We start from the raw sequence: 138,694 nt of genomic DNA on the forward strand, positions 1-138,694 counted from the left end.
GCCGTGGATAGTACGGGCATGACTTCCATGTTCCTTGGGAGAATTTCTTTGCTCACTGTCGGAGGCAAAACTTCACATGCCCTGATGAAGGCCAATGCAATTTGGCCGAAAGCTTGGCTTTATTATTAATAAATATATATATATTGGCTTTAATCCAGTTCATTTCTTTATTTCTTTATGTTGAGACTTAACCACTTTACTTTATCGTTAACATACTAACACAGAGCGCTGATAAAGTAAAATTTATAAACCGCTTCAAGTCCTTATTCATGACTGTATTACCTCTTAGGTCAACTAAAATCATGTCGCATCTCAACTATGACCGCAGACACTGACCAAACTAGTGTTAACGAATAATCCACAAAAAACCGAAAACACTGCCAAATAGCTGTCCCCTGACATTTCTGTCCATGATCTTATTTTCTTATATTTCTACGTGTGACCGAAATACGTCACTTACAGAGACAAAAGTACTCGACTAGCAGCAACTGATACATATTGACTTTAACAGAGAATGGGGTAGTGTACCGCAATTAGACAAGGTAGTGTAACAATTTAATTCTATTATCCATCAATTTTACGATAAACATGCAACTAGAGAAGAGTGAGGGTCTCCCGGCCAGCATTCCCTTGGCTGACAATTCAATTGAAATCTACATTGGCGCATCGTGATCGATGCTATAAGCAAACCTAATCGACAGATATATGAATTTCTTTGGTTTGGATGGTTTGTACTTTTGTGTACTATTGTCGTATATTACACCTATAAGAACATTTAGTCAGCAGTTCTAAACGTTGTTCATGGTTATATAAGCTGATTAACGGTTTAAAACTGAGGCAGAATATTTCTGGGAGGGATTTAGGACTATGTTATACTAGAATGTGCAGAGCAACAATGATTTTCATTGTCATATTAGGGCGGTGAGCGATGACGACAAACAATGTCAGATGGCCTTAATAGTAAGCAACTTTAAAATAGACGAAAGGCGAAACAGCGATTTCCATCGTGTATGCGAAGAAATACGAACCTCCGGAAAATGATGACAAATCCAGTTACGTACTAAAATGATCATTATATCAATAATCCCCCAGCCACAGGGGTACGTTTTGTGAGATAAAGGTAAACGCTTTGATTTTCATTCATTTTTTAATCGAAAAGTACATCGTAGCGATAGAGATTTTGAAACAATTGTAAAGAATATACACCAACGAAGTTTGTCTCATGCAAATTTGTATAAACACTTACATTATCAGTAGAGCCGAGACATTGACGTTTAAGACTTTACTTGTAGTGCACACACGCTGTGGACATATGAGTAGCGGCGGCAGTAGCCTAAGGCTCGGGTTCTTCAACGAGTGTTAACTCTGCTGTTAAGGACACTTAACACATAATTTAACAAAATGGTCGTCTCTCAAGAATTGTTAACTCTAACAAATTGTTAATACTTGTGTTAAATCAACCTGGCAGCAGCCCTGTGTTAAATCTATTAACAGCTGCTAGATCGAAAGAATCCAAATTTCTTACAGTGGAAGATTATCACATATACAGAAAAATAGAAATTTTCACATTGGAAGTTTGAAGCTTTACTGCTGTATAAAGACTATCTATAAACTGAAGAAGGCAAAGGACGACCCATACTAAGATATAAAGACTTTTTAAAGTTGTCAGAAGATATATTTCTAATTACGAAGGCCATAATGAACAAGGTACTAGACGATACGAAAAATTTAGAATTTCCAACAGTGAGGACAAGTATTATGAGACAGGATCCGCTTCGGAACACATGGAGGTGATAGAACACTAAAATGCGAACACATTTTACTTACACTTGTCAGGTCCACAACCTAATAATTTACGAAAAATTTATGAATCCTCCGATTCTAATGCAACGCGTATATACTTGAAGAGTTGCAATCCACACAAGTGGAGCAGTGCCCGCGTGGTCATCGTACTTGTCTCCGGACCGCGACGACGTGAGTTCGAGTCCCGCCATAGACATACGTTTATACAAATTAAATCACTATTTCAGGGAATGGGAATATTTTATCTTTTTTTTTGCTAGTTGCTTTACGTCGCACAGACACAGATAGGTCTTATGGCGACGATGGGACGGGAAATGGCTAGGAGTGGGAAGGAAGCGGCCGTAGCCTTAATTACGGTACAGCCGCACCATTTTCCTGGCGTGGAAATGGGAAACCACGGAAAACCATTTTCAGGGCTGCCGATAGTGGGGTCCGAACCTACTACCTCCCGAATACTGGATACTGGCCGCACTTAAGCGACTGCAGCTATCGAGCTCGGAAAAATGCGAATAAAATGAATAATCAAATTCTAGTTGAACTCAAATTTATATATACACACACAGAGAGAAAGAGATCCAGCAGTAACTGTGAGAACGTTTAGGCCTCTATCAATTTCAGGTAGAAAATACAGTGTACTGCAATTTTTGCTCCAATTTTTATTTTTATCTTCACGTTCCCTAAAATATTAATGTATTCGTTTTTTCTTCTTCTTTATCTGTTTACCCTCCAGACTCGGCGAGGGATCCCACCTCAATGGCAGTGTCCTGGAGCTTCAGTCTCTGTGTCGGGGATACAACTGGGAGGATGACCAGTACCTTGCCCACGCGTCCTCACATACTAGGCTGGTGGGAGGATTTGAAGGGATATACAAGGAAGAGGGAAAGAAGCGTTCGTGGACTTAAGTTAGGAGGAGAACTGGGAAACCACGGAAAACCATTTCCAGGATGGGTGAGGTGGGAATCGAACCACTTTTCAAATTTCGTGGCAGAGCCTGGATTTGAACCCGGGCCTCCAGGGGTGGCAGGTAATCACACTAACCACTACACATATTATTACTTTATTTTGTGCAAAAATAGCAGCTGCAACGAGACTCGAATTCACGTCTACGAGGTTCGCAGACAATTACGGTGACCACTTGCCCACCACTGCGTTTCGCTGTGATGTAACTCTCAAGTATATGTATGCTTTGCATTGGAATTGGGGATTCATCAATTTTTAATAAGTTATTAGGTTGCGGATCTGACATGTTTAAGTAAAATTTGTTCACTTTTTAGTGTTCTACCACCTCCACTTTGTCCGAAGCGGATTCTGTGTAATGACATTGACCTCCCTTTTTTCGCAAACGAAAGCGTATTGACTTAAACCCTTATACACGAGTTACCGTTGAGTGTCTCCCCACAGGTATATTGAAGTTGTGTGAAATCGGTTGACTTGTTAGATATTATGCTTGAGACACTTTTCATGTAATTGTAGGCGACTATGTTCACGAGTGCAAGAAAAAGTGTCTAGAATCCTGCAAAGAATTCCTGCTGCCACTGCAGCATTAATAAGGCATTACATTATTTTCTCCGCAATAAAATAATGCCCGAAAACCATTTAAAACATATCAATTATCAATTTATCCCGGTGACAATAATATAAGAATAGCCTGTACGAATAGGCTATATCGAATGTTGTGATATCACAGTCCGTTCTTTCATTTTTTAAGCACATTCACATTATTTTAAATTAAAATTAAATTACATAAAAACTCGCATTCATCATAACGCTTTTGTTGCCTCTTACTTGACATGTTTACGTCCTATCGGTCCCCGCTAACCGTAACTTATAATAATGTCAACTGTGTAACAAAATACTATTTCAACACACCACTAGGAGCGCTTTATGTAAAGAAACCAAAAAAAACGCTCACTGCCAAACGCATTCAGAAATCTCACGGAAATGTGTTAATTTGTCTTTAACAATTGATTCGTAACAAATGTTGAAAATGTGTTCGTGAAACAGGGCACTTTTAAACGAAGTGTTAAATTAATAACAATTGTTAGTTAACATTTGCTAAGTAAAATTTAACATACAGTTGAAGAAACCGGGCCTATGTGTCACATAAACTAGACAATGGTTTCAGTGCTGGGTAAACAACTAACTACAGCGTGGTACAAAGATGTTTTTGTACACACTGGCTCAATTTTAATTATCACTGGTTCTGTACGTCTACAGATATGATGTAAATCTTATTTCTGTTGATAAAAGCAAAAATAGAATATTACTTTTTCGCGTAAGTTTGCACTATCATGTCCTACTTCTTCATCTAACCTGTTGAAGTAAAATTTTTATAAATGTTTTTTAATGTTTCAAAACTGGAAACTCTCCTCTTGTCGCCTAAAATATTACAATCTAAGAAATTAATATCACAATCAAACGAAGACGTCGCGATGGCGAATAAGAAATATTTCAGATGATGTTGAGTTGTACGTCCATCTCTTCGCCTTCACTACATTCTTGATCAATATCTTATCATTTCTTTGCAAGGGTTTTATGATGTTTACTGTTTTAAAATATACAGAATCTGTTTAAAGGATAGGTTTTCGCTTTAAGTATTTCAATACCTGTCCCAGCAGTTATTCTACACATGCACTGTCAAAAAATGCATTTGAATAGACATCTTCTCTAAACTCAGAATTTGTGTTGGATATCCCGCTGCAGTTACTGTAATTTTAATGAACAACTAATTTCCATGCAGCTGGCTTGAAAAAGAGAATGAGGTCCTATTTATCAGAGCTCCCTTCTGCATCAGAAGAGTAGATAATTTAGTTCATTTCAGTGCAACGTTCAGCAAAATAAATACCTCTGTTTAGGCAGGTGCCACGCCGTCGAGTTACGGTGGATTAAGGAGATAGATAGATGAACTTTGAACTTCTATTTTCTGCTATATTGTATATCTATGCTCAAGAATAGAGTTCTTCACACGTCTACCCCTGCTGAAAAATACGTCTCTGAATATATGTTTATAGAGGTGTTTGTCAATTTTGTAAAAATACTTGTAGGTAGGCGTCCTGACGCATTGCGAGTCTTCCGTGAGTTAGAAGACAGCTTACTGAGACTGCTACCATCATACGAGCACGCGATACTTTTTGGAAACTTTAGCACAAATTTATTAACCCAGAACAGCGACGCCTTACGACTACAAAATATTTTTAAATCCTCTAACATGACTTTATTGCCCCTTAAACCCACCCACCATGTCCATACTTAAACTATGTCCACTGATATATTCATAGACCTAATAATAACAAATAACCCCGAAAAAATCCTTCACCACGGTCAAGTATCATTCCCTCATATACTTACCATATTCTCTTCGCGTGCCTAAGAGCCGACCGAAATATGTAAGGTTTAGAGACTTTAAAAGCATGAATATAATACAAATGAGACAAGATACACAACTCTTCCCCTGGTATTACATCATGATAAAGAGCGATATTGACGAGAAAGTGGAAATGTTGTAAATCTCATTTATTTGAATTGTACAACAAACACGCACCAAAGAGTAATGTGAGAGTAACACGTCCGCCCTGCCCTTGGCTGACTACTGATGTTAAGACGATGATGAAAGAACGAGACGCGCCACACCGACGCTATAAGCAGACTCAACTAGCTGACGTACATGAGCAGTACCATGTTCTTCGAAACCGAATTAAGCTTGTTATTCGTGACACGAAATTTAATTATTTCCAGCATTTTCACAAAAACATTAACACGGGTTCTACATGGCGACAACTTCGGTCATTGGTTATTAGCAAACCACTTGCGAAGCATACTGATACCGAGGTATCCTTTGATGAATTAAATACATATTTCCCCACAGAACGTCTCACTCCTGACATGACGACAGTACAAAATACCACTGACAATATATCAAAGCAACAATTCACAGTCTGTCCTGTATTTGAATTTGAAACCGTTAGAGAGCATGAAGTAAGAAGGGAAGTTATGTAAATTAAATCTCACGAAACAGAAGCTGATGAAATTCACATTTAATTCGTGACTTACATAATCGACATAATATTGCCCATTATTGCGCATTTACTTAATACCTGCCTTACATCAGGCAGTATCCTAATTAAATGGAAAGATGCACTAATTGCGCCAGTCCGAAGCAATACATCTGACTACCGACCTGTCTGCATTCTCACAGCACGTTCTGGAGAAAATAATGCATAGACAAATATTTAAATACTTGGAAGGAACATTCTGCACTTCATCCCTTAGAGTCGGGTTTTAAGAAAGGACACAGTACTGCGACAGCACTAACCAAAATCGCGGATGACATTAAAACGGATATGAACGAACGAAAAGTGACTATACTTATTCTCCTAGATTTCAGCACTGCGTTTGACACTGTAAATAATGACATATTGTTAGCTAAGTTATAAAAATCCATATGGCTCATTCTCCTATTCAGCTCTAAGGCTCATACCTCAAAAATAGACGACAGCGATTTGTATCAAACATGAAGACTAGAGAATGGAGGACTAAGCTATCTGGCGTTCTCCAAGGTTCCACTCTTGGACCTCCTTTATTCTTAATCTATATTAATGACATTTTTCCTCATCTGGATTACTGGAACTATCACCTTTATGCGGACGATATACTCACACTTTGAAGTCCCCGGCATTGACATACCAATTCTCCAAATGACTTCGACTTTAAATTCAATTAGCTCGTATGAAAAAGAGAACTGACTATTAATTAATCAGAAGAAAACACAAGCAATAATAATTAGAAAATCTAGGTTTTTAAATACGCTCAACATCACGCAACAGCCTAATCTCATGCCCTGTGGTGAAGTCTTTAAAAGTCTAGGCGTTGTCATGCATGAAACATTAAACTGCAATGATCACATAAATGTGTCTGCATCTCTTCACCCCCTAAAATGGAAGAATCCATTCTTTTACATAGTATGAAAATAAAACTTATTCAAACTCCCATTTTCCAGTAATTTATTACTGTGTTGTCGTATTAACCTATACAACTGCAGAATAAACTATGAAACTTCAAAGGGCAATTAATTCATGCATAGGATTTATATTTACTTTGAACTTTAGGACACACATTTTCTCTTATTATCAGAAGCTATCCTGCCTGGAAATCGATCAACTAAGAAATCTACATAATGCGACAATAATTTTTCGATTTCTGAACGAATCTAAACCTCAGTACCTATCCTCACATGTTAACTTTCTCTCATCTATCCAAGGACATAATACCAGATCGATTTCTACCCTTATGATACCGGTTAATCACCCATCTGTATACAGCCACCCATTCCCAGCGTCTGGGGCAAGGCTATGCAAAACACTTCCTATCAGTATTGTACCAGGAATGCCTCAGGTCATATTATTATTTTATCAAGTATTGAAAGCAGCATGGCATGGAACAGCTGATCACAGCATGAAGGTTACTGAGACAATGTGAAGCTAGGAGCGAGTGAGAGGGAAGAGTACACGTCATCGGCTCTGATGTAGTCGCCACATGTCACCGACTCGCCTGGTATATTCTGGATCATTTTTTTATATCTCGGCAACCAGTTGGGATATCAAAATTTAAAGCACATCACCGTGAAACTCATTAATAAAATGTCATCATATTAAACTTTCATGTTAATCGGCCTATAAGTTACTGAGAAATTGACGTGGAAAGAAACAATTTTTGCAAGCAAACTGCAGTGGCCTTGACTCTGCATATAAAAGAGAGGGCGTCAACGAAGCGAAGTTAGTTTACATCGTAACTCAACCACGGCGGTATGTCGAGCCGACATTGTACGGGCCTCGAACGTGGAACTCTATCGTCCGTAATACTGTTCAATCGTGCGTTGATACTTGGAAATATTCAACGTGTACCGAAGTAACTCGGAATTATAAATTCCTCAATCTGTGTTCAGGTGAACTGAAAGGTTTAACCAGTGGTACATGAGACTTGTACAATTTCACTACATATGATAATGTAACTTGAGCATTTGACGATGTGTTAGCCAGACTTAGGAATTTCGTATCTGTGAAACGGATAAGTGGAATTCTTGATGTCTCGTACTTGGCGTATTTTCGGTAATTAAATTATCGAAAGTCACAGTCATACAAGACGATTAATTGAATATTAAGGCCATTTTTCAGCAAGTTTAGAGAATACTGACATAGTTGTAGGAAACTGACAGTTATTACTTAGGCCTACTTAATATTTGGTGTAGCAAACATTTAAACATTTCGTGTGCGACTCGCACTTCACAATACGACGATATTTAATATCATTCTCAACTAAATAATCCAAAGAGACTGTGATTATTTTCTTGAACGTAGAATGAACTGTACTATAAACTGAGAATAGTGCAAGGAGAAGAACTGTGCTACGAACTATGCTGTAAAAACAGTATTTCAAAGCAAGGACTATACTTCAGAACCCAGAACTGTGCTTTCAATTCAAGGTGTCGAATATCTTTACCCTAAACTGTCTTTTTAATTCAATTTAAGTGATAGACTGTGGCACGAATTGTGATACACACTGTCATATTTAGTGCTATCGTTCCTGATTTCAAACAGATAAAATCGTATTAATTCAACACTCTTTAAAAGTCAAAGTGTCAATTGAACTTTCTCGTGTCATTACGATCTAACGCGTGAAAGAGAAATCTCTACCAGTGTTGCTTTTACCACATTAACCCGAACGAGATAAGATGCGGGACGACCCATGAGATGGTACAACACATCAGTGGAATTCTTCGATGCTGTACTACACCCATAATTTCCAGCAGGAATGTCTCAGGTGATATTAGCGCATTTAATACTATTTGAACTATAAAGACAGAGATAAATTTTGAAGCCATTTCAAAGGTGTTAAATTCAGTCACTAATTCATAATACTACTTCGTGAGTTGATAACTTTATTTTCAAGTGAACGTTCAAAGAACACTGAAATTCATAATTTTCAGTGATACTTATCTCTTAATATTCAAGTGAATATTCAAAGAAATCAGAACTTAAAAATATTTCCCCATAATAATTTTTTACATAATCGCCCAGTGATAACAATTCTTGAACAAACTGTAGGAATTTCATTAGAAGGACTATAGGCTTCAAGAAGAGAATAATTTAAGTGTTGTATTGAATTTACGAATGATAACGTATTTTTAGAAAGACGATAGGAAATCTGAAGGAAACATTCATTTTCATGAAAGTGATTGATTTCCGTTTAAACAAAAATATTTTCAGATTTTGAAAAAGGAAATAATTCTTACGAGAAGGAAGTTACTATTAATTTGGTTTCACCGGCGAAATAATAGGATTTTCTGTAGCTCAGACAAATTGAATAAAGCTAGTATTAGAAATGAACCATCTATTATTTCGCACAGCAAATACCTTTCTCTGTACTGGCTCCTAAGAATAGCTCACTTCCGAAGACCCATCTCATGTTCCTGTTTAAACATCTTTTCCTGGTACAGTATATGTAATAGCACTTCAATAGGCTCATTTAAACGATCTTGTCGAGATTTCCTCTCAAATACATTATCAGCTTGTACGCATGTTAGTGTGTATGAGTGAAAGTATATTTTAGAGCTATTATTGGGTGATGTAGATAGGCTATAATATATTAATCATTAAAAATAACAACTACAATATGTTATTATGTTACTACATTAATTTAGGTAGTTTCTAGAGACTGTCAATGTTATTATTCCAAATTATGTGACTATGTACTCTTATGTTGTGGTGAAGAGCACAAAAGCATAAAATAAATAAATAGACAAACAAATAAGTAAATAAACCTGTCCACATCAATATGGCCAACGTGAATATTCTCAGCTATGCGGTGGAGCTTATGGACTACACATGTCAAATGGGGCTTATGGGAATTGACCATCTGATGTGTTTAATCTACATTGATTCTGTGGCTTGGTTCTAAAAGGGCCAATGTCATTTTTTTTATCGAAATTGAGATATTAACTGATACAAACGCATTATATCCTGGCTTGCAACAGGTTAAAAGGGCCAATGTCTCTGTTAAGTACTAAAAGAAGAGTTAACGTTTAATTAAATAAGCCCTTGCCAATAATGATAGATTACCAATAAAGATTAGAGACCTGGCAATTTTTAAAGAATACGATAGAAAAAAATAGCGTTTGATAAGGTGACTTCCATAAAGAAAGTGTAAAGTTATTTAAAGTTGTTGAAAAAATTGGAAAACTATAAGCAAAACTTCAAATGCTCATAGCTCAAAAACAGGTTTTTTGACATAGGCCCTTTTAGAACCAACCCACAGAATTATGTACATTGGAGCATACGTAATGAAGAGAAATATATGATATATCCTTTCATAATCCGGCAATAACAGTGGTATTCTGCTCTGAAAATTGTCTGTGAAATTTGTACGAATCACCTACAGAAAACTTCCTAATTTAACAAAAATTTCAATAGAATTATCTGGTGATAATTTCTACAATGACGTTCCCAACGTACCTACCAGAAGCATTCTATGTTTCGTCTATAAAACCCAAATCTTGTTTTCAGCTACACTTTACCGCTGATTTTATACAAAATTTTCATGGCAATTTGTTTACGTAGTTTGTAATGATCATCTAAGCCATGTATTGCTGCATAAATTGCTTGAAATGTTGATTTCTCTATTGGCAGACACAGTCACTTTACATACATTTTGAAGAAACGTTTGAGTAAATCCTTGATGCCCAACTTGAATACGCTATTTTCTCACTGTTCCAACACCTACCTTATATTTCCTAGTACAGAGGCACTTCATTTATGCTCGTATATAAACATTCTGCAAGTTCCACTTCAAACCTGCTTCGAGGAGATGCATTTAACATTATATAATTACTTCGTATGGAACACTGAACGCATCATAACATCCGCCTGCATCGACATCGCACCATCAAACGATTTTACAACCCATAGTCACTTTTCAATGTTCCACTCGTAGCCCACAAATTGGCGTGCTTTATACTATGGAGCTGTCCCTACCTCCAATTACCAGCTTCATCTGATACATGGAACACTGGCAATAAAACAAATTTCACATTTGCAATGACAAATTTTAATAGAAACCATCTAAAACACGAAAGAAAATGGTAATAGATGTTCAGACGCTATTGTGAACAGGAGATTACCTCATCAAACTGAGATTTCAAAGCATTACTCATGCAATCGCTTCTAGTGCAGATAATGTATCAGTAAATTTTGGCATTTATAAAGCAGTTTTCCAGAAGTTGTCAGCTAACTACCAAATATAAAATAGCGGCTTCTATCACATAATACTGGTAGATTTGCATTGTTGTAAAACGTACAAAATACGATGCTGAATTGTTTGCAAATTGCAAAACTCATCTTAAAGGAATAGCAAAGTGAAATTTTTTTTAAACAATTGTGTACATACCTGAAACTGAGTTTGTTTTCAAAACGTCTACATCTTACTTTGTCAAGGCCTGATGTAAAGTCCTATAATTTAGATTTGGTTAAAAGATAACAGTAATAAGGATGTGCAGGAATGTACCAAACAGGAAGAAAATGGATTAAATGAATGAAATAAATATACACGGATGCTTGTTGAGTATTATATGTATTTTGTTCATCACTGTAAAAGCATCGTACCTTCTACTTTTAAACCGGAAGTTAACGGATTATTAATTTTTCAAATCCATGTGACAATGGCATAATCAAGAGCAAAATCTTATCAGAGATCAAAATAGATTATTATGGCAGTTAAGCCATGTCAGGCTGAATTGATTAGGTAAATGAAAACAGCCAAAATCAAGTCAAATGTACCACAATACTTGGAATTGTTGAAATAAACATTACATACTAACTCACCTTATGAAGATTTTGCATTAACAAAAACTGACGACGACAATTATGAAATGCATAAAGCTCATGTGAAGTAAATTTAGATCTAGACATCCATTATGCTGAAATTGTTTATGTTTTGAGCAATGGTATGACATATGCTTTAATGGCCAAGTTATAGACCACATTCGGGTAAAATAATAATTTAAAGATTTTGCAACATGTTATTTGGTATCAAAACGTCTGTACCATTTACCACAGTATGTATTAATCCAACCGTTCAACTGGCAAATGCGAAAACTAGTGTAACTTTGTTAAAGGCAGAGTGAAAAGCAATTCATGAAAAATTTCAATACCTTAAGAAAATGTACATATACCGCAAACTATAGATATTGCAATAATTTTCTTAAAATATCCAATCAATTCCGGAGCTGTTAAGGGACTACACGGAGCCGAACTGTCTTCACAAACAACGAACTAACTGCACCTCATGTTGGAAATATTACGGCAAGTAGCAAATACAAAGAGAGGACGAAAATACGTGCTGTCATATAGCTGTATGCTTCATAACCAACATTTCCCCACACAGCAGTGGAAGAAAGATACTATATTTCATGCTTTAAGGGAACATTTGGGGGTTGTTCTGCACAGTGATGTTGTGATGCGAGTGTACAATGCGAAAAACATACAACTGCGTACAATGCAACAGCAAAATCCTTCTTTACGTAATATGTGGCATAGGAGGTTATACAGCTGGAGATTTTATGTCCAGCGTTCCCGTAGGAATACGACGACCGAAGTTACAACTACTTAAATATTACAAGTGTATAGCCCTTCTTCCAGGGTGTGTTATGAAGGAACGAAGATTATCTTCATAAATATAAGTACTAGATCTTTCCTGCAGAGTGAATACTTCGGATGTGTGAAGTTAGATAATCTCGCCTAGGAAAGGTTCGATTGCATTCTTGACAACGATACGGTCTCAATCCAGTGTGTAAAAGCACATGGCTACGAAGGGCACTACTCTGACTAAATTTACGATTGCAATGTTGACATTGATAAGGCCTTTCTCCAGTGTGAGTGAACATGTGAGATTTCAGGCTATGTCGGTAGTTGAACGTATCATTGCAAAGTTTGCATTGATATGGCCTCTCTCCAGTATGAATTACCATATGTGTCCGCAAATGACTCTTTTGGGTAAATGACTTTTTGCACTCATCACAGGTATATGGCCTATCCCCTGTGTGAACAACCATGTGTGTTCTCAAGTGACTCTTTTGGTTGAATGACTTTCCACATATACCACACCAATAAGGTTTTTCGGCACTATGGGTTACAATATGGCATCGAAGTGAACCTTCTAAAGAAAAAGCACTATCACAAACATTGCACTTATACAGCTTTTCACTAGAGTGTGATTTCATGTGAATTTTGAGACTGCCTTTTCGTGCAAACGCAGTATTACATAAGGTACAACTGTAAGGTCTTTCATTGGAGTGATCTCCCATGTGATATATCAGCATACTTCGGGAAAAGAATATCCTACCGCAATCATTACAATGGTACTGTTTCATTCGAGAGTGATTTTTCTTGTGGATTTCTAAACCTTTCGCATTCTTAAAGGTCTTCTTGCAATAATTGCAAAGGAATGGCCTTCCTTGGGAGTGAATGATCATGTGCGCTTGGAGAAGACTCTTCCGAGAAAATTCATTACTGCAGTGTGTACGCTTGTAGGACCTTTCTGTAGAGTGAGTTAGCATGTGGTTTTGAAGATTTACCTCTTCCGAGAACATCACACTGCATACTATACACCGATGGCCACCAACACCAGTATGCGTGGACATTACAGGAACATTCTCCGTCCTGAAATACACGAAAACTTATTACAATTATAGAAGAAGGTACTTCAATGTATAATACAATACATCATGCCTTTAAATTCAATTGAAATTAACTACTAACCATTCCATTCATGTATTGTTATTGTACTGGAGGAATTACCAATTTGTCATCACCTCAGGTCGTAGAAGCTTAGGAACAATGAACAAACTATTCACGGTGTTTAGCTTAAATCAAGTGAGCATACTGTACACTAAAAGCAACTCCAATTTTGAATGTTAACTCTTAGCATTTACCCGTATGAAATTCCTTTTGGGTAAAGTAAGGCAGGAGACTTTATGAGTAATACCAAAACTTTGTATAAAACATCGAATCACTGAATGCTTTGAATTAACTTAGACTTTCAAAATATATTACAGGTGCCAGATATCCCTCTGAAATGATAAAACTAAGACTAAGAAACAATGACGTGGACATTTAAAATTTCAAAACTTCAAGGAGTATTGAGTGGATTTCATGGTGACAGAGCACATTATACATGAAGTCAGTTGTTTTCCAAAGTAATATCTTGTATTTAGAAAAAAAATATGTTTTTCGTAAGAGCAAAATCAATGAAATATATTCAGACCAATAAACATGTTCATTAATATAATGTAATTATATTCATATATTATAATTCCAATATGATAATAGTATAATGGCAAAAGGGGCTCTGTTTAAGACGCAACAGGTCATTATGCTACTTAGGTTCCAAAATGGGTAAAAAATAAGTAAATAAATGCAATGTAAATTTTAATCTTGTACCAGTTGTATAGTATTATTTGAAGTAATTCAACATACTGTAGATGATTTTACTATATGTGTATGTAAAATTTTGTAAACAATATAAATTTTTTAAGGATGGGCTGTGTGTTTAATAGAAAAAAATTGTTAGCGTAAATTGTACAATACTGTATTCTAGGAAAATTTCTTCTCTTGTTACCGGTAATCTAAAATTTAGTGCTTCACAATAATGTATTTTAGTGTACCATTTGCCACAAAGGTAGACACCTCATTTGGAAACAAAGAGATTTTGATTTTGAATATCAGCCCTATGACTGCTGTCAGAATGTGAGGGTCCATGCATATCTCCGTCTATGATGAATGCCTATTTTTTCATGGCACTGATGATAACTGCATTTACATAGGCCTGTTTTCAAACCAACTTTGCTGTACAAGACCAAAAGCTGGGTGGACTCAGAATGCCCTATTAATATCAACACATATGAACGGAAGAAGGGCTTTTGTGACAAACATGCAGAAACAACCATAGGAGGGTATTTAGATGAAGAGACTAGGGCTAAGTTGGTTATAAATTCCATGGATGAAGCTCTATGTATACAGGGGTGCCAATGAAGCAGTCAAATATGCCAAATGGAAGAGGGGAAGGTTAAGAGGGAGAACAACAGATGCAGCCACGGAGAACAACAGAAGCCAATCCAGGGGATCAGACTCAGTCCTCACTAATTTAATGACTGACAATTTAAAAATAAAGCCTTGGGGACAGTTGTAAAGAGAAAATTAAGGAGGTGCTAAGTTAATTTTCAGATGTTTGAGACTTACTACCTAAAGCCATTAAGATGTATGTAATTATATTCCAGTTTCACTTACTTTAATTCTACTCTCCTTTCCACTTGTCACTGTCCAGTTCTCATCAGCATAGGTGAATACAGGTTCACAATACATTATGTATATTTTCTCTGTACACTTCCATATTACGGACAGTGTTTCTCACAGTCTGGTAGAACGGATTGCTCTGTTGCACCCTCTCCATTAATCTGCATTTATTCACTCCCTGGGTATTTGAAATTTTCATCAATTTCAAGGTTCTGCCCACCAAATTTTACAATGCCTTTCCCTTGTCTTTCTCCTCTTGATATCACCATGGTCTTGCTTTTATCTGAGCCATTTTTCAAATCATGTGTTTTCAATTTTCTTGTTCAGTGCATCAAGTTGTTTTAGTACTTCTTTCCTGTTCTCCTTCAGACCACAGTAGTGTCCGGAAACAGTTAGAGATTTATAATTCTATTATCAACAATCCTTTTACCACTAATATATGATCAATCATTTTCATTCCTCTGTCTTCTCACCCATACCTGGAAATCTCCTGGCTATCTTTTTTCCAGAACCATGTTGTTCCTATTTTAAGTTTGTTCCTCTGGCAGAGTTACATTAGCATATCACCTTCCTGATTCTTGTTGCCATATCCATTTGGCCCTTGAAACTCTTCTCAGATTTTCTTCCTGCTTGTGAACTCAGATCTTCCATTCCTGTCTACCACTTTCTGATTGTCTTCTAGGTATGTCTCCACTTCATCAAGGAATCTATCTGTGGTCTCTGCTTTATCTCCTTTTTGTGGAGCATATACATGGAACAAATCTTGTGTTTCTATCTCAAACTATATCCTTGGTATGATCATTCTGTCATTGATCTCTTTCATTTCCACTTCATATTCCAGTATGTTATTCTTAGTGATCATTCCTATTGCAGTTACTGTATCTTTTCCTCCACTGTAAAACAGCCTGTACCCTTCCTTCACTTTTCTTTCCAGTCTTCTACTCCGTTTTGTTTCAGTAAGACCAAGGATGTTTATGTCCCTCTTTCGTTAAGTTTACCATCTCACTGGTCTTGTATTTCATAGTTAGGATGATGATTGCCAAATTCACATAAATTTTGATACTTGTTTCCCACTTTCCACATCTCCCCCAGTAATTGAATAATCACACATCACCTGCAATTCCCCAGTTTACAAAAGGGAACTTAGAGCTGCTGCCAGCAGGTAATGAGGCTGCTTGTAACATGGAGTAGAGGTGCCTCCTGCAGCCATTCCTTACCTCAGGACAGAACCTGCTTGATTGGTTCCAGTGTCATTTCCTACACTGAGAAAACAATCACCCCCAACTAAGGGAACTCATCTGCCTATGCCATTGGTCCTATTAGGGACAGAGTTATTTCTGCCCACCTGACACTCAGCGCAGATTTGCTGGCTTTAAGGTCTACTCTCTTACCGTAGCAGACTGGAGCAGACAGAGAAGGAAGTTTCCTATATTTCCCATTAATGACATTCAAATGTAGGAAAACTTGATGCATCAATTAACATACCTTTTGTGCCATAAGTGATGACTCTCCATAATGGTAGGCAATACCTGAAATGCCTGAGGACTAGTAAAGTCTGTGGAGATATGCTGAACTTTCTCAAGAGAACTTTATTTTCAGGTTTATTGACACTTCCTTTGGTTTGGGTTGCCACCTAAGTGTTTGCAATGAGTATTGTTTAGTAGAGAATTGTAACTGTTATTGAGCTGGCACTTGGTAGAATACTTCATCACTTTTTAAGTTGCCATTACTGTAATTTGAAATGAAATCAACCAATCATCACCAAGATTTCCCCTATAAATGGGAACAACCTTGGATCATATGAATTTATCTTGATCAGTGCTACAGAAACATGATGTTCTCCTCACACTGTGCTACAGGTGGGGTGGGGCAGCTTCTAAGCTATATGGCTTAAGTTTTTACTCTATCCTGTTAACTTACGTGTTGTGACAAGAAAATATCAGCGTGCCAAATTATGGTCAGGGACAAGCTATGTTTTTGTCATTTTAATGTAGTTTTCTTAACTTGTAAAATGTACATTACTAGGATTTTCCTATGGAGTGTAACAATCCAAGCAGGTGTCTTGTAATGTGTTAAGGATGTACAAGTATGAAACTTCTTTTCCCTTGTCCACTTTGTATTTTCCTAATTTATAAATTTTCATCCTACTTTCCAGTCAGTGATTTACTTTTCCAGTGTTAGTCACAAATATATTATGGCTTATCCTCCGTGTCATCAGGCTTTCTGTATCATTAGGTTTTATTGCAAGTCATGTTGCAGAAATGAAATATTTTCAATTTTCAATACTTCCATTTTGTTTAGGGAGCTTACAATTACTTCATTTTTCTGTTTCATTAAGTTGCTCTTTTCATCCACAGAATACAAAGAGTTACAACAATATTATTCTTTCTCGTCACTGTTGTTATTAATAATAACTGTACCTTTCTCGATGCACAGCTAGCATTCCTTCATCATTTGTAAATACCACCTGTGAATGTACATTGCAACTAGGACAATTCCATTTCTGAGATGTTCTGTTTTATTGCCAGTATGTTGAGTGCAATTCCCATGAGAAAATTAACAGTAGTCACTACATTCAACTCTACTAATATACTTCTAATTGACAGGTTTGTTACACACCCAATATGAGCAGAACTGAACTGTGATATAAGCCATGTGATTGCTATATCATAGCAAGAAGTTGTTATGGTATTAAACAATCATTTGGAGTAGTAATATTTGATTGGTATTTCAGTAAATCTCACCAACGAAACACATATTATACAACTGATCTGAATTGATGTCTGAATTATGCATTTAACACAAAATTTACACAAATTTTAGGGAGCACTCTTCTGCTGGGCAAATATAAAATGTGTAAACTGACATACTTTACACCCCGACACTGTATAATATTAAGTTTTGATGAGATTTTTTTCTACTGTACTAAAATACAACTAGCATTACCAGGTTTCAAACCAGGAGCTTGGGAGACAGAGGCTGACACTACCACTGGTCCACAGAGGTAGCTAGTGAACAGGTAAAAAATACATTCAATACTGTGTAGTAGTTTGGGAGTAAAACTAAACTGTACTTGCCTGGTTTCTTCTTTGAAGCATGGGACCAACTGGTCAATTGTATTTTCTATGATTATTTCATCCTTAATATCTGCAACAAGCTTTAAATAAGAAATAAGGAAAGTGAATTAAGATAAATCGAGTAAGGACATAATAAGAATATCAATATGTAAATACAAAAGAAGCAGCTAATAAAACCATATTTACACACTAATAAAAGTAGTTTTAATGTTACTTGTACCAACACAAATCAAATGCAACAGTAATTAAGAAATGGAAAATGATACTACAGTGAGTAGTATAACTAAATCTTCAATTGATGAGAAGGAAAAAAACAGTATACATTTTATGATGAAATATTACTATGTGAAGTATCAGTGATGAATAAATTAATTCCAGTACAATTAACTTCATTAACGCATCACTCCTTCAACCTGATCAAGAAACAAATACATTAAGCTGATATATGTGACTCTGATTGACAAATTCATTCAACACATAAATGTGTGCAACCATTTTGAGTGCAATCCAAACATGCTTTTGCAACTTTCCAGGAATTTTAATGACTAATTTCACAACAGCTGCAGACATCTCAACCTAGTAACTGATGAAGAGATCAAAATTTTTTTAAGAAAATAGAAATAGCATGATAAGGAATGTGAAACGAGTACAAGCTTACCTCAATAACAGGATGCAAAGAAGCTATCTAACAGTTGGACATCCATTAAGAATGGACAACTTACTTCTCAATGAACAAACACAACAAAAATAATACTACGAGGGCTGTAAATAAAGTAGTAGCAAAAAAGTACAGACACTTGCAGGAGACCAGGTATCAAACTTCATGATTTTCATTTCCAGTGTTGATTTCCCACTTTCAATTATAGAAGCATTGTTAGGATTCTCCACATAATCAACACTATAACAAGTTCAGTTAAGGACTCCTATTTTATTGCTTAGAGAATAGGGCTAGTTTTTGACCATGCTCAGTTAATTACATTAAACATAAAAACAGTGAATATGGTACAATTAAAACAGTATTTGAAAATTTCATTATATTTACACTTTACTTTGGCATCATCATAATATGTTATGAATTGACGTATAAAATATAATCACCAGCTTTTTGTTATTTTTCATTCATACGTTCATTCATTTATTTAGCTTCCACAGACTGTACAATTACATATTTTGAAATATGCCAACAGTACAGGAGTTGTCGAGTGATTTCCTAATACTAACAATAATATATGCACAATAATGAACATTTTGAAAAAGACGAAAAAACAGAAACACCAAATACCTCAATGTTAGGAGAGCACGTCTTAATTTTTTAAATAATAATATTATAAACAGTACACATTTACAAGACAAAATAAAAATCTATTGATGTGGTGTTAATAATATGTACATAATCAATGTGCTCAATAGCTGCAGTCGCTGCAGTCACTTAAGTGCATCCAGTATCCAGTATTCGGGAGATAGTGGGTTCGAACCCCACTGTCGGCAGCCCTGAAGATGGTTTCCCGTGGTTTCCCATTTTCACATCAGGCAAATGCTGGGGCTGTACCTTAACTAAGTCCACTGCCGCTTCCTTCCCAATCCTAGCCCTTTCCTGTCCCATCATTGCCGCAAGACATATCTGTGTCAGTGTGACTTAAAGCCAATAGCAAAAAGCAAACATATTCTTAAGGCTATATACTAGATATTAAGAATGTTTACAAGTTAATAAGTAATAGCATCATTACCAGCACTTCATCATGTATTCTTCTGTACTATAAAAGCAGCTATTCATCAGGAGATTTTTTTTTAAAGCTGTGGTAAATGAACTGACAGGACTAAAATCTTCAATCTTATTTGAAAGCTTATTATACAATCTGATTCCAACTGAGTCTACACATCTCAAGGCAATTGTGCTCACTAAAAATATTATTTCTTGTTTGTGATTGTCACAATTCTTTCTGGAGTGATCAATATTTTTTTCATGTGTAGAGAGCATTGCGTGATGTATATGCTTGGTACTGGGAGTATCCTTAGTCTTTTAAATAATGGTCTACAATGATCTAACCTGTTATGTATCGATATAATTCTGATAGCTCGTTTCTGTATTTGAAAAATAACAACAAGATTTAATTTGTACCAGCCCCAGAGACCAATAGCATAAGTTAAGACTGAATGGAAATATCCAAAATATGCTATTCTAACATATTCATCACTACAACTATTAGAAAAAATTCTTAAGGCAAAACAAACAGAACTCTGGGACTTCCCTATTTTTTTTAATATGACAATCCCATCTTAATTTTTCATACATACGAACCCCTAAAAATTATGTGGTCAACTTATTTTCAATTGCTTTTGCATTTAATATAAGGTTGTGTTTTTTTGCAGTTTTGCAGTTTTCTCACAATTGCCACTTGAATTTCACTTGAACTTCAAACTAAAAATTAAAATTTCATATGTTCAGACAATTCCTTGCCCATTCCTTCATTTTGAGGCACTATATAAACAGTAAATGTGAATGAATGTTTGTTGCTCAAAATAAACCACTAATTTACAAAAAATACTAATGGTATTAAAACAAGTAATTATTGTTCACATTTTTTACATAGGGTTGGGTTGTATGAGCTGAAATCATCTCTATGTTTCTTAGCTGTGTTGATACTGAATTTAAAATGTGAAGGGCTAATTTCTGTAAAAGGGGATATCCTTGACTGTAGCAGCCAGTTGGATTCAGATATCATTAAAATGCCACAAATTTTGGAGATCAAACAATGTTTAAATCTACTGCTGTATTAACACATTGGAGATGGCCATATTTGAACGTGCTACCCTCCTGCAACTGCAGGATTTTTAAAGGTGTTTGACACTTTTCTCAATGCTAGGGTAATCCATGATTATAATAAACTAGCTGATGTACCCGTGCTTCGCTACGGAATTCTAAATTTTATACAGAATTCTGGGTTAGGTAGTGTAAACGTTGTGAGCAAAATTGTATTAAGTTGCATAGCTTTTAAAGTTGCCCTAGAAGCACGACGGGCAAGTCACCCACGTCTTTTCTCATATGAAGACTGGGTTAGGGAATTTTCATTGTAATGGTAGGCCAGCTTGCCTACCGTCAGTCACAATCAGTTTGGGGAGTTTTCATTATAATGGCAGACACTCACTCTCCGCCTGCCTTTATAGATTCTCAGAAAGACTCTCTTAGTGGTTTTCCCAACTGAAATGAACATGGGTCATTACAATGACGTCAGTAGGAATGGCGCGATTAAAAGCAGTGCCTTCATATGAAATACTCGATCAAATGAAAAACCACATATTTTCTCACTGTTAACGAACAGTACTATGCTGCCGAACTAACAGTCCAAAGCTACAGAGCTGGAATGACCAAGATGCAGACATCCGTGAACAATCTTCGTCCTTTTTTCGGCGGGGGGAGGGGGGTTTGAAATAGTGGATAGTCCCAGGGCAAAAACTATGCCCGTTTACTTATCTGTTTCCTGGGAGTACCCGATGAGTCGGAAAATCTCAATTCACTACACTGGCGGGGGAAAGAACTATCTGACGTGGAGGCAATTTTTCCTCCAAGCCAGAGAAGAAATCACATCTTCGCTGCTAATTTGGAATAAAATTAATGTAGATTTAATGAAAGTGAAGAGGAAGAAGCTTTTCCTAAGAAACGGCTCTTTTCGGGGTTGAATTTTGAATTATTTAATGAATTGTGGTACTATAATTTGGAATAGGGCTAAATTGCAATTCCAGACCAGTTCATACTACTACTCCTACTACTACTCCTACTACTCCTACCACCAGCCTCTGACTTAAGTGAGCACACTTCTCATTCAAAACAGCGCGTCGGAGTAGGTATCGAATAGCTGGCATACTATAATGAACCAGTGTGTTATGTACCAGCAGTATCAGAAAATGTATGAACCAGAGGATTGGCATGCTAAAGAAGAAAGTTATCTAACTCCTCAGCTATATCCCGCCAATATTCAGTTAGACTGTTATACTTGGTACACAGCACTAATCCCATCTATCGGAGTTGAGCGGCAGCATAAGAGACAAAGAACATTACAACAAACAACGGTCAGTGTAATGTTATTGTTGATCTATGTTACGCGCTTTCGATATTGTAGGCCTTCGCATTATTGTCTTCCGGTTCTGAAATACCACTCTTATCATAGTTGGAACGGTAAAACTGAATAAAACATAAATGATCGGAAATTATATTCTCTCTAATTTTTGTTATGTAGTACTTTTCCATAGGACCAAGAACATAGGTATTTAAAAATTAAATTTTAGGTGCCTTCCCCTAAACTACCATTTCACCCAGGGGGAATAACATTGTTTATAGCTTAAACTGTAGTTTCTTATTCCCCGACTCTATATACCGATTTTCATTAAATTCTGTTTACCCATTTTGTCTGGGCTCGGCGTTGATATGGACTTAGCAACAAAAATCCAAATTCATTAATATCTGTGTTATCATAGCTGGTACAGTAAAAATGCATAAGACGTTAATGATCAGAAATGTAATTCTATATAACTTTAGTTATGTAGTATTTATCGATATGACCACTAATAATATAAATATTTGAGAATTGAATTTTAGGCCTTCCCCTAAACTACCATTTCACTCAGCGTAAATAAAATAATGTATAGCCCAGATTGTAGCGGCTAACCCCCCGACTCTACATACCGATTTTTATTAAATTCTCTTCAGCCGTTTTCTCGTGATGCGTGTACATACATACAGACAGATAGACAGACAGACAGGCAGAAATTACGGAAAAGTAAAAACTGCATTTTCTTGTTACTGTGGACATGATCGATACAGAAATACCATTCTTTTCAAATTCTGAGCAATGTACAGACAAAACTCTTATTTTATATATATAGATTTGTAATATTTAGAAAATCACACTTTCTTCTACGCAGAAATGTGTTTTAATGAGTAATATTTCATATACATTGGTTAAGATAATAAGTTTTACAAATGAGAAAATCTGACACAGCTATGGATGGCAGTTCAGTTAATATTTTAAAATTTGTCTAATATTGTGGGCATATCTACTGAAACACACTAATAGAGGTCCTAACCTAACTGGTCAATTGACACCGGTGCCCTTGTTTACAACCAGTAATTTGCTTTCACACTGTTCATTGTTTGACAACAGAGTTACTTCGAGTTGCTGCAGGTTGTCATCTGTACACAAGAAAAATGCATATTTTCAGAAAGTGGTACAAAACAGTATAACAGAACACACTTCAGGAAGCGGTAGAAAACTACGTTACTCTTCACACCAATTTGAAATTAGCTCATCATCTACATTTACTTACCTGAAGCTCTAGAATCATCATGTTTACTTAGTGCATAACTGTTATCCTCATCCTAATTTTCAGAACTTGTGCCTTCCATAAGAATATCCATTATGGATTTGTTGCCAAAATTTTGTAAACCTGAATTAAACATGCTAAATATTCACAAGAATGACACAAAGAAGCCTACCTCTCAAACACACACTCTTCCTGTCCACATGTACTGTACATACTTTCCCGCCCATTTCACAGCTGAGAGTCAACGATGATGCAGTCCCAGATCATATAGGAATGTGGCTGTGTTGTCAATGCCTTAAAAGAAGAGCCCTCGGCTAATACTCACAACTAATATATTTTGTGGTAATAGTAGCATTCAACAGTATCCTCGTTATATAGGAACATGGCTGTGTTATCGGTGCCTTGAAAGAAGAGCTCTCGACTTATGTTGATAACTAGTATACGTATTTTGTGCTTGAAGAAGCATTCAATAGCATCCTAGTTACATAGGAACAAGGCTGTGTTATCAATACCTTGAATGAAGAGCTCTCGACTAATGCTCACAACTAATGTATTTTGTGCTTACAGAAGCATTCACCAGTAGCCTAGTTATATAGTAACGAGGCTGTGTTATCAATGTCTTGAATGAAAAGCTCTCAACTTATGCTCATAACTTGTAGATTTTGTGCCTATAGAAGCATTCAACAGTATCCTAGTGTAGTCACAGCTCACTGAAACGGAAGCTACCATATTTTAGCTACAGTGTAAACATGCCCATAGATTCTGCGAGCTCCGTCAGCAGCAATAAAATAGTGCACCCGTAGTTTCTACACGCTGTGCTTCCAATGTGTTAAAAATAATTTTATGAGAAATGGATACCTGTAATGAAAGAAACGGTGGAAACTAGCACATGAAAATAAATCCCAACATAAATATGTTATTCTCACTGCTTGAATTTAGCTCATCTTGCCCGTGTGAGCCTGTAGACCGGTGTATTGAGTGTGGATTGACTGTTCTCTGTGCGAGACTTGTTGCAATGTTTGCCTGAATGGGCAGGAAGAGGAGGCGGAACTCTGGCCGGGCGTAGCGACAGGGAAGAGGGTTTGAAAGTGTGTACGTGTTTGCTAAGCAGGTTTAGAAGTATGTAAAGGTACTCCTTCATAACAAAAGGCTTCATTAACTCAAATAATACATATGACTTTTCTGTAGGTTCATTTAAATTAAATTTAGGGTTAAATAATTTAATAATTTAATAATTTCAGCTGATACAACACAACCTTGCGTAAACAAAGTGTACAATAATTGTTTTAATACCAGGAGACAATTATTGTCTATCCAAAAATATAAAACACTCTTCAGTAATACTGAGGAGGGATACTTTCTGTAAAAGTTTGAGTACATGAAGGTCTTGATCATTAATGATGTTTACTATATGCCAAGAGTTGACCTTTAGCGGAGAATCTGTTGTGTTTCAATATGTTCATATGTTCAAGCTAATGGATGTTGAAATTCCTTTCTGTCTGGCTGATGTAACACACTTGATAGCTTTGACAAACCAATCTGTAAATCACTTCATTAATAAATCTGTAGTTCTTGTTAACTGTTCTTGAAATATGAAAGTTGGAGACATTACTATTATTTATTTTATAAGCTATGTTGTGATCGTATTTCTTGAAAAGAATGGTCAATTGATATTATCATATTACTATTAATGGTGAAGGTTGTAGAATATTTTTTATGTTTTGTTTCTCTAACTAGATGTGACCTTGATTTATGTCCGACTTCTAGATACCTATATTGAAACCATTGCTTTTTGGCTATCAAACATGAGCTGCAATGGGCAACATATCAAGGAAATGAGAAGTGAGTTGGTTCATTGATGCTCACCACACCTAGCTGAATACACACGTGTACACACCAACCAACCTTATGAGCAATGAACACTTTCACATGCTGAAATTCAGTATCAACACACCAAAGATGTATGGAGTTGATTTCAGCTCATACAACACAACCTTGTGTAAACAAAGTGTACAATAATTGTTTTAATACCAGTAGAATTTTATGTAAAATAACATATATTTTGAGCTACAAATATTCACCGTTACTGCTTAAACAGTGAATCAGGACCACGAATTGGGCAAAGTTTTGTGTGAACTTATGAAAATTTAATTTTTTGTTAAAGTGTTATGCTTAAATTCAACAGGAAACTAGTCCTATTCTCGAAGTGAAAAATGTAAGAAATGAAAATAACAAAAACTGAGTGATTAAATCTTATACGTCAGTTCATAACATACTATGATGATACCAAAGAAGGGAGGTGTAGTTTTAATGCAATTTTAAATAGGCGTGTCACATTCGCACTTAGCTGAGGATTGTGCCCTCATTGGGAAAGCTGCAACTACTATTGCTCAAACACCTGAGCCAACAATGAGATGGACACACAAAATGGAAAGTATCAAATGTGTTCTAGCCAATACCAGAAGACAAAGATCGTTGTGCACACCGTGTCTTCCCAGAAATTTGGGTACACAATCTCCGAAGTGCAAGCTTACATCTACATGCCCTTTTCGCACCAGTTACCTTGATGGTCTTAATCTGGATGCAGTCCCCCAACTAGAGGACTACTACAAGGTATTCAAACAGAACCCAAAGAAAGAGGAAGCGATTAAAGCAGCACATGCCCTAACTTCTCTAATAGCCTCATCAAAAAGAGGGAGCTGGTCAAAATTAATGGAAGAATGGAATATGACACAAAGCAGTCAAAAGGCCAGGAGAATCCAAAAGAAGGTGAGCGGAGATAGAACCATGAGTAACACAGTGTCCCCATTTCTACCACCAAGGTAATTTGCCCCCCAGACTTGTCAGCCGCTCCCAGGCATGCTCAGTCCGAACTATGGTAAAATAATTCCCTAAAATACATACACCCTGGTTCTTAATGAGGAACATATAACTAGTATGGTCAAGGTGAGGTCATAAAGTAAGGCGAAGCATGATGTCAGTTTTCGAGGAAAATCTGTTTATTAAAAGAAAAAAAAAAATATGAGAAAAAGATCAAATGATTCATTTCTTTCATGACTCAGAATTTTCTTTCAGCTTGATAAAGTCCACATTGTGAATCAAAAATATTCTACAAATATACAATGTATGCCGACACACATACTTAACAAACCAAATCTTGAAGTTTCATTAATTTTGTACAATAGCACACACCACGCACCTGGCTTCATATTAACTGTAGGTGAGAATATTTACCTTTCCTGCACACTTTACATTGCAGTGGAGATAGCTAACCTGAAGAAAAGACATATTTAATGCGCAAAGGGGACATAAACTAATCTAACTGTACAATATAAACACGCTGAGTGGTAAAACATCCTACCAACATATATATACCTCAAATCATGAGCACAACAAACACTGTGAATCAGAACCACGCAAAATAAAATCACTTAAATGGTAAACATACACAATGAAAGACACAGAAACATGATGTCATATTTTCCATGGCTCACTAGGAAAGCATGCGGAATTCACGCAACTCTCATTCACTCAAAGCCTCAGTGAAGCCTCCCATTCAATGTATGTTTCTGAAATAACATGATACAAAAGCAATCAACTGGTGGACACACAAATCAACATGGATTCCTGAAATAAATTATATGACACAAATTCATAAAAAGATATTGGAGTAGGCTTTAACTTTCAACACATACTCAACGTTGGTTCCTTAAATTAATCACGTGATACAAATGTTTCTCAGCGCAGTAATATCATAAAAGAAAATCCAAACTAAACATCGCGATACAAAAATCTCATCTACTGCAATATGTAGTGACATGGACAAAACCAATAAAATCATCATGAAGTATAGGCCACTAAAATAAACTCTCCTCGCTAGACGCCCATATCACCCCCGCCAACACACGGCGGAATGACTCAAAGTGGAGGTTCAGTCTCCCAGAATAATGCAGTAATCATAAAAAACCCAGGGTCCACCAACAGTCTACCTGAGGCAAGTCACACATCGAGAAAATGCAAGCCTTTCAAATGAGGAACACGTCCCTTTACTCAAAATCACAAAAAATATGTCCTAAAGTTGATAAAACTGAAAAAAGTATATAAAATTACGTCGTTGAATACTCGCACATATGAAAAGAAACAAGACCGCACTGGTCACAAATCAAAGCACTAGCACTCGTAAAGTTATACATGAATAACACAGTGACCAACTCTGTAATGATATCATAATCTGAAACAAAGAAGTTGCCACATAGACAATCGATCATGTCTGAACATCAGAGAGTATCTGAAATATCTCAATCTTATAATTCGAGAAACTCGCCTTAATAATAATAATAATAATAATAATAATAATCATAATAATAATAATAATAATAATAGCAATGGTTCATGTTTGTGGGTTACTGTAGTCACGTCCTAGTTCGTGAACCATGGGCAACGGCTGAGTGGCCTAGTAAGTGGTCCTGAGAGTCGGGATACCAATTGCTATGGAAAGGGAGTGGGCATCTCGGACATAATCTGAGTCGTGGCCCTCCTTGTGCTCAGGCGGCTAGGACTATAAAATTCACCGGTGGTCCATAACCCGTTAGAGGAGAGATCCTCACTTGGACTATGTGCAAGTAGGGTAGCATCCTGCTTCAGGGTGTCCACCAAATCCAGATTTTAAAATTCCCTGACATTTCCCTGTTTTCCAGACATAAAAACCAGTTTTCTTCCCTGACACAAAATGATAAAGAACAAAATTATAAAGGAAGTATCAGTAATATTAAAATACATTTTAAAAAAAAGCAATTAATGTGCATATTAAATTTCAAAACTTGGAAGTTTAATTTAGTCTAATTAAATTCACTTTAAGTTTTTTTTTAAATGTACTACCATTACTGCTTCAGTGAAGAAATTTCTTCATAGCCACCAACGACTGTCGAGCTTCTGCCATCATCCTCCGCTTCTTTTCTTCTAATTCTTTCAGCAACAAAGCGGCCTTTCTCTTTTTTTTTTGCAAAGAATCTTCTACTTCCAATGCTTCATGTTTTTCCTTTAGATTTTGAACATACACAGCATGAGCACTCCTTGCAGCATGGAGCATGTTCTTATTAATGGAGACCTTTTCAATTCCACCAGGGTTTGGGATAGCATCATATATTATTCTTGGTACTACAAGGGATACTTGTAGCATGTTCTCGACTATAATTTCTTTATTAAAAGGAAAACCACGTTCAAGTGAAGCATTTCCATGAAACAATATTAGTATCATTTTGAGAAATGAAGCCAACTTTACCGTTTTCAAATTTACTGTTGGAAAAACAGTGCGAAGCCAAAAGTGATCTAACCTCTCATCTTTAGAAGTCAAAGAATTCACTTCTTTCAAAGTATCATTCTCACAAACAGAAGTGAACCCCCTTTGTACATGATCGGCTTCATTACCCGAGATCCATTTGTTTTCAACAAAGGCATTTAAAGCTATCCTTAGCAGCCTGCTGCTTAGAGGCTACTTGGCTACACTTAGATCGAAACAAGAAATTAATTTAGTCAGTTTATATGCCAGCAGTGAGCAGACCCGGCCAACAGCTGGAAACTGCAGATGATGATGACTATGATATGCCAGCGGTGACCTTTCCAGTAACTTCTTGCATAAAGCTACCATTCCTCTTAGGGCCGGTTGCATAAAAATCGCTAACTGTAGTTCAGTTTTGATCGAAGATCGGAAATGAACTTCGTTCTTTTCTCTGTGTGAGTTGTATAACACTAATCTGAGATCACTGAACCAAGTTCAGTTTTGATCTAAGGTCGACGAAACAGAGTTGACAACATCGCTAAACAAGAGAGATAATTGCGATTGTATCGAATCGAGTTGTATCGAACATGCGATTTAGATAGAATTGATCGACAATTCTAGACGCCATTCGACATTCATTTGTCTGCGATACGTAAACAAAGCCGCAAAATGGAGAAGAAAGATGAGTAACAAGAAGACGCGTACTGCAAATTTTAAGAAAGAGGAAAAAGATATGTCCTTCTTACTTCACCCTCCTCAGCAGGCATCTTGATGAATTGAGGTTTTAGAGCTGCAATCTCTCTAGTGACTTTGTGTATAGTCCTACTTGCAGTTCCTTTATTTACATTGAATACATCTCCAATTACTATTTGGAAGCTTCCGGTTGTGTAAAATCTTTAGTGTGAGAAGGATCATGAACATTGGATTCAGTGCATGATTTCGTTTAGTTTGTGTCCTTAATTGTAGATGTAATCTTTGTTCTAGTTCTTCAACTACACGTTTTCCTAATCAAAACCGTATTTTAAATAGTCGATCATTTAGTTCTGACAAGGGATTCCTTCTATGATGAAACACGCGAGGAGCTCTTTGGAGTTCAAACTCTCCATTCTCGGATGAAACGTCAGAGTAATCTGAAATCTGAAAATAGCATAACCTATAGGCCCTAAGCATAAAACAGTGGAGAACAAACAACTTGTTAATAGTAGGATTATTGTTCAAATAATTACAATTAGCATTAGGCCTACTTATCATTTTACTTTAATCAACAGTAGGCCTATTTATTATTTTTCTTTGTTATGTCATAGACACCTAAACAGATTTATTTCTTACAAAAATAATAATTATATTCCTTCTGCTGAACTTAGTTCAACCAGGTTAATCTGAGAAAATTCACCAGTCAGATTTGATCTTCCATCAAGAAGACATGATCTTGGATTAATGTTTATACAACCAAAATTCTAAGTTCAGCTTGACTGGAGATCAGTTTCGGGTTGTTGAACTCAGATTAACTTTTATGCAACCGGCCCTTAGACAATCTGTGCGAAACACTAACATATCTCTATCATTTAATCCAGGATTGCCATGAAGTGCTGCTTCAGCAGCAGAACCTATGTCAATTTTAGATGTAGGCAGAAGATTTTTTTTTACTGTCTAAATTCGTTTTAGGACATTTTCTGAAGACTGCAGCAACTCAGACTTAACAAACCTTGTCATGACATTTATCATCAATAAAAGATTCATAAAGGAGTGATGCAAATGGAAGATCTGTCTGAAACTTTTAGGATTTCTTTTACTGCCATTTTATATGAATTGTGCACAGTAAAGCCACAAGATCCAAGGTTCAACAAAATAGGAGCATCTAGATCATCATTTAATAAATTACCAAAATTCTGAAGGAACTTTTTATTAACATTTGGACCATCCATTGAAATTTGTAAGTTTTTTTAGATAGAGTCCTTGCTGTGCTTACAAAAAAAAACATTTAACAAATTTGAGGAGGTACAGTGACCAAGAAACATGGAATCAAAATAAGAAGTGCATACTTCATTAGTATCAGGATTGAAACAATGAACTACAAGATCCATCTGGTCCATCTGAGAAACTTTATTCAGTGACTCGTCACACCCAACAGTGAAATGTGTGCACCTTCCTCAAGAACTTGTTTATGGAAATAGAGAGCTAAACCACGAGTGATTCTATACGCAACTTTTGTTCTGTGGAGTTGAACTTTGGAAGTTGTTTCAGAGTCTGGAAACATTACTGGAAACAAACGTACACTAGCTTCACTGGCACGTAAAGAATGGTGTTGCATGACAGTATGCATGCACCATATAGGCCTAATCTTAGCTTTGGTTACTTGCTCTCTTGAAAGATAATTCTGTAGACATCTCGTCTCTGGTGAACCTTCTTTAATGGAAGAAGAAGAAGTGGAGTCATATGTGATAAAGTTCGTTGTGGTAGCTGTGGCAGGCAGAGGGCAACTTGTGCGCGGCCAGGTATTATCTATTGAGTTTAAGTCTCTTGTTACTTCACTATTCGAATGTTCCTTTTTAAAATAACTTGAAAGGGATGACGAGAACTGGTTGAACTTGACACTACTGGCATGCATATTTCCTCCCATGTGACTTTTTAATGCCTGCTTCCCCATGTTGCAAACAGTAAATGATGTTTTACATATTATGCAAGATTAAAATACTATGCAATATGCTGAAAATTTGTCTTGAGGCATGGGTTTCAACCATGTTCTGAAAGTACCATCAAACAGCCACCTTTCATTAAACAAAAGTTTTCCTTGGCTTTGATGAAGATATTGTTAGCTGAAAAAAAGAAGAAAGATAAGGATATTGTAAAATTCTTTTAAATAGTCCTGAATTCCGCACAGCTTTCTTCTACATTGACAGTTCGTAAAACCTGTGAGCATTGCCTTATCTATGCTGCCAGCACTCTACTGCTTCAGTAGCAGCTGATGTAATATAACTGTGGCACACAGCCCTCGTAAAATGTAATACCGTACTACAAAAATCACGCGCGAATCATAAGTGAAAACAAATTCGCAAATCCTTCTAAGATAGTGCATGCACTTCCTAACAATATCTGACACAAACAAGAATAGGTACATTATTAATACGAATAAAAGAAATAAATTATTCGCGACTAATGACTGGCATATGAAGGATGTTATATGGCTGATCGAGACCACGGTGCCAAATTTTGCTGAGTCACATTCTTGGCACTTGTCTTTCATGAACTATACTGAGGTATGATACACAGACTAACTATATACTAACCAACACATGGATTTAAATACAATTCCATCTACACTGTATTAAACCTATACCACACACACGGAGTGAGGTAGCTTAACCACATGGTGATGTGTGTATTGGGTATTCAGCCCGAAGGCTAGTTTGATCCTCTGCAGCTTCGCCAACAGCTGTCAGAAATAGCCTAGGCGTCACTGAAGAGGCGTACTAGGGAAATGAGGAGTGAGGTAGTTTCCTGTTGCTTTCCACACCGAGCCAGCCGTTGCTATTACATATAAGTCTGCCAAGCCCACTGAAATGCATGCACCAACCAACCCTATGAGCGATATTTTCACACCATTCATAACAGGGACTGGCTGCATAAGGAATGGTGTTACTAGCATCACTCATACCTCAGTAACTTTCATGTTGTCAAAGCCAAGGATGAGACTGAGACAGGTCAATGAAAGTAACAAATTTGATATAGCCCATACCAGGAGACATAGTGCACTGTAAACACTACAACTCGCTAGGAAGGGCGTCATGGTGATGTAGACAATACAATTGTCAGCCAGGTTTCGAAATTGCACTCAACCGATATAAATCAATATGAATGGCAGCTTGGGATTGGCTGGATCAAGACCGAATACATCCAAACATACTTCACAAACTCAAAACCTCTTAACCAACAAACAACCTTCATCCTTACGTCGCACCGACACAGATAGGTCTTATGGCGACGATGGGACAGGAAAGTCCTAGGAATGGGAAGAAAGCGGCTGTGGTCTTAATTAAGGTAAGCCCCAGCATTTGCCTGGAGTGAAAATGAGAAACCACGGAAAAACATCTTCAGGGCTGCCGACAGTGGGATTCGAACCCACTATCTCCTGAATGCGAGCTCACAGCTGCGCGCTCCTAACTGCACGGCCAACTCGCCCGGTAACCTTCATCTTACAATGTGATGTCACTATTTAAAATCTTGTTCTGTATTCACAAAATTACACGATATTATAAGCTGCTAGTCGTGCCTCAAAACTTCCGAACCCCTCACACGAAAGATAGGTTGGAAACTCAACGTGGCGCAGCCCAAATGGTGTTACGATGCACTACACATTTACACAAGGCTTACCTACGTCAGCGCATTTAATAATAATAATAATAATAATAATAATAATAATGATAATAATAATAATAATAATAATTATGAGCACTCAAATGAGTATTAAGTTTAAGAGAATTTTAAACTTTTCTGCATTCAGTCAGTGTTTTGTGTCTGTTTTTATACTTTACGAGGTAGTAACTATCGCACAAGTCATTACACAGTAAACAAACACAGTCATCCGTTGGGTTGTGGAATTTTGTCTACATGCATATAGCCTATTGTTGTGGAAGCCATGCATTTAAGCGATTAGAAAAACTGAGAACGCAATATAGGCCAACTTCATCAAGCTCGCCATTCCTCAACAACACAGAATATTCAATAGTAAGCAGATCAAAACATTGAACATTCGATCAATCTATCATATAGCTATTGATATTATTAGTTACTTCACATTCGAGATCACACCTTATTAACTTTTCATTACAATTTATTCCTGGCATAAAAGACATGCCCTAGAGTAATGTTATAAAAACTGAAAATGTGTTTATATTACATGGATAAATACGGTATGTCAATTTTCCAGAATTTTTCCTGAATTCCCTGACATTTCCAGGTTTTCCCGTTATTTATCGAATTCCCTGACATTCCCCTGTTTCCCAGGTTTTCCATACGGGTGGACACCCTGTGCTTCATGAATTTACCGAGCTCAGAACACTTTAAGCAAGCCTCGGACCTATGGGAGTAATGGAGTCCCACTCCCATTTGACAGGCGAGGGACTCCTTGGAAACAACTTGGCGAACGAAATGGAATTCGATGGGGAGCTATCAATATTAATGGGGCTTATGGAAGAAAGAAGGTAGAACTGGCTGAGTCAACAAAGAGGATGCATCTGGATGTGCTAGGACTAAGTGATATTCGGGTAAGGGGAGATAATGAGGAAGAGATAGGAGATTATAAAGTGTACTTGACGGGTGTTAGAAAGGGAAGGGCAGAGACAGGGGTAAGGCTCTTTATCAGGAATACCATTGCACGCAGCATAGTTTGTTAGGCATGTAAATGAGCGAATGATGTGGGTAGATTTGTCAGTGGGAGGAATTAGGACAAGAATTGTGTCTGTGTATTCACCATATGAGGGTGCAGATGAGGATGAAGTTGACAAGCTTTATGATGCATTGAGTGACATCGTGGTCAGGGTCAACAGCAAGGTTAGAATAGTGCTAATGGGCGATTTCAATGCGAGAGTTGGGAATAGAACTGAAGGATACGAAAGGGTGATTGGTAAATGTGGGGAAGATATGGAAGCTAATGGGAATGGGAAGCGTTTGCTGGACTTCTGTGCTAGTATGGGTTTAGCTGTTACGAATACATTCTTCAAGCATAAGGCTATTCACCGCTACACAATGGAGGCTAGGGGTACCAGATCCATATTAGACTATATCTTAACAGACTTTAAATTCAGGATATCTGTTAGGAATGTACGAGTTTTTCGCAGATTTTTCGATGATACAGACCACTATCTGATCTGTTGTGAACTAAGTATCTCTAGGCCTAGGGTAGAGAAAGTGAAATCTGTCTGCAAACGAATAAGGGTAGAAAATCTCCAGGACGAGGAAATTAGGCAGAAGTACATGGATATGATTAGTGAGAAGTTTCGAACAGTAGACAGTAAGCAGGTTCAGGATATAGAAAGTGAATGGGTGGCATACAGGGATGCTGTAGTAGAAACAGCAAGGGAATGCCTAGGAACAACTGTGTGTAAAGATGGGAAAAGGCGAACATCTTGGTGGAATGATGAAGTGAGAGCACCCTGTAAACGTAAAAAGAAGGCTTATCAGAAATGGCTCCAAACAAGGGCCGAGGCAGACAGGGATTGGTACGTAGATGAAAGAAACAGAGCGAAACAAATAGTTGTTGAATCAAAAAAGAAGTCATGGGAAGATTTTGGTAATAACCTGGAAAGGCTAGATCAAGCAGCAGGGAAACCTTTCTGGACAGTAATAAAGAATCTTAGGAAGGGAGGGAAAAAGGAAATGAACAGTGTTTTGAGTAATTCAGGTGAACTCATAATAGATCCCAGGGAATCACTGGAGAGGTGGAGGGAATATTTTGAACATCTTCTCAATGTAAAAGGAAATCATCCTGGTGGTGTTGCAAACAGCCAAGCTCATGGGGAGGAGGAAAATGATGTTGGTGAAATTATGCTTGAGGAAGTGGAAAGGATAGTAAATAAACTCCATTGTCATAAGGCAGCAGGAATAGATGAAATTAGACCTGAAATGGTGAAGTATAGTGGGAAGGCAGGGATGAAATGGCTTCATAGAGTAGTAAAATTAGCGTGGAGTGTTGGTAAGATACCTTCAGATTGGACAAAAGCAGTAATTGCACCTATCTATAAGCAAGGGAAAAGGAAGGATTGCAACAACTATCGAGGTATCTCATTGATTAGTATACCAGGCAAAGTATTCACTGGCATCTTGGAAGGGAGGGTGCGATCAGTCGTTGAGAGGAAGTTGGATGAAAACCAGTATGGTTTCAGACCACAGAGAGGCTGTCAGGATCAGATTTTCAGTATGCGCCAGGTAATTGAAAAATGCTACGAGAAGAATAGGCAGTTGTGTTTATGTTTCGTAGATCTAGAGAAAGCATACGACAGGGTACCGAGGGAAAAGATGTTCACCATACTGGGGGACTATGGAATTAAGGGTAGATTATTAAAATCAATCAAAGGTATTTAGGTTGACAATTGGGCTTCAGTGAGAATTGATGGTAGAATGAGTTCTTGGTTCAGGGTACTTACAGGAGTTAGACAAGGCTGTAATCTTTCACCTTTGCTGCTCGTAGTTTACATGGATCATCTGGTGAAAGGTATAAAATGGCGGGGAGGGATTCAGTTAGGTGGAAATGTAGTAAGCAGTTTGGCCTATGCTGACGATTTGGTCTTAATGGCAGACTGTGCCGAAAGCCTGCAGTCTAATATCTTGGAACTTGAAAATAGGTGCAATGAGTATGGTATGAAAATTAGCCTCTCGAAGACTAAATTCAACAGAATTGAATGTCAGATTGGTGATACAAAGCTAGAACAGGTCGATAATTTCAAGTATTTAGGTTGTGTGTTCTCCCAGGATGGTAATATAGTGAGATTGAATCAAGGTGTAGTAAAGCTAATGCAGTGAGCTCGCAGTTGTGTCGGTTTTTTGTACATTGCATGGCCTAGTGTACCATCGTTCTTCTTGTATACTAACACATCAAGAAAAGGTAATTTGCCTTCATTTTCTACTTCCATTGTGAACTTCATCTTACCTACACATTCTGAAAGATACCTTCATAAGTCTTCATATTACCACCCCTCCCAAAAAGCAGCTCTCCTTCGAACGTTATATACTAGGGTGAATAATGTTGCAGACGATGATAACCGCTCGAGTGCAATGAGAAAACTGATAACATCCATGAAGAAAAATGGTTATACATCTGGAGACATAACACGAGCTGTGAAGATCAAGGAGCCTAACTTGAATAGCACCAACCAGGACTACAGCAAAAAGAAAAAAAAGTATTCCTTCCTTACGTGGCAGGTATAACTGACAGAATAGGGTGCATTCTTAAGAAGTACAATATAATTCCAGTTTTCACCGCAGACCGGAAGCTCAAATCCCTGTTTCGACCAGTCAAAGAGAAGCCACGTCTTGAAACACCGGGCGTATATGAAATTCCATGTGGTTGTGGTTGTTCATATGTTGGCATGACAAAAATGCTTGTTAGCACCAGGGTGAAAGAGCACATCAGATCGGTAAAGAATGTCGCTCTTTCATCCTCCACGGAGAACGCTATAAGCCAGTCTGCCATAGCAGAATATTTCTACAGTACAGACCATGAAATGCTCTTTGACCAGGCGAAGGTCATCGCGCCTGTAAAAGACTTCTATGCTCGTCTTGTGAGGGAAGCCATAGAGATAGAGCTGCGCCCAAATAACATCAACAGGGAAGACGGCTGCAAGTTACCAAATACAAGGAGACCTGTACTGCAGAAATACATGCATAACACCACCACAGCACAGCGCCACGATCCTTGAGTCCAGTTAGTGTGGTAGGCCGTGGATAGTACGGGCATGACTTCCATGTTCCTTCAGATAATTTCTTTGCTCACTGTCGGAGGCAAAACTTCACATGCCCTGATGAAGGCCAATGCAATTTGGCTGAAAGCTTGGCGTTATTATTAATATATATATATAGTGGCTTTAATCCAGTTCATTTATTTCTTTATGTTAAAAGCTAAATGTATTGAAATTAAATATTAAAAACTAACCTATCCCCTTTTGCAATACTAAAACACGTTCACACTCACATAATTATATTGAAAATTCTGTACTCATCTATTTCGTTGACTCATTTAGTCACCTGCCTTAGGAAAAGCCAGCCCCCATCATGTTTTAGCCGGCGATATCGATGATCATACCTTCACGTCTTCATCCTGGCATACAAAAGTGATGTCGTACTTTCTGTTGCTGGTTCTGCTTCTGAATGTCGTCTAAATCATTCCCTCGTTCATGATGTGGAAACTAAGGCAAGATTAATCAGCCGGTTACTAGAGTACTACGGCCTGGGTAATTTCCACTGACCATGAAACCAGTTCTCATTCAGCCTAGCAGAACAACTCCGCTTATCTCACCGTAACTAGGTCAGATATTTCCTATGTATATCCATGACTGGAAATTGTAAAGTTGATGCCCTTGGCAAACATTCACACAGGAAGGCTACTAAGCATTCGAAATGATTAAATGAAACTGTTCTCTCCCTCCGGAAATTGAAAGTTAAAAGCCATTACCCCAGTATTTGAAAACTTGAATAGATTAAATGCAGACTGAGCGTCTTCCAACAAAATTACATGTCCCACACGATCACTCACGTAAATGAAAACTTCACACAATATTACCTGCACGAATCTCGCCGAATAATAAGGTCGCTAGCCCACGTGCTCATCGCTTTTATTAATTCATCCTCTAAGACGCTGTAGTATCCTCGATCAGGGCCATCACGCGTATAGACCAATGCTTAGTCAAATTGACTGTGGCTCTATCATTTCACTGGCTCAACACATCGCGTACCCCATGGTTACTTCAAACGTCAATTTGCAGCTCCTCTAGCCTCACGCCGGGTCTCCAAAATGTTGTCCGTTGGTCTGGCCATTGGAGTTCTATTGTTTCCTTGTTCTGGTTTGTGTTTCTCATGTCAAAATTCCTCCTTCTAAACTTACTGTAGCTGGCAAGCAAATAAACCTGAGCTCCAAGCTCCCTGTAGAAATTGCGACATGTGCTGCTGAATGTGGATGTTCCCTGCCACTTACTAGTACGTAATAAAAGGAAATCTTCTTTATACGCTCAAATAGATGACTAATTAAATGAGCACATAAATAAGGGCTCAACACATTCTTCTGTTACAGCCAATCAGACTGACCACCAACTTCTTATGAATGGCATAATAAAACAGGAAGCCGAAACCTGGAGAGCTATGTGGAAGGTAGCTGCAAGTAGGGATGAAGAAACACATGAGCTTCTGCAAATTTCAACATCAATGAAATACAAAATGCAATAAAAAATTGCAAATCAGGTAAAGCTGTGAGTTTGGATGATATGCAAGAATAAAGAATTTTGGAAGGTACACGAAAGAATGGTTGCCACAGTTTTATCATAACTGCCTCCAGATGTCCAAGATTCCAGAATTGTGGAACAAAGCACATGTAACTGCTGTTCTAAAGACTGGAAAGGGCAGCAGAGACTCCAGGAACTACAGACCAATGTCCTTCCTGCGCCACCTATATACGATTTTCGAAACGATGATACTCAACAGCCTTATTTAGACTATCAACAAAAACCTCATTCCACAACAGGCAGGTTTTAGACAAGGCAAGAATGCTGTTGCAGAAGTTCTCAACCTCATGCAGGACACTGATGGTTTTGAAAATTGACAAATCACAGGGGTATCTTTCATTGACCTCAGCACATGATACAGGGAAGCACTGTACACTTCTTCAGAAGATCTTTACACTCATGAAAGATTCAAAACATACCAAATTGATGTCAAACTTGTTGCAGAAAAGCAGGCTTTTGTTAACTTTAAAGGAGAAAAAAGCAGATCACAGAAAAATGGATTGCCCCAAGGAAGTGCACTGGCTCCATTGTTATTTAATATATACACCAACGACCAACCACTCCCTAACAAAACGAGAAGTTTCATCCTTGCAGGCAACCTTGCACTAGCCTGGCAGGGTGGAACATTTGAAGAGGTAGAACTCGCTCTTGACAGTGCTCTGAAGGAATTAGGCACACAATACAAGGCTAACCACCTAAAGCCGAATCTGTCAAAATCTCAGCTTTGTGCTTTCCACCTCAGGAATGGAGAGGCATCAAGAAAATTACATGTCTCCTGGAAGGGAACCCTCTTGGAACATTCCTTCACCCCAATGTACCTATGGGTAATGCTGGGCTGCTCACTCACTTTCAGAAAACACTGTTCCAATAAAATTAGGCAAGTTGGCTATGCGGATAGTGGTGCACTGTTGTGAGCTTGCATCTGGGAGATAGTGGATCTGAACCCCACTGTCGCCAGCCTTGAAGATGGTTACCCATTTTCACACCAGGCAAATGCTGGGGCTGTATCTGAATTAAGGCCATGGTTGCTTCCTTCCCACTCCTAGCCCCTTCCTATTCCATGATCGCCATCAGACCTGAGTCCGTGCAACATAAAGCAACTAGCAAAAAATAAGTTGGAACATCTATACATATAAAATAAGACTTTTGCCTGTACATTGCTCTGAATTTGAAAAGAATGACATTTGTGTATCTGTCATTTCCACAGGAACAAGGAAATGCACTCTTTACTTTTCCATAATTTCTGTCTGTATGCATGTACACACACCACGAGAAAATGGCACAAGAAAAATTAATGAAAATCGGTATGTAAAGACGGGAAATGGGCCACTACCATCTAGGCTATTAATCATCTTATTCACGCAGAGCAAAATTGTAGTTTAGGGGAAGAAATAAAATGTAATTTTCAAATATTTCTATTATCAGTGCTCCTATCCATAAATACTACATAACTGAATTTATATAGCATTAAATTTCTGATCATTTAAGTCATGTACATTTTTACCATACCCGCAATGATAACATAGATATTCAGGAATTTGTATTTTTGTTGCCAAGTCTATATCAACGCTCAGCCAGGAGAAAATGGGTCAACAGAATTTATAAGTTAAAAATGTCATTTTTCTGTATTGAACTGAGATTCACATTTGGACTTGAGAAAAAGTTCAACCTATTCAATAAAAAGTATGTTGTACAAGATGTTCACAACATATTATTTATTAATTTAAAGTACCTGTTTTGACGCATAGTAGCGTTATCTTCAAATTTACGTTACAGAATGGGCAGGATACATACCATATTACTTTGTACAATATACATGCAATGCAAAGTATAAATGGTTACAATTTTACATTTAGGACTGCTGTGTCGAAACCAGTACTTTAAACTAATAAATAACATGTTGTAAACATCTTTTGTATTGAATAGGTTGAACTTTTTCTCAATTCCAATTGTTACAGAATTTAATGAAAATCGCTATATGGGGTCTGGAAATAAGAAACTACAGTCTAAGCTATAAACAATTTTATTCACCCTGCATGAAAACGTAGTTTAGGGAAAGGCACCCAAAATTTAATTTTTAAGTACCTATGATATTGGTCCTATCGAAAAGTACTACATACCGAAAGTTATAGAGAATATAATTTCCAATCATTTATATTTTATTCAGTTTTACTGAACTGAGTAAGATAAGAGCGGTATTTCAGAGTCGGAAGGAAACTAAATGTGAAGGCCTATCGAAAGCACGTAACACTGAGCAAGAATAACATTACATTGACCATTGTTTGTTGCGATGTTCTTCGTCTCTTATGCTGCCACTCAACTCCGATAAATGGGCTTACTGCTGCATACCGAGTATCACAGCGGGAAAGGCTGGGGAGTTAGAAAACTTTCTTCTTTAGCATTTCATTTTTCTGGTTCATACAATTTCTGCTACTGCTGGTATGTAACACATTAGTTCGTCACAGTATTCCAGCTATTTGATCTCTACTTGGACACGATGTTTTGAACGAGCAGTGTGAACACACTTAAGGCAGAGGCTCACTCAGTAGTAGCAGTAGCAGTAGCAGTAGTAGTAGTATGACCTGGCCTAGAATTATAATTTAGGCCTATTCCAAATTCTAGCACCACAATTCACTAAATAACTCAAAATTCAACCCTGAAAAGACGCGTTTCTTAAGAAAAGCATATTCCTCTTCAATTTTATTAAATTCTATATTCATTTTATTCCAAATTAGCAGTAAAAAGGGAGTTTCTGCTCTTGCTTGGAGGAAAAATCTGCCCCAAGTCAGATAGATTTTTTTGCCGCCAGTGTAATGAATTGAGATTTTCTGACCCATCATGTACTCCTAGAAAACAGATTAGTAAAGGGGCATAGTTTTTGCCCTGGGACTCTCCACTATTCGACTCCACCCCCACCAAAAAATGATGAAGAGTATTCACGGATCACGACAGTCTGCTTCCAGCTCTGGAACTTTGGACTGTTAGATCGGCAGCATACTGCTTTTCGTTAAAAGTAAGAAAATGTGTGGTTTTTCATCTGATTGAGTATTTCTTATGAAAGCATTGATTTTAATATCGCCATTCCTACTGACATCATTGTAATGACCTACATTGATTTTAGTTGGGAAAACTACTAATACAGTCTTTCTGAGGATGTAAAAAAAGGCAGGTGGAGAGTGAGTGTCTGCCATTATAATAAAAACTCCCCAGCCTGATTGTGACTGAGTGTGGGCAAGCAGGCCTACCAATACAATGAAAATTCCCTAACCCAGTCTTCATAAGAGCTATGAAATTGAATACAATCCTGCTCACAACATTTTCACTACCTAACCTAGAATTCTGTATATAATGTAGAATTCCGTAGCGAAGCACGGGTACATCAGCTAGTCAAACAAAGTCAGTGCCACAAACAACGTCCTGAGAAAGCTGAGAGGTACAAACTGGGATGCACAAGTTCTCAGAACCACTGCATTCACTCTGCGATACTCTGCTGCAGAATACACATCCCCTGTGTAGTATAGATCATCTTCTGATATAGATGTTGATTCCCGTAGGCTCCAAGTAGCCTACACAGTGGCCTCCACAGTATGCACTATCCAGCGTATTGGTAGGTGTGCTAGGTACCAACTAATGAGCCCACCCTAGCACACGAGGGCAAAACGCTGGCAACCAAGAATGAGTTAGCTGGAAAATGTATAACGTCCAATAACGGACCATTTATATTGGTATTATAAATTTACTCATTCGGGACAAATATTTCATATTCCCTATGGAAATCAACACCTATATCATCTGATGGCCAAGCAGGCATCAATTTTTGGTAATGAGACAAAGTCTCTTAGTGCATTGGCACTGCGGGTGGCTCCAAGTAGCCTACACAGTGGCCTCCATCGTATGCACTATCCAGCGTATTGGCAGGTGTGCTAGGTACCAACTGATGAGCTCACCCTAGCACATGAGGTCGAAACGCTGGCAACCAAGAATGAGTTAGCTGGAAAATTTATAATCTCCAATAACGGACAATTTATATTGGTATTACAGATCATCCTCGCCAAGACTTTGGATCCTGCCTGAATGAAGCTTGTAGATTAATCACAGGATGCCTAAAACCTACTCCTGTTGAGAAGCCATACTATCTGGCTGGCAATGAACCTCCAAGTATTCATCGAGGAGTCACTGCTGATGAAGAACAACTTAAGGTTGAGAAAATTGAAGCTCATCCACAGTTTGGTCATCAATAATATCAATCTAGGCTGAAATCCAGGAGAAGGTTCCTTCAGACATCAAAGCCCTTGAAAGGACCACCACATAAGGCAAGACTTTCCTTGTGGAAATCTAAGCAGCAAGAAAGGATGGAACAGCATGAACATCTTCCGGCTGGCTACGTTCATGATTCTACACTGATGGCTACGAATAATTTTCCTTGCATACTTCCTTACAACTATCAGTGCTACTTTCGGCATACTGACCTTTTTCTGGGTGACGGTATTATACCTTCTCAAGATGGAGATCAACAAGGTGATCGACTAAGGCCTGCTTCTTTTTGCAACTACTCTTCAGTCACTTCCATCAACACTGAGTTAAAGTTTGGTATTTAGAATATGGAACTGTTTCTAACGAACCTGCCTTCATCCTGGAAAATATTTGCACAAATGCTTCAAGCACTGGATTTCCACCTTCATTTCTCTAAATATGAAGTGAGTAGAATATGAGATTTTAATGCTTCTGTTCCTGGAATTATCTTCTAACAGCCCCCAGTACTTGCCTACTTCGTGCTACACTATCCCTGAAACTCTGTGCAAGATACTGGATGAAAGGACGTTGAAATTGAAGTTGTTCATTTCAAGCCTTCCCATGGTTTTGGCACATCCAGCTTCCTTCCTGCTCCATGCTACTCTTTTCATCCCAAGGGTGATGTACTTTCTGAGCTGTTCTCTGTTTTGGTGTGAGACCCAAGAAATTGGAAGACATCGATAACGTATATATTTTAAAGTGTCCCCTTGAAATCATCCTCATCTGCTCCTTCAGTGATAATACCTAAGCACAGGTTTCCCATCCCATTGGTTATTGTACAGTGGATTTGGTGATTACTAGGAAGCGGAATTTTATGTAATTACATTTTATTTTATTTTTTTGCGTAAGTTTTAACGCAAGTTACAAAGTTCATTATTCCTATTGTGCATCCCCAAGTGTAACAACTTAATCTTATTTCACACACAAACACATATTTTTCACACCTTTTATTTATTAAATACATATTTTAAGAAAATCTATAATAAGCACATAAATCGGCAATGCTTCTGTGTTATAAAATAATGCTCAAATTTTCATTTTACGTTTACGGTATTGTTTTTACAGTGTATTCAACATCATGTATCTGAATGTTTCAGCTATTTATAGACTTCCCTCCAGAAGTTCTAAAACTTGCTGGTCACTGGCTACATCGTTACATTTAGACAGTGATTTGATTTGCTGCACAAGATGTTTCCTAGCATGATGTCATTCCAACTAACTTTTATGAGTCATCCAGCTCGGGTTTTGTTTATAGAATATCAGCGAATGGCACAGAGAGATAAGGTGATGTAATACCATTACAACATGGGAGACTGGGAAGGATATAGCCCAACCATTAGGTAGTGGGATTTCGTCAGTCCTAAGAGTAAGGTTAGCTGTTTGAGTCCATATATTATTCCTGTGGTCGTGTGATTTTGTATAGATTTCTAAGAAATATTTCCTTCAGTATCTGCTGCTATTCTTTTTATTGAAACAGTGATTCACGGTAAATGCATGTGTCGTGACCTGCAAAATAATGCTAAAAGAGAAGTCGAGTACAAGGTCGCATCTTCAACAATATGTAGTGGAATTTAAAAGCATTTTCACTACCGATGGAAAAGTATTATTTTGCCAACTGTGTGGTAAAACAGCAAGTGCATATCAACGTTCTCAAGTAACCCAGCATCTGTCTGGAAATAGGCATACTGCAGCTGCTTTGCGTGTGCGTTCACGACAATTACTAAGAGCTGAACCAGGTACTTCAAATGCAGGCCCATCTAAATATTCCCAGAATTATTCAGATGTGTCTAGGGCATTTGTTTGCACCGACATTCCTCTTTGCAAAATAAATAATCCGGGACTGAGAAATTTCCTAACAAAGTACATTAATATTGAGCCTCCAGACGAATCCACATTAAGGAAAAACTATCTCCCACAACGTTGCGAAGAAACTTTACAGAGGATTCAGGCAGTATGCGATAGCGAAAAACTGTGGGTGAACATTGATGAAACCACTGATTCAAGTGGCAGAAAAGTAGGAAATGTTGTAGTTGGTGTGTTGAAGAATGACAAAACTGCTTGTGAACATTCTTATTTGATAGCTTGTAATGAAATGCTTGATGCAAACCATGTCATAGTAGCTAGGTTATTCAATGAAGCCATGCACTTACTTTGGCCAAAAGGTATAAAATATGACCATATATTGCTTTTCCTTACTATAGTGCAGCATACATGAAAAAGGCAGCCGAAACCTTTCTGTGCCCTTTCCGAAAATGATGCACGTAACTTGCATTGTTCATGTTCTATACAGGTTATGTGAAACCGTGTGGGCTCAGTATCCTGAAGTGGATAAATTAGGGTCTAATGGCAAAAAGGTCTTCGTAAAAGCACCCTCAAGAATCGATCTGTTTAAAGAGAAAAGCCCGGACCTTGCGCTTCTTCCTCTGCCTATTGTTACGCGGTGGGGTACCTGACATAGTGCTGTGGTATACTGCGCAGACAATTTTTAAAGTTTTGCATCTGATGTGAGTGCACTAGATAAAAACGATGCATCATCTACTGAGATTCTTCAAGAGATACTAAAAGACAGCTCTTTGAAAAATGATTTGGCGTTTATATCTGCCAATCTAAGCTTCTTGTGTAAAACTATAGACATACTTGAAAAATCCACTAACCTGTTGTCCAAAACAGTGAAGGAAGTGCGCGCTGTTGAAAATAAATTAGTTTCACTCCCGGCTTCCCAGGTACAGGAACTGTTAAAGGTCAAATATCAAAATTTGTTCAGGAAAAGCAGAGGATTTCACACCATGTGCCAAATTTCTAATGTATTAGAAGGTGCTCATGTTTGCAAAATTGATGGCATTAGTTTTGGTGACATTTCTCTCTTTTACTATGCACGTCTGACTTTCTGTGGTGTAGAGCGATCGTTTTCACAGTATAAGATGTTCTTTAGAGATAATCAGCATGCATTTGTGATGGACAATTTGGAGATAACCTTTGTTTTTCATTGCAATTCTGAGACAACTTCTAGCAATTAAAATTCCAGCATGTGATGGATGAGTAGGAACTGGTACAATTTTTTCAGAGATGATAGGTTGCTTTTGCCATATTTAAACAAAACATTACCTTTAAAAGAATAACCATTCATAATATCTACTCCGGCATATCAAAACTTAATATACCATACTGCATGTTTCCATACACAGACACCAATTTGCCTTAACACATTGCGGACCGGTCCCAAGAAAACTCGTGTTTGCCTAGCCGAGCGTTGCGGACCGGTCCCGAGTTATCTCGTGTTAGCAGCAGATTGAACTTTAGTGCTATCTTTTGAGATATACGGGAACTATTTGGAGGTCAGGGGTGATAGAACTCTGTTATGTATGGTTCTACACAATCGATAGTCGCATTTCTTTTCGAGTATTCTTCATATCATAGATTTTCTTTGCATTTCCTGACAACATGTTTACAAAGTTCGAAGAGCCATGCAAGATGGCAGCGCCCAGGGATCGCACGAGTTTAGACAAAGATGAAATTTTTCGCGAATTATGTGCTGATACAGGCTCCGAATATCTAAGTGATGCTGAATATTTAGAGTTCGATAATGAAATATCTTCTAACGTAAATGTTTCAAGTGATGACGATGATATATAGTCTTATCTTCAAGGCGTGAAACACTCGTAGCGCAGAACGAGTCTGATAATTGTGTTCCGGGTGTAAATATTCTAAATATTGTAAAGAATGTAGTGTTTTCTGACAACTGGATTATGGGCAACAGTGAACCTAGGCTATAGGATTTTGAAGGCGCTGCTGGTATAAAGGTATGGTCTAATGAATCTGGAAACATAGGACAAGTAGCAGGACTTATGATTGGTGAGGAATATTTTCAGTATGTAGCTGAAAAGACAAACTTATACTATGAGCAGAATTCACATCCTTATAACGTATCCCCTAAAACACTAAAGTGGACTAATGTCACTAGCAGGGAAATTAAAAAAAAAATATTGCTCTGTGTATATTGATAGGGCAGGTCAAGAAATCATGTCTGGAAGATTACTGGCTAACCGATCCCCTAATAAAAAAACCCATATTTCCGAAAACTATGACCCGAAATAGATTTCAAGAAATACCCTGCATTTCAACATCTATTCAGGAAGGCCACTAGAAAAATACGCAGTAGTCCTTCAAAAACTAGTGAAGTTCTGAGAGTTTATTTGAATGCATGCACTCCAGCTTAGGGGTAGTTAGAAAGTGGCCGGGAACAGGGTTGTGCATGGGGTGAAGTGCACCCGGTCCGCAATGTGTTAAGGAGCACATTTGGTAGCACCATATCCTTATAAGAAATGTTATACTTATTTACTTCTTGAGCATGAGTAGTTATATGATAGTTAAAGGAAAATAATTTTAATTTGTTATCACATATTTTAAAATTTTTCAACTCATAAAAAATTAATATTTTTCACATTTTTAGCACATAAAAATCTGTTCCCTAGTGATTACATAATTTTTAGAGTTTTCCATGGTTACTTGTTGTCTCGTTGAGGCTCTCCTCCTCCAGAAGTTAACAACCAGTCTTGAAGAAAGAACCCACATCCTTGCTGCTCCCTCTGTTGAATCTGGTGCATGGTCCCAAGCATTACCTTCCCCTCAAATATTGATCTCCATGTTTCCAGTGAGTGTTTCCATATCACTGCCATTTTTGGGAGCAGCCATCTGCAAACTTTTCTTTGTGGGCCAATGTTGATTTGCATGGCCTCTGTGACCATTCCTGTGTAGGAAGTAAAGGCACTCTGTGGGATTATATCATTTCTGACACTTCTGCCCAATACAAATCTTCCCTTTTCATCAACGAGTAATGAAGGTACAGCAATGCATACAGAAACTGCTAAAAGAAAATATGCAATTATTTGTTGGACGAATTCTACTTCATACCAGTAGGCACTGAACCCAGTAATAAGTAGGAAAATGATGGCCTAGTGTTATCAAAGTCTATGGATTGCTCGTATTTTTGGTGATGCAAGTCCAGTGCATAAGTATCACTTCACAGCATGGGAATGTAACATCGATTCTCAGCACACTGCCCTTCTCTCAGTTCTTATATCAGAGAGTTTCCACTGACTACACACTAGGGCTTACATGAGTACTCTCTGGCCCTAATAGTCAGCTGCGGGCATAAGAAGCTGATGTTCAATAATTTCTTTAATGCCTGTCATTTTTGTGTTTATTCATGTTAAAAGTAATTAAAATGATATAATATTGAAACAGTAATATATTATCATAATAAGACGTGAGGCAGGGTTTCTTAACACATAACACTATCATATTACAACATTAGGATGCAAGGCATAATATTAATACAATCCTGTGATGGCAAGAAGATGTAACGGAAGGTTTCCATCTCGTAACAATCAAATGTTAATATGGTATTTCCTCCGCCAGGACTCCAGAGCATATAGCAACCCTTTAATGTTTCGAAGAGAAAATAAAAAAATTCTTGGAAAATGACTCATTTTTCAGTACAGTTGAGCTAAATCAGGCAATGTTGCCTGTGATGGGCTTTTGCTACATTCTCTCTAGACACATAAGTGCTGTGTTATCAGTAAACCCCATCCCTTAAATCAGGCAATGTTGCCTGTGATGGGCTTTTGCTACATTCTCTCTAGACACATAAGTGCTGTGTTATCAGTAAACCCCATCCCTTAAATCAGGCAATGTTGCCTGTGATGGGCTTTTGCTACATTCTCTCTAGACACATAAGTGCTGTGTTATCAGTAAACCCCATCCCTTAAATCAGGCAATGTTGCCTGTGATGGGCTTTTGCTACATTCTCTCTAGACACATAAGTGGTGTGTTATCAGTAAACTCCATTCCTTCCAGACTCCAGCTTGGATGAAGTGTACTGGAATATGATCATGCCTACAAGCTTGCTTCACAACCCCTGTAATTATTCTAAGTCACTCGCTGACTATCTTTTGAAACATATATTATAAAACTGCATTTAACTTAAAAAATCTGAATATCTGCATTTAACATGAAAATTATGAAAATTAACATTCATAAAATAAAATATACAATCGTCGAACCCTGGACTGACACACACTTCTTACCTGCTTATGTACACATACGTTATTTGAAGGGCACCAGCTACAACTCAGTGCAGCAATAATACAATGAGAATCTTGACTATCTCTAGGGTGTGGGGTAATAAGCTTACTTTTGACAACATACCATATAAGTTCTGGGAAAAGGAGATTGGCGTTCGGTTTCCCCATTAATTTTGAGGTTAAGATATTTTACTGTCATTGAAATAATACTATGACTTCATTTGATAAAACAAAATATATTCTTTAAATAATATATAAAAAATAGTCGAGTCTTGTTGCGATAAAAGAGATGAGAATATGAAATTATGACATTGCAACTGAAAGAAACTAGGCATGAATTTGAATTCTTCTTGACCGGACATTTAACAATTTATACAAAATATATCCCTCACTGTTTCACTTGACTGTACCTTCAACACTTTGAGTGTAATTACGACGTATTCCTTAAATCTGGTGTTTACTGTAGATGTGTCACGCCTAACTTGGTGACACATCCTTGTGACCGCTTCTTCTCCATATCATCTGACTTCTTTGTAAGTCAATATGGTATCCCTCTCTGACTCCATGGTAAGCCCTTGCGTCCGTGTCTTCAACTAAGCGACCGACTAACTTTGGCCTCACTCTCTCAATGACCAATAATTAATGGCTCACTGAGCCTTCTCCATCTCTCGTTCACATTCGTTGACTGACCGACTGAGGCCTCTTCATCTCGTAGACTTCTTCACTGTTCAGATTCCGTTTAACTAATGACTGACGCTACAATATGCATCCACCTGTTATAGACGTTGGTTGACGCATCTACGTAATCTCCAGAAATAAGTATGATGTACTCCTACCGTGCGGCAAATATTACATACAGTTGTGAAACTGCCGCCGGCTCGTTGGATTTCTCAAAGAAAGTGAGCTCAGTGCTAACTACATATGATGACGTACCCATGACGTGGTGATGACTTGACAGAAATGTCAACATTATTGCACAATATAGCAATGTCATATTCAACATCTGATATATAACAATTCTCACTGTACATGTATTGAGTGTTATTTTACACACACGTATATATGCATACATCTAAGTACAAACCTGCAAGCGACAAGCATAGCAAAATTAAATTGAATAAGAATGATAATTACAATAATAGTAATAATATCACAGATAAAATAATAATAATACTGACATAATAATAATAATAATAATAATAATAATAATAATAATAATAATAATAATAATAATAATAATAATAATAATAATAAAATACATATATCATCTTGTAATGGGATTTGAACCATTACACCCCATCCCCTACAACTGCCCACTTAATAGGCTGCTTAGTTTATATCATAACCTTCTTGATGTATCCAGCCTTTATTTTAATTTATACTGGGTAAACTTGCATAATTAGTACTGGTAATCACAGAATGGGTTCTACGGTCTCTTTTAAATTAAGTGCAGTACAGTTTGAAATACCATACGAGCAGCATTATGTGAATTCAATGTAAAAAGTCTAAAATGAATTTTTTTTCTACTATTTGCTTCATGTTGCACAGACACAGACAGTTCTTATGGCGACAATTGGACAGAAAGGCTTATGAATGGGAAGGGAGCAGCCAAGGCCTTAATTAAGTTACAGCCCCAGCGTTTGTAAGGTGTGAAAACGGGAAACCACAGTAAACCATCTTCAAGGCTGCCGACAGTGGGGTTCGAAATGACTATCTACCAGATGCAAGCTCACAGCTGCATATCCTTAACCGCATGGCCAACTCACCCGGCCCTAAAGTGATTTGGTATTGGCATAATCAGAAGGACCGACTAAAGTTAGTGAAGGACTGCAAATCTCTTTTGTGGAATGTGGGCAAGAAAGTACAAAGAAGTTACATTGGATTTTTAATAAAGAAACAGTAGTCACACTGTGATGGATGAAATGCTATAACGGAAAGCGCATGAGAATGCAAAAAAACTAGTGATCGCAGCTTTAGAATTTCAAGTGAGGCAAGGATTGGCTATATAATTTATGAGTCAAAACAATGTAAATTTGAAGAGAGATTATAAATATCTTGTACCACAAACTAGCAACACCAATCATGCATCAGTTTACTTCAACATGCCAACAAATATAATGAAAACACAAGAGATGCATCAAGTGTTTCAGTGGAAACCTCAGAACTGGAGAAGCAACGATGTAGAGTTATGCAAGCTGTGATTGCAGACAGCATGGAAACTTCTGCCATACTGTAATTTCAAATGGAAAACTCTGCCTAAAGGAGACATTCTGAAAGGAAATAACATCCAAGTAGATGACAAAGGATGGATGTAGGGATGAACCTGGTAAAAGACAGGGAACAACGTCCAGAAGCCTTCTTAATATTATAAATGAATGACTATACTCCCCAGCTTACACCACAACTTAGATGACTGCAATAAAAAAGCAAATTACACTAACAAAAATCTATCCAGTGATTCAGAGTATTCTGCAGTACTTTCCAAATTATCAGAACTCTTGCATTCAATATGCCTTCCAGCTCCGACATGATGCTCATATAACACCATACTACAAAAAGTTGGGATGGTTATATTTAAATGATCGTAGAAAAACCCACCAAATGACCCTCGTCTATCAGTTGCTTTCATCAAACAGCCCCACCTATCTATCGCCCAATTTTAGGCTTATTTATTCATTCCATGATATTAACAGTCATTCCGGATCACTATTTGAAATAGCACCACATCGAACATATACAGTAGAACCTCGATAATTCGAAATCGGTTAATTCAAAATCCCACGTAATTCGAAGAAGCTCTCGTTCCCGGAAACATGAGATACAGTTTTGCATGTTATTTAAATTGTTTAATTCGAAACACGGATAATTCGTAATTCGAAGTACATTGTCGGCCCCATTACCGAAATTCAGACTTAATTCTAAACTGCCTTTACATTTTAAAACAATAGTATGTTACAGAGTAATTTCAACTCGAAATTTATCCGCGTCATAATAGAACGCGTGTTCCGGAACGTGGAGGGGTAGCTTTCCGCACTTACACTCACTTCGGTGGGTCTACAGTGCGCTTCATGATTGCCAAGTTGAATGAAATCGGAATTCTTTGGTATTCAACCTTTTAAGGAACGCCGTAATATCACGCAACATGCAGTGTGCGGGAAAACAGAATGCGCGAACTCTGGCGATGCCGACAATTGACGAAAAAGTGTGGCTCATATAATAAATTCGTAGGCACCGAACAATATTGTCATTGCCGGTGAAACTGCATTGCTTTATTTTAATGCGAGCCCAAACGGTCTTATGGTTTTAAAGGAGAAAGTGCCAGCCGGAGAATGGTACAAGGGTCGGGGATGGGGGTCATAGTAGTGCGTTGCAATTGCAATGCACATGGAAGCGAGAAACTTTATCTCCTCGTCATAGGAAAGTTCGATAAGCTACAATGTTTAAAGGGCGTCGGGCACTTTCCATCCCAGTACAAAGCATCTAAAATGCAAACAGTACTGATATCCAAAAAATAATGCATTTGCACAGGGGAACCAGCATAATTTATCCTCGTCTTTCAATTGTGTGATTTTTTTTCTTTCGTTGTGTGAGGTTATGTTCGTCAGTGATTTATCCAAGTGCATTATTTGAACATTGTAAATGCACCTTGTTGGATACATTTCGGAAATAGTTTTTCCATGGCATTGGAAAGGTTTAAACTGTGAATCAAGGTGATGGCATGTATTAATGGGTCTTAGAATACTTTGTGACGCGGCAAGTGTTTACATTTCTGAAGTACAAGAGAAGTGCCACGGCGGGAAATCGTACAAGGATAGAGTCATAGGAAAGTTTGATTTTAAGGGCATCAGGTACTTTCTGTGTAAATACAAGGCATCTAAAATGCATACAGTATAGTACTCCAATGAATAAAGCACTTGCACATGGGAGCCAGCATAGATTTCTCCTCGTCTTTGAATCGTGCTTTTTTTCTTTCTTTCATTGCGTGAGGTTATATTTGCCAGTGAGATATGTAAGTGCATTATTTGAATACTGTAAATGCACTTTTTTGGATAAATTTTGGAACTATTTCTTTTTTCATGGCATTTGAATGGTATAAACTGTGAATCAAGGTTAACTGCATGCAGACACGGGCCTTAGAATATTTCGTAACGCGGCAAGGGTTGGTACTTCTGAATTGCGAATTGGCGGTTAATTCGAAATCACGTAATTCGAAGTCCGATTTTTTAGTCCCAACGACTTTGAATTAACGAGGTTTTACTGTACATACAGCCATTCATTCCTGGTCTCTGCTTCGAGGTTATGGAATACGATCCCAGAAGATATTAAAAAGTCTTGCTCGTCTAGGATACTTAAAACAGCCTACGGTAAATTCCACCAGAGTACATACAGTTGACTCGAATGATTGTAAGAGTGAACGACATGTGAATGAACCAAAAAATTATGTACTAGATTTATCTTAAGCTATCCCATTTACGTTCTTACTCCTCTCATTTAAGGCTAGAGACTGTTTCTAGAAATAGAATACACAGTAACATCCGATTTTATTATACTCAGATTTTAACATATTGATAGTCAGTTAATTTATTTTAGCCTTATATAAGCGTCCCTTTAAGCTAGTTAGTAGATATATTCTTTAGGTAAAAAGTAGATATCTTTTTGTTATTATCCACCCTAATTTATCCCATAATTTTTCATCAATAGTCATGTTAATTAATTGTATTATTGTTATTCCTTATCTGACATACTTATCTCAAAAAATGTAATTGATAACAATAATATTTTAAATTAATAGTGTAAAAATAAAAATATTGTATGTGGTTAAGTATAAGAGAGGGTCTAGAGCCCTACTTCACCACTTAATAAAGACAAGAATAAATAAATGAAGTACCAAAAAGAGCAGGTACCAAGTGGACGGAAGAACAGGAAAGGATCTTTAGTCAACAGATGAAAGCATCCTGGATCCTCTGCAAACAAAACCATAAATAAAGCTTTGTGTGTTCCGAAAGGGACCACTCACGTATAATAATAATAATAATAATAATAATAATAATAATAATAATAATAATAATAATAATAATAATAATATAAAATGCGGATATAATAAACATCCCACAGGAATCATTTTGTGCTTCTTGTGTGTTTCTGATTTTTAACTAAATATAATTTTAATCTCATGTTTCTTCCCTTATCCTATATTTCCAGCATCAAGGATGAATGTCTCTTATGATGGCTCCGATGACCACCCCTTTGCTGAAGCAGAGTAGTAGTAACGAGCTTGTCGGAGGTTAAAAAGAGAGGGATGAAGAACGAACTGTGACTGATTATCAGAGGTTGAAAACAGAGGGACGAAGAACAACAGTGATTGGTTGTCAGAGGTTGAAAAAGAGGAACAACTGTGATTGGTTGTCAGGAGTTGAAAAGAGAAGGATGAAGAACAACTGTGATTGGTTGTCAGAAGTTGAATACAGAGGGATGAACAACAGTGATTGGTTGTTGGAGGTTGAAAACAGAGAGATAAAGGAAAATGGTGATTTGCTGTCATAAAAGAGAGGGATGAAGAACACTGTGATTGGTTGTGGGAGGCTGAAAAGAAAGAGACGAGGAACATTTGTGATTGGTTTTCAGAGGTTGAAAAGAGAGGGATGAAGAACAACTGTGATTGGCTGTTGAAGGTTGGAAAGAGAGAGATGAAGAACAACTGTGATTGGTTATCAAAGGTTGAAGAGAGAGATGAAGAACAACTGTGATTGGCTGTTGAAGGTTGGAAAGAGAGAGATGAAGAACAACTGTTATTGGACACCGAAGGCTGAAAAGAGAGAGATGAAGAACAACTGTGATTGGCTGTTGAAGGTTGGAAAGAGAGAGATGAAGAACAACTGTGATTGGACACCGAAGGCTGAAAAGAGAGAGATGAAGAATAACTGTGATTGGTTATCGAAGGTTGAAAAGACAGAGATAAGGAAAACCTGTGATTCATTATCAGAGGTTGAAAAGATAGAGAGATGAGGAACAACTGTGACTGGTTATCTGAGGTTGAAGAGAGGGTTAAAGAACAACTGATTGGTTATCAGAGGTTGAAAGGAGAGAGATGAAGAACAATTCTGATTGGTTATCAGAGGTTGAAATGAGAGAGACATTAAATAATAAATAATATATATTATTGCAGCCAGTGGCCAAAAGATATTTACATTAATACACAGCATTAGTCATCTTTGCACAAGGCTATCATCGATTCGTGCCGACAAGTATAAATCATGGCACGATAACGTTTACAGCTCTTACCACAATATTCACATACACAGTCCGTGTATGGTTGATGGAATTTCTTTGTTTTACACAGCTTATAATGAAATCCGTGTACTGCAAAGCGTGTAATCAAGTGTCTGAGCTCATATCCTCCTCCTTGCCAGTCTTTGTAAACCATTGGGTCTGTCGAGTAAAATTCGCTCCATATGTCTCTTTTTTGCTCTTAATTTCTCTATGAACTGTAGATATGTTGGTGTAGTTGACAGCGGCAGGTGACAACAGAGATCCTCTATGTAGAAAGGTTTGCGAGTTAAATATACAAGCCTTGAAGGCGTATACTTTGAGACACATAGTGCCTTTTTCAAAAACGTAGCTTTCACTTTTTTTTGTTGCTCAAACTGTTTCATTCTTAGATGCGGCCATATCATTTCTAATCCATAGGTGATCACTGGTGACACTTTGAGGTAAAATAATTTCAGGACTGTTTTGATAGACAACTTATTCAAATTTTGTATGTCGTTGATGGCTCTGATTGCTGCATTTGTCCTGTCATTGATGTGGGTAGAGAAAACATTACCTCTAGTTTGTAGTGTGACTCCCAAATACTTGAAGTTCGATACATTACTTAGAGGTCTCCCATGTATATGAAACTCTGATGCTTTTCCTTCCTTCCTAAATGCCATTGATACTGTCTTTTCCACATTTAACTGAAGTTTATTCTCTTCTGTCAACTTCACAAATGTGTCAAGTGTCTCTTGGAGTTTCTCGCTGGACCTCGAGGCAATCACGATATCGTCTGCATACATATATATGCTTGTTTCTTCAGGGATTACTTCTATAATGTCCGCCGTAGCAATTACAAATAGTACTGGGCATAGTGGATCCCGTTGGAGTACACCGGTGGTTTGTTGACTTGGGTTGGACTTCTCTATTCCATCACTAATTTCTATGCAGTTTGAGGCCAGTATGTTCTGAATTAGAGAGGCATTAAACAACTGTGATTGGTTACCAAAGGTTGAAGAGAGAGATGAAGATCCACTGTGATTGCATGTTAGAGGTTGAAAAGAGGAAGATGAAGAACAACTGTGATTGGTTATGGAAGGTTGAAAAGAGAGGGTTAAAGAACAACTGTGATTGGTTATCGAAGGTTGAAAAGAGAGAGATGAGGAACTACTATGATTGGTTTTTGGAGGTTGAAAAGAGAGGGATGAAAACCAACTGTGATAGGCTGTTGGAGGTTGAAAATAGAGGGATGAGCAACTGTGATTGGTTGTTGGAGGTCAAAAAAGGGGGATGAAGAACAACTGTGATTGGTTGTCAGAGGTTGAAAAGAGAGGGATGAAGAACAACTGTGATTGGTTGTTGGAGGTCAAAAAGCGGGATGAAGAACAACTTGATTGGTTGTTGAAGGTTGAGAAGAACAATTGTGATGGCTTGTCCGTGTTTGAAACGAGAGAGATAAAGAATAACCATGATTTGCTGCTGGAGGCTGAAAAGAGAGGAATGAAGAACTGCAGTTGTTTGTTGGATGCTGTAAAGAGTGGGATGCAGAACAATTGCGATGGCTTGTTGGAATTTGAAAGGAGAGAGAAAAGAGAAACCATGATTAGGTGTCATAGGCTGAAAACAGGGGGATGAAGAACTGTGATTGGTTGTTTTAGGTTGAAGAGAAGGATGAACAACAACTGTGACTGGTTATTGGAGGTTGAAGAGAGGGATGAAGAACAACTGTGATTTGTTACCAGTGGTTGAAGAGAAGGATGAACAACTGTGATTTGTTATCGGTGGTTGAAGGGAGGGATGAAGAACAACTGCAATGTCTTATGGACAGTTGAAGAGAGAGACGAAGAAAACTGTGATTGTTTATCGAAGGTTGAAAAGAGAGATTAAGAACAACTGTGTTTGGATCTTGGAGGTTGAAAAGAGAGGGATGAAGAACAATTCTGATTGGTTGTCAGAGGTTGAAAAGAGAGGGATGAAGAACAACTGTGATTGGTTGTTGGAGGTCAAAAAAGGGGGATGAAGAACAACTGTGATTGGCTGTCAGAGGTTGAAAAGAGAGGGATGAAGAACAACTGTGATTGGTTGTTGGAGGTCAAAAAGGGGGATGAAGAACAACTTGATTGGTTGTTGGAGGTTGAAAATAGAGGGATGAACAATTGTGATTGGTGGTTGGAGGCTAAAAAGAGAGGGATGAAGAGAAACTGTGATTGTTTATCGAAGGTTGAAGAGAGAGAGACAACGAACAATTGTGAAGGCTTGTCAGAGTTTAAAAAGAGGGTAAGAAAAACCATGATTTTCTGTTCGAGGCTGAAAAGGGAGGGATAAAGAACTGCAATTGTTTGTTGGAGGCTGTAAAGAGAGGGACGTAGAACAACTGTGATGGCTCGTCGGAGCTTGGAAAGAGAGAGATAAAGATAAAACAATGATGATGTCGGAGGCTGAGAAGAGACATATGAAGAACTGTGATTGGTTATCAGAGGTTGAAGAGAGGGATGAAAAACAACTGTGGTTGCTTGTTGGAGTTTGAAAAGAGAGAGGTGAAGAACAAATATGATTGGTTATCAGAGGTTGAAAAGATAGAGATAAGGAACAATGGTGATTGGTTATCGAAAGTTGAAAAGAGAGAGATAAAGAACAACTGTGATTGGTTGTCAGAGGATGAAAAGAACTGTGATTGGTTATCGAAGGTTGAAGAGAGGGATGAATAAGAACATTGATTGCTTGTTGGAGGTTGAAAGAGAAGGGTGTACAACTGTGATTATTTGCTGGAGGTTGAAAAGAGAGGGATGAAGAGCAACTGTGACTGGTTGTTGGAGGTTGAAAAGAGAGAGATGAGGAACAACTATGATTGGTTTTTGGAGTTTGAAGAGAGAGGGATGAAGAACAACCGAGATTGGCTGTTGGAGGTTGTAAATAGAGATAGATAGATATGGTTTATTTTAACTGGCAAAGTTAGGGACACGTGTCCCTGTCCCACACTTAACCAATGAATTACATCACATAAAAATATATATAATACTGAATAAATGAAAAAAGATACTGAAACAAATTACTATGGTACTATGCTATCCTGCTGTACATAAAAATAACTATTATAATACACAATATAAATTAACATTTTGGTTCCTACAAATAAATTAACATTCAACATACAATGAATAATAATAATAATAATAATAATAATAATAATAATAATAATAATAATAATAATAATAACCCGTGTGGAAATCCCTCGTCGTGAACGCCACGGCGCACGAGTCTCGTTCGGATTCTGGGGGAGACTCGACATCATGCAAGAGACGAATCGGAGCGTCTCGGTGTACCCCGAAGAGTCAAAAACTCAGGCCAAAATCTAAAACCTTTCTAGCAACTTTCAACATAAATTCACTTACACAAACTGGCAAGCTGAAAACCCTCACCACAGCTCTTCACGAAAATCAGATATCCATAATGGCCCTACAGGAAACAAGGTACCCAGATGAAGAGATTTTTGAATCCGAAGGCTACCGATTTTTCAAGAGCAAAGCACAAAGAGGAATCCTCAATGGAGCTGTGATGCTTGGAACCGCGTTTGCTGTTAGAACCAAGTTCCTTAAATCGGTTGCAAATTTCGAACCTGTGAATGACAGATTCTCTATACTCACAATTAAATGCGTGAACAAAACCTACGCCCTAGTTAACGCACATGCTCCTACAAATGATAAGAACAAGTCTTATACAGATGAAGTTGATAATTTCTGGGACCTACTGGATGAAAAATTTAAAAAAATCCCCAAACACCATGTCAAGCTTCTTTTCTTTTTTTTTTGCTAGGGGCTTTACGTCGCACCGACACAGATAGGTCTTATGGCGACGATGGGATAGGAAAGGCCTAGGAGTTGGAAGGAAGCGGCCGTGGCCTTAATTAAGGTACAGCCCCAGCATTTGCCTGGTGTGAAAATGGGAAACCACGGAAAACCATTTTCAGGGCTGCCGATAGTGGGATTCGAACCTACTATCTCCCGGATGCAAGCTCACAGCCGCGCGCCTCTACGCGCACGGCCAACTCGCCCGGTCAAGCTTCTTTTGGGTGACTTCAATGCCCAACTAGGCCGTGAACAGAAGTACAAGAAAGTTATAGGAAATTACCCTGCTCACAAAAGAACCAATCCCAACGGCAAAAGACCGGTGTCCATTTGCGAAAATCACAACCTGCAGGTCATGTCGACCCACTTTCGCCATCTACCCAAAAAGCAAATGACATGGCATTCTCCCGTCCAAGCTCTCGGAGAGTTCCAAATTGATCATGTTGCAATCTCCAGGAGAAACAGCCCTGAGATTATGAATGTTAAGGTAAAGAAAGGCATCAATGTGGCCTCAGATCATTATATGTCTCTTATCAAATTCAAACCAATTCCCGTAAACACAAGGAAGACAACCAAACAGATCACACGTTTCGACAATGATAAACTTCAGCAAAGGGTCGAGGAGTTCCAGGAGAAGGCTAGACCAAATGACTGTGACTTTAACAACGCCAAAAGTCTCCTTGTTGAGGCCGCCAAAGACGTTGTAGAAATCAAAAGAAGCAAAAAGCATGCCTGGTGGAATGGTACCTGCGAATCAGTCCTCCAAGAAAGACTCAATGCGTGGAAACAGTACTACTCTACGAAATCAGAAAAGGATTTGGAAACCTACAAAACTCAACGTGCCCAAGCAGCTAGGGTGTTCAAAACTGAGAAACGTAAATACAAAAAAATCTCTCATTGAAAAGATAGAACAAAACTTTAGGAAGAATGAAAGCAGAAAGTACTACAGAGCCTTCAAACGCAAACTCACTGGCTATAAACCACCATCTCTATGCTTTGAGCGAAAGGACGGCACACTGGCGACGTCAAATGAAGAAAATTGCAGCATTCTGGCAGATTACTTCAAGAATTTACTTAAATGCTCTAAACCGCAAAGCGCCATTGAGACCAAGGAACCCTTACTCAGGTACCCAGATTCCAGACCACCCGACAGAGATGAAATCAAGCGCCACATTGCCCGTCTCAAAAATAACAAAGCTCCGGGGAAAGACTCAGTAGTAGCAGAACTATGGAAATATGCCCAGAGGAATCACTTGATATCTTGCAAAAGCAAATAGAAGAAATTTGGAACAAGGAGACGCTACCTGAAGATTGGAAAATAGCTTTGATCCATCCATTACACAAAAAAGGCAGCATGAAGAACATCAACAACTACAGAAGAATATCTTTGCTACCTGTGACTTACAAAATTCTATCACTTGCCATCCTGGAGCGTTTGGAAACACAAGTTGAACATCAAATAGGTGAATACCAAGGACGGTTCAGAAAAGGTCGCTCAACAGCTAAACAGATCCAAAATCTCAAAACGATCATCAGATATTGTACACTAAGGTCCAAGCAGTATGTGTCTGTCTTTGTGGACTTTAAGAAAGCGTACGACTCCATTGACCGGGAAATCCTGCTAAACATCTTAAATGAATTTGGAGTTGATTTGAAACTGCTGGCATGAAATAGAGCCACCCTGACCGATACAAAATCCAAGGTGACGTTCCACGGATGTCTCTCGCATTCCTTTGACATCAAAACAGGAGTCCGACAGGGTGATGGGCTATCCCCGATACTCTTCAACTGTGTTCTTGAAAAGATCATCAGAACCTGCCGGGTGAGATTACAGGAAACCAACTACACTCCATTGAGAATAGGAACCAAATCCAAGGGGATCGCAACAGACTGCTTAGCATTTAGGAAAATTCTAAATTCCCATGGAGGGAATTAGATATTTTTCACCAATAGAGCATGTAAAAAACATATCAGATGTAAGGCTTTTCAGGTGTTTGCTCTATTAACCAGCGTTTCGTCTTAGGTCTGACACTAGTGGTTACGGTCTGACACATCTCACTCTGACAAGTCTACTGTCAGACCTAAGACGAAACGCTGGTTAATAGAGCAAATGCCTGAAAAGCCTTACATCTGATATGCTTAGCATTTGCCGATGATATTGCTGTTCTCTCAAACGACATATAAACCGCTAGAGCTCAAGCTGAAAGTTTAAAGGAAATTGCAGAACAAACTGGTTTGCAGATATCGTTTGAGAAAACGGAAGTAATGACTAACATCAAAGAGGCTCCACCAAAACTCCATACAAAATATGGGGACATCACCTGAGTAGACAAATTCAAATACCTGGGTGAGATCATCATGAAAAATGGACTGGACAAAGAAGCCCTTCAGGAGCGAGTACGCAAACTGGAAATAGCCTACCAAACATCCCGCACAATCTACAACACAAAATGCCTTTCCCAAAACACCAAGATACGTCACTATGAAACAGTTTTGAAGCCAGTAGTTCTATATGCAGCCGAAACCCTGTCTCTAAATGCCAACAAAGGACTCTTTGAAAAACTGGAGAAAAGTGAACGCAAAATTGTGAGAGGAATCTTGGGATCAAAGTACAGAAATGGAATCCATCAAAAGAGATCCAACAAGGAAGTCTACAGCAAAATAGAGAAAATTACTGACACAATCAGAAAAAGACGGGCACGATTTTACGGTCATCTGAAAAGAATGGACGGAAGAAAGTTAACTAAAAATCTTTCACTTTTTTGATTCAAAACCCAAAACCACAATTCCCTGGTTTAGAAATACCAAAGAAGACCTGCAAATGCTACATATCTCAGCTGAAGACGCCTTTAACAGAGATCTCTTCCGCAAGAAAATATTGATGAACGGGCTAAACCGAAACGAGCAACTGAAGAGAAGGCATGATGCCCCTTGGACAGAGAAGCATAAGCAGGCCCACTCACAAAGAATGAGGGAAATTTGGGCTCTAAAGAAGGCCAAGTTCAGTGTCAAATGCAACAAGACTTAACGTGGTCCTTGATAGACACAGCGAATTACATATATAATATAATAATGATAAACCTACTAATATTTACAATTAAATTGTCCAATTCCAGAAATATATCACATTGACGAACATTACAGTTTTTCGTGTGTTTACTGTGAGTGAAAAAATATTACAAAAAGGGCATAGGGATAAGGATAACTATGTAGGAAAACACAGCTGAGTACTCTCTAACACTACTTTTCTTCTTCTTCTTTTTCTACCGCTTATCCCACACCTGTGGGGTCGCGGGTGCGAACTGTGTCGCACATGTGGATTTGACCCTGTTTTACGGCCGGATGCCCTTCCTGACGCCAACCCTATATGAAGGGATGTAATCACTATTGCGTGTTTCTGTGGTGGTTGGTAGTGTAGTGTGTTGTGTGAATATGAAGAGGAACTCTCTCTAACACTACTGAATAATAATAATAAGAAGAAGAAGAAGAACCAGGAGGAGGAGAATAAGAAGAAGAGGAGAACTGTCACACTACGAGCTCGTTTCATAGATATATTTTGAACACATACTTTTAAATCTTCCGTGGTTTGATATCCCTCTGAGCTCTTGTGGAAGGAAGTTCCATTCTCGCCTGGCCACAACAGTGAAGGAATTGTTGTAGGTTGAGGATTTATGCTTAGGAATAGCGAACAATGTCCAGCTCAGCGCTCTGGTGGTTTTATCATGGTGTTCAGAAAAGCTATGAAATCGTTCATACAGGTAACATGGGCATTGTAAGGTAAGGATTCATTGCAATGAAGTCCGGGTATGCAGCTTGCGTCTGTCTTCAAGGCATAGCCATCTGAGGTCGACGTAAGACTGGTTAACATGATCTGAAAATTTCAGATTACATATAAAACTTACACAGGCATTCTGTGCATGTTGTAGTTTATCTCGAAGCTTGGTTTTCACGTCTTTGTAAACTACATCACAATAATCAAATACTGGAAGAACGAGGGTTTCGACTAGTTTCTTCTTGAATCTGAATGCAAAAGTAAATTTGAAATTGTTTAATGTGTGCAACGTGGCAAAAATTCATCTACTCACAGATATTATCTGATCTGTCCACAAGAGGTGCTGGTGAATGGTTACTCCGAGATTTTTTACGCTCTTGCAAAAGGGAAGAGCTTGAATTTGAAGTTGAAGTTGAACATCAAGGATGGACATGCAGTAATTACTAGAAATAAGTCTTGGGTGGGCAATTACTATGGTCTGGGACTTTTTTGGGTTCAAAATAAGTATATGCGGGGAAGACCATTTACTTATGGCCTCTAGATACATGTTAATTTGCTCGATTGCTGTCGAAATGTCCGTTGGTTTTGCATGGATGTACACTTGTATGTCATCATCATAGATATGATGTTTACAATGTGTCAGCTGTTTAGCTAGGTCGTTGATATAGAAGGAAAATAGCAAAGTAGCAAGGGTTGACCCTTGTGGGACACCTCCCTTCACATATTGCTACGAAGAAAATGTACCTTGATTGAAGACACGTTGTTGACGTTCGTGTAAATAAGCTCCCAACCATCTCAGAGTACTGTAGCAGACAACTGTGATTGGTTGTTGGAGGTTAAAAAGAGAGATAACAACTGTGATTGGTATACTGAAGTTTGAAGAAAACTGTGATTGTTTAACAAAGGTTGAAAAGAGAGATTAAGAACAACTGTGTATGGTTATTGGAGGTTGAAAAGAGAGGGATGAAGAACAACTGTGACTGGTTTTTGGATGTTGAAAAGAGAGGTATGAAGAACAACTGTGATTGGTTGTTGGAGGTCGAAGAAGAGGGATGAAGAACAACTGTCATTGGTTGTTGGAGGCTGAAAATAGAGGGATGAATAACTGTAATTTTTGCTGGATGTTGGAAAGAGAGGGAATAACAACTGTAATTGGTAGTTGGAAGTTGAAAACAGAGGGAACAACAACTGTGATCGGTTGCTGGAGGTTGAAAAGAGAGGGATGAACAACCATAATTGGTGGTTGGAAGCTGAAAAGAGAGGGATGAAGAAAAACTGTGATTGGTTATCGAAGGTTGAAGAGAGAGAGAGAGACAATGAAAAATTGAGAAGGCTTGTCAGAGTTTAAAAAGAGGGTAAGGAAAACCATGATTTGCTGTTGGAGGCTGTAAAGAGAGGGAAGAAGAACAACTGTGACTAGTTTTTGGAGGCTGAAAGGAGAGAGACTGAAAAACAATGGCGATGGCTTGTCGGAGCTTGAAAAGAGAGAGAGAAAGAAAAAACCATGATGCTGGCAGAGGCTGAAAGATACATATGAAGTACTGTGAGTGATAGTTGGAGGTTGAAGAGAGGGAGAAGAACATCTGTGATTGCTCATTGGAGGTTGAAAAGATAGGGATGAACAACTGTGATAGGTTGTAGGAGGTTGAAAGGAGAGGGATGAAGAACAACTATGATTGGTTGTTGGACGCTGAAATGAAAGAGATGAAGAACAAATATGACTGGTTATCGGAGGTTGAAAAGAGGAGATAAGGGACAACAGTGATTGGTTATCGAAGGTTGAAAAGAGAGAGATAAAAAACAACTGTGATTGGTTATCAGTGGTTGAAAAGAGGAAAAGAGAGGGATGAAAAAACTGTGATTGGTTATTGAAGGTTGAAGAGAGGGATGAAGAAGAACACTGATTGTTTGTTGGAGGATGAAAGAGAAGGATGTACAACTGTGATTGGTTTTTGGAGGTTAAAAAGAGAGGGATTAAGAGCAACTGTGACTGGTTGTTGGAGGTTGAGAAGAGAGAGATCAAGAAAAACTTTCATTGGTTACCGAAGGTTGAAGAGAGGGATGAAGAACAACTGTGATTGGTTATCAAAGGTTGAAAATACAGAGATAAGAAACACCTGCGATTTGTTGTCAAAGCTTGAAAAGAGAGGGTTGAAGAACAACTGTGATAGGTTATCGAAGGTTGAAAAGAGGGAAATGAAGAACTATGATTGGTTTTTGGAGTTAGAAAAGAGAGGGATGAAGAACAACAGGGATTGGCTGCTGGAGATTGAAAATAGAGGGATGAACAACTGTGATTGGTTGTTGTAGGTTGGAAAGAGAGGGATAAAGAAAAACTGTGACTGGTTGTTGGAGGTTAAAAAGAGAGAGATGAAGAACAACGGTGACTGGTTACCGAAGGTTGAAGAGAGGGATGCAGAAACACTGAGCTTGGTTGTTGGAGTTTGAAAAGAGAGAGATAAAGAACAACTCTGATTGGTTATCAGAGGTTGAAGAGAGGGATGAAGAACAACTGAGATTGGTTGTTGCAGGTTGAAAGAGAGATGAAGAGCAACTGTGATTTGTTATCGGAGGTTAATGAGAGGGATGAAGAATACTGTGACTGGTGTTGGAGGCTGAAAAGAGAGAGATGAATAACAACTGTGATTGGTTACTGAAGGTTGAAGTGAGGGATAAGGAACAACTATGATTGGTTGTTAGAGATCGAAAAGAGAGAGATTAAGAATAACTGTGATTGGTTATCACAAGTTGGAAAGAGAGGGATGAAGAACAAATGTGATTGGTTGCTGGAGGTTGAAAAGAGAGAATTGAACAACTGTGATTGGTTATTGGAGGTTAGAAAGAGAGGGACGAAAATCTGTGAAGGTTTGTTGGAAGTTGAAAAGAGACGGATGAACAACTGTTATTGGTTGTCAGAGGATGAAAAGAGAGGGATGAAGAACAACTGTGATTAGTTATCGAAGGCTGAAGAGAGGGATGGGGAAAAACACTGATTGCTTGTTGGAGGATGAAAGAGAAGGATGTACAACTGTGATTGGTTGTTGGAGGTAGAAAGGAGGGATTAAGAGCAACTGTGACTGGTTGTTGGAGGTTGAAAAGAGAGGAAGAAAAACTGTCATTGGTTACCAGAGGTGAAAAACAGAGGGATGAAGAAACTGTGATTGATTGATGGATGTTTAAAAGAGAGGGATGAACAACTGTGATTGGCTGTTGGAGGTTGAAAAGAGAGGGATGAACAGCTGTCATTTGTTGTTGGGAGTTGAAAAGAGAGAGAGGAAGAACAATTGTGATTGGCTGTCAGAGGTTGAAAAGAGGGATGAAGAAAAACTGTGATTGGTGTTTGGAGATTGAAGAGAGGGATTAAGAACAACTGTAACTGGTTGTTAGAGGTTGAAAAGAGAGGGATGAAGAACAACTGTGATTGGTTTTTGGAGGTTGAAAATAGAGGTATGAAAAACAACTCTGATTTGTTGTTGGAGGTTGAAGAGAGAGGGATGAAGAACATCTGTGACTGGTCATCAGAGGTTGAAAAGAGAGGGTTAAAGAGAAAGTATGGATAGTTGTTGGAGGTTGAAAGGAGAGGGATGAAGAATCACTGTGGTTGGTTTTCAGAGGTTGAAAAGAGAGGGTTGAAGAACAGCTGTGATGGTTAGGGGAGGTTGAAAAGAGAAGGATGAAGAACAATCGTGATTGGCTGTCAGAGGTTGAAAAGAGAGGGATGAAGAACAACTGTGATTGGTTTTTGGAGGTTGAAAATAGAGGTATGAAAAACAACTCTGATTTGTTGTTGGAGGTTGAAGAGAGAGGGATGAAGAACAACTGTGATTGGTTATCAAAGGTTGAAAATACAGAGATAAGAAACACCTGTGATTTGTTGTCAAAGCTTGAAAAGAGAGGGTTGAAGAACAACTGTGATAGGTTATCGAAGGTTGAAAAGAGGGAAATGAAGAACTATGATTGGTTTTTGGAGTTAGAAAAGAGAGGGATGAAGAACAACAGGGATTGGCTGCTGGAGATTGAAAATAGAGGGATGAACAACTGTGATTGGTTGTTGTAGGTTGGAAAGAGAGGGATAAAGAAAAACTGTGACTGGTTGTTGGAGGTTAAAAAGAGAGAGATGAAGAACAACGGTGACTGGTTACCGAAGTTTGAAGAGAGGGATGCAGAAACACTGAGCTTGGTTGTTGGAGTTTGAAAAGAGAGAGATAAAGAACAACTCTGATTGGTTATCAGAGGTTGAAGAGAGGGATGAAGAACAACTGAGATTGGTTGTTGCAGGTTGAAAGAGAGATGAAGAGCAACTGTGATTTGTTATCGGAGGTTAATGAGAGGGATGAAGAATACTGTGACTGGTGTTGGAGACTGAAAAGAAAGAGATGAATAACAACTGTGATTGGTTACTGAAGGTTGAAGTGAGGGATAAGGAACAACTATGATTGGTTGTTAGAGATCGAAAAGAGAGAGATTAAGAATAACTGTGATTGGTTATCACAAGTTGGAAAGAGAGGGATGAAGAACAAATGTGATTGGTTGCTGGAGGTTGAAAAGAGAGAATTGAACAACTGTGATTGGTTATTGGAGGTTAGAAAGAGAGGGACGAAAATCTGTGAAGGTTTGTTGGAAGTTGAAAAGAGACGGATGAACAACTGTTATTGGTTGTCAGAGGATGAAAAGAGAGGGATGAAGAACAACTGTGATTAGTTATCGAAGGCTGAAGAGAGGGATGGGGAAAAACATTGATTGCTTGTTGGAGGATGAAAGAGAAGGATGTACAACTGTGATTGGTTGTTGGAGGTAGAAAGGAGGGATTAAGAGCAACTGTGACTGGTTGTTGGAGGTTGAAAAGAGAGGAAGAAAAACTGTCATTGGTTATCAGAGGTGAAAAACAGAGGGATGAAGAAACTGTGATTGATTGATGGATGTTTAAAAGAGAGGGATGAACAACTGTGATTGGCTGTTGGAGGTTGAAAAGAGAGGGATGAACAGCTGTCATTTGTTGTTGGGAGTTGAAAAGAGAGAGAGGAAGAACAATTGTGATTGGCTGTCAGAAGTTGAAAAGAGGGATGAAGAAAAACTGTGATTGGTGTTTGGAGATTGAAGAGAGGGATTAAGAACAACTGTAACTGGTTGTTAGAGGTTGAAAAGAGAGGGATGAAGAACAACTGTGAATGGTTTTTGGAGGTTGAAAATAGAGGTATGAAAAACAACTCTGATTTGTTGTTGGAGGTTGAAGAGAGAGGGATGAAGAACATCTGTGACTGGTCATCGGAGGTTGAAAAGAGAGGGTTAAAGAGAAAGTATGGATAGTTGTTGGAGGTTGAAAGGAGAGGGATGAAGAATCACTGTGGTTGGTTTTCAGAGGTTGAAAAGAGAGGGTTGAAGAACAGCTGTGATGGTTAGGGGAGGTTGAAAAGAGAAGGATGAAGAACAATCGTGATTGGCTGTCAGAGGTTGAAAAGAGAGGGATGAAGAACAACTGTGATTGGTTTTTGGAGGTTGAAAATAGAGGTATGAAAAACAACTCTGATTTGTTGTTGGAGGTTGAAGAGAGAGGGATGAAGAACATCTGTGACTGATCATCGGAGGTTGAAAAGAGAGGGTTAAAGAGAAAGTATGGATAGTTGTTGGAGGTTGAAAGGAGAGGGATGAAGAATAACTGTGGTTGGTTTTCAGAGGTTAAAAAGAGAGGGATGAAGAACAGCTGTCATGGTTAGGGGAGGTTGAAAAGAGAAGGATGAAGAACAATCGTGATTGGCTGTCAGAGGTTGAAAAGAGAGGGATGAAGAACAACTGTGACTGGTTTTTGGATGTTGAAAAGAGAGGTATGAAGAACAACTGTGATTGGTTGTTGGAGGTCGAAGAAGAGGGATGAAGAACAACTGTCATTGGTTGTTGGAGGCTGAAAATAGAGGGATGAACAACTGTAATTTTTGCTGGATGTTGGAAAGAGAGGGAATAACAACTGTAATTGGTAGTTGGAAGTTGAAAACAGAGGGAACAACAACTGTGATCGGTTGCTGGAGGTTGAAAAGAGAGGGATGAACAACCATAATTGGTGGTTGGAAGCTGAAAAGAGAGGGATGAAGAAAAACTGTGATTGGTTATCGAAGGTTGAAGAGAGAGAGAGAGAGAGAGAGAGAGAGAGAGACAATGAAAAATTGAGAAGGCTTGTCAGAGTTTAAAAAGAGGGTAAGGAAAACCATGATTTGCTGTTGGAGGCTGTAAAGAGAGGGAAGAAGAACAACTGTGACTAGTTTTTGGAGGCTGAAAGGAGAGAGACTGAAAAACAATGGCGATGGCTTGTCGGAGCTTGAAAAGAGAGAGAGAGAAAGAAAAAACCATGATGCTGGCAGAGGCTGAAAGATACATATGAAGTACTGTGAATGATAGTTGGAGGTTGAAGAGAGGGAGAAGAACAACTGTGATTGCTCATTGGAGGTTGAAAAGATAGGGATGAACAACTGTGATAGGTTGTAAGAGGTTGAAAGGAGAGGGATGAAGAACAACTATGATTGGTTGTTGGAGGCTGAAATGAAAGAGATGAAGAACAAATATGATTGGTTATCGGAGGTTGAAAAGAGGAGATAAGGGACAACAGTGATTGGTTATCGAAGGTTGAAAAGAGAGAGATAAAAAACAACTGTGATTGGTTATCAGTGGTTGAAAAGAGGAAAAGAGAGGGATGAAAAAACTGTGATTGGTTATTGAAGGTTGAAGAGAGGGATGAAGAAGAACACTGATTGTTTGTTGGAGGATGAAAGAGAAGGATGTACAACTGTGATTGGTTTTTGGAGGTTAAAAAGAGAGGGATTAAGAGCAACTGTGACTGGTTGTTGGAGGTTGAGAAGAGAGAGATCAAGAAAAACTTTCATTGGTTACCGAAGGTTGAAGAGAGGGATGAAGAACAACTGTGATTGGTTATCAAAGGTTGAAAATACAGAGATAAGAAACACCTGTGATTTGTTGTCAAAGCTTGAAAAGAGAGGGTTGAAGAACAACTGTGATAGGTTATCGAAGGTTGAAAAGAGGGAAATGAAGAACTATGATTGGTTTTTGGAGTTAGAAAAGAGAGGGATGAAGAACAACAGGGATTGGCTGCTGGAGATTGAAAATAGAGGGATGAACAACTGTGATTGGTTGTCAGAGGTTGAAAAGAGAGGGCTGAAGAACAACTGTGAATGGTTATCGGAAATTGAAAAGAAAGGGATGAGGAACTGTAATTGGTTGTTGGAGGCTATAGAGAGAGGGATGAAGAACAACTGTGACTGGTTCTCAGAGGCTGAAAAGAGAGAGACAAAGAACAATTGTGATTGCTTTTCAGAGTTTGAAAAGAGAGAGATAAGGAAAAACAATGATATGCTGTTCGAGGCTGTAAAGAGAGGGATGTAGAAAAAATGTGATCAGTTGTTGGATGTTGAAAAGAAAGGGATGAAGAATAACTGTTATTGGTAATGAGAGAGCCTTTTGTTCATCGATGGCAGTATATGAAGATGGAGAGATTATCCTTGTCCTTTGGGTTTTCATGCTCTCTTTTTGTTTCCCCATCTGTCCACACTCAACTGCAATTATGTGCATCCTATTACCTGTTCCCTTCCTTGTTCCTATCTCTCTATGTGTGACTTGATTTCAAATTTGTTTGCTCCTTTCTACTGGTTACATAAAAGGATGATAATTTATGTACAAGCCCTATTTCTAGCTTTGCTATATAAAGCAGAGACTTACAAGAGCCAAAACATAATTATTCAAAGATCCTTTCTCTTATTTGTTACAAAATCTGTATCTAATGAAGTCTTTTTAGCTATCGCTGGCAGTGGGCCTGATTACCAAGCCAATTCTCTTCACAATAAAATTACTTCCATATATAGATCTCTCCCTACCAACATTGTCATCCTAGAAGCTAAAAGTATGAAATTGACATTAAAATCAGATGTTCAGATTTGTTGTAATATTGTTTCAGTAACTGCACCTCCGTGGCTCAGGCAGCAGCGCATCGGCATCTCATCGCTCGGTTCTGGGATTAAAATCCTGGTCACTCCATGTGAGACTAGTGCTGGACACAACAGAGGTGGGACAGGTATTTCTCTGGGTACTCTGGTTTATCCTGTCACCTTTAATTCCAGCAACACTCTCCAACATCATTTCATTTCATCTGTCAGTCATTAATCATTGCCCCACTCAATCACATAAACAATTTTTAGTCAAATTGAGGTTAGTATACAAATATATATGTGCCTTAAGAATAGACAGCAAGTTACACATATATTTCCTGAACAACAGTTACAAGTACAGTTATGTAACAAATCAATCTCAGTCAACTGCTACTGGTTTAATTGTAATTGCTATAAAGTTACCTGGAATGATACATGTGATGTATTTGCTGTGTCGTCAATGCAGATTAGTTCCTCTTTGATCTTTACTTCCGAGTCCATTTTAAATAGTATGTGAAGGCTTAGGTGGTTTTGGGATGTAAATGACTTCCACTTACACTGAAACATGAGCAACAAACACTGTTAGTACTGTTACAGTCATCAGTTTAATGTCAAGCCTGCACCTTTACATTGACTATTGATATTGTGCTCATTGCCACAGGACCTCCAGTTTTACCTGAAACACAGGGATAAACATTTTCATTAAAAAAACATCAAACATCCATAGATTGGGATTAATTTGCAACCCCCTCTTATGAAAAGCCTGTGACTATACCATTTACTTATCAACCACTACACTGGGAGTCTAATGACTGGTTTGATGTACCTCTCCATAAAATGTAATCCTGAGCTACACTGTAGATGTACTATAATCTGTTCATTAGCCTACATTTTGTCCTCTATCCCTAAGTGGTCATTGTTTCATAACACAGGCTTCAAGTGACATGGGCACAGGTAAATCTTATGGCGATGATGGGATAGGAAAGCACTAGGAGAGGGAAGGGAAATGGTGCAGAAAATGGAAACCCTGGATAACCATCTTTAGTACTGCTGATAATGGGGTTCAAAATATCTCCCAAACGCATGCTCTGAGCAGTGCGCTCGTAAGCACACTGGCAACTTCCTTGGTGGTTCTAGGATTACTAGAAGGACTGGTATGAAGCGTTATACAAACATCCTCAATGTTAGAGATCCCTTCAGAGGTCATGGCCACATCTCCCCACTCCTAGTCCTTTCCTATTCCATCGTCACACTATGACCAATCTGCGTTGGTGCGACATAAAGCCAGCAGTCACAACAGAACATTACAAAATTGGATAAACTTATAAAAGCAGAATCCACTTTCGAAATTCACCACCATGGTTATATCTGATCAATAAAAGTTGGTTTGTGATAAAAAATGAAATGGCATATGGCTTTTAGTGCCGAGAGATCCCAGGACAGGTTCAGCTTGCCAGGTGTAGGTCTTTTAAGTTGACTGCCGTAGGCGACCTGCGTGTTGTGATGAGGATGAAATGATGATGCAGACAATACATACACCCAGCCCTTGTGCCAGGGAAATTAACCAATGATGGTTAAAATTCCCGACCCTGCCGGGAATCGAACCCAGGACCCCTGTGACTGAAGGCCAGCACGCTAACCTTTAGCCATGGAGATGGACGGTTTATGATAATTCTACAGAGAGACTCAGACCTTACATCCGGCCATCCTACAGAGGAAAGGTTTTCCACACATTGCATGACTTAGCTCACTCCAGCATAAAAGTCACAGTGGATTTAATACAACAGCAGTTTGTTTAGCCTTCAGTGAAACAAGATGTAAAACTGGGGGGTAGAAACATTCATTCCTGGTCAAAGAGCAAAAGTTTTAATACACACAAATAGTGATATCGGAACTTTGAGTTAAGTCAGTGATCGCATCTCTCACGTCCATGTAGACATAGGTAGGAACCCTATATTGTTTTCAAGGCTTCACATACCTACTTACAATGATAGACAGATTCACACATTGGCAAGAAGCAGTACTGCTAAAAGACATTACTGAAGAAACTGTTGCTAGTACTCTCTTGTCATCATGGATTGCATATTTTGGTGCCCCTAAATTCATCACCACCAACAGAGGATATCAGTTCGGTTGCCAGCTGTTCACTCACCGCACAAGAGCTTTGTGAATAACTCACATAAGAATTACCACTTACCATCCTGCTTCCAATATGAAAGTCAAACGCTGGCATCGCAATCACAAGGCTTCCTTAAGAACTTGCCCCTCAGATGACTGGGTCAACAACTTACCTACCATCCTAACGGGCCTCCATGCATATGTGATTCCAGAATACAACATCACTCCATCAGAAATGACTCTTGGAGTCACAATCAAACTTCCATCTGATTTCTTTGATTCAACAGCATCAGCCTTCCTTCCTTCCTTTGTATTCAAACTGAGGCAGCACATGGACTTACTGAAGCTAATCAACATTCAACATCACTCTGCAAGATCCATCGAGAACTTATGACAACTTCTTATGTATTCATCGGACAAGATGCAGTAACAAAACTTCTCCAACCTATTGACAATAGACCGTACCTTGCAATCACATGTTCTCACTCTGGAAATGCCTCATGGTCAACAGTTCTGATTGCACGGTTTGCTTCCCAAGTAGATTCATTGACATCACTGGGGAGGGAGTAGTATGTGGCAGCTAGTGATTCATGAACTATTAAAGTACTTGACCAGTATTGTTTGTTCCATATTTTCTCCAAGTTGTATGTTCTATTATTCTTTCTTTCTAACCTACCCAACATCTGGAGTATATCTTTGTATTAGGTAGTTGTAGTAATAAATAGTGTACATTTAAAAACAAAAAGAACTGCACTGGCATTGGCTCCAAAATAATTCTGAATTTAGTTAGAACAGAATGAATACAGAACTCACAGAATCAGTTCTGAATTTCTGTTGGAACAGTATGTACACCCCTGCACATGAGCAGGCCAGTCAGAATCAATTTGGTACCATGTTGGAACAAACTTACATGCGTTATCACTTGAGCCTAGATTTCGAATATCTATCAAATCTCGAAATGCATCCATGCACTATCAAATTATGGAAAATGCACAATAAACTAGAAAATATGCACTATCAAAATTCAGTTCCACATTGTTATATTTTCATTTCCTTTTGAAACACAGTACAACAACTAATTTCTCCACATTTTCTTAATTTAAGTCCACTCATTTAACTGACAGAACATTCCTGAATACAGAAAATTATCTTTCTACATCACAAAAAGTGACAGGCTCATACTAATGAAAACCAGTCTAGCTTAAGCCAGTAAGGAGGACGGATGTATCGTGTGGCGTGCGCCTGCTGAGTGGAGTGGAGTAGGAGTGTGGAAGCGGTAGGGTCAAGCGGTCGGCAAGGAGATAGATACGATGAATGGGGTAGACGTAGAGGCTATGAGGAAAGTAGTAAAAGAAGTAATACAGGAGGTATGTCCGTTTGAGCAATTAAAGAAGATGCTTCAAGAACAAGTCCAGGAGCAAGAAAAGACGAGACAGTGGATCCAGGATTATATGAAAAATACGAAGACGATGATAGAAGGCAGCGAGAAAGAACTGGTGTCACTAAGAGAGAAAATAAAAAATATGGAAGAAGAGATGGTAAACCTGAAGAAAGAAATTGAAGTCAGCAGACAGAAGCATAAGAAGAAATCCATATTTATTTACGGGGTGGAGGAAGAAAAGGCAGAATCTAAAGTGGACATTATTTACAAAGTGGTAGATGTTATACAAAAAAAAAATGAAAATAAATTTCAGTGAGGTAGATATAGACAATGTGGAGAGAGTTGGCAAGGTGGGAGGGCACAGGCCCATAAAAGTGTCGCTGCTATCTTCATTGATGGCAGATATAGTGATAAGGAATGCTGGTAATCTTCAGTGTGAGAACATTAGAATTAAGAGAGATTTCGGAAGAGAAGAGAGCAGGAATTTTAAAATTCTCAAGAAACATTTTGTGAAAGCAAAAATTCAGGGATTGAAAGCGTATATTAGTGGTCAGATACTTGTGGTGAGCGACAGGAATTGGACCCGAAAGTGGACAATATCGAAACTGAAATTAATGAATGAGAGTTTAAGGCAAGAAGAAACTAGCAGGGCTGAGAGTTCGAGGCAAAAGAGTTTGAGACAAGAAGAAATAAGCAGGGCTGAGAGATTGAGGCAAGAAGAAACTACCAGGAATGATGTGAGGCAAGAAGAAAAAAGCAGGGCTGACAGTTCGAGGCAAGAAGAAACTACCAGGGCTGATGTACATACTGTAAAGGAAGGAACACTGAGTAGATGGGGTTCCTGGGAAGAGATCATGAAAAGAGCTGAAGAAAAAGGAAATGCAAGGAGGATGGAAGTAGCCAGGAAATTAATGGACGAACTAGTGTCGGAGGTCTGCGCGAGGGAAGAAAAAGAATCACAGGGGAAGACAAGTGGACAGAATCGGAGCGAGAATAATGGATTGAGGGAGGAAGCAGAAGTAAGAAGTGCCGTGATTAAAGGGAGAAGCTTGAGTTTGAAGGAGCTATGGGACAAAAAGGGAAAAATGGAAGGAATAATTACGAGAAGTAAAAAGTCAAGTAACAGTTTTAAGTAACATAGTTTGCCTATGGATGGATGATAAGAGAGGAAGTGTAGTTTATGGTGGTGTCTGTATGTGTGTACTTGCCCAAGTAATGGTGCCTGTATGTGTAGTATAATTGTAATTGAAGTGATGGTGTCTTTAGGTAAAAGATGGATGTATTAATTGTATGGTATTCATTCAAGTGATGATATGATGACTGGATTTGAAGTGTTAAGAATGGAAGGTGACGATGAGGGATGGATGATAAGAGAGGTAACGAAGCTTAATGGTATTGATGATAAGAGAGGTAGCGTAGTTTAGATAGTATTTATTCAAATGATGGTGTCTGTATATATGGATGAAAGATAATAGAGGTAACGAGGTGATAAGGTGTTTTTAAGTGTATTGTAATTGTATGGTATTTATTCAAGTGTCTTTAGGTACAAGATGGATGAATTGTGGAGTTTGATAGATGGATGATAAGAGAGGTAGCGAAGTTTAGATGAGGGATGGTAATGAGGAGAGGTAAATAAGTTCAGATGGTATTATTCAAGTGATGGTGTCAGTATGTGTATTCTAATTGTTGAAGTAAATGTGGCCTGGGAAATGATGGATGGTTGTGGAGTTCGATAGATGGATGATGTGTAGTATAATTGTTATTGAAGTGATGGTGTTTTTAGGTAAAAGATGGATGGATTAATTGTACGGTATTTATTCAAGTGATGATATGACGACTGGACTGGAAGTGTTAAGAGGGATGATGATAAGAGAGGTAGCGAAGTTTAAATGGTATCGATGATAAGAGAGGTAGTGAAGTTTAGATGGTATTTATCCAAGTGATGGTGTCTGTATATATAGACGAAGGATAAGAGAGGTAACGAGGTGATAAGGTGTTTTTAAGTGTATTGTAATCGTATGGTATTTATTCAAGTGTTTTTAGGTATAAGATGGATGAATTGTAGAGTTTGATAGATGAATGATAAGAGAGGTAGTGAAGTTTAGATGATGGATGGAAATGAGGAGAGGGAACAAAGTTTAGATGGTATTTGTTCAAGTGATGGTGTCTGTATGTGTATGGTTTGTGGAGTTCGATAGATGGATGATAAGAAAGGTAGTAAAGTTTAGATGGAGGACTCTAATTGAAGTGTTAAGTATGAAAAGTGATGATGGAGGGATGATAAGAGAGACAGCACAGTTTAAATGGTATTGATAATTGATTCATTAATTAATGGTAGATCGGTAAGCAAAGTTGGTTGTATATGATTATTTAAATTAGATTAAGAATGGTTGTATAAGACGAGCAGGAACAGATAAGTAGTACAGTGATAAATTTGCAACGTGTGCAGAGTACGTTATAGCAGAATGTGTGTGCAACGGAAGTATGGATTCAGCAACTCAGAGGGAGTCAAGTAGAGGAAATGTCGGAGGAATGGAATGTGCAAAGGTTCGCGTGTTTACTCAGCAGGGGCACGAAGGTCTGTGACATACATAATACAGCTTAAATTGCATATTCTGGAAAACAACAGAAATATTGTTCTATTTATTTTTGTTCATTCCGTACATTATTTTCTTTTCTTTTTCTGTACAGTACACAGAGTGTGATATGTATTTTTTTTTTGTTTTTTTTTTACAGTTCATAGAGTGTGATTCTGGGAAACAATAGAAATGTTGTTCTACTCATTTTTGTTCATTCCGTACATTATTTTCTTTTCTTTTTCTGTACAGCACACAGAGTGTGATATGTTTTTTTTTTTTTTTTTTAGTTCATAGAGTGTGAATTTTGGTTTAGGCTGGACATTGTTATTTTCTCTTTAATGGATCAAATAGGTATCCTTACTGTAGATCTAGAGAAAATAATAAATAAATAATAAAAATAATACTAATAAAAACATTCAGGATGAAGTATATCTGAAGTTATATCTTTTCAAATATTAACATAAAAATTCGTTTCACTCACTCCATTTACACAAGAAGCCCCTTCATAAACTTTTAACACATGGCATGACACCAAAACTGCACAGCAGAGTCCAATACTAAATTACAGTTTGAATTGTGCTGCTTTCCAACTCCCTTCTTTTCTCAATTATTTTGACTTCAGACGTGTGAACAGTGAGAGTTTGGAGTTCAGGTAGGAAATTCCAGGAAAACAGTACAAGATTCAGTGCAAAACCAAGGTTTGTAAGCTGCTATCTTAGTAACGCAGGGTCACAGAAATGTGATTCAAGTTTTGATTTCTTCGTCAAACAGAGAAGAATGCAAACATCAGGGTTCAATTTTTTATAGGACACCTTATTCCTAAGGATTAAAGCTGTTGTCGGGGGTTTTCCCGCTGATGTCAATGTTTAATCAAGCAACAGATAAAAAAGTGGTTGGCTAACCGGATTATAGGACCTCTATGCATCTAACTTTGGTTGTCAAGTACCTAATATGCCAGGAATACATTTTCTTTCTCTTTCAATGATAGACAAATAACGTGGACGTACGGTCCTAAATTCTGCAAACCAGTGTTCAAGAAAGGTACTATCATGCAATCTAAGGTAATATATGCGTCAAAGTCAGAAGAAAGGTCATATAATCCTATATAAATATCCAATTATTGGCTATTAAATCAAAAATCTCAAAATATGCATTACGCATGAATTTTCTTCCAAAAATGCCAAAGGATGCAAACACGCACGAAAAATGTAAAGCTGTTTGGGATTACTCATAAACGAATATTTGCAAAGTTTCAAAAGTGTAACCAGCTTATTTAGGAACATGCATTTGCATGGGAATCTGGGCTCTAATTATCACTAAGAATGGTAGCTGGGTAATATTTAATGCAGACAGCCTACAGTAGGCTGAAAAACAGAATTATCTGCCCCTGTTCTTTTGTGTTTAAATACGAACTGAACAATAAAGTTTACCTTATTTCCTACCACGTACCGTACGATATAAAGTTCCTGGAAATGTAGAAGACAGAGACTCCAACTTTATTAACAACATGTTCAAAGCTTTGGACACAGTGTAAAACGTAAGAAATTGCAATTACCTTAGGAAGAAAATCTTAAGAGAAACAACACAATTCACAGAATAAACCTCCACAAGCTGCCGCAATATGTCCGGGATGCCCAATGCAAAAACCATTTATAGGAACATTAAATAACAAGCAAACCATTTCGAAAGTAAAACTGAAATAGCGAATAGCATTCCTCACGAATCTGTAACCAGTGTGTTGTTCCTCGACTGTATACAAACACACCCGGTTTAATTCACTTATCTCCAGCTAAGTACTGTGCATGGATAGAAGTGATAAGTCGTCTGAGACAAACATGACCAACTATTACACTCAAACATTGAAATGTAGCTGGCTTGAAGATGATAAATTAATTTTAAGTAAACAGAAAACTTCTGTGATTAGATTTCACCATAAGATTACTTTAAATATGGAAATTAGTCCAGTATCATTTGGAGAGACCATAATTGAGTGCTCATCATCAACAAAGTTTCTTGGCTTGTGGATGGATGAATCATTAACCTGGGAAAAACATAGAGTTTATAGAGAAAAAAGCTTAGTAGAGTTTATTTCATGATAATTTCTTTGAAAAAATAGTTTTAATTTAAAGGCTTGCCAAATTATGTATTTTGCATATGTCCATCCCATACTAACCTATGGAATCATTTACTGGGGGAATTCACGATATAGCGAAGTCATCTTTAAGTTACAAAAGAAAATAATTAGAGGAATGGCCGGTGTCGGCAGGAGGACAAGCTGCAAGAAATACTTTAAACTTTATTTTATTTTACCATTGCCTAGCCTTTATATCATCCATACACTTGTATATATGAAGGAGAATGTAAACAGCTACACCATAAACTCTGATGTACATAGGTATAATACCAGAAATAGACACAGTCGGCACATAGAACCACACAAAACTAAGCTATATGAATCAAGTTTGAATTACGCAGGAGTACATTTATTTAATATATTACCAGACTACATTAAGCAGATAAAACCATGTTCAAAATTTAAGAAAGAATTATTCAAATTTGTTTCTAACCATTGTTTTTATTCTACTGAAGAATACTTAGCTCTTGAAAATTAACTTATGTATCACTTTTTTTTAAATCTGTGCATCTTTACCACATTGTATATTTCTCTTTATTTATCATGGCATGTATATTACTGTTTTATCCTTTGTTACTGTAAATATGATTATTTACGTGTCCCATATCACTGTGTGATCAGCTGGACGAAATACAATACAATACAATACTGGAAAGCTGACTGTATGGGAGCGAAATGCGGCTTCCGGCGCGACTAGCTGCACGGAATGGAAGCATGACTGACGTATACGTACATGCGACGAGGCACAGGTACCTTAGCGAATTTTAAACATTTAGGCGGAATGTCTCTTGCAGATTTCACCAAATACAGTAGAGACAATACACGACACTTACGGATTTCGCCTTGCTAAAATGGGAGACAATTCGACGGTGGCGCTCCTAGTGACTTGACCTGAACAAATCGCGCTAAATTCAAATATCAATGGAAATGTATATACGGAAATGGATAAATAAATTACGTCTAGAAAGACAGTGGTATTGAGATATTAACTTCGAAGTTGCTAAAGCAATTCTGGATAAATGAATGAAAAATTATTTAAAAGGTTATTATTCAAAGACTGAAATTAGACATATAACAAGGTGTGAAATGGACTGCTGTGAAATGGCTTGATCTTTCATTTATGCATTACTTTTTTAGCTTTAGCATACCTGCCTGAAATCTTACGGTTGGATTTGTCTTTTTTCCTCATTTAAAAACAATGTATCATCACATTAAGACATTTGTCAATAAAAATATCAGCACATTCCTTACACATATGACGCAATGAATTAACATTTAACAGCTGGACAATTTTCCTCTTAACATTATTATTATTATTATTATTTATTATTATTTATTTTCCACTAATTGTAGTTACAATTTAGGGATGGTGAATGGAGAAAGGGCATAGCCCCATATACACAAAAGTGCCTCCACCACCACTTAAAATTATAATATACAAATATACAATTACATTCTACATGATGTTCTTATATACAGTTAAAATATTTACATAGGCATATTTACATACAGTAATACTCACAAGACCTGTTCAACATTCAAGTCATGACGACACACACACACACACGCACACACACACACACACACACACACACACAGAGTCTCTCTCTCTCTCTCTCTCTCTCTCTCTCTCTCTCTAGAAACCCCACATATATTTTAGCTAGGCCGGCTCACTCATACACATTTACCGTCTCAATCACTCGGGACCCCATAGCTTTCATCCAACCTCCCACTCATACTGAACATTCTCACAGTAGATAAATTATGTTTTGTACAGAGGGTTTCGTTATATATACATCCGTTTTACGTCTTTGAAGCCTACTAACAGAAAGAAAATCTATAAAATCCCGGCTTTAATCTGAGAAGAGGGATAAAAGAAAGAAAAGTTTGAAAATGTTGTCGATAGTGATGCTTTGAGGAATATTTACGTACAATTAGAGCAAAAATGTAACATACCCTTGGCTGTATAGTCGAGGATTTTTAAAGTCGCTGGCCTGGAAATGATCTGAACAGATCTTATAATTCTTATACAAGCGTAACGTCCCTTCTTTCTTGTACACTTTATCCAAATCGCTTTTGTGACATTTCAAAACCCACAGATCACACCTACAACAACACATCCGTATTGAAGGTTAAGTGCTGCACTATACAATAAAATATGCGTATTATATTTTAAGCCCGTTAAAACATGGGTCGAGCAGGTTAGAGGATTATGAAGTACTATAAAAATCTCTGTCACTGGAAGAATATATATGCAAACATAATATTACTTACATGTTCTTGTCACGAGGGAACCTGAAGCACGATCGCGCATTTTTCTCTACTTCGTAATTACTGCAGCCAAACACAGCACATACCTTTCCCCTCATGTTGAGAGGAGATATCAAGGAATGACACATGCTACTATTTAATTATGTCAACTCACTGAAAACGCATAAATAACACCAAAAACTTCACACAAAAATACACGTGCTCTTATGACAGAATCAGTACCGTTCAGGTCTATCCGCTAGAGTGAGCTCCAATAGCTGTCCCTCGATATCTCGCTCAGTGTCGTGTATTGTCTCTACTGTGTTTGATTTCACCTCATTTGCGGTGAAATATATCTTTCAGAAGATTAATAGCAATTTGAAGCTGAAAATGGCTAGGAATATTGGGGAAAATGAAAATATATTCTAGGCCTGATTATTCTCAAACATTTTTCTTTAAGAGATCACAATACAGTAAATACGTATATCTACACTAAAAAAGTACCAAACCCCTGGCGCAACAGCCTTGAAGAGCCAGAGCCTACCAAGCGGCCGCTGTTGAGTCCTAAGACCTGCAAATCATGAGGTGTCGTGGGGTCAGTATGACGAATCCACTCGGCCGTTATTCTTGGCTTTCGAGACCGATACCTACACTAAAAAGGCAATAACATAGACACTATACAAACGAAATATATGCATACAAAATTATAGCCTAGTGATTTTAGACGGGAAATATCTGCGAATGATGGTCAATTGAAAATACATTGTAATCAGTTTTTGAACCAAATTTATTATCAGGACAAAAGGCAGCATACGTATGCGTGTATATATTCATACACAATACACAACTTCATATTGGGATATAGGCCTACACTTAATAAACAAAATATAACTTATACACTTTACAAAATAATCAATCACTATTGATCTGCATTTAGGGCACCCACCCAGGTGGGTTACGTGTAGAGTTACGTGTGAATTTTTGTGAGATAGGGTCGAATTTAATGTATTTTTAAGATCACTTGCATTCTTTAGGATCGAGTCATCTAATTTCACGACATTTCAGGAGGACTGATAGATCTAATAATCACTTAATAGTAAAATTTAAGTAAAGATCGGGTTGAGAATGGAATTAGACGGTCGTGAGCTATAAATTATCTTAGATTCCTTATATGTGAGATTTAATGTGCTCAGTTCATGATGCGCCTGGAATATGGCAGTCCTGCGGGAAATTAATTGAATAATTTATTAATTGGGTGATTTATTATTGAATGATTTGTTGCTTGTGTCTTTGGGAGCACAACGTATTTATTATAAGTGGAGCACACGTTAAATACATTTCGAGAATAAGGAGTAATAATAATGTGATTAAGGCTCACAAACGCTACATTTGCTACTTGTAACCCATGTGATGGTGATGATTATAGAATTCTATTAGAATCTTCAAATTAATTTCAGAAACTTAGATGGATTCCGTTTCTGTTTCATGAGTATTTCATATCAAGTGATACCACGAATTTCGAACACCAGCCACTATTGGAGTGAGAATATTTCCAGACACGAATTCATCCCCCGGATATTATTGACGCGACCATGCTAAAAATAATTAATTAATTTGTAATGGCAGGTACCTTGTGTGAATGTGGTGTATGCGTGTGATGTAATTATATATGTTTTCGATTGTTTAGTGTATTTAATCTGGTCGTGCATTTATCACAACGGCACGGATTGTGTTCAACGTTGTTTTGCCACCATGATGACTTGTTTAGCACATCTTAAGAAACAATTTTTTGAGTATAGTGTCGAGTAGGACCAGGCTAGGATTTAATTTGCACTTACCAAAGATGTAGACTAAAGATTGTCTCGTTATTTTCCAGCAAAGGCAAGCGATTTATAAATCAATCTTTAACTAACTCAAACATGGATATGAGTAAATTTCCAATTCATTTATATTGAATTTCCAAAATATTTTCAAACTGATTTGAAACTTCAAAGGTCATGCAAGTATAAATTTAATGTCCATAAACGGCATAATCAGCCCGAATTTAGGTGATATCGAATAATGATAATAATAATTAATTGGATGACTAATTGGAAAATGTGTGTTGAAATTGCAGTGAGAATTATTTAGTGTGATACACTAATTTGTAAACACGATCGTGTGATGATAAAAGTAAATGCTACAGAGATGAAATTGGAGATTAATAATAATTATAATTAATTATTTGTAATTTGGAATTTATTTTTATTTTCCATCAGAATTTCTACTAGTGTTATAAAGGGACCTTACACACTTTAGTTAATGGAACTCATTAGAATTCAACATCGACCACGTGTTGAGATTGCAATAAATTTATGAAACCTTAAGTTAAATTTATTGTGGATTAATAAGCGAAATAGCTGCCTTCTAATTTTATTCAAATCCTCATTGAAGTCTCTGGACACTTTCATTTAAAATATTTTAATTTTTGAAGGCAGTGAAGACCTAATCTTTTCTTAATTTTCATTCCAGAACAGTAAAACTGGAGGATGTTTGATTGGTTATTAATTGCTACACGAAGACCGGACATTATGAAAGCTCATTGTAATTAAATCCCAGCAGGAATATTTTTGTGTTTTTAATGCTTATGTTAATAAATGTAAGAGTGTTGTTTTTAATTTTAATTTTTTGCTTGGTCGTCACCCCTTTTTCCCTTAAATGCCTCTAAAAACGGAATGCCAGGAACGAACGGTCCACCTCGGGATCTCTCGTTCACTGGCTGGGCTTAGCTCGGCAATAATGGGGACATTTAAGATGGCTTATTCAACGTGGGGCTCGAAAGATGGGCTTATCCAAACTTAGAATGTGATCTTGTGCTGTCCAGTGTTTATAACATTGACAAGATCAGACGAGCAATTAAGTTAGGCTGACTCTGATACATTTATTCGCCCAAATTCTTGTGGCTAACATAAGCACGTGTTAAATTTAATTTATGTGGACTTTGTTTAAGGTAAAATTCTTTTTTGTGACTGGGGATTTTGAATTAATTGCGATGATATTAACTTAAATTAGGCAGATAATTATGACGGATATTGGTAAAATTTGGAACCTTCATGGTGTCGATAAATCATTGCCTTTGCTATTAGATGGGCTCGATTCCTAACATTCCCGCATCCCGATCGGAATCCTTCTCTTGCCAGAGTAGCCATTTAATGAATTATTGTTACCATGAAGGGCTTACGGCAGATGTTATTGGAGATGGAGGAGAGACTTAACGCTAATTTAGTGACAATCAGGCTAACTTGGAAAAGAAATTTTGTGACACTCAGGCTAACTTGGAAAAATCCCTTAACGATAGCCAAGCTAGATTAGGGAAAGGACTCTGTGATCTCAGCAACAATCAGGCTAACCTGGAAAAATCTCTTAACGATAGCCAGGCTTATTTAGAAAAGGGACTCAGTGATCTTGGTAATAGTCAGGCTTATGTAGAGAAAGGACTCTCTGATCTTAGCAACAGTCAGGTTAATTTGGAGAAATCACTTTCGAATAGCCTGGTTAATTTTGAAAAAGGACTCTGAAATCTTAATGATAGTCAATCCAACTTAGACAAGAGACTTAGTGATCTTAGTGATGCTCAGATAAATTTGGAAAAATCTCTTGGGGAAGCTCTAGAGGAAAAACTTACTGACATTAAACACCAAACCGAGGAAGGTCTTGGAAGAATATGCTCGGATATTAAGCTCTTTAATGGTAAGTTAGTTTCAATGCAAAGCGAACTCGTAATAGTCAAGAACGATTTTGCGAGTATGAAAATGTGAGGAAACGAAAATATAACTAAATCCATGGCAGACATGTCAAACGAATTTAGCGAACGGTTGGCTAACGTTCAACAAGACATCCTGACAGGAATAGACAAGTACAAGGGCGAAATTGAGCAATCATTCCAGAACATTGAGGAAAAGATTGACGATAACGCCAAGGACCTCAAAGCCACTAAATTGGCATGGACAAAGAAGTTCACCGGACTGAACGAAAACCTGAAACAAGTCGAAAAGGGCATCCTTGACGAAATCAAGACATCCCAGGCTGACAATTCAGAACGGATGGACTACTTTTACGAATCGCTCGAGGATAGTCGCTCAGAGATGAAATCCATTAAGGCCTCCTTTATTAAGGAAATTCAAAAGGTCAATGTCGACTCAAAAACTGATACCGATGGCATAAGAAAGGAATACCCGGACGGAATTAAGGAGCTAGTTACACGAGATGCATCTCCTAAAAATCCAGAACGAAAATACTAGCACGATAAACAACTCGCTGCTAGAAAAACAAGCGTTATTAGAAAAACGCATAACTGCTATAGCTCAGACATCAACCCCACTGGTAACGTTAGGGAAGAGCGCCGCTAATCCTATGGACATTTCTTCACGACCGATGGTAAACACGTCGCAATTGAACACGACTGGTCAGACGCAAATAGTTAATATTATCCGACTTCATGAGGACCAGCCAAAAAAATTCAATAATGTTAGAGGCAACGTGACACCAAAATAGTTTTTAAACAAACTACAGGACTACTTCTGTGATGCAAAAATCCCGCCAGAAAGACAATTAAGACTCACTGAAAGATTTCTGGAAAATTCAGTGCACGCCTGGTTTGTAGCATTTAGATTTCCATTCGATGACTTTGACGGTTTCAAGAAGGCATTCCTGGAAAAATACTGGAATAGCGACGTACAGCGTAACCTGAAGACGGAGCTATATGCCAGGAGGTATGTGTCGTCAATGCCTACTAAGTACGCAGACTTCTTTGCTAGTCAATTACCTAAGCTTAGAGAACTAGACTCACCACCATCTTAGTCAGAACTGGTCAAGGTAATTGTCCGACAACTACCGGCTGATGTGCAGAGGATTATGATAGCCTCGAACACACAGACGACAATCCAGGCTGAGGCATTATTACGACAGCTGGACGTGACTTCCAAGGAACCAGCTCGTCAGGCGCGAAATCTAGAGCCTCAAGTACATCAAGTTTCCACCACAAGTGAGGGGGAGGAATCCAGACCGATCCACCAAGGGAGAACGTCGCAACGTAACCCCGAAGGGCAAGATTCGCCTCGTGATCGCTCGCCAGTACGTCGAAAAAGGCCCGTGAGAAACGGAATATTCACGATGAAATGGAAGGAAGCGACCGTACACAGACTATCCCAGGAGTGGGAAAAGAAACCTGGACTTCCGCCAGTCAAGAGGACGTAGGGAGAAGGGATAATACCTTAAAGACCTCCAAAGCTCAACTCAGGAAAAGGAAAGGTGGAGAAGAACAATCCAGAACCAGGATACCAACCCGGATATTGTGGGAGCGGAGAGCCTCCAATACCAAGAGGCTAAAGCTCGAGAAAACCAACAGGACAGCTCGAGTCAGGAACACAGCCAGGGCGTCGTGATAAGACTCCATGTTCAATAAAAGGAGATAGCCTGAATCCTGAATGCATGGTCAGAGAATGTCAGGAATGGAGTGTGGTACAGGTCGACTCATGGACTACTAAGCCCGATGATTTATTAGATGAAGTTGGTCAACGTAGCAGTGGAACACCGTTGACTTTACGAATAATTTCAGCAAGAATCTGTAACGTTCATGTTAAATGTCTCATTGACACTGGGTCAACAATTAGCGACATTTCTACTGCAGTTCTAAGAGGTCCCAGGCACAGAAATGATATACCTGTCATACCGGGTCTCATGTAAAAATTAAGGGTATTATACCGGATAAGCCTGTCATGTGTAAACAACAGACACTATTGGAAGGACGACATTTCCTCATGTCCAACATCAAATTCAACATTATCTTGGGCGCTGATTTTTTAATGTCGTATCAGGCTATGATTGGCATGCAGTCAAATTCCATCCATTTTAAGAAGGCAGATTTCTCTGAAACCGCTACACTTACTCCTTAAGACGTAAACGATCAATACGCCTACTGCGGGAGTCAAACGCCTTATCTCCGAGGGAAACCGAAGACCTTGAGGCCTCCGAAAAACTTCTAAAGGCCATGGATAAGTTGTTAGAAGGCGAGTATGACACACAGCCGTTTGATCTAATCGCTACCAAGACAAGACAGGCCATGGGTACCGAAGAGGAGCAGATCCAACTTCAATTTTGCAATTGAAGTACAAAAACTTGTTCGATTCCAAGCCAGGACTTATTCCAGATTTTAAGTACTCACTTCTTGTGAGAGACTGGCTACCTTTCAAGAAGAAGCCATATCCGATTCCGGAGAAATTTCACTCCAGGGTAGGCAATATTATAGAAGAGATAGAAAGGGACGGAATCATGAAAGCCCGAAGTCCTTTTGTTAACACTTTAGTCGTGGTTTCTAAGCCAGATGGATCGCTGCGCGTATGCTTAGAAGCCAAATCTGTAAATGAAAAGCTAATCCCGGAGAATGTAAGGCTCCGACGATTAAAAACATTAGAACATTTAAGGGCATGAGGTGCTTCTCCTCTGTTGACTTTACGTCTTCTTATTATCATATTCTGCTCGAGGAATAATCCAGGTTACTGGCAGGGTTCATATACGACCAAGAAACGTATGTTTTTGCCGAATTCTTTTCGGACTCCGCAACGCTGGTGCCGCACTCATTAGAGCGCTTGACAGATGTTTAACTGACGAGGTAAAAGCCTTTACTACGAGGTACATCGATGATTTGCTCCTAGCGACTGAAACTCTAGACGAACACATGGTTAAGCTGGAGAAACTTATAAAGAATTTGTCTGATCCTAGTTTCCGTGTAAATTTAAAGAAATCACACTTTTGAAAGTCCGAGATCCTATTTCTAGGACATATCATAGACGGCGATTGCGTGAAACCGAATCCAGTCAAGATCGAGGCCATTAGCAATTTCCCAAAGCCGGTTACAGTCAAACAGGTGAGACATTTCCTGGGAATGGCTCAATTCTTTTCAAATAATTGCCCGAACTACACTCAACAGTAGCTCCTTTGCAAGATCTCCTAAGGAAAGGCAATAGATGTAAGTGGAACGCCGAATGTGATCAGGCCTTCGCTAGAACTAAAGAAGTGCTGCTGAAAAATATCAAGTTGGGACACCGTGATTTTACCAGACCATGTATTCTGCAAACAGATCCCTCAAACATAGGGATTGGAGCCGTTCTTTTTCAGGAAGAAACTGACAACCCTGAAAACATAATATATTTGGCTTTCGTCAGTAGTAAAATCAGGAAACATGGAGAAAAATTACTCTGTAACTGAGCAAAAATTGATTTATGGATTTCCCACTAGTGTTAGAACTGACCAGCGTGCATTAACCTTCATGCTGAAAACCACTATGGCTTCTGAACGAGTCTTCAGATGGACACTCTTCGTACAGCAATTTAATATTCAGCTGGAACATTGCTCAGGGATAAATAACTTACTGGCAGATTGTTTAAGCAGAAACCCTAATTCTGAAATCGTGGATGTGCATCAGATAGAATTGCTACAGGAAGACCACGAATTTCTACGCAGGCTTGCTTACCTTCGACAGGCACAGAAACGAGACCCTAAGTTACGGCCCATCATTAACTGTCTCGAGGGCAACCTCACTCTAGACGAGCCAGAGTTCAGAAAAATAAGGAGGCAAGCTAAGAATTTCTGCTATGTTAATGGAATTCTATATAAGTTTGTTGATTCGGCTAAGACGAAGTTAAGAGCCGTTATTCCACCTAAACTGCAGGAACCTCCTACCTTTCACATACATAGAATTACAGGCCATGGCGGAGTGGATAAAACTGTTGCCACAATATTAGAATCATTCACGTGGGAAGGATTGGGAATCTTCGTAAATAATGTCATCAGGACGTGCGACACTTGTCAGAGGGTCAAACCAAGTTCTCACTTGTTACAGCGAAGTCCCATTCCTATTTTGCCACCTGCTCCGAGAAAACTCTATGCAGTGGACCTGTTCGGTCAAATTCCTACTTCGAAGAAGGGAAATCGTCATGTGATTGTGACCATTGATGTATTTTCAAAATACGTGACGCTGTATTCTATTCAGAAGGCCAACACGAAATTTGTTCTATGGAGAATCACCAGAAACAAAATTCCTCATATGAGAAAGCCTAAGGCTATCTTAACAGATCACGGTCCACAGTTTACTTCTGTGGAATTCAAGCAAGCCATGACCCAGCTAGGCATCAAACATATTCTAAATTCTGTGAGACATCCATCCAGCAATCCACCGGAACGTGTGATGCAAGAACTAGCTAAATTCTGAATGATATTCTGTGAGAATGCACATTGGAAATGGGTAGATGTACTCCCGATCATCATGGAGTGTTCTAGTGGCACTATTCACGAGGTTACCCTTCAGATTCCATCAATACTTCATTTTAATAATTTTCCAGTAAGACCCTGGGACCACATCGTTCAATGTCCCGGTACAGTGAGACCTACTCCACAGGAAAACATCGAGAAGGCAACTGAGTCCATGAAGCGCCATGCTGAGAGACGTAACAAAAGAGTTCAAGGGAGAAAATTCTACCGGCCTCTCCGATTGAATGAATACCTATTATTGAGAAAACCCGACGTGTCAGAACCTACAAGCAAGTTCTACGCGAAGTTCGCACCATTGTTCGTGGGACCATATAAAATGATTAGAGTACTTGGCAACAAATCTTATAAAATCCAAAGTTTTTGTAAGTCATATGAAGCGGTCCACAATGGAGCCAATTTAAGAGTCTACAGGACACATACACAGTAAACTAACATCAAGTGGGTGTCTACTTGAAGGGATAACTATTTACTGAATAAAGAGTCAAAACTTATGGAACACCCTGTGTGAAATTCCTAGGCTACCAGATGCAAGGAGCGGAACGGAGAACTTCGAGTCTCAGGAAGAACGGACAACTGTTGTGAGCTCATCTACGCTACTTCGTTGCAACTTAGGATGCAAATTTTCGGGAACAATATTTAATGGACACTACTATCTAACAATTTATTCTGCTTATGAAATTATACTCCAACGAAGGGAGAGATGTCCCCTTCAAATTTGGCTATCATTAGATTATTTACGACTGGACGACATTAAAAGTTTTATTGTTCGCCAGGAGTCGTATTCATCACTTGGAAAGCTGTGTGTGAACACCAAACTTGTTCTGTCAGTCGTTCAGAGGGACAATGTATTGATCCGTGTTCGACTGAGTGCAGGGTAGATCACGGGACAAGCCAGTGTTCCCAGGCAAGACACGCGCATGACGACCTGCGCTCCAAGCAGGCAAGCTTCTAGAAACAGTCACGACCAATTACAAGAGACCCCGTGAACCAATGATCGACTCTAAAAGGTGCACACCCCCCGAGCGAAAGCTATAAAACGTCATGTTCACAGTAAATCACTCTATGCTCTGCTGCTGCTCTGCACTGCTCAGCTCACTGTGGTCAACTTTGGTCTACGCTACTCTTTCATCGAAACCACGTGATAGAAAAATTCAGCCGAGCAAGCAGACATCCGCTCTGCTAAAATTAGTGCTGCTTCACTGTAAAATCTTAAGGATTGAACCTCAACATTAGTGATCCAAGTTAAGTTCACTTCTCCACGAGAACATTAAGTATTCCAGCGTGTGTGTACACATTATAATATCTGTTGCATTAGTTACAGCTTACACTTCTGGAACGTGGCGAAATTCATCCCAGCGAATCGTCGTGGACATCAAGATGAATTCCTCCTCTCCAATGCGCATTTTAATTTCATCGTGGGACATCTACCGCCGTGTCTATATGACCTTCTAAGTATGTAAGGCACTTCTGGTCGGGGAAGGTGACTGACGGGAAAATGCCGGAATGACGGACTTCAACTTGGAATCGAACCTCAGCTAAACTTGAGTACCATTTTAACTGTTTATTTTCTTTCTCATCGTTGTAAAACTAGAGAATCTTTCTTCCCTAAATCGTAGCTCTATTAGTTTCCTGTAGCAGATTGAGTTATTTCATTTTCATTTCTTGAGGTGTCATGGTAGTCGAGTTACGTGTGTGTGACTGAAATTTGAAATCTATTAGATTAGCTGTGTAGTCCGTCTTTGAATGAGTTCTCGTACGTAGAATTTAGATAGATTTAAAAATCACTGACCACGCGATAAACTTCACTTGTTTACCTGTGATATTCGAAATAATCTTGAGTGGAGTTACGTGTAAATTTTTGTGAGATAGGGACGAATTTAGTGCCATTTTAAGATCACTTGCATTCTTTAAGATCGAGTCATCTAATTTCACGACATTTCAGGAGGACTGATAGATCTAATAATCACTTAATAGTAAAATTTAAGTAAACATCGGGTTAGGAATGGAATTAGACGGTCGTGAGCTATAAATTATCTTAGATTCCTTATATGTGAGATTTAATGTGCTCAGTTCATGATGCGCCTGGAATATGGCAGTCCTGCAGGATATTAACTGAGTAATTTATTAATTGGGTAATTTATTATTGAATGATTTGTTACTTGTGTCTTTGCGAGCACAACGTATTTATTATAAGTGGACCACACGTTGAATACATTTCGTAAATAAGGAGTCATAATAATGTGATTAAGGCTCACGAACGCTACATTTGCGACTTGTAACCCATGTGGTGGTGATGATTACGGAATTCTATTAGAATCTTCAAATTAATTTCAGAAACTTAGATGGATTCCGTCGCTGTTTAATGAGTATATCATGTCAAGTGATACCACCACTAGCCACTGTTGGAGTGAGAATATTTCCAGATACGAATTCATCCTCCGAATATTATTGACGCGACCATGCTAAAAGTAATTAATTAATTTGTAATGGTAGGATTCATTGTAAATATTGTGTATATAAAAATACGTGTTACCTTGTGTGAATGTGGTGTGTGCGTGTGTTGTAATTACGAATATTTTCCATGTTTTCGATTGTTTAGTTTATTTAATCTGGTCGTGCATTTATCACAACGGCACGGATTGTGTTCAACGTTGTTTTGCCACCATGATGACTTGTTTAGCACACCTTAAGAAACAATTTTTTGAGAATAATGTCGAGTAGGACCAGGCTAGGATTTAATTTGCACTTACCAAAGATTTAGACGAAAGATTGTCTCGTTATTTTCCAGCAAAGGCAAGCGATTTTTAAATCAATTTGTAACTAACTCATACGTGGATATCAGAAAATTTCCAATTCATTTATATTGAATTTCCGAAATATTTTCAAGCTGATTGGAAACTTCAAAGGTCATGCAAGTATAAATTTAATGTACATAAACGGCATAATCAGAGTGAATTTAGGTGATATCGAATAATGAAAGTAATTAATTGGATGACTAATTAATTGGAAAAATGTGTGTTAAAATTACAGCGAGAATTATTTGGTGAGACACACTAATTTGTAAACACGATCGTGTGATGATAAAAGTAAATGCTACAGAGATAAAATTGGAGATTAATAATAATAATTAATTAATTTTAATTTGGAATTAATTTTGATTTTCCATCAGAATTTCTACTAGTGTTATAAAGGGACCTTACACACTTTAGTTAATGGAACTCATCAGAATTCAACATTGACCACGTGTTGAGATAGCAATAATATTATGGAACCTTAAGTTAAATTTATTGTGGAATAATAAGCGAGATAGCTTCCTACTAATTTTGTGTAAATCCTCATTGAAGTCTCTGGACACTTCCATTTAAAATATTTTAATTTTTTAAGGCAGTGAAGGCCTAATTTTTGTTCATTTTTTCCAGAACAGTAAAACTGGAGGACGAGGATGATGTTTGATTGGTTATTAATTGCTACGCGAAGACCGGACATTATGACAGCTATTTGTAATTAAATCCCAGCAGGAATATTTTAGTGTTTTTGATGCTTATGTTATTAAATGAAAGAGTGTTGTTTTAATTTTTTTTGCTCTGTCGTCACCCCCTTGTCCCTTAAATGCCTCTAAAAGCGGAAAGCCAGGAACGAACGATCCACCCCGGAATCTCTCGGTCTCTGGCTGGGCTTAGCTGGGCAATATTGGGGGCAGTACCATACCTGAAATATTTATCTGATTATTGTTTGGTGTAAGGTGTTATACAAACGAATGGAGAGTTGCTATAGTAGCCCCTGTGTATAAAGGAAAGAGTGATAGACATAAAGCTGAAAATTACAGGCCAGTCAGTTTGACATGCATTGTATGTAAGCTTTGGGAAAGCATTCTTTCTGATTATATTAGACATTTTTGCGGAATTAGTAACTGGATTGACAGAAGTCAGTTTGATTTTAGGGAAGGTTATTCCACTGAAGCTCAGCTTGTAGGATTTCAGCAAGATATAGCAGATATCCTAGATTCAGGAGGCCAAATGGACTGTATTGCGATTGATCTATTTAAGGCGATTGGGTAGATCATGGAAGACTACTGGCAAACATGAGTGCTATTGGACTACAAAAAAGAGTGACTGAATGGGTGGCTATATTTCTAGAAAATAGAACTCAGAGAATTAGAGTAGACGAAGCTTTATCTGACCCTGACATAATTAAGAGGGGAATTCCTCAAGGCAGTATTATTGGAACTTTATATTTTCTTATATATATCTGTGATATGTGTAAAAATTTACTGATGTGGTCTTGTAATAATTCTGTACATTGCTTAGCTGTGTTGATACTGCTACACGGTTGAAAGCAACGGGAAACTACAGCCGTAATTAAGTCCCGAGGACATGCAGCTCTCTCTGTATGAATGATGTACTGATGATGGCTTCCTCCCGGGTAAAATATTTCGGAGGTAAACTAGTCCCCATTCGGATCTCCGCGCGGGGACTACACGAGAGGGGGCGATCATCAGAAAGATGGATACTGACATTCTGCTAGTCGGAGCGTGGAATGTTAGAAGTTTGAATCGTTGTGGTAGATAAGAGAATCTGAAAAGGGAGATGGATAGACTAAAGTTAGATGTAGTTGGTATAAGTGAAGTACGTTGGCAGGAAGAACAGGATTTTTGGTCAGGCGACTACAGAATTATCAACACAAAATCAAACAGGGGAAATGCAGGAGTTGGTTTAATAATGAATAAGAAAACAGGGCAGCGGGTAAGCTACTATAACCAGCATAGTGAAAGAATTATTGTCGTCTAGGTAGACACCAAACCACTGCCCACCCCTACAGTGCAGGTCCATATGCCTACCAGCCCAGCGGATGATGAGGAAATCGTAAGAGCATATGAAGAGACAGAAGACATAATACAATACGTAAAGGGTCACGAGAATCTAATTGTGATGGGAAACTGGAATGCAGTGGTAGACCAAGGAAGAGAGGGTAATACAGTAGGAGAATTCGGATTGGGACAAAGGAACGAAAGAGAAAGTCGGCTGGTTGAATTCTACACTGATCATAAATTAGTCCTTGCCAATACTTGGTTCAAACACCACAGGCGAAGGCTTTGTACGTGGAGGAGACCTGGAGACACTGGATGGTATCAAATAGACTTCATTATGATTAGGCAGAGATTCAGAAACCAGGAGTTGGATTGCAAAACTTTCCTAGGAGCAGACGTGGACTATGACCACAAATTGTTGGTCATGAAATGCCATCTGAAGCTGAAGAAATTGAAGAAAGGAAAGAATACAAAAATATGGGATCTAGATAATTTGCAAGGAAAGAGCGTGAGGAAATTGTTTCAAGGAACATGTTGCAAAAGGACTAAATGAAAAGGATGAAGAAAGCACTATAGAGGAAGAGTGGATAGTCATGAAAAATGAAGTCAGTAGAGCTGCTGAAGAAATGTTAGGAAGGAATAAAAGATCAACTAAGAGTCAGTGGATAACTCAGGAGATACTAGACTTGATTGATGAACGACGAAAATACAAGAATTCTAGAAATGAAGAGGACAGAAAAGAATAGCGGCGATTAAGGAATGAAGTGGAGAGAAGTGCAAGGTAGCTAAGAAAGACCGGCTGAAGGAGAAGTGCAAGGATGTCGAAGGTTGTATGGTCCTAGGAAAGGTAGATGCTGCATACAGGAAAGTCAAGGAAACATTTGGAGTGAGGAAATCTAGGTGTAGGGATATTAAGAGCTCAGATGGAAAGGCAAATCTAGGGAAAGAAACAAAGCAGAAAGATGGCAGGAACATATCCAACAGTAGTATCAAGTGAAGATGTATATAATTTGGTTCTGGAAAAAGAAGGGGCTGTTGATGCTGATAAAATGGGAGACACAATTTTGAGGTCAGAGTTTGACAGAGCTGTGAGCTACCTAAGTAGGAACAAGGCACCTGGAATTGATGACATTCCCTCTGAATTACTGACTGCCTTAGGATAAACCAGCTTGGCAATGCTATTGCATTTAGTGTGTAAGATGTATGAGACAGGAGAATTCCCATCCGATTTTCTGCAGAATGTTCTTATACCTATTCCCAATAAATCCGGTGCTGACAGGTGTGAAAACTATCACACCATCAGTTTAGTATCTGATGCCTGCAGAATTTTAACACGTATTATTTACAGAAGAATGGAAAAGCAAGTTGATGCTGAGTTGGGAGAAGATCAGTTTGGCTTCAGAAGAAATGTAGGAACACGTGAAGCAATCCTGACTTTACGTCTGATCTTAGAGGATCGAATCAAGAAGGACAAGCCCACATACATGGCATTCGTAGACCTAGAAAAGGCATTCGATAATGTTGATTGGACCAAGCTATTTAAGATTCTGAAGGTGATTGGGATCAGATACCGAAAACGAAGATTTACCTACATTCTGTATCAAATCAGTCTGCAATGCTAAGAATCGAGGGCTTTGAAAAGAAGCAGCAATCTGGATATGAGTGAGGCAAGGCTGCAGTTTGTCCCCCACCCTTTTCAATGTTTACATAGAACAGGCAGTAAAGGAAATTAAAGAGGAATTTGGCAAGGGAATCACAATCCAAGAAGAGGAAATCAAAACCTTGAGACTTGCCGATGATATTATTTTATCTGAGACTGCAGAAGATCTCGAAAAGCTGCTGAATGGTATGGACGTAGTGTTGTGTAAGGAGTACAAGATGAAAATAAATGTCCAAAACAAAAGTAATGGAGTGCAGTCGAACGAAGACAGGTGACGCACGAAATATTAAATAATATTAAATTAGGAAATGAAGTATTAAAGGAAGTAGATGAATATTGTTACTTGGGTAGTAAAATAACTAACGATGGCAGAAGTGCAGATTAGCACAAGCAAGGAAGAGCTTTCTTAAGAAAAGAAATTTGCTCACTTCAAACATTGGCATAGGAACTAGAAAGATGTTTTTGAAGACTTTCGTGTGGAGCGTGGCATCGTATGGAAGTGAAACATGGACGATAAGTAGCTCAGAAAGAAAGAGAATAGAAGCTTTTGAAATGTGGTGTTACAGAAGTATGCTGAAGGTGAGATGGATAGATCGAATCACAAATTAAGAGATACTGAATCGAATTGGCGAGAGGAGATCGATTGGGCTAAATTTGACGAACAGAAGAGACAGAATGATAGTACACATCTTAAGACACCCAGGATTTGTTCAGTTGGCTCTTGAAAGAAGGAATTGTAGGTGATAAAAACGGTAGGGGTAGACCAAGGTATGAATATGACAAGCAGACTAGAGCAGATGTAGGATGCAGTAGTTACGTAGAAATGAAAAGTTTAGCACAGGACAGGGTATCATGGAGAGCTACATCAAAACAGTCTATGGACTGGTGACTCAAACAACAACATGTATAAAGAAGTGGAATCAGAGATAAGGCTGTTTGCAGATGATGTTATTCTGCACAGAGTAATAAATATTTTACAAGTTTGTTAGCGGCTGCAGGGTGACCTCGATAGTGTTGTGAGATGGACGGTGGGCAATGGTATGATGATAAACGGGGTTAAAAGTCAGGTTGTGAGTTTCACAAATAGGAAATGTCCTCTCAGTTTTAATTGCTGCGTTGATGGGGTGAAAGTTCCTTTTGGGGATCATTGCAAGTTCCTAGGTGTTAATATAAGAAAAGACCTTCATTGGGTTAATCACATAAATATGATTGTTAATAAAGGGTACAGATCTCGGCACATGGTTATGAGAGTATTTAGGAGTTGTAGTAAGGATTTAAAGGAGAGGGCGTATAAATCTCTGGTAAGACCCCAACTAGAGTATGGTTCCAGTATATGGGACCCTCACCAGGATTACTTGATTCAGGAACTGGAAAAAGTCCAAAGAAAAGCAGCTCAATTTGTTCTGGGTGATTTCCGACAAAAGAGTACCGTTACAAAAATATTGCAAAATTTGGGCTGGGAAGACTTGGGAGAAAGGAGACGAGCTGCTCGATTAAGTGGTATGTTCCGAGCTGTCAGTGGAAAGATGGCGTGGGAGGACATCAGTAGACGAATAAGTTTGAGTGGCGTCTTTAAAAGTAGGAAGGATCACAATATGAAGATAAAGTTGGAATTCGAGAGGACAAATTGGGGGGAAATATTCGCTTATAGGAAGGGAAGTTAGGGACTGGAATAACTTACCAAGGAAACTGTTCGATAATTTTCCTATTTCTTTGCGATCATTTAAGAAAAGTCTAGAAAAACAACAGATATGGAATCTTCCACCTGGGCGACTGCCTTAAATGCGGATCAGTAGTGACTGATTGATAACAGTTAAGATAACAGTGTTCCATCCTGGTAACATGTTACTCAACTAAGCCTGTTATATTTGTAACAGGTAGCTGTTATTCCTTAACCCTTCATTATTTCATTAGTCATTCCGTCATTCCCCATTATTTGATAATTATTGAAATTAGTTCATTCCAACTTAGCATGGTTCTTGTTTGAATCCCGTGAACTTGGAACACTGTTCCACCGTAACGAGTTTTCTGCTGAGGTAACAACCGAAGCACGCATCCTAATACGTTTCGTTGTTCTTCTATGAACATTGTTCCATCGCAACGAGAGTTCTGTTGAGGTAACAGTCTGAGCTCTGTGGAACATTGTTCCATCGCAACGAGAGTTCTGTTGAGGTAACAGCCTAAGCTCTGTGGAACACTGTTCCACCACAACCGAGTATTACGTCCAGGTATCAGCCACAGTATTATAATTTCTGAAGCGTATCGTTATTCTGGAAAGCCGTAACGTTTCGAAAGAACTCCGCTGAGGTTTATAAGGAATAAAAGTTCGAACACAGGTTAACCTACATAAAGGCATATTTCTCAGCGAATGACAATGTCAATAAATTCACTTCGTATGATATTCGTGATCAAGGCTGTTTTAAGTCTGCCGGGCTGAGTGGGTTAGGCAATTGAGGCGCTGGCCTTCTAACCCTAACTTGGCAGGTTCGATCCTGGCAGTTCGGTGGTATTTGAAGGTGCTCAAATACGTCAGCCTCGTGTCGACAGATTTACTGGCAAATAACAGAACTCCTGCAGGACTAAATTCCAGCACCTTGGCGTCTCCGAAAACCGTGAATGTAGTTAGTGGGACGTAAACCTAATAACATTATTGTATTCGTTTTTAGTCTACAGTCACTAATTTCAAAATTCCCAATCTAAATCTGGGAGCCCATTCAAACTCAGCCTCGTCAATTTCTACCGGCACTGTGTTCACAATGTAACGAATATGACTCTGCATCAATTAGCGTCAGTTTTTAACGAAAATGTTGGAACAGTCATAGGCATTATACCGACCGCATCCACAGGCGAAAACCTCAGTCACCACCACAACCTCTCACATTCGTTGTTTTTAAAACATTCATCCCGATAAATTTGTTCCTAAAATGTGTGGTTATGTTCCAGTGTGTGATATTTTGCATTACCTTCTTCTTGATTTACTGATCAACGAATGTGATCTTAAAGTAAGATTGTCAAATGAAGAATTTGATTACGCATATTATGTGGTAAGTTTGTTAATTGTTTCAAGTTATTTGTTTTGTGTACTATTTCGATAAAAGGCATTTATAACCATTTGTAATCTATGCACTTTATGTTCACTGATTTTATATGTGATTATTACTTTTTTAAACAGGCTTTACGTTGCACCGACGCAGATAAGTATTTTGGCGAAGATCAGATAGGAAAGGGCTAGGAGTGGGAAGGAACTGATCGTGGCCTTAAATAAGGTACAGCCCAATCATTTGCCCGGTGTGAAAATGGGAAACTACGAAAAGCCATATTCAGGGCTGCCGACAGTGGGATTCGAACGCACTATCTGCTGGATGCAAGCTCAAAGCCGCGCGCGCTTAACCGCAAGGCCAACTCGCCCGGTGGTCTAGTGAAAAGGGCGAGCCCATGTACATATAACATGCTTCCTAGATTCAGTTTCGTCCTATTTCTGTATCATATACTTTTATCGGTGGCAATTAATCGAAACCGTCAAGTCGCGGTTATCAGTGGAGGCGTTTCCGGTCATTTTCACACCCAGTTCATACAGCTATCGGTGTAGTATACTACGCTACACGTGGCTGTGTGCTCAGAGACCGCCCCTTCCACTGATAGCGCTGTATCATTCACCCGTCAAGATATCTTGCGCCTTCTAGTAACAAATTCGTTAAGTAACATTATGCTTTGCTAGTTTTAGAACATGTTATTTTTTATCTCAGTGGAACTGGAAAGTTGGAACATGTTATTGGAAAACAACAATTTAGACCACCTCTAGACAGCAAGTCTTATACGAAGAAAAAGTACCAAACACGCACTTCGAATGAAATCTAAACACTTAACAAAATTTTAAGTCACGACAAACTTCGTAACACAAACGCCATTGTGGGGTCGTAAACGGCAGAACGGAATACAAAGTCACTGGTATGTTTAAAGACCCCACAACACCGGTCGAGGGTTAAAAAGGCAACGTAAATTTAAATTTTATAGCAGGTGTATAGTATTATTTGAAGTGATTCCACATACTATGTGTTGAGAAAAGTGCTTATAATGTAACGTTAACACAATTTAACACAAATGCTCCAATTTATTTACATAAAACAAGTTTACAATTCACTGCACTGACCAAGAGATACATTGTACGCCATGATCTACACCACAACCAAAGATTACACAAACAAGATAAACAGTGTTGTGTCACTTGTAATGTTCATAGATATGCCAGTAAGATATGACACGGCAGTCCATGGAATAAATGTGGTTCCATAACATCCTCCCACCTTGCAATTGTTATTTTCAATTGCAAAATACTCTGTACCACAACTGAAACACAAACACATAACACAATAAATAAATGAACACAAAAGCAAGGTCACATCAAGAGTATTCACAAATCAAGTCTTGATGGCACTTTAATTCTCCGCCCCCCTTTTGACAATTTGAATTCTTCATGTGGAGGCTTTGTCTCAGGCGAAGTGATAGTCACAGTTTCAGGCTGCTTCCACTCCTCTGGAGTTGTGTGCACCTCCAATGGATAGAGACGCTGGAGTGGTCTGATCAGCTCTCCCTCAGATGTCTTCAGTTTGGCTACTCTTGCTACTTCATCCTTCCCTGGATACACTTCCACGACGACCGCGAGGGGCCAGTTGATGCGTTTTGTGGAATCTGCTCCTATCAATACCACATCTCCCACCTTGATGCTGTTGGTCTTCCTCTGGCTGTCGTGAACTAGGAGCGCCAAGTATTCATTCCTGAATCTTTGTCGTAGGTCCTCACGTAGTTTCTGGAGGTACCTACATCGTTTAACATAGTCAACCTTGTCAACTGCATCCAAATCTGGAGTCTCATTTGTAGCAATACCCTGCAGAAATGTTGCTGGTGTCAAAGGCTTTAGTTCAGCCGAATGGTCCGCAATGTATGTAAGTGGTCTAGAGTTGATCGTCGCCTCGCAATCACATAACACAGTATATAACTCTTCATAGTACACAGAGGTTCGTCCCAAGATTCGACGCAGTAGTTCTTTCACTGTTCTGATTAGTCTCTCCCACCATCCTCCCCACCAGGCTGTTGTAGGTGGGATAAATTTCCAAGTAATCTTTCTCACACCGAGTGGGTGACAATCTCATCCCAATCCAACGCTTTCAGGGCATTATTAAGTCCTATGAAATTGGTCCCGTTGTCTGAGTACAGCACAGAAATTCTTCCACGCCGGGCAATGAATCTTCTTAACGCCAGAATGAAAGCATCAGTTGTCAAAGACTGCACCAGCTCCAGATGTATCGCACGATACACCGCACAAGTAAATAATACAACCCACGCCTTTTCTCCAGACTTTAGGTACAGCGGTCCAGCATAATCCACTCCCGAGACCTCGAAAGCTGCTGTTGAGCCCACTCTATCCTTGGGCAAAGGAGCAAAAGCTGGTGCTGTAGGACTAGCCTTGTACCTTTTACATTTGACACATCTTGCAATAACTCTTTTTGCCACTTTCCTAACTCCAAGAATCCAGAATCTTTCCCTGAGTCTAGCTAACAGCGTCAGTAGCCCTGCATGCTGTGACCGATGATGTTCGTCCCAAACCAATCTGGTCACGATGGCATGGTTTGACGGCAACAAGACGGGTTTCGTGAATGCTTCACTTTCTTCCCCAAAGGTAAGTTTTGTTTCAACCCTCAGAACTCCCATTTCGTCCTTGAATACCCTGACTTTCTTCTCAAGTTCCTGCTCGTGATCTCGAAAGCATTCCTGCTGCACAACTCTCAACAAGGTGTTCTCGGCTTGTTGCATTTCTTCACCAGTGAGTTCACCTCTTCTTGCTTGTTTTGCCTTAGTAAGGTTGCGGAAGAATCTGATGATCCAACCAATCATTCTGACTATCTTGACATAACTTGAGAAATACAAGAGACGCGAGCAAAAGTCAGGTGAACTACACGCCACACTCGATATAACTGTCTTCCGTTTCTCAATATTGACTTCGTCTTCAGGTGCGGCAATTTCATAAAAAGGCCACTGCTCTGGATTATCCTTTAGCCACCGTGGTCCTTCCCACCATTTGCTCTCAAAGAGTGCCTTTGGACTGCATCCCCTTGATGGAAGATCTGCTGCGTTCAGAGTCCCCGGTAGGTGGCGCCAATCCTCAGTATTGGTGTACTGTCGTATTTCATGACAACGGTTACCCACGAATGTACTCCAGTTGTCCGCCCGCTTTATCCAAGTCAAGGCTACTGACGAGTCGCTCCAAAAGAATGTTCTGCACCGTTGTAGTCCCAATGCCTCTTTCACTTGGGTAGAAATTCTGGTACCAATGACTGCTGCCAACAGTTCCAAACGTGGTATAGTGACATGTTTGACAGGAGCAATCCTCGCCTTAGCCTGGACCAACTGGACCGATACCTCTGCGCCTCTCCTTGCCCTTAAGAATACACAAGCTGCATAAGCAAGTTTGCTCGCATCACAAAATACATGAAGACTGATATCTTCCGCTCCCCAGTCCACTTGTACCATTCTCCTTGGAAGGCGACATCTAGCTAACCATTGCATCTGCTCCACCCAGTTCTTGAATTTACTTGTAATGCTATCCGGAAGCTCTTCATCCCATCGAAATTTGTGTTTCCAAGTTTCTTGCAGCATCAGCTTTGGTAGTAAGGTAGACGGACATGTGAAGCCAATTGGGTCGAAAACACGCTGAGCCACAGACAACAGATTCCTCTTGGTAACTCGACAAGTGGTCATCGCAATGGTTTTGACATCACAGAGAAGCTCATCTGTAGTGACATCCCACAAGAGACCCAGGACTGGAACAACTCCATCTTGTATAGCAGCTCTGTCTTCTTGATGAACGGGGCTGCTGATCCATCCGCGAAGATCAAATTGTGCTGTAGACATCAGTGCAGTAGCTTCCCTCACAAATTTCTGCAACTGTTCTTCATTGGCTACACTGGTAACACAGTTGTCCACGTAGAAAGAGTCTCTGAGTCGCTCTGCAGTACTATTCAGTTCCTCAGGCGCATGTCTCAAGTGATGTGATATAGTCGCACCCAGTAGAAATGGACTAGACGACACTCCAAAGACAACTCTGCAGTGCCTGAGGATTGCCACCTCTTTGTTACGACAGTCCTTCCACCAAAGAAATCTTAAAAAATCCTTGTCACCTTGGGCTAGCTTGATTTGTAAAAATGCCTTTCTGATATCAGCTGTCACTCCAATAGCATGTTTTCTGAATTGTATCAACAGCTTGGGTATTAATTCCACCAAATTGGGCCCTTTTTCCAGACAGCTGTTAAGTGAGTTGCCTCTTTTATCTTGGGCTGAGGCATCGAACACAGGCCTAATTTTGGTGGTCATACTAGATTCCTTTATTACTGGCTGGTGAGGGAGGTAGTGACCATCATTCTTGCTGGCAGAGGGTATCATTTCCACTATGCCCTCCTGCAGCCATTCACGAAAGATTTCATCATACTCTTCCAACTTGCCAATGGTTTCTAGTCTTTTGCTTACACTCAACAATCTCTTCTCCGCTAGATCGTAGTTGTCCCTCAGCTGCGGGTGCCCCTCTTTCCAGGGAAGGCAAACCTCGTATCTTCCTTCTTGGTCAACTTTCACTGTCTTCTCGAAGAATTCAAGTGTCTCTGCTTCTAGAACTTCTTTGGTTTTGACATCTGCCGGGTCACTAATGCCTATGGCTTCCAGACGCCACAAATCAGCTACATTAAAACCTGCCATACTAAAGAGGTCAGTTACTGTATTGCAGTTGCTGAATATTCTACGCTGCCCCATCACCGTCCAGCCCAGCTTAGTTTCGAGAGCAACCATCGTGTCATCTAAAACTAATCTGCAGCCTGTTAGCAGTTGCCCCATTACGTCTGCCCCAAGTAATATCTTTACCTCAGGAACATTATAGCCTACATCTGATAAGATTATGTTGTGGTTTCGAAGCACTGGGTAATACCGCTGTGTCTCAAGCCGGGGTACAAAATCACAAATTTTCTGTTGGTCCAACATAGGAATGGTGCACTCAAATTTGTCATCTAAACTTCTAAGAGTAACTTCATAAATACCATGCACTTCTCGCCCTGTCTCTACTCCACCAAACAGATTATGTATTAACGTCTCTTCCCCTATCTTCTTCAGCCCAAGCTTGTGAACACTGTCCTTCGTGATGTATGATCTTTGAGATCCCGAGTCTAGTAACACTCTTGCCAACTTAACAACCTTGTCCACCGACACTTTAACTACCAAAGTTTGCAACAATGTCTGACCCTTTTGATGAGACAGTAAGTTCTCTGTTCTACCTGGTTCGTTTCTTTTCTCAACTGAACTTTTCTTGCTGCTATCGACTGGAATTATATCCTTTAAACCCTTGCACATAATAGTGTGATGCCCCTTGCAACAAATCAAGCACTTGAGCACAACTTTGCACTTTTTTGCACTATGGCCCACCTTGAGGCAATGGAAACATGCTCCTTTCTTTTTCAAAACTTCTTGTTTTTTCTCTGTAGTGAGACCTCTAGCTTTAAAACAGTCCTGAGACATGTGGTTCCCTTTATCGCACCAAATACATGCCCTATCACCCCTTTTCTCTTCACTCGAGAAAATTACTGCTGCTGTCGGTAGCTTTTCTTTGTTGTTTTGCGATGCACTCCCACAGCCACCTAGGAAATTAGAACGAGCCAGAAGGAGACGTTCTTCACTTTCTACCTCTTGTCTCAAAAATCTCAAAAGTGTCTCGAGATAATTAGATTGGTCACCCTTCTTACATGCCTGCGACATACGAGACCGCTCCCATGCTTTCAAAATGTCATCTGGTAGTGCTGATTCTACAAGCGGGTAGAGCATTGCCGCATATTTATCGCTAGTAACCCCTAGTGACTCTAGTGCCCTTAACTGGGTCTCCAGTTTATCAAAAAGACTCCGTAGACTTATATCGTTTAACATGCTACTCTTTTGAAGTACTAATTGCAAGAGTTCACGAACGTAAATCTCAATCAGAAGTTCATCTCTTGCAAACCTCGATTTTAATTGCTCTATAGCTTTCTGATAATTTGAAGCTGAGGGTGGGAAACTTTCCACGAGTTCTCTAGCTGACGTCCCGGGTACAGTAGCCTGGCAAAGGTATTGGAATTTATCCTCTTCCTCGATTTCGTCATCCTCATGTATCTTTCTGAACTGCCCCCAGAAGGCTATCCAGTTACGCACATCTCCATCGAACTGTTTAAGTTCTAATTTAGGCAATCTTAAATTTCTTTTACTCCTGGATTTACTAGAACTAGTACTAGCAATACTATTTGCCCCATTGTCACTGAGTGTGTCATCATGCAAAAAATTCTCATACCTGGTCTTTAAGGTTAACCACCTTTCGCGGTATCCCTCCATGATTTCGTATTCGGCAGCGATCTCTTCTTCTTCTTCGTGCTCTCCGGCGTACCAAACATCACGAATTTTTTCATCGAGCACGAATAATCGTTCAGCTTTGTCCTCGAAGATCTTGAATCCTGCGCAGACCTCTTCTCTTGTGGGTTGTTCTGCATTTAACTTCTGTTCAAAGTCATTGCCAGCACGTGTAAACAATCGGCGCAATTGTGTTCGTTCACTTTTCAATTTCGCAATTTCTGCCATATTTACGCGGAAACTAGTCCTGTCACGGTCGCCAGATGTTGAGAAAAGTGCTTATAATGTAACGTTAACACAATTTAACACAAATGCTCCAATTTATTTACATAAAACAAGTTTACAATTCACTGCACTGACCAAGAGATACATTGTACGCCATGATCTACACCACAACCAAAGATTACACAAACAAGATAAACAGTGTTGTGTCACTTGTAATGTTCATAGATATGCCAGTAAGATATGACACGGCAGTCCATGGAATAAATGTGGTTCCATAACACTATGTATGAGTTGACTGTGTGTGTAAATGAGGAAGCTATCATGAGCAGAATTTTGTAAATAATATAAATTAATTAAAGATGAGCTGTGTGTTTAAAAGATGCCGGCCACGTGGTGTAGGGGTAGTGTGCTTGCCTCTATTTCTCCCCTCATTTCCTTCTTCCGTTGTTTAGTCACAAGTCCTACATTTTTATCGAGAAGAAAAGTCACATCGCTCTTCAGTGTCCCTATTACACTTCATAAACTCGTTCATTGCGATTCTCTGCTACAGTTTCATGCTACAGATACTTCCATCCAAATTCAGTTTTCAGTTTAAGCTATCCTATCACACTGCTGCGAGCCGTAACCTCACAAAATTTCATCGGTTACCTACCTATAAACTTCCATCATTATAAAGAAGGAAATCGATTTTTATAATCCGGGACATCGTGTGCCTCGAAAGGAAACATGGTTTCTGAAACTGGGGCAAAACGTCCCCAGTTACTGTAGCTCTACCGGGCAGTTTGCAGTTTTCAACGAGAAAACCGATAGTGCTGCTATCTACACGGGACGGTGTGCGATAGCATATTGCCACTTGTATGGCACACTCGCGCCGTGTTTGTCACTACTTTGCAGTGCTATTCCGAGGATAAAACAATGCGTTGATAAAAACTAGTTATATTGATGCATTCAAACTTGAGGGCCCGCACTGTTAAGTAGAACTATGCTTTATGGTTCTGTTGCATAACGGTGAAGTTGAAGCTACAAAACCAGTCTCTTTTAATTTTAATTTTTATTGTGCTTTTTGCTGTAGGAAAATAATTTCAGTGCATAGGAGCGAACGCCAATCATGCGTATTGTTGTGAAGGAGACTTTACGAAAACCTGAACACTTCTTTCTTGTCAGGAACATCGAAGTGAGTGCGTGGTTTGGGTCACGTAGCCATCAGCGTGCATTCGGAACACAATGGGTTCGAACTCCTCTGCCTTTCAGTAGTTTCCCTTTTCACACAAGCAAATGCTGGTGCTGATCACGGTCACCTCCTTCCCCCTCCTAGCCCTTTCTTATCCCATCGTCGCAATAAGACGTATCATCTGATGCCAATATCCGCACGTAAACTCCGATATGTATCATATATTTCTGTCTTCATAAGTAAAACAGAAATTTCAAAATAGAGTAAATGTGAGAGAGCGGCGTTAGGTGAGTTTCCCTGTAGAATACGGGAAGATTGACCGTTAAATGAAGAGGAAGAAAAGAAGAAGAAAACAAAATAATGAACCAGGTCTCCTATTCCTTTTCCGAAACCTTAATGAAGCCTGGATATTGATTTGTCTGCCCTGTCTTTCGCTTCGTGACCATTCCCTTCCTATTGACGATACCTTCACCCTTCGAAGCGTCGGACCTCTTCCATATTCTTTCTGATCAGTGTTATCAGAAAATGGCTGTCCAGTTGTACTTCCCCTTGAAACAATAATGGCAACCATAGGTCCAGGTACGATTCCCAGCTGAGCCTGTGATTTTAATCGCATCTGGTATTCCTGTAGCTCGGGGACTACGGGTTTGTGTTCGGCATCGTACACGCAGCACATCATACGACAAACAACCACAGAAACACGCATTAGTGAATACATTCCTCCACATGGGCTTGGTGTTGGGAAGGGCATCATGTCGTAAAACTAGGCCAAGTCATACAAAGTGCTGACACCTGGTAACTAGGAGAAGAGGAGACAGTAATTGTTAAGTATTCATCCCGGAGGCTGGGTGGATAATCAAACGAATTCTGCTTTTAATTTTTAAGACATATCGAAAGGCATGGCTAGCATAATGCTCATCTGGAGAATTATTAAGGAGGTATTCCATATTTTAAAATTTCTATTATGACTGTTCAATTATTTTAACAAATATTTGCAATGAATTGAGACGCATTTCTCTAAAGAATAGTATTCAGATCCCGGGCTTGCCATACGGTATCTTCAGATGTCACCACCATCGCTGTTCGCACTCCGGTCAATGTCTTTGAGATAGAGTTGTTCGGTACTGGTTGACAGTATTTGTCAGATTAATTCAGCCAACACTTTGTATTTGGTGAAGATCTTTCTAAAAATACAAAGGGGCAAGATATCTTCGATTTAGAGAAATATATTTCTATGCAGCAGTTTTACCTTCTTTGTGTATTTGTAATGTCGCCACGTTCTATGAAAGGATTCCTGGCCTCAGAAAAGCAAACGAACCCAAAACCAATATTTGGACATTGTTTTCTTCATGAAGAGTCAAAGTTGCATGCTTCTTAGCTTGCATTTGTAAAATGGTCAATTTTAGAAAAACAAAACCACTTCTCAGGTGCACGTTCTGATGGATTCTTAATACACTCAGCATAGAAGCCTCGTGGTCACATACAGCCAATAGTTTAAGAACAACTTTTCTCGATCTTCTTGTCTGTAGAATGTCTTTAGTGATGTGATGTGGCCATGGGCGACCTCCTCGCCTGAGTCTCGCCTTACTCCTCTCGAGTGACTTCAGGCTTAACGTCCTATTATGACGCACAACAGCTCCATATTAATACTGTGGAAATGTTTGGAATAAAGAGAGAGTAAATTGTACACCGCGACTTCTTCGATGCCAAACAATATAGACTGTTAGTCACCGTCCCCGGATGCCGTGGTTCGATTCCCGGTACTGCCAGAGAGTTAAGAGTGGCACAAGGGCTGGCAAATGTTTACAATGATTCATGCCGCTCACCTCCACTTGAGGTGTACCTAAAAGCAGCTTCACCAACTGTGGATGGTGAAATGAATTCACTTGGCTATAACTGTTGTTGTTGTTGCTTTGCTTCCCGGCTTATTGAGCGCGCTGAACAAAAGCAAACCGGGAAGGGATAGTATCCTAACTTTACATCTGGGGAGACAAATTTAAAAAAAAGGAACATCGTGATGTTAACACGTTTGAGCTCACTAAACACTCCTAATAGATGCAGATCTCCCAACATTAATATCAGATTCTTCGTTGCAAATAAATGTCGAGAAGAATTTCTCTATTGCTCCAGTAACCTTCTGAAAGGGTGAGGGACACATTTACTCCATCACTAACTCTGCTGTCCTAAGCTGATACGGGAACAATACCGCCCACGACATCGTTGTGGTACATGAAAGAGTAAATTAAAATATTAAACGAAATAAATACCCTTCTTTCACATGGATAAATTGTACAATTGTTTCCTATTTCACACTATGATCGGTGGAAAACGGTAAATAAAAATGTAAACAGACTCTGGGATGGGTTTAAAGAAATTGTTGAGGAATGCGAAAACAGGTTTGTACCATTAAGGGTGGTAAGGAATGGTAAAGACCCACCTTATTATAATAGAGAAATATAGAGACTAAGAAGGGGGTGCAGACTGGAAAGAAATACAGTTAGAAATGGTTGTGGAAGTAAGGAGAATTTGAAGGAACTTAATAGAAAATTGGTACTAGCAAAGAAGGCAGCTAAGGATAACATGATGGCAAGCATAATTGGCAGTCATACGAATTTTAGTGAAAAATGGAAGGGTATGTACAGGTATTTTAAGGCAGAAACACGTTCCAAGAAGGACATTCCAGGAATAATTAATGAACAAGGGGAGTGTGTATGTGAGGATCTTCAAAAGACAGAAGTATTCAGTCAGCAGTATGTAAAGATTGTTGGTTACAAGGATAATGTCGAGATAGAGGAGGAGACTAAGGCTAAAGAAGTAATAAAATTTACATATGATAACAATGACATTTACAATAAGATACAAAAGTTGAAAACTAGAAAAGCGGCTGGAATTGATAAGTTTTCTGGGGATATACTAAAGACAATGGGTTGGGATATAGTACCATATCTGAAGTACTTATTTGATTATTGTTTGGTCGGAGGAGCTATACCAGATGAATGGAGAGTTGCTATAGTAGCCCCTGTGTATAAAGGAAAGGGTGATAGATATAAAGCTGAAAATTACAGGCCAGTAAGTTTGACATGCATTATATGTAAGCTTTGGGAAGGCATTCTTTCTGATTAGATTTAGATTTAGATTTAGATTTATTATTTTTCTTTAGATCTACAGTAATAATACCCATTTGATCCGTTATAAAGAAAAATAACAATGTCCAGCCTAAGCCAAATTACATACTACTAACTTGGTGGACCCTACACAGGCGGAATACCGGACAACCATGCAAGGTTCCACCCCTAGCTAAATCTGTTAAGCTGCCTCTAACATGGACGGATGACCGGCTCACATGCTAGGGCACCCCCTATCTCTAAATTAAGCCTATAACTAATTACAACATTAAATCTATACTAATCTATCTTAAGCTGCCTCTAACATGGACGGATGACCAGCTCACATGCTAGGGCACCCCCTACGTCTAAATTAAGCCTATAACTAATTACAACATTAAATCTATACTAGTTCTAAATCTATACTAATCTATCCTAAGCTGCCTCTAACATGGACGGATGACCAGCTCGCATGCTAGGGCACCCCCTACATCTGAATTAAGCCTATAACTAATTACAACATTAAATCTATACTAATTCTATCCTAGTACCTCTTATCATTAACTAATGAATCAAAACCAATACTGTCTCAATACACATAAATACACCTTCACTTGAATAAATACCCTCTAAACTTCGCTATCTTCCTAATATCCATAAATACACCTTCACTTGAAAAAATACCCTCTAAACTTCGCTATCTCCTTTAATATCCATCCATCGAACTCAACAATCATTCACTTCATTTCCATGCCACATATCATAACATATCTACCTCTTATCATAAAGACACCTTTACTAGAATAAATACCCACTAAACTTCGCGATCTTTCTTATCATCCATTCGCCACCATGCCCCTGCTGAACATACACACAAACCTTTGCACATTCCATTCCTCCTACATTTCCTCTACTTGTCTCTCTCAGGGTTGCTGATTCCATGCTTCAGCGGTATTATGAATGTCACAGACCCCATACACGCTAACCTTAGCACATTCCATTCCTACTACATTTCCTCTACTTGACTCCCTCATAGTTGCTGATTCCATACTTCCGTTGCACTCACATTCTGCTAATACGTATTCTACTCATGTTGCAACGTTATCACTGCACTACCTATCTATTCCTGCTTATCTTATTCAACCATGCTTAATCTAATTAAATAATCATCTAAAACCAACTTTGCTTGCCGATTTACCATTAACTAATAAATCACTTACCAATACCATTTAAACTTCGCTACCTCTCTTAACATTCATCCATCATCGTCATACTTAACACTTCAATTCCAGTCCTCATTCACTTTACAATTATAATACACATTAAGACATCTTTACTTGAATAAATACCATCTAGACTTCGCTACCCCTCTTCTCATCCATCCATCGAATTCAACAATCTATCCATCTTATATCTCAAGTCTCATTACTTGAATAAGTACCATACAATTACAGTACACTTAAAAACACCTTATCACCTCGCTACCTCTCTTATCATTCATCCATCATACCATACACATGCAGATACCATCACTTCTTTACTTTAACCATTACAATGCCCTTCGAACTCAACAATCCATCCATCTTATATCTCCAAACTCGTAACAATTACACTACACATATAGACATCATTACTTGAGTAAGTACCATCTAAACTTCGCTACCTCTCTTATCATCCATCCATCTAAACTCTGATCCAACTTCTAAACATACCTCTTATCATTAACTAGTAAATCACTCACCAATACGATCTCCGTCATGCCATCACATGAATAAATACCATACACTTGGTCTATCCATCTTCTACCTAAAGACACCATCACTTCAATTACAATTATACTACACATACAGGCACCATTACTTGAGTAAATACACACATACAAACACCACCATAACTACGCTTCTGTCCTCCATCATAGGCAAACTATGTTACTTACTACTGTTACTTGACTTTTTACTTCTCGTAATTATTCCTTCCATTTTTCCTTTTTTGTCCCATAGGTCCTTCAAACTCAAGCTTCTCCCTTTGATCACGGCACTTCTTACTTCTGCTTCCTCCATCAAACCATTATTCTCGCTCCGATTCTGTCCGCTTGTCTTCCCCTGTGGTTCTTTTTCTTCCCTCGCGCAGACTTCCGACACTAATTCGTCCATTAAATTCCTGACTACTTCCATCCTTCTTGCATTTACTTTTTCTTCAGCTCTTTTCATGATCTCTTCCCAGGAACCCCATCTACTCAGTGTTCCTTCATTTACAGTATGTACATCAGCCCTGGTAGTTTCTTCTTGCCTCGAACTGTCAGCCCTGCTAGTCTTTCTGATTATATTAGACATGTTTCTGAAATTAATAACTGGTTCCATAGAAGGCACTTCGGTTTTAGGAAAGGTTATTCCACTAAAGCTCAACTTGTAGGATTCCAGCAAGATATAGCAGATATCTTGGATTCTGGAGGTCAAATGGACTGTATCGCAATCGACCTGTCTAAAGCATTTGCTAGGGTGGATCATGGGAGACTACTGGCAAAAATGAGTGCAATTGGACTAGACAAAAGAGTGACTGAATGGGTTGCTATATTTCTAGAAAATAGATCTCAGAAAATTAGAGTAGGTGAAGCTTTATCTGACCCTGTAATAATTAAGAGGGGAATTCCTCAAGGCAGTATTATCGGTCCTTTATATTTTCTTATATATATAAATGACATGATGAGTATAGGAGTGGAATCGGAGGTAAGGCTTTTTGCGGATGATGTTATTCTCTATAGAGTGATAGATAAGTTACAAGATTGTGAGAAACTGCAACGTGACCTCGAAAATGTTGTGAGATGGACAGCAGGCAATGGTATGTTGAAAAACGGGGTTAAAAGTCAGGTTGTGAGTTTCACAAATAGGAAAAGTCCTCCCAGTTTTAATTACTGCGTTGATGGGGGGAAGGTTCCTTTTGGGGATCATTGTAAGTATCTAGGTGTTAATATAAGGAAAGATCTCCATTGGGGTAACCACATAAATGGGATTGTAAATAAAGGGTACAGATCTCTGCACATGGTTATGAGGGTGTTTAGGGGTTGTAGTAAGGATGTAAAGGAGAGTGCATATAAGTCTCTGGTAAGACCTCAACTAGAGTATGGTTCCAGTGTATGGGACCCTCACCAGGATTACCTGATTCAAGAACTGGAAAAAATCCAAAGAAAAGCAGCTCGATTTGTTCTGGGTGATTTCCGACAAAAGAGTAGCGTTACAAAAATGTTGCAATGTTTGGGTTGGGAAGAATTGAGAGAAAGAAGAAGAGCTGCTCGTCTAAGTGGTATGTTCCGAGCTGTCAGCGGAGAGATGGCGTGGAATGACATTAGTAGCCGAATAAGTTTGAATGGCGTTTATAAAAGTAGGAAAGATCACAATATGAAGATAAAGTTGGAATTCAAGAGGACCAACTGGGGCAAATATTCATTTATAGGAAGGGGAGTTAGGGAATGGAATAACTTACCAAGGGAGATGTTCAATAAATTTCCAATTTATTTGAAATCATTTTGGAAAAGGCTAGGAAAGCAACAGATAGGGAATCTGCCACCTGGGCGACTGCCCTAAATGCAGATCAGTATTGATTGATTGATTGGATTGTTATAAACAAAAAATGCTTTTTGAATCCCTAAACAATTTAAAATCACACTTCGACCAGGTTTCTTAAAGGGAAAATGCAATCAGCCTTCGGTAGTTCGCAATAACAGAAAAGGGGAACAGGTTTAAAGAAAGGGGACGGATGCATATTGCATTACACTTAGCTCCGAGCAAAGGAAAAACAAATGAATAAACCATCGCTCTGCTAGCACTCACTGTACACTCAACGTAACTAAACCTCACAAACACGTCAAGTGCCAGCACATACAGAAAATAAGTAGTACAGATCAGAGATGTGGAAGCATATGAGACCAACATTAACAACAAGTAAGGGAAAGAAACCAAGCACTCACCATAAATAAATCAGCTGACTCCAGACGGGTGAACAAAATAAAATCTTGTCACTGCAATGATTTTTTACCATCAATCAAGAAAACCAACGCCTTTTCACTCAGAATCAAAGAGGCTTTTATTTAAGTAAATTAAATTAATTACAACTTGATGAAAGGGACATCCGGGTTGGAAGGAACGAAACAGAAAAAAAGATGCTTAGTGCTCAATCGATGAACGAAATGAAATACGGTCGACCGTTAAAAAAATTTAAAATTCATATGATGTTACAAACTTTCCTACAATTCTAAATTATCTTCTTAGATCTGAGATACCTTTTTAGATTAACTTCAAACACCTTGAAGTTTTCATCCTTCATATACATGCCTTTTTCAATGTTTAATGAATTTATCTTAAATTTCGAATTTCTTCGGTGCGGTAATACATTTTGGAGGTAAATATCATCCAAGGAGTTCCCACAAGGGAGGGAAGAATGTTAAAATCACTATTATAAAAAAGTTTAAAATGCAGATAACCTAACGTGATAGGGCAGGAATAATTATGCATTAAATGTGACAAATATCACCACGGTAATAATTAGGAGAATCAAACGTGTAATACAACCATCAAAACCAAATCCTTTACAAGGACATTAATTCATTTCCTTAAATGTCCTGTGACAATTAGCACTTCTCCACAGCAACATTTGGTTTCTTATGGCAACGAACACAGGCCAAACTCATTAAGAAATGTCCAATCATGGACCAACAAACAACAATATAACGTACACATTTAAAAAACAAAAGAACATCAGGTCGCCGAAAGACCGCTAAATACCAAACAGATTTATGTAAAGGAAGGAGAAAATGAATGTAAAATAAGAGTGGGACAGGACTTTTTCCAAACCCTTGTAGTAACTCGCTTGGTTAGCAACTCTGCCAAAACTCCTTTAATAAATACTTAGTAGGGCAAGAAGCCTTAATGAAAAATCTTGCAGTAACATAACAATATTAAAGAATATAAATTATTTAGATTTACAATTGTCTCAAGTCCTTTTGTAATTACAATGGGTTTTACATAATTCTTCTTTTACGAGCCGAAAAAAGTGTTAATCCCAAGATTAAAAATGTAGAATTTAGTTTATGCAAATTTTAACCAGTGTACACGACACACGCACATTCATGTTTTAAAATTTTCAGTTCAAACACGTAGAATTAATAATCAAGTAGCCAATATAACACTTACAATCTTAACCCATCCAGCACATTATTCATCAGACCATTGTTTGCAAATTGACACATAATCTAACAGTGGCCACGCACACATAGTAAAGTGGCATGTATGGGGATACGGTTTGAAACTGGCACAGATGGCGTAAGTTATTTATCATGCGCTGCTTGTCTGTTGCTCCCAGTCATGACAGCGCATCACATGTATGTTACACCGGGGATAGATTGCAGTACCTGCACGAAGTTCTTCGAGTTAAACAAAACAATGTGACTATGGAAATGAAACGTGACATGAGTCCATAAAACTCGGTATTTTCGTAAGTCGATAGCCCCTCGCCCCAGTTCGTTAGTTCGAGTATCCGGTACTCTAAGTGAAAGTGTAGTCTTACATGTCTGAAAGCCATTTACGTGTAATCCGAACCAGCAAACGTGATATTTACCTCGAAAATCTCAAATGAATTTTTCATTCGTCTTGGTGAGAAGCTAAGGAGCCTGAAAGATGTGTCAACACGTCCTGCTCCGGGAATCTACTGCAGTAATAATAATAATAATAATAATAATAATAATAATAATAATAATAATAATAATAATAATAATAATAATAATAATAATAATACAACTCTAGATCTTTCATTCACCACAATTATTTCCCCCTGTGTGTTGGCGTGGTACAATAACACGCACAGTATCCCCTGCCTGTCTTAAGAGGCAACTAAAACGGCCCCAGGGGCTCTTAAATTATTTAAGAAACGACTAGGTGAACAACTGATAGATAATCTGTAATCTGGGTTACTACTCTAATTGCATATCAGAGATGATTGATTGATTGATTGATTGATTGATTGATTGATTGATTGATTGATTGATTGATTGATTGATTGATTGATTGATTGATTGATTGATTGATTCAGTGAGCGAGCTAGTGAGCGTGGGTTGCGACCCGGGACACTTTGCTGAGTCCAGGCAATTTTTTCACTCACTTGTGCCAGGGTCCATGCTTTCATCTATCTAAGCTACCTTCATTAGTCAAACCCTGTCAATCCGGCAAAAGGTTTCCAAGGGCCAGGGAATCGTTCGTTTTAACGCCCTTCGTGGCCCTTGCCTTTATTTTCCCGATAGCGGTACCTTCATTTTCCGAACTGTCGAACACCTTCCACATTTCCCTCTGATATTGGTTGCCCAGTTGTACTCCCCATCAATACAGCTATCGTCACCACCAGCATCAACCTTCCCTTCTTTGTTTTCAACTCTTATTGATTTGTATTGGCCATCTACACATTTCCTTCACTGGGGAAACAACCCACTGTCAGAAAATACCATCAATATCATCATCATCATTAGCGACTAGGAGTCGTTTTGAAGTCATTTAGGTATTCGGGAGATAGTAGGTTCGAACCCCACTGTCGGTAGCCCTGGAAATGGTTTTCCGTGGTTTCCCATTTTCACACCAGGTAAATGCTGGGGCTGTACCTTAATTAAGGCCACGGCCGCTTCCTTCCAACTCCTAGCCCTTCCCTGTCCCATCGTCACCATAAGACCTATCTGTGTCGGTGCGACGTAAAGCCACTAGCAAAGAAAAAGAAGTCCTTTAGTGACAGGATTTCAAAGATAGTGACCAAAGACTTCACCATTTGGAGAAAATTCTGACGAGTTTTAATTTACGTTAACTTTCTAACTGGATTTTGCACCATCGAAACTCGAAGTTGCTATCTACAGTAAGAGACTTAACGCCTTAACGAACGTAGCTACTATGCAGACAGAGGTTTTGGGATTCTTAAAGGACGTCGTGGAGGAAAAAGAAATTAGAAACCTATTTCTCGGGCTGTCGATGCAGCACTAGTATTTTGCATGATGATTAAAGTACAGCCCTGGTAATTTCTAGGATGAGAACAGGAAAACTATCTTTAGAGCTGTCGACATAATGTTTAAAGGTACAGCTCTAGTATTTTGCCTAAAGTGAAAATAGGAAACCACGTACAACGATCTTTTAGGGCTATCGAAATAGATTTTAAATTATTAGACACGTCTCGGAGGGCCTAACTTAATTCGTATTGTCATGTAACTCTTTAGCTCAAGCGGCAGCGCGCCGGTCACTTACCGCTGAATACCGCGGATCAAAGCCCCGCACACACAATCCAACAATCAGTCAATCAATCAATCAATAGTGATCTGTATTTAGGGCAGTCGCCCAGGTAGCAGATTCCCTATATGTTGTTTTCCTATGTGAGACAAAGCGAAGGCAGTTGGGAAAGGGTGTTTTTATCTCTAGGATTTCCCTGTCAACAATATTTCATTCCCCTCCGAGGGGAGTGGCTACGACAGCCAGCACATTTCATATCCTCGCCGCTACATAGCGCTTTACTTGAATGTCTGAAAATAGGCTGTAGATTGATACAGCCTTAGCATTCTGCTCGGTAGCAAGGCTGATTATTCAGCTGAGTAATACAGCCCCCTAACATTTCGCTTGGTGCTAACTTGCTAGCCAGCCTAAGCATTTGCTGGGCATTTAATGGCAATGGGGTTCGAACCTATTATGTCACTTTGTATAACATTCTAAGTGTATTTTTTCAATCTACGAAACTTGAAGATAATAATTAAAGCGAGTGACTTAATTCCTTAACGATTATGGCTAGTATGCAGGCATTCGTGCAGAGCAGTACTAAGGGCTGGTTCGCAGCACCTGGGGCTCGATTCCCAGCCATAAAATACCACAGCACTATCACGATTAACCGATTCACAGAACTGTTTACTTCTCCGCCAGGATAACACTGAGACTCTGAATATTCCTTATGCACCGAGCAAGTGTTTGGGTCTCGCAGCGAACAGGAGATAGTGGCTGGAATGTTTGTTTTTCAGAGTCGAGGTGGGGTTCGATTTTCATATCAGCTATCTGCGGAGTATATTTTCGTTAGTTTCCCGCTTCTTCACCAAGCAAATGCCGGGATGGTACCTAACTTATGCCCACAGCCTGCTACCACTAGAAGCCAGCGTTCAATTTCCGGACACGCATTCGTAGAATTTAAAACATTTGAAACACAACATATGAGTAATGTCGCTTACCATCCTAAAAAAGAACATTGTTACAAGATTATGAATAAGGACAGCCCTTCAACGTGCTTGTACATCGTACACTATGGAATTATAGACATGGCCGCGATCTGTGATCATAATATTGAGATAAGGATTAAAAATAACAGATTAAGTAAGGACCTCCCAGCGTTAGCTTCTTGCCAATAACAATATAAACAACGATTGTGGAATGTGTGGTAACCTTAATTATAGGCCCGGCCGATTCCTTCTATCTCCTTGTAAAAGCTTGCAACCGAGAGATTGTGGGTTCAAATCGCAAATTGATGTTGGTTTTCCGTGGTTTCCGATTTTAATACCAGGCAAATGTTGGTGTTGAACCTTAATTATAAGCACGCCCGATGACGATCTCTGATTTGGCATACCCCTAACTACACCGCCAACTTGTCCGGTCATAGGCTTAACAGATACCCCTCCCATGTCCAATTTTTGGTGGGGACATTGAAATGCAAGACTATGCAGACTTTCTCCTTCGTACATTTCTACCTCTGTTACAGTCGAATGACTGGAAAACAGACTGCGGATATTTTCATTCTCTACACATAACATTGCCGTGAACAGTTCGAACTTTTGTACAGTCCACATCCAGTAACAAGTAAATTTCCAACGAATGCATACTTCTTTAAGTCATGTATGATTGTATGTTTGGCCATTCCAAACTCACAAACAGTACTGTTAGAACAAAAACATAAATAATTAACCCATGTTAGGCGGCCAGCCACGCGGTAGCGTTCCTGTCTCTTACCTTGTAACCCCACAGTTCGAATCCTGACCAGGTTAAGAATTTTTACCTGTAACTATGGAATGATTCGATATTTACACAACCTCTAATAGAAGACCTGCACAACTGCATTACGTCGCACCTCGCAGGCCCCGGGTTCGATTCCCAGCCAGGTCAGAGATGTTTAGCTAGGTCCGGGGTTCGTTTCCCGGCTCTACCTCGCACGCGCGAAGATCTGTGCTCATAGCCACAGGGGTTCTCAGGGTTCGATTCCCGGCACTGTCGGGAATTTTATATATCAATGGATAATTTGCTGCCACGGATATTAGGTGTATGTGTCGTCTTTATCACGACGCGCAGGTCGCCTACGGGCGTGAAAATCGGAAGACGTGCAGCTTAGAAAGCCAAACATATCCTCGGACACATCGGCCATTACAACCCTAGCATTTTCCTGATGTAAAAATAGGAAACCAAGTAAAACCATCTTCAAGTCTGCCGACAGTAGGGTTCGATCCCATTATCTCCCGGATGCATGCTGACAGCTGCGCTGCCCTAACCCCACGGCCGACATTCCCGGCGATTTAAGAATAACAGAAGGGTTGCTATGTCGCTAGTGAGATGTCCTTTCTTACACCAATGCAATATCGTAAAACCACACCACACTAGTTAACCACCTCTACGGGAAGACAGAAAAAAAGCAGCTTAGATAGTTACATGTAGACGGAAGAAAAATGAGAGAGATATGTCAAGATAGCGGCTAATACGTCACTGGCGGTTGTGCACGCACCTTTACCAGTCTGTGCACAACCGTAAATAGTTACTTCCTATTTCGCTCGCATAACAGTGCTGTTGCGTGTATTGATCGACAATCGGAAAAAATCGAGATGATTTCACCAAATCTCTCAACAGACTGCGCTGGTAACTATGTAGATGTCATCACCTGTCATTCGCGTAACAACCGAAAACAATTCGAGAAGAGTATACAACTCTCCCGACAGACTGCGGTAAACATTTCGAGAGATGACTTCACAACTCTCCCGACAGACTGCGGTAAACATTTCGAGAGATGACTTCACAACTGTCCAAACAGACTGCGTGCGCTGTTGTATGAACTAATCCAGTATCGTGAGGTGAGAGCGCAAATATCCGCGCTCCCCCACCCGCACGACGACCGTATGAAATTAGCTCTTTGCCAGTGTTCCGCGTGGATGACAGGCCATGTCTGGCTAACAAGCCGGGCAGAGGACTCATCGCCAAGGGAGAGAGATAGAGTACATATCTCAATCACCTATTCCTTATTTTTGGTAAAGGGGCTGGGAGGAGAACCTCTCTACCCTCCCACCCCCGAAATCAACAGAGCAAAAATCCTCGGTTCGGTAACCTAACCTAGCCCCTGAATTTAGCCTTGCACCACACACCTGTCAAACAAGATCACGTGGTCGTGCTTTGTAGTGAGGCTAGGTCCCTTCAAGATGATGTCTGTGAGGTTGGCCTTGCACACTTATTCAAATTCCGCGCCTCACACCTGTCAAAACAAGAGCACGTGGTCTTAAAACGCACGTGGATTGAGATTAGGACTCTTCAAGATGACGCCTATGGGGTTCGGGTCGTTCACTTATTCAAATTCCGCGCCAAACACGTGCTTAAATGTGTTAACAAAAAACGTGGTCTTGTTTGTAAAAAGTAGCACGTGGTACTAGGCGACAATGATCTCACCAGGGGTCAATGACCTCGTGGGAAAATGCTGATTCAGCTCCCGTTGTTTCTCAATCCCGCTTGCTACACTACTGCCGTGCGGTTAGGGGCCCGTAGCTGTGAGCTTGCATCCGGGATATAGTTGGTTCGAACCCCCGCTGTCGACAGCCTTTAAGATGGTTTTCAGTGTTTTTCCATTTTTACACCAGGAAAATGCTGGGGATGTACGTTAATTAAAGCCACGGCACTTCCTCCCTACTCCTGTGTGTCGGTGCAACATAAAGCAGACTGTTAGTTCCCATGTCATTATCTTGTTGGGTAATTTCTTCAACGTGGAACTATTTTCCTTGAAATAACACTGCAAAGTAGCGACAAACACTGATAAATCCTGGCCTTGCCCGCCCCCCTCCCTCCTCACATGTATCCCTGACCAAATGTTTCACGTTCAAGAACACTGCCCGCGATGCGGTGGAGGTGAGATCACTCGCTGAGTCCGGGGGAAAACCAACGCTGGAGGGTAAACTGATTAAATAAATGAAAATATTGCTTCAGCTCTTTTGTTTTCCCCTTATGTACTTCTTCTGCTTGTTTGTTCACAGCCATGCATTTTCATCGAGTAGAGAATCGACTTTTGAATCTCCCTATTAGCCATCTTAAACTCGTTCATTTGCGATTTTAAACTGTGATTCTCTCCTATAATTTCATGCTACTTCCGTACAAATTCAATTTTCAGTTTCAGCTACTGTCTGTTGCAAGCCGAAGACCCACAATATTTTGCGACTACTCTCAGGACAGTTGTAGACGTACTAACTACAAGAACTTGAGGTTGGGTTCTCTTGGTTTCTGGTAGTATAGTGTTCAGGCTGCCATCATACGGGGGCCAAGACTTGCGTTCTTCAGAAAGGCATTTTGGTCCGCTCCACCAGCTGTCGAGTGAACATAACTTATGTGGTTTAATACCGCGTGTAAACTGATCCGGTGGGCTCTCGTTTCCTGGGTAGTGTCTCAATTGGCTGAGTGTAGTGTACTCCAGTATTCTTACGGTGTTACGTTCAAAGGTTTTCCATTTGTTTGGATCATTTATTATCCATCCGAGGGTAACTGTCGAGTCACTCCACATTGTGGCCTTCATCATGTCCAAATTAGTTGCTGTACAAAAGTAGCGAAGTGGACGTGAGCCGACTAATGCGGCAAGCAGTTCCAGTCGAGGAAGTGTGACGTTATTTATAGGTGCAAGTCCGGTCTTGATGCAAGCCAATTGTACCGGAGAGGTTGGGTTAGAGGTCCTATGTAAAAAAAAAAAGCACCATAAGCTCCTTCCGAAGCGTTGGAAATGTGTATCTCGAAGTCGCTTTGTTTGTTGCTTATGCCAATCTGTCTGGGAATGTGTATATCCGATGAACTCTGTAGTTTTGACTTCAAGGATTTCCACCTCTCTGCATGATTTGTTGGTAGTATTTCTTCCCCACCGATTTCCTTTAACCAAAATTCTTGGAAGATAGAGATTCTGCAATGTTCCGCTGATCAGCGAATATCTAGTCTTCATCAGTATTCCAGTCTCCTCCGAGTACTCCTAACTCTAACTAGAGTTCTTGACGTTAATTTTTTCATATCTGCTTTATGGGCGTTGAGCTTGTAGTCCATTTTGCGAAGGGAGTTTAATGTGCTTCAATAATTGCGTGAGTTCATAGTAGAAAGTTATTATATGGTTTCCCTCGCCTCCGCTTGCGGCGAAATCATCCGTGAATGTGAATTTTTCCAAGAATGCGTATGCGACTCTGTATCTTTAAGAGTACTGTGTTGCAACTTTTCGTAACGTGGCCGATAATAGAAATGGACTGCTAGTGAATAGCGTAAACCGGTAAAGCACGACATCACTTAAGGTCTTTTAGTTTCCGTCCGCGTATGGTTCCACACGATACCAGAGTAATAGCGTTAAGTTCCTCTCATCTTCATTAAGAAATAATTGCAGGAATGCTTGGCTGCCGTCACAAACAATTGCCTTTGGATATGTCCGAAATAGTAATAAAGTGGCAGATATCTCAGATAGTAAGTTCGGACCAAATTCCGAAGCATAATTTAATAAATGGGAACCTCTGTCGTGAGAAGATGCGCCAAAATCGATTTTGTATTTTGTGCTGTTCTCTTGTTCCTTCACTGAGTGGTGAGGTAAGTAAAATACGTCTTCGCTCGTGTCATCATCAGAAAGAAATTCAACTTGCTCCTCGAAGATGTAATTCAGCATCTCTTGGCGGTACATTTTTCAGAAGTTTCCAGTCTTTTCTCTAGTGTAAAGGAACGTCTTTCAGCTGTGGATATATTATACGTGAAGGGTATGTCTTTCTTTCTTTCTTTCTTTCTTTCTTTCTTTCTTTCTTTCTTTCTTTCTTTCTTTCTTTCTTTCTTTCGTGGGAGTGACACTACACTTAATCCTTCTTCAAACCGATAGGAATCGTGAAACTGTTGGAGAAAGGCACTACCTTTAGCTGTCATTGTCCGATCTTGCGGCTCCTTTATACTGACGGCATCTTAATCCCAAAATTCTCGTAGCTTTACATCAGATGCTTGTCTAGTTTTGCCAGTTGTCTCGTTGAAAAGTAAATGTGCTGAACTGTGGTTTGATTCACACTAGTGCCAGAACGATTCCCGCTGAGGATCGATACAAAGATTGTTGGACGTACGACTGAGGATGGCTAGATTCTGATTGGTTGTTTCCTCTTCACAATTTCCTAACAATAGTCTGCGCCAATTAGAATTTCAATGGGTATTTTAGACGAGTCGTTCTTCGGATCAGGTAGCTTAATTTTACCATTTGACGTGAGCATTCCGATGTCTTGCGGCACAGCTGGATGAGGTGAATATGTGTTGTTGCTCTCAAAGGCTGTAACTGTGAGAGCTGCATTTGTTGAGAATCCCTTGCCACAAGGCTGATTTGCAGTCTGGAACATGAGATGATGTGACACGACTCACACGTCGTCACCACTAGTTTTCTGTTATCAGCAACCGTGAGTTGCAGTGTATCAACCAGGGACTGGACTGGCAACCAGCGTCTAGGATACTTCGTGTAAGTTTGCTGCTTCCGGTGTGCCTTCTTATCCAAATTCGAGCTGTCTGAAGATACGTAATGTTCGTCGTTTTGACATCAATTTGTCCTACAGAGGCGGGTAGAGAATCTTCCCCGTTACAGACCGAAACATGGCGTAGCTTGCAACACCATCGGCACGTCACCTTGTCTCGTTTGCTGCGTTGTCGAACGTTATGACCTCGATTAAGTATGTGTGTGTTCGGTCCTCAGCCCTAAGGCTGGTTGGATCCTCAACAGTTCCACCATCAGCTGTCATAGATGGCCTAGGAATCACTGAAGAGGCGTACTAGGGAAATGAGGAGCGAGATAGTTTCCCTTTGCTTTCCTCTCCGAGTCAGAAGTTTCTATTACATATCAGTCTGCCAAGCCCACTGAAATGCATGTATCATCCGACACTATGGGCAACATTTTCACACCATTCATAGCGGGGACTGTCTGCATAAGAAATGGCAATACTAGCATCGCTCATACCTCGATCACTTTCATATTGTCAAAGCCAAGGGTAAGACAGAGACAGGTCAATGAAAGTAACAAAATTGCTCTAGCCTATACCAGAAGACATAGTGCACGGTAAACACTAGGTCCCGCCAGCAAGGGGTGGGTAGAGAATCTTCTCCATTACAGACCGACACGAGGTGTAGCTTCCAACACCTTCTGTACGTCACCTTGTCTCGTTTGTTGCATTGTCGAGCATTACGACCTCGACTAAGACAAAAGGAAAAATCTATTAGCAACCTTCAATTCTTCCCTGTATGTTTGTTGTTCGTTGAAATTCTTGAGCCCTGCGTTGTTACAGAATACGCAGAACGGGTCTGAAAGTTTTTGCCTCTTTTCTGTTGTAATTTGTTTTGTTTGGTGTTGACATAGAGCAGGGCTGCTGTCATTGTGTTCGTAGCCGGTAAAAAAGAGTCGTCTCGTATTTTCTGAGAGTTAAAGCACATTCAGGAACCCCATCAGGCGTGTCATGATCTCTTGGCATGGTTAGGCCAACTTCGACAAGGACGTTAGGTGCTAGCATCCTTCCTTATATGGCTACATCTTCCCCTAGGGCTGTGAGTGTTTGCATGTGCCTGTGACATTCAATGTATGGGGTATTCAGAGCTTCTCGGCTGCCCCTAAGTGTGGGTTGCGGGAGTTTCAGCTAGTCTAGAGGGAAATGAATTAACCTGTTTTTTATCAACATAACGGCCTGAAAGTATTTTGTTGGTTTGTTCATATGTATCTGACCGGGCGAGTTGGCCGTGCGCGTAGAGGCGCGCGGCTGTGAGCTTGCATCCGGGAGATAGTAGGTTCGAATCCCACTATCGGCAGCCCTGGTTTCCCATTTTCACACCAGGCAAATGCTGGCGCTGTACATTAATTAAGGCCACGGCCGCTTCCTTCCAATTCCTATGTCTTTCCTATGTCATCGTCGTCATAAGACCTATCTGTGCCGGTGTGACGTAAAGCCCCCCAAAAATAACATTTGTATCTGCACTGACTGTAAATCCATTTGCGGGAAATGTCGGTTCACCTTCTTCTTTACCTCGTAGGAACGCGTGCTTCTTAATGTCCGAGATGTCGGATTTTTGCCCACTGATGACTGAAACTGTTTCAAGAACCGTGGCCATGACTGTACGTTGCCAGAGGAGGGTTCGAGTTGAATGGTGGATCATTTAATTTCCTGAACGACAGCTGCTTCAACCTGTGAGCTGGGAGTGGTAACTAATTTTTCAATGTGTCCGCGTGTCTGCCCAAGCAAATTGCTAGCATACCGTACAGTGAACAGTGAACGTATTGCTCGCAAAGTGCTGTATCTACTTCGTTTTCAGCGTCATTTAAGAAATAATGTATTGAGTCTCCCAATATTAGCAAGGACTTGAAGGATTCTTCAAGCCGATCACGAGCGTGTGCTATGTCGACTAAGTCAATTGTACTCTTAGCTTCCTGTATCTTGTTGGCGAAGCGAGTGGCTGCTTTTTAAGTTTCTTGAGTTCACCATTGTTCGTAATGATTAAGGCCTGGCAGGTAGTGATGGGCTGGAAAGATTTATGGACTCTCCAAAGTCAGTCAGCAGGCCGGGCTGTGGGATGAGAGAGGTTCAACACGCACAATGGCATGTAGATAGCGCTAAAGTAAACACAGTTGTACAAACTACGAGCACCAGATGGCAGCGCCAGTCACGTGCCCCTGCGTGGAGTATCCTGTGTTTGGTACAAATAGATAGATAGCTACACTTTGTGACGCAGAATGCTTTCTATCAAGCAAACATGCGAAGAAACGAATTTCCTCATTTATTATGTTTATTATTTCATTGAACAATGAAAGTCGTTTTTATATCAGTCTCCAAGTCGAAATCAAGTAATTGGATCAGGTACTCACACCATTTATGACTGGCAGATTTTCAGGACTGTTAATAACTTCTGTATTTGTGGAGAATATTTCAGATATTGTGATTAATTGTTTGGAGTTTTAAGCTAACGTTAGATAATATTTTTTTGTTCTTTTAATGTGTTAGCGAACCAACACAGTTGATTGTTTTTTGTTTTTGTTGTGTTAGAGTTGTCAACCCTTCGATCTCTTTCCGCCAACTTCAAAATTAACCAATAGGAAATTTTGTATGTGTTTTTTCCACCAATTATGTTCATCTTCAACCTATTTGATTATCCAATGAAAATTGGGGTGTTTCAGGCCTTAGCTCAGATCACTCTAGAACATTCGCCTCGGGTATAAAATCTGGTACTTTTTCGAGCCACCTTGTCTTTTTTGTCGTCCAGTTTACTGAGTGTGTGCTAAGAGTGTAGGCGGAGGCGTCTCGTCCTTCATCGAGTAGTCCAGCGCGCTAAGGTAATGGCAGCCATTTCATAACTAGGTGATAGCCTCTGAAAGCTAGCTCGAGGGGAAGGTTTCTTGTCTTTAAGAATGTAACCGTAAATTTCCAATCTTCAATAATGTAAACTTCATCTTCAAATGTAAATCTCAAAGCTAGCTCGACGGGAAGGTTTCTTGTCTTTAAGAATGTAACCTTAAATTTCCAATCTTCAATAATGTAAACTTCGTCTTCAAATGTAAATCTCAAAGCTAGCCTAGAAACTTGGAAGAGAGAGCGACACCCGCTCGTATTCCCTATCAACTTTTATTTGAGGTGACCGTTTTCTGTGTGTAGTTTTGTAAGTTAAATTTTCGCTATCTAGTCACCTCAGTAGTATGGGATTAGCCTCTGTAACTTCGGGTCAGAAGCCCAAATAGGGTTCTTCACCTTTTGTGCAAATTTCAACGTGCACAAATGTCCGCCTACGCATGATTTTGATTTTTGGGCCATTAATTTTAACCTGTGTTTTTATTTTCTTCCCACAAAGGCCCGGTATAATGAGTATTCGATATCCCTGCAAAATTGTATCATTTATGTTAAGTGGTTAGACTGTTGAGTGTATAAAACAGTGGATTCTACTTGAATTGTAAAATGTAGGTGGTGCCCCGAGAGGCTTGGATAGTGTACACTTGTGTGAGCAAAGATGTTCGGGTTTTAAATGTGGAGGGAGGCAATAAGTGTATAAAGTTCGGAGCGCAGTCTCCTGGATAATTCATAGAGAATTGACGCTCTTTCTATTTTGTAGAGGTGTTAGTAAAACTCTGTAAATGTAAGTGGGAGACCTGTCTTCTTGATTGTAGAGTGGATGGAGCAATGGTGGTCGAGTAACTTCTGTAAAATTGGGAGCTTCAAGCTCAGATGATTAGTTGACAAATTTTGTTGATTTTCTGATTTCTCGTACTTTGTATCTAAACTGAGCGACTTGTTTTGTTAAATTTTAGCTTCTGAAAATAGAAACAGCCCAAAAGAAATATAATTAATATAATATAATAATATAAATTAATATAATTAATTAATCTTTTGATCGTAGTAGATAGACCCATTCATGCCCGCACCTTGTTTCACTTCTGTCCAGCACGGAATCTCCGTAATAATGATAGGCGTAGGGATGTGGCGACCCCAGTAGGTAACAACTACAATTAGCCACCCGAGTATTAGTGGGAACATCATACCTATTTATGGTAGGAGGAAATGCCTGCCTTTCGTCAGAAAACATCAAGAGGCCCTCTAAGGCTAACAACCTTAGCTGTACGATGTTGGACTATGTCTAACCCCTAAAATTAATATTAATATTATGGAACAAGCTTCTTACGAATTAAATTACCCTGAAAAAAAAATGAGGCTTTCGGATTCCAGGGTGCCTTACATTCTGAAGCTCGTGAGTGAATCGGAGCACCACAAGAACATTGCTAAATTCAAGAATAAGAGAAAACACTATTTTGGAACATTCAACATCAACTCTCTTACTCAGACTGAAAGACTGAAACAGTTAACAGCGGAGCTACATAGACACGACATCAATCAATCAATCAATCAATCAATCAATCAATCAATCAATCAATCAATCAATCAATCAATCAATCAATCAATTAATTAATCAATCAATCAATCAATCAATCAATCAATCAATCAATCAATCAATCAATCAATACTGATCTTCATTTAGGGCAGTCGCCCAGGTGGCAGATTCCCTATCTGTTGTTTTCCTAGCCTTTTCTTAAATGATTTCAATTACATTGGAAATTTATTGAACATCTCCCTTGGTAAGTTATTCAAATCCTTAACTCCCCTTCCTATAAACGAATATTTGCCCCAATTTGTCCTCGTGTATTCCAACTTTACCTTCATGTTGTGATCTTTCCTACTTCTAAAGACGCCACTCATGCTTATTCGTCTACTAATGTCATTCCACGCCATTTCCCCGCTGACTGCACGGAACATACCACTTACATGAGCAGCTCGTCTCATTTCTCCTAGTTCTTCCCAGCCCAAACTTTGCAATATTTTTGTAACGCTACTCTTTTTTCGGAAATCAGCCCAGTTCTTGAATCAAGTAATCCAGGTGAGGGTCCCATACTCCGGAACCACACACTAGTTGGGGTCTTACCAGAGACTTGTAAGCCATCTCCTTTACATCCTTACTATAACCCATAAACTGGCCCTCCAGGAAACACCGTACATTGATAAAGAACACTTTGAATCAGATGGGTTCAGAATCTTCAAAGGAAATGCCGGAAAAAGGATCATAAAAAACGTCCCGCAACTGGGAACAGCCTTTGCAGTAAACAAAACGTTTCTAAACACTATAGTCGACTTCAAAAGTGTAAACTCAAGATTATCGCTCATGACGGTCAAATCAGCGAATAAGGAATACACGCTGATAAATGCACATGCACCAATAAATGAGGATAATAAAAAGAACCCTGATATGGTGGAATGGTTTAGGGACAAATTGGGGGATGAAATTCTCGAGATCCCAAAAAATGACATTAACATTCTCCTGGGGGTCTTTAATGCACATATGCGGTGGGAAAGGGAATACATTGAAATAGTTGGACAATGCCCGACACACAACAGGACGAATAAAAACGGGGAAAGACTGATCAATTTATGCAACATGAACAACTTAAATCTCCTGTCTACCCATTTCAAAGCATGCCCCAACAAAAAGAAAACGTGAGTATCACCAAATCCCATGCTAGGCGAATTTCAACTAGACCATGTAGCGATATCCAAGAACAATTACAAGGAAATTCATAACGTCAAAGTTAGAAAATCGGTTAATGTAACATCAGACCATTACTTATCACAGATTAAGATGAATTTCATACCCGGACAAAAAACGCATACCTGTGGCAATAGTGTGCCAAAAATTGACCGTGAATTACTCATCCAATAAAGAGGGAAAAATCCAGGAAGAAAAAATTGGAATGAAGTGGCAAAAAATCTGCAGGAGCCAGCAGTTGAATTAGCATCTACGAAACGTGCATGGTGGAATGCAGAATGCGAAAATGCAATCAAAGAAAGATTTGAGGCGTGGAAATCATGGAACGAGAATAAGACTGTGTCAAGTTTGGAAACATCGCGAGAAATAAGGAAACAAACCCACCAAACACTGAGAAGAGTCAGAAGAGAACACCTTAGGGCAGAAGTCACAGAAATGGTTGAGAATTTCAAGAAAAACAATGCCAGATTATTCTATAGGAGCATTAAAAGTAGAATCAAAGGCTATAAAGCACCGAGTCTGCATTTCAAGAAAACAGATGGAACTATTGCCCTGAACAATAAAGATAACTGTGAGATCCTTGCGAAGTACTTAGAAGAAACTGTGAATCACCTCGGGAAAAATTGGAGATTGAGAAGGACACAATCCAGAACCCAGATTACGATCCACCAGACGAGGAGGAGGTACGGAAAGTAATAAACTCTCTAAAGAACACCAAAGCACCTGGTGAAGATGGAGTAATAGCAGAACTGTGGAAGATTGCCAATGATGCCTTTATCACTGGAGCGACAGAACTGTTACGGAATATTTAGAGAGATGAAAAAAATACCAGAAGACTGGCTAATGGCATTAATACACCCGCTACATAAAAAGGGGCCCAAAACAGACGTCAACAACTACCGAGGAATATCACTTTTATCTGTCACGTATAAGATTTTTTTTAACTGCTATTGAACAGGCTGACACCGCAAATTGACCACAAGTTGGGAGAGTATCAGGGTGGCTTCAGGAGGGGGCGCTCTTGTCAGGATCAAAACTTGAGTCTAAAAATGATAATCAAATATTACAATGCGCGACCAAAGAACCTCTTGATATCTTTCGTTGACTTTGAAAAAGCACACGATTCAATAGATAGAGACGCATTGATGAACATTTTGAGAGATATGGCGTCGATCAAGAAACACTCAACTTACTTAACACTAACAAACACCATATCCAAAGTGAAATTTCGAGGAGAGATCAGCAAACCCTTCCAGATAAAAACAGGTCTGAGACAGGGTGACAGCTTAACACCGACACTATTCAACGTGGTTCTAGATAAGGTCATGAAAACACTGTGGAAATATAATGACTCAGGTGCTATAATAGGTAGTAAAAGTAAACATGTCAAACCCAAGTGTTTGGCCTTCGCTGATGGTTTGGCATTCTTCGCTGAGACAGAACAGGAAGTGTTTCGTTAAGGGACTAATTCACTGAACTAGTATTAACCACAAAGATAGAACATACTATTTATTGCACACGACGCAAAACATGATACATACACATGGCTACCGCCTTTATATATCCCGCTTTTGTCTTCAATGTCCCATCAGGCCTCACACACCACCGAGTCCAAGTAAACATTGATATCCTGCCAGTGTCCACCATTTTTGAGGCCAAGAACAAATAAACATAACCAAATTTTCGTAACATCCTCCCACCTTTTAATCACATGATTAAAACCACTAAATTCACAACCAAAACAAAACAAAGCAAAGAAAAATCTACAAACTGAGACGAGATGGGATTCGTATCTTTCTCCCACATCTTGTAGTAACCACTCGTGGAACAGTTCTGCTAGAGACAGGCACAGCAGGGCTCTTCTCCTGGACCTCTTCTTCATTCTGCCACTCAGTAATGGGAGTTGCTTCCAGTGGATAGATGTTCTGCACAGGCCGGTCCAACTCACCACCAGCAGTCTTCACCTTGACCACCCTGATGACATTGTCCTTCCCAGGATATACAGCAACCACTCTTCCTAAAGGCCAGTCCATTCTACGTGCTCCTTCACTTCCAAGGATCACTACTTCCCCAACCTTTAACTCTCGACGGGGGTTCGTCTGACCTTTCCCCGGTTTAAGTTGTCCTAAGTACTCTATCCTGAATCTTTTACGTAATTCTATCCTCAGATGCTGCATATATCTGAATCTCTTTCCGTGGCTTATCTGATCAATGTGGTCAATATCGGGCACTCCCACCCTAGGAATATCCTGAAGAAACATTGCTGGAGTCAATGCTAGTAAATCATCACTGTCTTCAGATAAGTAAGTCAACGGTCGGGAATTAATAACTGCTTCAGTGTCCATTAATACTGTCAACAGTCCCTCGTAATCCAAAGAGGAACGACCTAAGATTCGTCGCAACAACTTCTTTAGCATCTGAACAATACGTTCCCAAAACCCTCCCCACCATGCAGCTGTGGGAGGATTGAATTTCCAAGCGATTCTCAGACAACTAGCTTCTACACTCACTTTCGTCCAGTCAAGATCACGGAACGCATTTTCAGCTCCCACAAAATTCCTTCCATTATCACTGTAAGTAACATTTGGTCTCCCTCTCCGAGCAATAAATCTTCGTAACGCTTGAAGGAACCCTGGAGTAGACAAAGTTCTGATGAGCTCAAAGTGTACAGCTCTGTAAACAGCACATGTGAATATCACTATCCATGCCTTTTCACCCCCGCGGAGATGTAATGGGCCAGCCAAATCCACCCCTACAATCTCAAAAACAGAAGCATCTCGAATTCGATCCTCAGGCAAAGGTGCGACCTCTGTGGTAATTCCTTTCACTTGGTATCTTCTACACTTGACACAGCCAGAAATCACCTTTCTTATGGTTCTCCTACCATTGACGATCCAAAACCGCTCTCGCAAAGTAGAGAGCAGAACTTGTACTCCAGCATGAGACAATTCCAAATGTTTCTCCATAATCATCATGTGAACTAGCTTATGGTTTGCAGGTATCAGAATGGGAGTAAGGAATAATTCTTCATCCTTTCTTCTTATTAACCTCGTCTTGACCCGAAGTAACCCACTTTCATCTTCAAACACATTGAGAGATTTGAGGGACGACCGCTCCTTTTCTCCAAGCATCTCTTGCGTCACAATCTTCCATAGCCTCCTTTCAGCCATTTGCAACTCTTCCACTTCAAGTTCCTTTGAAGTGTGTCGTCCTCTCCTTCCGGCAGTGTTGTGGATGAATCGCAAAATCCAAGCTGTCATCCTGACAACTTTCGTGTACTTTGAAAAATAATGAAGATACCATTTTTCTTCTGGTTTCGCAGAAACTAAAACAGTAGAAAGTCCTTTCCTTTTCTCTTCGTTGACCTTTTCTTCATCAGGCATGACATCGTCATTAGGCCACTCAGAACTGGGGCATCTCAGCCACTGAGGACCCTCCCACCATTTCGACATCAGGAGTTTGGTAGCGGAGGATCCCCTGGAGGGTAGGTCAGCCGGATTATTCACTCCACGCACATGATTCCAACTATCAGGGCTCGACAATTGTTTAATTTCCTTCACCCGGTTGGCCACGAAAGTTCCCCAGACTTCCTTCCTCTTGATCCAGCAGAGCGCTGTTGTCGAATCCGTCCAATAATAAGTTGAAAGGTCTCCAATTCCTAAACTTGCCTTTACGGAGGAAGCAAGACGAGCTGCAATTGAACAAGCTAAGAGTTCCAACCGAGAAATAGTAGTTTTCTGCAGAGGTGCTACACGAGATTTCGCCTGTAAGAGTGTTACATTTGAATTTTGACCATCTTGTGATCGAAGGAATACAACTGCGGCATATGCTACGCCGCTCGCATCGCAAAATGTGTGAAGGCTCCAAGATTCCTGTGTTTCACAAGGTGCTATTTGTCTAGGAATTTTAATATCAGGCAATACGTTCAGTTCTTGAAGCCAATTTTCAAACTTTTTCCTCATTTCGTCCTCCATTTCTTCATCCCAGCTCATTTTCTTCCGCCAACTTTCCTGTAACAGCAACTTGGGTACTATAGAGACAGGGCAAGTAAAACCGATGGGGTCAAAGATGCTCTGGGCAGCAGCCAATACATTCCTTCTAGTGATCTTCTCACCAATCCTCGATACGTCAATTTGTTCACAAGAAAGAACAACTCTTGCTTTATTCCATCGAAGACCTAACACTGAAGTTACCTCAGAAGCGGATGAATCTCTTTCAGAAGAATTTAGCCATGTGTGCTCCCAGTTACGAAGATCGAACCGTGCTCTGCTCAGCAATGCAGTAGATTCTTCCATAAACATGCATAATTCCTCCTCATTGTCCACAGAAGTGATGCAATTATCGACATAAAAGGAGTTTCTCAACTTTTCAGCTGTCCCTCGGTAGTCTGTACTATGTTTCAAGTGTAGATCTAACACTGCTTCCAGCAGAAATGGGCTGCAATTCAGTCCAAATACTACTCGGCAGTGACGAAATGCCTTTAATTCTCTTCTCTCTATATCCTTCCACCATAAGAAGCGTAACCAATCACGGTCCGTTTCTTGGACAGATATCTGAAGAAAAGCCTTTCTAATATCCGAAATCACCCCTATCCTATTCTTCCGAAACATCAAAAGAAGTGTGGGGATTTGTAGTAGCAAATTAGGTCCTTTCTCGAGGCACTCATTCAATGAAGGCGTATCCTTTGACTTGCAGGAACCATCAAAAACTGGTCTCACCTTAGTGGTAGAGTTGTCTTTAAATATTCCTCGATGTGGTAAGTAGTAACATCGATCTTTGTTTTCTTCCTCTGGAACCTCTTCAATGATGTCCTCATTTACCCACTCCTGAAACACCTTTCCGTATTCCTCAAACTTTCCTTCCTTGATCAGCCTGTTCGAAACAGAGATCAATCTCTTTTCCGCTATCTCCTTGTTGTTCCGTAGATACTGACGGCTCTCCAGCCAAGGTAACGCAACTTCATATCGGCCATCGCCATTAATTCTTACTGTATTTTGAAAGTAGTTACGTGCGGCTTCTTCCATTTCTTCTCTCGATTTGTTTTCCACTGGATCAGATATGCCTATGGTATCCAAGTTCCATAAGTCAGCTATCGAGGCAGATTGAATGAACAGTGAGGTTGTATATGGAGCTAGAGTGTCCTTCTCCCCTTCCTTCAGTCTGCCTGTCACTGTCCAGCCAAGCGCAGTCCTAACGGCTACCAATCCTGATTCAAGCTTATGCATTTCATCCATCAAAATATTTCTAGCAACATCAGCACCTAGAAGAACTTCCACGTCAGTTGGATCACTTCCCACATCTGAGAGCCATATCTTTTTCTCTCTCATCTCCTTCATCCAGGGCCCAAACTTCAACTTTGGAATTTTACTACAAATTACCTTCTGATCGATTAACTGCAATGTTGTACTATATGAATCATCGCAGCTGCTCACCTCTACGTTGTACACATGGTGGTCTTCTTCACAGGTCTCAGCGCCTCCAAACAACTTATGAATCATCGTCTCTGTTTTCAAAGGTTTGTATCCCATTTCCTCAGCCGTCTTCTTCAGGATGTAGGATCTCTGGGATCCACTGTCTATCAATGCCCGGACCTTCTTCTGTTTCCCCTTATGTGTCAGCTTGATACACAATGTTTGAAGAAACACCTCCTTTGTGGCACTCTGAATGTTCATGGAGATATTGCTCTGGTTTTCCCCACCTTCCCGAGTTCTAGGTTCAAGTTTCTCTTCAGCCCCTTTCACATTTAGTTTATGGCACATAATAACAACATGATGGTTAGTGCACAAGGGGCATCGGATGTGTGCCTTGCAATTCTTAGCTCTGTGCCCTAACTTCAGACATGCAAAACAACAGTTTTCTTTGGCTAGCTTGTTACGCTTTTCTTCCAAGCTCATTTGTTGAGCAAGATGACATTCCTTACTCTCATGTGGTTTACTGCAAAACACACACTTTCGCTTCTTGCCATCGAATTTCGCAGAGAACAATGAACTCGCAGTTGGTAGCGATGTATCTTCAGAAATTTTCCCTCTTGCCTTCTCTTGTTTTTTCCTATCGGCTAAACCGAAACCTGCCTGCGCAAAGGTAATCCTTTCTTCTCCCTCCACTTCACGTTTAAGGAAATTAAGAAGAGTCTCCAGTTTATCTTTATGTGGACTGATAAAATCTTCATTCCCTGACGATTGATTTCTGAGCCATACCCTTAAAACATCTTCAGGTAAGCACGATTCTACCAGGGGGAACAACATTGACCCATATTTATCTCTGGTTACACCTATGGATTCTAATGCTCTTAACTTGCTCTCTAGTGTATCATACAAAGCGGCTATCCCTGATTTATCTTTCTTATGGGACACATTCTGGATAACTAACCCAATAAGCTCCCTAACGTAATACTCAGTCAAAAGATCTTCACGTCCAAAGCGTTCCTTCATACACTCTATAACCTTTGGATAGTTTTCGGCAGTGGCAGGGAAGCTATTTACCAGTTCTCTGGCTCGACTGTCAGGTTTGGTGCACTGAATCAGATACTGAAATTTATCTTCAGATTCTATATCACAATCATCATGGATTCTTTTAAACATGCTCCAGAATCCGAGCCAATCCTTTATTTCCCCCCCAAACTTGGCTAGTTCCAACTTAGGTAGTTTTAAATTCCTTTTAGCTGTAGATGAAATATCCGATCTGTGATCTTTAACTATGCCTACATTTTCAGTACATAAATTCGTCATCTTTAACTTAACTTCGTCCAAATTGTCTCTATATGTTTCAATTGCCTCGTACTCACGGTTATAAACATCGTCCTCTTGTTCCAATGTTAGTTCTAATATTTTTTCATCTAGTGGGGAAAGGTCAGCACTTAACCTCTCCAGTTTCATCAGCATCTTCTGTGCCGATTCCAGCTCAACTACTTCACTAGTTAAACTTCGCATTAGTTCGTTATACACCTTTGTAAACGACTCCCGAATTGGTTAACGTTGTTTCACTAATCATTCCATGGTCGTGTGCCGGTATTTTTCACTGACAAAAGAAATCTTACGTACCGTATTCTATCGCAACTTTTCTTACTGTACGCGTTATGATCACGGCGGGGTCACCATATTGTTTCGTTAAGGGACTAATTCACTGAACTAGTATTAACCACAAAGATAGAACATACTATTTATTGCACACGACGCAAAACATGATACATACACATGGCTACCGCCTTTATACATCCCGCTTTTGTCTTCAATGTCCCATCAGGCCTCAGACACCACCGAGTCCAAGTAAACATTGATATAAAGAATGGCTAAGGAGCGCGAGTGTAGTTTCTGTGGGTGTGGCGAGGCATTGAGGGGTATGAGGGAGGAGTTGGAAAGTTTGAGGGAGATAATTAGGATTCTCACAGAAGACAGGAGGGAAGATAGGACTCCCTCAAACAACGTACAGGTTACAGCAGGTGTACAAGAGGGAGGGGAAGGAAAGGGGAGGAGTTGTAGAAGACAGGTGGTCTAATGTTCTAAGGGGAAGGAGATTGCAGGCTAAGAGCTCTATTCAGGATCAGAATTCAGGACAGGTGTCTGTGCAAAATCGGTACGAGTCACTACAGGTAGAACAACAGAGGGAAGATGAGGGACAGGGAACTGTTGCTGAGATGTGTGGGAGTAGGAGGAAGGGAAAAGGTAGGAAAGGAAAATGTAGAGTAGATGATAGGAAAAGACAGGTGGAACAGGGTCATGGGAAGGAGAAAAGGGAGGAGGAAATAGCTTCTGCAGTTATCAGGAAAGATAGGGCTGATCAGGAGGGGAGGGGATCAAACGAGGTGGGTAGGGTTGAGGCTCTGGTCATGGGAGATTCCATCGTTAGACACGTGGAGAAAGTGTGTGGAGGAAATGGTACCAGGATAGAGTGTTATCCAGGAAATAGGTTGAGGCAGATGTTGAGGAAAGTAGAAGAGAGGGAGGAGGGGAAGGAGAAGGTGGTAGTGTTTCACGTTGGTACCAACAACGTAAGGCAAGCTGATATAAGTACCAACATAGTTGGAGATGTGTGGGATCTGGTAAATGCAGCACGGGTGAAGTTTAAGAAAGCGGAGATTGTTATTAGTGGAATACTGTGTAGAAGGGATACTGACTGGAGGGTGATTGGGGATTTAAATGAGACTATGGAGTGGGTATGTGGGAAACTGGGAGTGAAATTTCTAGATCCAAATGGGTGGGTAGGAGATAGGGATCTGCGCTCAGATGGCCTTCATTTAAACCGCAGTGGTACGTATAAGCTAGGAAATTTGTTTGGAAGGGTAATAGGGAGGTACATTCAGGGAAACGGGATGGCCTAGGGAGCGGTGATAAGGGAACAGGGAACTGGAAATCAAGTAGGGATGACATAAAATGGTTAGTGTTGAACTGTAGAAGTATTGTAAGGAAAGGAATAGAATGAGAAATGATATAATGGATGCAGAAATTTTCCCACGGCACTGGAGTATGTATCGTAGAGACAGGATAGGAAGGGTGGGAGGCGGAGTGTTCATTCTGGTGAAAGAAGAATTTGTAAGCTACGAAAAAGTTAAAGATGAGACACATGAAATTCTAGGTGTAAGGCTCATTTCTAAAGATAATAGGCAACTTGATATATTTGGAGTGTACAGATCGGGAAAGGGTAGCACTGACGCGGATTCAGAATTATTTGATAGGATAGTCAGCTATGTGGGAAACGACATGGAAAGAAATGTGATTGTAGCGGGAGATCTGAATTTGCCAGATGTCAATTGGGAAGGAAATGCGAACGACAGAAAGCATGACCAACAAATGGCAAATAAGTTAATATGGGAAGGACAGCTGATTCAGAAAGTGATGGAACCAACCAGAGGGAAAAATATCCTGGATGTCGTGCTGATAAAACCAGATGAGCTCTATAGGGAAACTGAAGTAATAGATGGTATTAGTGATCATGAAGCTGTTTTTGTGGTAGTTAAAAATAAATGTGATAGAAAGGAAGGTCTTAAAAGTAGGACTGTTAGGCAGTACCACATGGCTGATAAAGCAGGCATGAGGCAGTTTCTAAAAAGTAGCTATGATCGGTGGAAAACGGTAAATATAAACGTAAACAGACTCTGGGATGGGTTTAAAGAAATTGTTGAGGAATGCGAAAACAGGTTTGTACCATTAAGGGTTGTAAGGATTCGTAAAGACCCACCTTATTATAATAGAGAAATAAAGAGACTAAAAAGGAGGTGAAGACTGGAAAGAAATAGAGTTA

The 138,694-nt window shown here is 39.2% G+C and overlaps 1 protein-coding gene and 1 pseudogene across 2 annotated transcripts; one reads left to right on the forward strand and one right to left on the reverse strand.

Moving 5' to 3' along the window:
- Positions 1 to 11,477: 11,477 nt before the first annotated feature.
- On the reverse strand, positions 11,478 to 79,029 carry LOC136875078 (zinc finger protein 782). Of its 2 annotated transcripts, none has more exons than XM_067148809.2 (4): positions 78,852 to 79,029; positions 71,400 to 71,534; positions 18,221 to 18,300; positions 11,478 to 13,511 (listed from the first exon to the last, which is right to left on the reverse strand). In XM_067148809.2, the coding sequence occupies exons 1-4, from the start codon at positions 78,912 to 78,914 to the stop codon at positions 12,536 to 12,538; spliced, it is 1,254 nt and encodes a 417-aa protein (XP_067004910.2). In that variant the 5' UTR covers positions 78,915 to 79,029; the 3' UTR covers positions 11,478 to 12,535. The 2 variants fall into 2 exon arrangements, with proteins under 2 accessions (XP_067004910.2, XP_067004911.2); XM_067148810.2 differs by lacking the exon at positions 78,852 to 79,029 and adding an exon at positions 78,610 to 78,670.
- Positions 79,030 to 94,331: 15,302 nt separating this feature from the next.
- LOC136874621 (craniofacial development protein 2-like) lies at positions 94,332 to 95,105 on the forward strand (annotated as a pseudogene).
- Positions 95,106 to 138,694: the final 43,589 nt, after the last annotated feature.

This window comes from Anabrus simplex, chromosome 5 (assembly GCF_040414725.1).
Source record: "Anabrus simplex isolate iqAnaSimp1 chromosome 5, ASM4041472v1, whole genome shotgun sequence".
In the NCBI taxonomy this organism is placed as follows: Eukaryota; Metazoa; Arthropoda; class Insecta; order Orthoptera; family Tettigoniidae; genus Anabrus; species Anabrus simplex.

Bases quoted from the DNA above. Each gene is read 5' to 3' on its own strand.
- LOC136875078 (XM_067148809.2), bottom strand. From the start codon at position 78,914: ATGTTTGAGTGTAATAGTTGGTCATGTTTGTCTCAGACGACTTATCAC. The intron at 18,301-71,399 runs GTAACTTTATAG...TCTTATTTAAAG, and splicing joins CATCACATGTATCATTCCAG to CTTGTTGCAGATATTAAGGA. The intron at 13,512-18,220 runs GCAAGTACAGTT...CGTGTATTTCAG, and splicing joins TGCTTCAAAGAAGAAACCAG to GACGGAGAATGTTCCTGTAA.